The 144,179-nt window shown below is 39.2% G+C and overlaps 1 long non-coding RNA gene across 1 annotated transcript; it reads right to left on the bottom strand.

The window, feature by feature from the left end:
• Window positions 1-40,705: 40,705 nt before the first annotated feature.
• LOC129148546 (uncharacterized) lies at window positions 40,706-111,346 on the bottom strand. Its single transcript, XR_008555507.1, has 4 exons — window positions 111,330-111,346; window positions 109,668-109,782; window positions 40,853-40,923; window positions 40,706-40,738 (listed from the first exon to the last, which is right to left on the bottom strand). It is a non-coding gene; the product is annotated as an uncharacterized LOC129148546 (long non-coding RNA).
• Window positions 111,347-144,179: the final 32,833 nt, after the last annotated feature.

The following is a 144,179-nucleotide window of genomic DNA, read 5'->3' as shown; positions in this document are numbered from 1 at the left end:
ACAGCATCTGGCCAAGTGTTTAATTTACTTAATGGTTCTCATAAACCTCACAGTACCTCTCAGTTGGGGTAATAAGAAATGTAAGCAATGGAAGAAAGAGTTATTGTCCTCAGTTAATATTTAAGTGTTAATCACATTTCAATTAATATACTCTCAATCATCACTGCCCAAATGTCACCTGAAGTAATCCTCCAAGTCAAGCCAGCCCAACAGTTAATCACTCCTTACATGAGCTATAACTGGACCTTGTATACAGCTTTATATCATACTAGAGGCCCGATGCACAAAGACTCATACAAGAATGGGCCTTCCTTCCCCTGGCTGCTGGCACCTCCTTTGCTCCAGCCAGAGCCACCTTTCCACCTTCCCACGCTGCCCAGAGGCCCGGAGTGGCCGGAGGCGGGGTGGAATGCTGTATCATTGCCATGGTGATGACACAAGCATCCTGCCCCACCCCCAGCTGCTCAGCACCTGCATATGCAAATTAATCTGCCATCTTTGTTGGGTTAATTTGCATACTCACTCCTGATTGGCTGGTGGGTGTCGCGAAGGTACAGTCAATTTGCATCTTTCTCTTTTATTAGTGTAGATTGATCACTTGAGTCCTAAGTCTTTCCTTCCTTTCCTTTCCTTGTAACTATCACCTATCTACTAGTATATCTATCTATCTACCTATCTATCATCTCTCTACCTCAATTTCTACCTTTATCTTTCCCCCTTCCTTATATCTTCTGCTCTTTTTTTATTTGCTATTCTGGTCCTCCAAACTGAATTATGAATCTCTTAAGAGAAAAGTAATTGTGTTATTTATCATTGTGCTACATCAAGAGGATATGATAAATATTTGTAAAGCTGAACATAACTGAAGGTTGTGGGAGTCACTCTAAGGATGAGAAAGAGAGAAAGGGAAAAAATGGAGAAATATAGTTCCTCATCTATAAAATGTACATAACATCTGTCTTTAAGAGTTAACTGATGAATTTTGATATTATGTGTTATATGTCCCATATATGCTATTCCCTTAATAAGTAGATGTTGATGTATTACTATTATCAGTTATTATATTGATTTTTATTATTTTAATAACAATATTATCATATTACTGAGTTCTTAGGTAGTTCTAAGATGACTTCAGCTACTGGGGACTTGAGGTGACTATCTTTGACCCCAAATAGAGTCTTTTTTTACAATATATTTTTATTGATTTCAGAGAGGAAAGAAGAAGGATAGAGAGATAGAAACATCAACGATGAGAGAGAATCATTGATCGGCTGCCTCCTGCATGCCCCCCACTGGAGATTGAGCCCGCAACCCAGGCATGTGCCCTTGGCCAGATCGAACCTGGGACCCTTCAGTCTGCAGGCTGACACTCTATCAACTGTGCCAAACTGGCTAGGGCCCAAATAGAGTCTTAACGATGTTGGAAAAGGCTTTACCACTATCTACCTCTCAGCTTTTTTCTGTTTGTTTTTTTCTGAGTACGTTCTTGCTTGTGGTTTCCTTTTGTCTTAAAGTTTTTTTCTTAATGAGACTTTTCCATTTATTGGTTTTAATATTAGATTTCTAAATCTGGTTTTAAAATTAAGTCGGTTTGCAAAACAGAAAAGAGAGCATACAAGCAGATGAAGCTGGTGATAGAGAGGCTGATAGATCAAAATAATTTTATTCAATAAGGAAACTCCACAGGTTTGTGGTATCTGGGGACAGATGATTCTGGTCTATTTTGTGCCAGGTATATCCATTCAGTTCAGATGGGAAATGGATTTAATTTTTGGATGTTTCTCTTTATAATTAGTAATAAACTAGCTCAAATAATGAGAGAAAAATAGGAAACGGAAGAAAATAATCTTTACTCAGTGATATATTACTGTTTTGGATAATAATTATTACCATACTTTTGGCATTTTTGTGAAAGTGAAATATCAGACCAGCATATAGATTATTTTATGGAAATAAAAAAGGAATATCATTTTTACCTCAGAATTGGCATTAATACTTCTACATATTATCAGAGCTAGCACTTGTCAATTTACTGGAATGTTCTGTTTTAAACAGGATGATTTTGACATTCTAAATAACAATGAAGCTATTGGATTTTCTCATTCTTCCCATGGAAGTAGTTAGACCTTAGATATACATTTTAAAGGAGTCATTAATTTTTAGCTAATATTTAATTAAAGCCATTAGACCAGATGAAATTACTTAGGGAAAGAATAGAAATACACAGACATTATTTTGTTATAGTGGTTCTTAGCTGTCAATTATTGAAAAAAATGTATGTAATCAAGTCAATTAAATAGTGATCAGTCTTATCATTAAAGAGAGATAAAGAACTATGGCACCATAGGGTAATAAAGTTATTGAAGTAAAACCTGTTTGGTATCAACTAGAGGGCATTGGCCTAAACCCCTCATGGTTTTAGAGGTGATGAGACCCTGTACACTTTGCTGAAGCCAACTGTGGCTAGGTTTTACTATCTATTTATTATTTATTTAAGTGAACTTGCCTAGAATAAAAAATAAAAAAAAGAACTTTTTATTTTGCCTTTCCTTCAAGTTACTTGAATTCTAAAATAGCTTCTTAATTTTACTAACTCAAATTCTAGTTCAAATGGCCAAATACAACTACACAAAATCATGACCCTACTTTCTGACTTCCTAATCAGGCTGGTTCCTTCTAGGTTAACATTCTCAACCTCAGAATAATTCCAAAAGGGGCTCAACATTATCTACTTAATGTGCAGCATAATGACACTAAATTTTACTTTTCTTCAATAACAAAGTAAAACAAACAAAAAACGATGTACCTAAATACACATGTATAAGATTATAAAATTAATGGAGTATTTTCAAAATAACACCAATAAATATAAAACCTTTTGCTGTTTTGATGTGTTATTTTTTCTCTTAGATCTTTTGATACTTGTTTTGTATCAGAAAGCAATATAAATTTTTACTAGTAGAATTAGAAAATAGTAGTAAGAGAAAAGATCATGTATTTAGGTATAATATGTCATGATTTTAAGTGAGAATTTGTGAGGTTAGCTAGGATACAGAACCATAAAGCTTCCAAGGGCCATGGTACAAAGCAAACATAAGCACAAAGCAATACAGAGGTTATATTTTGACTGCCTCTATCCAACTGAATACATTTTATTCAGGTCCTTTAAATCTTTATGTTTCAGCCCCATTTGTAAACTGTGAGTTAACAACTTAATAGGCTAAGTTCCTGTTAAACTGTCTCTAAACTTAAGGAATGTTATCACAGAAAGCTAAGGATCTATCTGAACTCCATTCTTATCTGAGGTCATAAACAAGTATCTGCATTTGCAATTAGTACATACCATGTAGTTGTGGATGGGCTGGTTTATTGGATCACAATTCTCACCTCTTCTCTTCAACTTAACAGAACTGAATCAAAGAAGGGGAGCTTCTTAAACTATTCTTCCCCATCAGTGATCTACAATTGGGCAGTGTTTGATGGGAATCTTATCTCTGTTTCATCCAGAATGAGCTGGGTTGGCTTCAAGGCTGGAGTTGAGAATCATCTGAAGTTTGCTCCTTCACATGTCTGATAGTTGATGTTGGTGTCTGTTAAAATTTTAGCTAGGCTGCCAATCAGAAAACCTACTCATAGCTCTGTGCTTCCTCACAAAATGGTGGCTAGGTTTCAGAGACAAGAGTCCTGATAGAGAAAAAGAGAGAGAGGTAGAGAAAGAAAAAGAGCGCAGGAGGAAGCCTTGGAAATCAAACAGCACATTCTGTTTATCTAAGTAGTCACAAACGTCACCAAGATCTAAGGGAATGGATAACAAGTTCTACATCTTTATTAGGAGAGGCCAAGTTCTATAAGAACAGTTGGCCAATACAATCTACCATATTGGCTTGCTCAACAGGCATCAGTATTGTTCCATGTCTACCTCCTTTCTTTCTAATTGAAAGCCAATGAAAGAATGAGTTCAGACGGGAAAGGAAGGCCAGATTAAACAAATGAAAGCCCCAGAACTCTAATTGGTGAATGTCAATTTTTTCTTGGATGTCATGGCCTCATCAATAAATGGTCATTCTTCCCAAACTACATAAAATCATTAAAAGATATTACTGAGTCAACTGACAAAAGTCAAGAGCCATCTCAGATCACTTCACTGTTGGAAGCTGATTATGGAGAAGTGGAAATTTTCCTTGATAAGAAATATTAGCCACTAGTACAATCATCTAAGTAAGTTCAACAAAGTTACATTGGATTGCCTTTCAAATTGATAAGACCACTTTAAAGATGCTACCTTTTGGACCATATTGAAGTACTTGACATCATCCCCAAACTGGTAGAAAACAGGAAGAATTTGAAGAATTAGTTTTGATAGGTTTGTTTTAATATAGCCACAAAATCTTTCATAAAATCATAATAGTATTTTTAATATTTTAGATATTTTATTTTCTTAATTTGACCCATTTTGCAATATGAAGCCATACTTTATTATTTTTTAAATTGTGGTTTATACCATTCTTAGACATATTGTCCAGGTTGTTGTTTTGTTTTGTTTTGCACTTAGCACAATTAAAAGTCTAGTTTAGAGGATTATTTCTTAAAATATGTTTGCTACTATATGGACAATTAATTTCTTCTATGTAATATAGAGATTTGTATACTAACTTCAAATTGAAAGTATGTGGCAATGTAGCTTGTTTGTATGAACAAGTAAATATTTTCATGGTGAAGTCAAATATATTTGCATATTTAGGGATACATTTGCATGTACAAATATGGGTTTCAAGTACCCAATAAAATTGAACTACATAAACACATATGGTAATATAACCCAATATAGTTCTCAGATTCTTCTCTAAGTAAAATATCAAGAATGAATGAGCTCATTAGTTCCACAATAACCAATTCTTCCTTTTCAAAGTATCTTATTTTAAAATATGCAGTTCCTACATCTTTGCAAACTATTGAAATTAAAAACAAATAAATGAAACAAAAAAGACTTTTAAAATAATTTGGGATGGCTAATACACAACATATTTACTTTAATTATAAGAAAAGTACAATAGAATGCTTTCGTTGTTGTCTTAAGAAAGATTTTTAATTCCCTCTAAGAAAGTTGTATAAAAACATATTAAGCAGCTATTGAATTTGACATTAAATTCATCAAAGCTACTTTCTGAAAGTAAGAGCAATTTTTTTGCAAGACATGATAATTCTTTTCTACCATGAAATTGATACTTACAGATTGAAATTCCTCTCAACCTCTTGCCTCTATCAGGCCTTAAGTTTTAATACTTTGTTGGATAATTTGTCTCATTTTAGGCACTCACCATTATTGAATACTAAGAAAAAGGAAACTGGTTCTTCAATTGGGATAATTTTTTTAAATGTAAAATATCTTTCTTCTATCACAACTTTTCCTAATTAATAGCAACTTTCCAAAATTACCTTTAAAATATGAAGTCTAAAAGTGCCTTTAAGGTAATTTGATCAATTTTTCAGGGCTCAAAAATGATTTTGTTAAAAATTTGGAAACAATAAATTTGTGCCTAACTTATTTTGTAATATTAATCTCTGGACTAATGATGTCTCTTAGGTTCTCATTCAATGATGTGTAATCATTGAACAAATATATTCAGACACCCTCCAAAACAAGCAATTGTTAAATTTAATAAGGCTTATTTGGGCTCACAGTGTAATTTTTTTCAAAATGTTTTCTTATTTTTTTAGACTGTAAGCAATGGATACATACATAATTTGTATAAAGTCATATGCATTTCCATATTCTGCTTCTTTTACTATCATTCTCTATAAAACACTAAAAACTTTACTAAGCAGATCAGATTCATTCACTAAGCAATTAGTCTGTCATTCTGAATTAAGTGGCATTCACTGTGTAATGAGGACAAGAGAGAGGGGTTGAAACTCAAAGGACCTGCTTTAAGGACACTGAAAACCACTGTAAGAACACTGAAGAAATATGCAAAAATGATCTATTATTTCCAAAATGGTTTATCAAAATCTTAAATTGTGCATTCCAACAAACGTAAGGAAATGAGCAGATATGAATGACACTTGAAACCATGGATTTGGAGATCATTTTAATTGTCATGGAGAAGCACAAATGAGCAGAGGAAGGGTCGGTGTTTTAGACAGAAGGAATGATCTCAGCACAGAAATGGAGAAGGACTAGGGCATTTATGTCAAACCATAATCAAAAGCTGCTATAAGCTTGAAACTAAAACTTGAGGACATACACTCCTAAAGAAAAATGGAACCATGCCAGCTGCCCATCATGCAGAGGGTTATCACTCAAGGCAGCTTTGTTGCATTGACTAGCTTCTGTAATCACAATAGGGTCAAAGACGAGTCATTCATCACATTATTCTTTTCACATAATCGCTACCATTGTAAAAAACAAACAAAAAAAAAAAAACACGCTATGAGAAACCATCTTAGCCTCATCCTAGACTCAGAATTGTAAGGAAAAAAGTTAAACAGTATCCAACTATGCCCATATCAAAATGCCAAGACATGACCTTATGTTCGCAACCTGATTTAAAATTAATGCTGTCCCAATTACAGTAATGAACCTTGTATTCTGAAAAACACTGGAGTCTCTAATGACCATGAAGCAGGTGACTGCAAGTGTACTATTCCAAAGGAGGCCAGGTGGAAAAAAAAGCAGTAAGAGATGGAGAAAGTCTGGAAGAGAAACTTTCCGTCTCAAACCCAGGTTCCCATTCAAAGAATTCTACAGTGGCCCAGGGTCTCATTCCCAAGAGCTGGCTGCATTTAACTTCTGGCCAGAGTCCCAGCATTTCTGTCATTTTTTACAACTTTTTACTAGGAGATTCACACATAAAAGGATATTTAGAGTAAATGTGCACAAATATGGGCATCTTCTCTTCATCTGTTTATGAATACATGATTACTATTTCCACCCAATAAAAGAAGTAGGGAACATAAAAGTTCTATTAGTCATCTTGCCAACTTTTTTCTCTTGGTTCACTTAACAGTCCAGGAGGCTATCAAATGAAACTGTCCACTTAAGGGCATCTCCAAAGACAAAGGCAAAGAACGCCTTTGGAATTGAAGTAGATGCCTAGCCATCCAGGCTCTATGATTCATTCTGAGACATCCTTCATCATCACATGTCACCTCCCTTCATCATCACATGTCACCTCCCTAGAATTAAAAATCACAATGATACTGATTTCAGGGTGGGAAAAATACTTATTTATTTTTTCTTTTTACACATTCATATGCAATGATTCCTTTTGTTGCTATTAATAAGCTGGAAGACTCCTCCAGCTGAATTCCCTCATGTGTGTGTGTGTGTGTGTGTGTGTGTGTGTGTGTGTGTGTGTGTATGCGCATGCACCTGGCTGGACTGAAATCTCAGGATCATCTATACCTGACAAGCCTGATACACTATGCTAATGAGTCCTAATGGGTAATATACATCCTCTGTGGCTAGCCTACTTGAGGTTTGCTCCATCATGGTGGAAAAAAGGTTCAAGTTTATGCCAGTGCTGGATATAAGCACTGCTTCAAGTGAAACAGAGTCCATCAATCTCCTCAGTATCATAATCAGAAGTCTGGAAATGTTTGGCCAAACCCACTGCTTTTCTTATGAGTTAGAAACCTTTTCTGTCTCTAATGGATATGAAATAGATCATGCAGCATGTTGAATAGCAACAGGCTGATGCATAACAACAGATAGTCCAGTGTGATAGTCTCAGACATATTTCCTTCACTTCTTGGTTGGCAGACATTGTAAGATTTGAATATACACCAGAAAAAGTTCCTCATATCTCTTTCCATGGAGCTAATTCACTGGTGGTGAAAATGTTAATAATCTTGGAGTGCTGGCTCTGGAAAATGCTGAAGTTATCAAAACCACTCAGAGTTATTTCACTCAGCAAAATACCCTCTGGATCCATCAATATTGTCTCGATATGAAGATTTCATTTTTTTTATGGCTGAGTAATATTCCATTGTATATATGTACCATGTCTTCTTTACTCATTTGTCTATTAATAAGACACTTAGGTTGCTTCTGCATCTTGGTTATAGCAAATAATGCAACAATGAACATATGATTTCATTTATATGTGGAATCTAAAAAATAAACAAACTTATAGATACAGAGAACATTTTGATGGTTGCCAGATGGGAGAGGGGTTAGAGAGATGGGTGAAAAGGGGAAAGGGTAAAATAAATGAATAAATAAATAAATAAATAAATAAATGGGGGAAAGGTAAAAATAAAAAGAGGAAGGTATTAAGATGTACAAGTTGCGAGTTAAAAAAATAGTCATGGGGATGTAAAGTATAGCATAGGGAATATAGTCAATTATATTGTAAAAATTATGTATGGTATCCAATAGGTACTAGACTTATGAAGGTGATCACTTTTGTAAGTTATATAAATGTATAATTATTATGCTGCATACCTGAAATTATATAATTTTGTATACCAACTGCAATTAGTTTTTTTAAAGCACCTAATGATTTCCTATTGCATCCAAAATATGTAAACATTTATCCAAGAGAATCCTGTTTCTCAGTCTTGATTAAAAATTTGGTAGTTGAAAGTGTTCTCAACTCAAGCACCTAATGCTGTGATTTACGGTGAAGCATTTGCAACCTCAGAACTACATCTATAAGGTATATTAGGGTCCGTAGTGTGTTCTCAACCCTAGCCAGCATACCCAGAAAGCTCTCACTAAACACCTACACTCAGGACCCCATCCCCAAAGACTGATTTAGTTGGCCTTGGATGGAGCCAGGCCTTGGTACTTTTTTATAACTCCCCAGAAAATTCTAATATATAGCCAAGGTAGGTTGATGAGCAAAGGACTAAAGTCAACAAGCTGAATCTAAAATGAATTATATGTGTTGGTATATTGTAATAGTGTGTAGACCTTTGTTAGAAGACTTTCAGAAACTTCTAGAAGAAAATTCCTCTACTATTCTACTTACTGCTCCCTGCATATCTCAGAGATCAGGAGCTCCTTGGTATAAATATGTATGTGAGAGGTAGCCCATTGTAGTAGTTAAGGAGACAGCTTTTAAATTCTTGGGTTTGAATCCTTACTCGTGTTACTTAGTGGTGCAAACTTGGTCAAGCTACTTAGTCCCTCTATCCTTCAACTTTTCCTTCCATAAAGTGGTAATAATAGCTCCAGTTGAGAGGATTAAGTGCCTCAATATGAATGAAACACTTGCCTTGGTGCCTGGCCCATAGGTAGCTCTACAAAGGTATTAGCTATTACTACCCCTAAGCTTTCACTAACTGAACAATAAGGATACATAAAAATCCAAGCCCGAGCGGTCAATGCATACATAAGGTTTTAAACATAAAGAGTCGACTTTTGTTTTCTCTGTTGATCTTTACAAACTTGGGATTCTACACAGAACTCAGCCACATGAACAGTTTTCTTTCATGGTAAAGACTGTGTGTTTTCTGCCAGTATTTGCAAATTTGGGGTCAGTTACAATTATATGTTTACTGACAGCATTATTGTGATACTATGAAAACTATAGTTTTCAAAACAGTGCTGTATTCCCAGATGTCTTGTGTACTTCTCTGGCAGTTATGGTGATATTTGGAGTGTAAACATTACGTAAACCCAAAATTTAAATTTCCATTTGTACAATAACAGGATTGATATGATGTGGGTCCAAAGTGCTAGTTCAAAAATTAAAAGCCTCTAGTGTAAGCATAGGCTTTGCTTAGCTAGTTACTTACTTCATTGCTCGACAAAATATCATTGCAAAACTATGTTGGTGCATGCCATCCACATGGCTCAGACATTTGTACTCCACCGACTCTAAATTAGTGTTTTGTTTCTAATCCTGAAGGGACATTTTCTTCAGGGGGTCGGAATAAAGGTTTCAGTCATGTGAGGCAGCAGAAGGAAACCTCCCTGCTGCTGGGAGACCTGATTATTTTGTAGCCTAACGTGAAGAGAACTTAGACTTCACTTAACTTCCGACGTGATTAAATTTTGACATCGTTTCTTTCCCAGGAACCATGGTTTCTAATGCCAGAAACTTCCTTCCCTCAGGGCAGGAGCTTCCTTTTTAGAACAAGGAACTGCAGGCTTTTTCTGTAAAGGGCCACGTGTAAATATTTTAGGCCATAGGTTTTCTTGTGAAAATTACTGACTCTGCTGTTGTAGCAAGTAAGCAGCCATAGACAATACACTCACAAATGAGTGTGCCTGGGGTGGTAGGCTCCCAAAGGTACCCAGGTCCTCATCCCTGCAACCTGTTAATGTTACCTTATGTGGCAAGAGGGACTTTGCAGATGTAATTACCTCAAGGATCTTGAAATATGGAGATTGTCCTTTAAACAATAGCATCTTAAGCATTCCTCCACTGTAGTAAATGCCACTAAAAGGGTAACTTAAGATACTGTATTTATTTTATTTATAATATTAATTAAACATACAATTTTATTTCATTTAAAAATGTGATCATGTTCATGTGCTATTTTTAAGGAGATTTTATTTTTGTTTTCCTATCTTTCACCCAATATCAGCTCTCCTCTGCCATAAAGTAGTCCACATTGCATCCCAGTAGTTAACTTCCCATATATTTTCTATGCCTACATAATCTTATCTATGCACATAGACATATAAATGTGTACAGAAATATATAGTTATTTTCTTTGTCCTTGTATTGCTTTACCTAGATGGAGTCATATCATAAGTACTTTCTGAATCTTGCTTTTAACTCACCTATACTGCATGAAAACCCTGGTTAAACTAGTATTGTAATGATTGCATAACAGTCTAGACATAGATTTGCCATAATTAATTTATTCCCTTATTAATGGACACTAACTTTATTTCCAATCAATTACATGATGGTTTAATGGTGGCAAATGCTCCAATACCACATTGTTATAACTCCTTCTATTTAAGTTTTCAAGTCTTTTCCACATTTTTATTTCTATTTAAATATTCCTATGAATATTTACACATGATCATATAGTTCACATATCTCTAATTCTTTTTTGAGGATAAACTCTTAGATATGAATTTATCTGGCTAAGAGACACTAACTTTTTAAGAAAACTTACTAAATAGTGCCAAATTTCTTTCCATAAAAGTAGAGTCTCCCCCCTACCCCGCCGCACAGAGTATATGAGAGTATGAGAGTGCCAAGATCACACTGCACCTTGGTGTAGGAGGTACTCAGTTGAGCATTACCTAAAGCAATTACGCAGCTTTAAGGGAAGAGGCTTTATAACCCTAAGGGAGCCCTGGTTCTGATGTACCTGAGTTGATTTGAACAAAGCAATCAGGCCAGACTGGCTAAGATTCTTGTGATCTAATTTTCTATTGTCATGGTTACCTTTAATCAATAAATGTCCAGAAAAGTAACCAAGGCACTTGTATCATATTTCATTGGATGGTAACAAATCCTCATTGAAAAACCAATTTTTTGTCCAGCTTAAGACTTTTTCCCATTTTCTAAATACGTAGACTGAAATAATGTATGTGAACTTCAGTTGCAAACAACATTATTGGGTGTCAATTTATAACCTCTGGCATTCAGGAGAAAGACATTTATGATTCCTACTGACCACTATCCTATAGGTTTTGCTTAAAAGGCATCTGTGCTCCCGCCCTTCACCTTGTGTCCTAATACTGGTACATAGTTTTCCACCAGGCCAATGATGAAAGCCTGGTTATGTGCCTTCTCTGGACCTTGAGCATCAGAATAAGTTTGCAGAAGTTGTTAAACCTCCTTAAAAGGCAGCACTCTAGATGACCTCTGTAGAAAATTTTATGTTTTAAAGAGTGTTGCATGGAGTGAACTCACAGTTATTCAGAAAACAAGATAAACTTCATTGAGTTAGGCACTTGGAACTTTCAGATCATTTTTCAGTCTGTCCTTTCAAAATTAGGAGATCTGGGACGTTTTTCTTTCCTGTGGCAAATACTATTACGCATAAAGGAAACAGAAGACACATTTGCATATGTAACATAATTCCTACATTGAAAAAAAGTTCTTTAATAATCGCAATCTAGTTTTAGACAATTTCTGTTTTTGAGAAAATGCAATTCAGTGATTATCAGAGCAATTAGCTCAAGGATAAGCCTGAGAATATTGCATTTGGCTAGACCAGTTATAACATCATCAGGGAATAAAGCTAATCATGCTTCAGACAAGCCCACTATTCAGACATGCATGATCTTTTACATCAATAGGTGACTTCATGATAGGCCTCATTTAAAAAGAGTAATAACTTAGTGAAAACCATGTGCATTCCTGCTATATTATTTGCATTGTACTAATTTAATCTCACCCATTAATTGCTGGTGCTGACATTTCAGCCAGTCTGAGCGCAAGAAGATGACGTATGCATGAGCTAAACGCATCACATCAAGATGACTACTTGGGTTGTATTTAGAGGAGCTGAAATAATTTCATATTATCCACTACTCCAAAGTCATATAAAAACAGGCAAGGTAGAAGTTACCTAAAAAAATGTTTTTGAGTGAATAAGGGAAAATATTAATATACATAGTCTTAAAAACAGCTTCACCAAGTATTCTTTCCATAATTTTTGTTGATTTGTCTATACATTCATTTATATATGTGTATGTATGTATACATATGTATATGTACTGTGTGTACTTATGTATAATTCTACATGATGCTACTACAGTTATTTGGAGAGTAAAAAATTCTGCTACCTGTGTGTTTATTCTATTTGAAGACAAATAATCAAATTGCCTATATTTTGCATTAAATTTGTAATTCTTTTAGTGAATATATATAGGCTAAGGGGTAACTCCAGGCTACATAATAAGGCTTATTTTTTTTTTTTTAAACAAGTATATCCAAGTCAAAATAGTATTTTTTTTCAAAGAAAGGACTATCAAATGCTGTATCATTGTGTGCCATGAATGATACTATTACTCAAAATATTGTTAATTAATGTTTTATTTCTAGTTTTCCTCGCATTATCTTACATTTGTGTAATTGTTCTTACTGTTTTTTTTTTATTTACAAATTCTTCTTTTTTTAAGTAATTATCTCATTTAATTCTCACCAGAATATCTTCAACTAAGTTTAGGACATGTGTAAATTTCTTGTTTTAAAAAAAACTAAGAAATTAAGGATTAGAGAATTTAAGTGACTTGCCCAAGATCACAAAACTCATAAAAGAATATAAATAAGGATATTCTTTTAGGTTTTCTAACTCTAATTCTGAGGATCTAAATCATAAAAATTAAAGCTTTAGAACTAGGGCAAACTTGGGTTGGTATCTTCTTATTTCTTTTACCAGCTATTTATTTTGTTCATTTTTTCACTTGTAGGAAGAAAATAAGAACAACTTCACAAATTTGCTATAAGAATTAAATGAGATAATACATATGTATATCTGTATTAATACCCTGGCTTATAACCAGCATTAAATAAACAGCAGATGTCATAATTATAGCAGTGAGATACTTTTTTAACTAAACCACACTAAACTCAGAGCCTTATAATCACACTACATTTTGTCCCAAAACTCACCTTATTGACTATTTGGAGTAAAATATTTTTTGCCTACTTCAGAAATTAAATCCACTGTCCAAACTATAAAAATCATGCAATCATCAATGATGACATTTAAAAAGACATTGAAAGATCCAAAGGCATTCAATGCATTGATTATTTATACTTCGTTATACAGAGAGGATGTGATAAATTATTTTTTAATCTTTTCCTATTTTCTGTTTCTTTTACTGAATTGTATTATTTTCACAATTTGACTTTGTTAAAATAAAAACAAGCTCTTTAAATTTCTCAACCAATTGAGAAAGTGTCTGGTTGCAAGAGCATTTTGTAGCCATAATTTAAAAAGAGATAACTTGAAATCATTTCACTGTACCTTTCTATGCCACGAATTTTCTCTATTGGCTGCCTCACTTTATTCAACTTTTAAGCCTTCTATGACTGGGCCTTGGTAACTCTCTGTTGTTTGAATACATTTTCTACTCTTCAAGACTCAAGCACCCAAATAACTAACACCATGGGTTACATTTCCTTTGTACCTCTTATTGCTCCATGCACAACAATATTAGTTGCTCAATAAACATATGGTATATGAGATCATCTAGGAAGGGTAATTTTAAGTGTTTTGTAAAAATGTCACATGGCATATAAAAAAAAGTTAAAGATCCCTAGCTTCCAATTAACACATATACAATTAAGAGTGACTTCCCCCTTAAAACTCATAAAGTCAATGCACATTTATCTCTTTGTAATGGAAAGTAGCATTCAAAATAAACAGAGGAAGTTTGTTAGCATGTCCAAAATATGCATAAAATAACCTTATATTGTCTGAGAGCTTAGATCATTTCAGAAAATTGACACAGCTTTAAAAATCCATAGTACAAAAGAAATTTAACACTAACAAAAAAGAAAGTTGATATTGCATAAGCAGGAATTTTTAGAAAGGAAATGTAAAATGAAACAGAAAATGTAAGCACACTTAACTGAAGCTGTGATCTCATGTCACAGAAAAATGCATGGAAAGTACTATCCAAAACCAAAGAAGATGAAAAGTGATGTTGGGTTGATTTTCCTGTGAGCCACTTACATCATGTCTATCTTGTAGATAATAAAATGTAAAATGAAGAAATAAATTAATTTTTTTTTATTTTAAGGACATTTTCAAAGAATAAGAATCTCAGGCATTTCTCATAGCAATTTTTTTCTGTATCTCCTAGGGCAAGGGAAACAAAAGAAAAAATAAACGAATGGGACTACATCAAACTAAATAGTTTTTGCACAGAAATGAAAACCCACTGAATGAGAACATATTCTCCAATGGTACATCTGATAAGGAATTAATATCCAAAATTTATTAAGAACTTACATAACTCAACACCAAAAAAGCAAACAATCCAATTAAAGATTGGTCAAATGACCTGAATAGACACTTCTCCGAAGAGGGCATACAGATGGCCAATGGACATATGAAAAGATGATCAATGTCACTAATTATCAGAGAAATGCTAATTAAAACCACAATGAAATATTACCTCACACCTGTCACAATGGCTATCATCAATAAATCAACAAGCAAATGGCAAGGATGTAGGAAAAAAGGAAACCCTGGTGCACTGTTGGTGGGAATGCAGACTGGTGCAGCCACTCTGGAAAACAGTATGGAGTTACCTCAAAAAATTGAAAATGGAACTGCCTTATTACCCAGCGATTCCAGTTCTGGGAATATATCTGAAGAGTCCTGAAACACTAATTTGAAAGAGTATATGCACCCCTATGTTCATTGCAACATTATTTACAATAGCCAAGATTTGGAAGCAGCCCAAGTGCCCATCAGTAGATGAGTGGATTAGAAAGGCTGTGGTACATTTGCACAATGGCATACTACTTGGCTGTAAAAAATAAGGACTTCCTATTACAAGAAGTTATTGCTTTTCTTATTTTGAGGTAGTTGTGGTAGGACTTTTTCTTCTCCTGCAGTATCTAATTGATATAAGTAAATACTGTTATTTTCATTTTATAAATGGAGAAACTTAGACCTAAAGAAACAGAAAGCTAGAATTTAGATCCAGGCATCTAACCCCTTCAGGATTCACCATAAACATTAAGTCTCTAATGTTATATTATTCTCTATAATAGCTAATCTTTCATTTCCCTCTTATAAAAGTCTCTTGTGGAAATTTTAAAAAGAGAAATGTTAGAATGTTACTGGATAGATAGTCTAGATAACTGGAATCAAAGAACTGTCTAAAAAAAACATAAAGTTGGCCGTGAGAATATTTTAGGAAACAGAGAAACTATTAAGGTAAGTCTGAAAGGTAAGAAATATGCATTCAGTATAGACCAAAAAATAAGCCGCTTAAGATGAGGTCATCCTGTGAACTGCCTGACATACAAATTGTACTCTTGCTAAACAAAGTCTCTGCAGATAGTTGAAGCCCGGTGTTTAATTTTCTAGTGACAGGGGTTGCAAGTCTACCTTTAGCTACATGCTCCATTGACCAGCTGGTTTTGATTATATAGTTTTCCATTACTATATATTTCTTATTGCAGGTTGGGTCCATCTCTTTTAATTCTTACCTAAGGAGAAAATAAGTGCTTGTCTTTTTTCAAGAGGTCCTTTATGTGTTTGTATCACATGCCCTTTGTTCACTTTTCTGGAATAAATCCATTCACTCCTCATGCCCATAAACGCCTCCTTGTCTTATCATTTTAAATTTGTCTTAGTTTTTTTTAATGTTTTTTCTTTAACAAAAATTTTACTTGCTGCCTTTCTTCCTCCTTCTGAAATGGAATAGCAGAAACATGGAAAGCCTATTTTTTATGCATTAAAAAACACATTCCTACTAATTTGAATCACTGTTTGTTTGTTTTAAATTCAATTCCATCAGGTTAATACACAGTTTCACTCAGATCTGGAATGCCTGACCAGCAGTGTAAACTCAAGATTTATATCAATTTCCCACCAGTACCAGGAAGGACAGCACCCAACCCAGGTGTGACCAATGAGTAACACCTGACTTAACAGAAACCACTTGTCACACACCACAGTTAAGCAATGTATTAAAGTCCCTGCTATGACGAAGGGACTCTGAGCTCCAGATAACACTCAACTCACAGCCTCTCTGCCTCACTTACTAGAGATGGTTTGGGTGGGGTTTTTTTGTTGTTGTTGTTTTTCTATTTTCTAATTTATTTCAGTCCTATTTTACTTGGGGGAAACATTTTTCTCCAGTGACTTTTGCTTTGCAATTGATTATGGCAGGAGTGCTGGGGTAGATTGTGTTGTTGACCCCAAGTAAGACCTCCCACTATCTACAGCCTTTGCAGTATGACTTTGCAAGTCCTCCCTCCAAATGTGGTATCCATCCCCCGTACTTAAGACAGGCTGGCCTTGTCACTTGCTTTGGCCAATAGCATATGATGAAGGTTACAGTGAGTCACTTCTGAGCCCAGGCCTCAAGAGGCTTTGTATGCTTTCATTCTTTGAACTTTGTCTTTACCTTGAGAACAAGCTACTCTTGCTGGAGAATGAAAGGCCATGTGGAGCAGAGAACAATCACCTCAGCCAAAGATATCTTTAACCAGTGAGCCCTCATCTGACCCACCAACTTGCTGCAAATGCATGAGTGAGCCCAGCCCAGACCAGCAAAACCACCCAGCCAATCCTAAATTCATGGACAAAAGTAAATGTTCTTTGTTATACATTTGCATATGTAACATAATTACATATTTGTCCAGCTTAAGACTTTTTCCCATTTTCTAAATATGAAAATGGGAAAATGCAGTCTTTTGGTTATTATGTAGCATTGATATAGGATAAATAGCTGATACAAGCACATTTCTAACTACTAGTTCTTGAATTCTCCATTAAACACTACATATGTTTTCTTAAGTAACCTTTCTTGTTTTGTGATCATCATTGCTTGACATTCTATATCCTATTTTATTAAAAGTTGTGACAGTCCTTTCTGTCCTTAGAGAGGAAAAGGGCTGAGTGCTTTGACTTGCATACACATATGCCCAGCAGCCAGCCAGGCTCAAGTGAGTGTCTAAATAAGACTGTTTAATAGCTAATTGTGGATCTCCACAGATTGACCTGCCTTGCTACACCCACTCTGCTTCCTAGCCCCTTCATTTTGTGAGGCTCCATTCTATCACAGACCTGACCCATGAAACAATTGAAAATACTGTCTACCCTTTGACCTCAATCAATTAGTAGAAACATGTGGTATCACCAGGCCAACCTGTAATCTAGAAGGATCTTTCTTAGCTAGAGGAATGGGAATAATCACTATTCCTTCCAGTAACAGCAACAACTGGTTGACAAACCAGATTCCTCTACAGATTTTAAGTGAGAGCAGATTTTTCCTCTCAATTTTGTATTTCAAAAGTAAATAAATAAATAGGCAAAATGACGCTATAAGTATAGACTCCTACAAAATTTAGATTCCCCTCAATATGAAAACCTACTCACAAATGAAAATAAGTAGCCACCTCTACTTCCTCTACCTCTGACATTTTTCATGAAGGCCAAAAATCTAAGGCACTGGATTGTCATGCTTTGACAATTGCTCATTAAGAACATGGGCTCCAGGAATACTAAACAAAATGAAACACTGGTATTTAAGATAGATGCAAATTAACTGCCTCTGAGACTTGTCTACAAATGGCCAACCTATTTGGCTGCAGTATTCAGATCATTTAGATAAAAGCAGGACTAGCAAGGGTGAGCTGGGTAGAGTGTGGAGGAAATCCAGAGAGTCTTCTTTTCTGTCACCTTGGTAAAGAATTTTTGACCTAACAGGAGCATTTGCTGGTAATGGATTTCTGGGAAATTAGAGTCAGTAAGAAGGAGAAAGGTATATAGATGGAAGATGGGATCCAAAAAGTTATATGCAAAAAACAACATGGGCTAAAGTGGGAAAACAGAAATGAAGACAACAAGAGAGGGATATCCAGAGATTCAGGAATGCAAAGGCCTGAGTAAGGAAAGGGATGAGCTTGTTGTGCACAGATCATTAGCTAGTGAGCATGCTCCCAGCCATTCGAGATGGCCATTGCAAATGACTGAGTTTATAGAACACCCAGGAGAGACTCAGTTGCCTTCATCCCATTATCTGAAAGTAGAAAACAAACCACCATGAATAAACTACTGAAAACTAGATTTTCTTAAACAGTTGAGGACAAATACTGCATAGTTGTATCAGAGTTATATTAAAATCAGAATGTAAGTTAAATGTTCAGTCATTTGGGGAAGAAGCCATCTTGTTTGAGGAATAGATCAGCTTAGTAAACTTCAAACTCTTTTACTTGCCATTTATATTTTGGGCATATTGCAGCCATGGGACTATTACAGCTATGAGACTAGCATAGCGTGAAGCTACCTGTTAGCAAGTCCCCAGGTAATCTCTTCCTCTGACATTCCAGACTGTTACTACACAAGGTGCAGGAATGTTCCATTGCTAATTCCTCTCTACCATCTGTTAAAGATGAGACATACTCCATCTAGCTCACTCTCTGGTTTTCTGCCTTAAAAATTGGGCCATGGGTAATATACATGAACTAATAGCATTTCTCAACTTCAGGAGACTTTGTGAATTATAGACAGTAAAACACTGGACATATTATCTCCAAATGGAGTTCATTGAAGTTATACAGTCTAAGGTATAAATGCAAAATCCTATATTATATTTGAAAAATGTATAATGATAGCTGTATGCCACGATAGACTTAATTTACTTCATCTCTTACCTTTTCCAAGGCAAATAACACTTTAATATTAAGCAAGGACTTTATCTCTAAAAAAACTTTATTATAAACCTGTCAAAAATAGAACATCATATTTCATGCATAGAGGGCCATGTTTAGGTCAACCACAAAACTAACACTATAATTTTTTTAGGAAATTTATAATCGAATTTTTACTAGATTCAACTGAAATATAGTTCTTATTTTACTGATCTTGTACATAACTAGCTTGAGATCAGAATTTGTATTATTATTAATTTTGTGAAAATTATCTGGTTATATAAATAATCTTATATATTTTATTCACGGTATCCCTGTATCCTCTTAAAATATATTATCATTTCTTTTTAAATAGGAATGTATCTATGCCCATACAAATTAAAACAAAAAACTTTAAGATAGTTTTTTCTTATTGAACAAAAATAATTTTTTTAACTTTAAGATTTTAAATAGTGTCCTTGTCTGTTTGGAGCTCTTCTGGTTCTTACCCAACAAGAGAATTCAGCTGCTAGGTACTAAAAAGGAAACAAAATTTTACTCCAATGTGTTTTTCCTGACTTGGTTCAGATAAACACGATTCCTAACAAAGGCACTGACATCCCATAAACAATAATGAGATGTTGACTTAGAAATTTATTAAATTTCAAATTTGCTTGACAATACTGAAAGATATATATGTGATGAGCTACAAAACATTATCTCCTTAACGATTTCTTTCTCTCTGCAGTAAAATCGAAGCACTCTGAAAGCTTAAACCACTGACGCACAGCAGTCAAATAAAACAATCCCCGTCAATTCCAGTTTCTGTGGGGTCCTCCACAAAGCCAAAAAACTTTCATCAGAGCAGAGGGCTGGGTAGGAACATGTTTTGCTTAATACCTTTGTGGTTAATAATATGCCTTAATAAAACTCTCCAAAAGTATTTCTCCAGAATTAAGAAATCTAAATAAAAGAGGCAAAAGTTGGGTTGCAAGTTGACCATTACATCACTCATTTCTCTATTTTAGATGAATGTTTCTTGACATCATTAATGTACAAATGCATTTTCACAAGATATAAGTTGAATATAATTGATATATTAAACCCAGTAAATATTTGTATTTGAATGTGTGTACGCAAAATGAGAGAAGACTGGGTAATTTTCTTAATTCAAAAAATAATAAGGAGAAGGTAATATTCAAGGTAAAATATTTATCTGGATTATTTTGAATGTGTTAAAATTACATTATAGATGTCACATCTATTTCAATTTACCTGTGTTAAAAAAAGAAAGCCAATAGTGACATTAAATTTTCATATCAATAAACTATTTGAAATTTCCTACGGAGTGATATACTTTTCTAAATGCCTAAATAGTTCTTGTTTGTGTAACCAAGTAATAAGAAAAAATCTAAACCATATATATTTATATTCAAGATTAAAAGTCCAACTACATAGCTGTTTCACTAGTAAGATAGGTAGATGATAGATAGTAGGTACCTAGATGGATGATAGATGAAAGATAGATGATAGATGATGATTATAGATAGATAGATAGATAGATAGATAGATAGATAGATAGATAATAGATGAGAGATAGAAAACTACAAAACATAATAAAGTAAAACTTGGTAGTTACCACAAACTCAGTAACTGCAAACCAGTAAATTATATAATGAACTAGAGGCCCGGTGCACAAAATTCGTGCACGGGGGGGGGGGGGGCGTTGGTGTCCCTCAGCCCAGCCTGCAACTTCTTCAATCTGGGACCCCTTGAGGAATATCAGACTGCCCAGTGGGATCGGGCCTAAATGGGCAGTCAGACATCCCTCTCACAATCCAGGACTGCTCGCTCCTAACTGCTCGCCTGCCTGCCTGCCTGCCTGATTGCCCCTAACCGCTTCTGCCTGCCAGCTTGATCATCCCCTAACCACTCCCTTGCCAGCCTGATTGATGCCTGACTGCTCCCCTGCCGGCCCGATTGCCCCTAACTGCCCTCCCCTGCCAGCCTGGTCACCCCTAACTGCCCTCCCCTGCCAGCCCGATTGCCTCTAACTGCCCTCCCCTGCAGCCTAGTCACCCCCAACTGCCCTCCCCTGCAGGCCTGGTGGCCCCTAACTGCTCTCCCCTGCAGGCCTGGTTGTCCCCAACTGCCCTCCCCTGGTGGCCTGGTCGCCCCCAACTGCCCTCCCCTGCATGTCTGGTCCCTCCCAACTGCCCTCCCTTGCAGGCCTGGTCCCTCCCAACTGTCCTCCCCTGCTGGCCTGATTGCCCACAACTGCCCTCCCTTGCAGGCCTGGTCCCTCCCAACTGTCCTCCCCTGCTGGCCTGATCTCCCACAACTGCCTTCCCCTGCCAGCCATCTTATGGCAGCCATCTTGTGTCCACATGGGGGCGGCCATCTTTGACCACATGGGGCAGCCATCTTGTGTGTTGGAGTGATGGTCAATTTGCATATTACTCTTTTATTATATAGGACGCCCCCAAAATAGAAATTTATATGACCCACTGTGAGTAGTCTAGTATCCTCAACTTAATGGTTCAATCTCAACACTTTCTGTCTTCTTATAATTGATGAATTAAAGTGTGAGTTGACTTTAATTGTTTAATCCAGAATAATTCATCTGAGATCCCTGAAGTGTTTTCCCTCAGCCCTCTAAACACACAGGTGGTACATACAATGGTCATAGGTTTTTTAAAAAGCAATACCAAGCATCCATTCCTCTTAGCCTGAAGGGACAAGGAAACTCCTGCTCACTTTAAGACTTTATAGCTCATTCCCATTGGTGGAACAGTTGTTAGTCAAATTAGAGAAATCAGGATAATCACTGGACCCTATTTCGCTGGGAGGGAAGAGGTTCAGGGTTGGGAGTTGTTAAAAAAGTAGCCTTTAAAAAAGTAACGCCTCAGGCTTCACTTTCTTCTTCTTGAGTCTCTAAGAGAACTAACAACTTTTCCTAGTCTCAGTGGGAGAAGCCCTAGCCATTCTCCTTCAATTCCTTATACTGTATCTCTCTAACATATGCCTTCAAAAATATTCCTTGCATTTCTGGGCAGGCTAGGCTCCTAGCTATCCACTAAGTAAAACACATTGGCAATATCCAATGCACAAAGTCTACAATGACATTCACAAAAGGCTATCATGTTATTTTTGCAGAAATATTTCACAAATACTGAACAACATTTTTATTTCTAGTTGGTTAAACTGTTTCACCTTGCATTTGCACTGTAATATTTTAGATCTCTCAAATTACATGTGATTACTTTTCATCATAGTACCTGTGTATCCTGGAATAGCTATTGGGAATATGATGTAGGATTTGAGGCTCAATGCCTAAAACTCACCTGCCTCCTACAGGGTCTCAACCAAGGATTATCATGAATAACCCAACTACAGAGCAGACCAAGCCTGACATACCCACAGCCTCGGAGAAAAAAAAAATAGTATAGAGAGGGCAAGCAAGGTGACCAGATGGGCAAGCAAGGTGACCAGATGGCCTTTTTTCTAGATGAAGATTTCAACCACAGGTTGACAAATTAATATTTAAAAGATATGATTATAAGCATCTAAGTTGCTTATAAAATAATATATGTGGTGAGTTGGTTATTGAGATTATTTTGTCAAGTCACAGCTAGTTAATGATCAAAAAAGTTCTCATTTTTAGCCAAGCCCTCACTCACAGAGTATAAAATGTGTATACAAGCATGATTTGTGCAGTTGAGAACATCATGAGTGATTCAACTTTTGTGAAGGAAAATGCCAATTCATTTTCAATATCAGCAAATTTTTGTGCAGGTTAGAATTGTCTCTAAACAAATTATAATAACCAAGCTCATTTTTCAGAGACAGACACTTTTTCTATAATAACTATGTTGGGAGATCAGGATGCATCTTTTAGAAGTTTACATTTCAATGGAAAATTCAAGTTCTTATTTAAGACATATCCTTGTTGCCGACCATGTTTGCATATAACTTAGATAACATCATTGTTCAGGCTGTCAGCATAAACAGCACATAGCAAAAAGATGATGCTAGGGTACAGAGACTTGAAGAAAGGCACAGGCTGATGGAAAGGTGGGAACAGGCAGTGAGGGCTTCGAGAACATTTTTTATGAACACAAAAATTTTGGACAGAAACAAAATCATTTGTCTTTCTTAAATATAGGGAGAAAAGGAGTATCTGTTTTATGTTATTTTCCTCTCAAAATCTACTTCATACTTTCTGTAATAGCTCTGGTATGGGAGTCATCCTAACATAAATTAAAATAAATTTAAATTAAATGTTTCAAAAAACAGGAAAATAGAGGTAAGAAAAGCAATTTTTTTCTTGAACTTCATCCTGGTTTATAATGTTGTATTATTTTTCTAGGAAAATTATTAACAAGATGCTCAATTCAGAAAATAGTGATAAGCAAATGGGATCAACAAATCAAGTATGCATCCATTCTACTGTGTACTAGACTTTTCGTGGGTGTAGTACACTAGAGAGGTGAAATTATACAATATCACAGAAGAGAAACTTCCCACAAGTAACTATTACAATTTAATTCAGAGGAAAAGAAATAAGTGATAAAAAGTATGCATAATAGTTCAACATAAAGCAGATAAGAAGTCCCCAGCGATGCACCAAAGACAGATCTAAGTTCCTTCATTTTTCAACATGGGAAAATTCATTCTAGGTTGCCTACTTCGGTGGTTCAATTGGTTTGCTATTGCAGCTATAACAGATCTCTACAAACTTAATGGCTTATAACCACACAAATTTATTATTTTGTAGTTCTGGAAGTCAAAGGTCCAAAACGGCTTTCACTGGAATTAAATCAAGATGTTACTAGGGCTGATTCCTTCCGAAGGCCCTAAGAGAGAATGTTCCCTTTCTTTTTCCAGCTTTTGGAAGTTATCTGCATTTCTGAGATCTTAATCCCTTCCTCCATCTTCAAACCCAGCATCAACATGGTAACATCTTCTAGTCTCTGACTGGGACCTCCTGTCTCCCTCTTGTCAGTTCCCTAGTGATTACATTCGGGCCAACTACACAATCCAATCTCCTTATCTCAGGAGTCTTAATTCACTTACATCTGCAAATTCCCTTTTCTTATGTAAAATTCCATATGCATATGTGTTGCAGATGAGTCTATGGATATCTTTGGAGTCAGGAACATTATACTCCTACTACAACTGTGGATTAGCTTTTTATTTGATTAAAGAAACTGACTTAATTCTGTACTATACTATACATGTATACACTTAAGTATACACACATATGTATACACATACACAAACTTACTCACCCACGTATATACAACCATAGAAAGTATTTTTATTTATTTTGCAAGCACCGATCTGAGGTTTGACCCAACAGCAACAAGAAATTTTGCTTTTCTGGAAAGCATGGCTAGTGGAGTGCTCCAAAACTATGGTCAAGGCCCACAGGTTGAGGGTCTTCCCTGCAGTCAATACAGGGATTTAAACATAGAAGAAAGTAAACATTGTTCACTCTGAGCAACTTTGGTTCTACCTTTTCTATAGATCACAAACAGAGTCACAGTTCCTTTGGAGAGGCAGTGTCACTCAGGGGCTGAGCATACAGGCTGTGGAGGCAGCCCAGTTCGACAACTTACTAATTATGTGACCTTGGTAGAGTTAACCTCTCTGTACTCCATTTCCTCATCTGTAAAACACTAACAATAATAGCACCTATTTCAAAAAGTTATTGCATTATTACAGGGAAAGTATATGACACAGACAATCAGCTCAGTAGAAGAAATTCTATTATTGTTATCTTTCTTATTTTTTTAATATTTTTATTGATTTCAGAGAGAAAGGGAGAGGGAGAGAGAAATAGGAACATCAACGATGAGAGAGAATCATTGACTCCTGCATGCCCCACATGTGGGATCAAGCCTGTAAGCTGGGCATATGCCCTGACTGGAAATCCAACTGCAATTTGAACTACAACCTCCTGATTCATAGGTCAATGCTCAACCACTAAGCCATGCCATCCAGGCATCGTTCTTATTTTAATACTAAAGGCCTGATGCACGAAGATTCGTGCAAGAATGGGCCTTCCTTACCCTGGCTGCCAGCACCGCTTCACTCCGACCGGAGCTGCCTTTCTGCCTTCCCACGCTGCCCAGAGGCCCAGAGTGGCTGGGGCAGTGCGGAACGCCTGCGTCATTGCCATGGTGCCAGCATATGCAAATTAACCTGCCATCTTTGTTGGGTTATTTGCATACTCACTCCTAATTGGCTGGTGGGTGTCACGAAGGTACAGTCAATTTGCATCTTACTCTTTTGTTAGTGTAGATTGAATGATCTATGGGTTCTTTAACATTACCTTGATTTTAAAACTAGTGGATTTACTAGGGTTGTGATCACTACTACTTAATGGCATTTGTTCCCAGGTGGTAGTGGGGGAAATCTTAGTTTTAAAATACTCTCCCAATTTGGGGTCTACTGAGCATGTTGCCACTAAAATGAATAATAATCAACCTTTAGGCAAAATAACTTTTATTTACATGAAAAACGCTCATGTAGATAATGCATTTTGTTTTAGAAATTTAGAAATTTTTTCACAGTCAGAATGAAATTAAGTTGTGGTGATATCCAGTCTGGGGCTAACATGTGGTCAGAGGTGTGAGATGGAACAAACATAGGGGATTGTGTACAGAAAAAGGTGGACTCTCAGCCACAGCGAGCCCAGCTGGTCTGGTGATCAAACAATCTTACACACAGGTTAAATGAAGAATGAAAATCCTCAAGAAGTGGTAGTTCTCATCTGAGTTTGACCTCTCAGGTGAAATAGAAGAATTACTATAAATCGCATAAGGCGTTTTCAAGCAGATTCAGTCAAAAGTTACATGGTTTTAGGAAATAATTTTGTGGGTGAGAGAAATCCCCAAGTGTTTTTCTGACCCCAGTCAGAATTTTGAATTTTATTTAAAGATGGATATCTGTGGCACACATCCAAACAGATGTAAACTTTAGGAGAAATAAAATTAGAAATATATTTCCCTTATTGGCACAGCAGCCAGTGAGGGAACTTCTTCTCTAAACAAAGCCCTTTTAGACATGATAATAGCCTGTAAAAACAATGCATGAACATAAGATCTGCATGCTTGGGTAGGAATATTTTACTCTAAACTTGGGTAAACCACTTGGGTAAAAGTGGGTCACTCTATTTGCTATTCATTGCTGAATAATAAGTTGCCCCCAAATTTAGTGGCTTAAATAAACAATATTTATTATCTCAGAGTTTCTATGGATCAAGAATTTGGAAGCAAATTAGTTAGGTGGTCTCTCTTAAGTCTGTAATCAAGGTTGTTGACTGGAGCTTCAGTCATGTCCAGGCTCAAATGAAGAATAACCCACTCCCAAGCTCATTCACAGGGCAGATGGGAGGACTCAGGAGATTTGCTTATGAGCTCTCTCTCCTGAGCTTCTCAACAAGGCTGCCCCATGTCCTGCGTGTTGATTTCCACCAGAGTGAGCAATCCAAGAGACAAGACCCATCCAAGGTGGAAGTTAGGTATTTTTATAGCCCAATCTCAGAAGTGCCATCCCATCTCTCCTGTCATTTTCTATTTATTAGTATGAAGACAATATATCCCAGCCCATATGTAGTGAGTTGGGATCCACAAGGGTATAAATACCAGGAAGTGAAGCATATCAGGCACCTTCTTTGTAGCTATGTACCACAGTCACCCTGAAAAAAACTCTCCTAAATTCACTTTCCTGGGTGCTCAGTCTTTGGTATTTTTTATAGGTTAATGTTTGTGTCTATCAAAGATAAACTCAGGCACTAGGGTGATGAGAACAGATTTTAATCCATAATATACTATTGCAATAGGGTATAAAGACTTTGATTTGTACAGAGGTGACTGGGTGTTTTAAAGGGAGAATGAGGGAATAGGGAGGGGAGAGAAAAAGGTCAGTAGAGTAAGGGAAGTGAACATTTACAAAGGTTTGATCACTGTTAATGCCAATTAGACCAATTGTGTCTAATAGCTGGCAATTATCAAAGTTATAATCCTATCCTCCCACAGAGACTAGAAGACAGAGACCCTATTCTTGCTGATGATTACATTTTAAATGGAGGGCTTTCGGGTCCTTGAGAAAAACACCACTAATGGCAGGAGATACATGTACCTCTCAAAGGGACAGCGGAAGGCTTCATGATTGTAAGCCCTTTTTAGTAAATATTCTAAGACGGGGTGGTCATGGGCCTATGTCTGGTGTTGATTGGAACAAACAGTAAATGAAAGAATAGGCAGTCTTGAGCTTTCTCAGGCAGGCACTTTAAGGGGGGCTAGGTTTCTCCTAGGGACGTGGCCTTGAGCTATATTAGTGTTTAAGTCTTTCCATGCAAGGCGTGGGATGGGGGGGACAAAATCATTGGTTGAGGCCTAGTCCAAAAGAGGGCTCAGAGGAACCTGGACAAGGAAAGAACCTTGTCATGTTCATATTACAAGATTTTAAAGCCATTAATTCTTTATAAAGATGTCATTACCAAGCTCATGAATAAATATGCTCAGTACCTGAGTCAGTACTGGTGAAAACAGAACATCATTTTTATTTTCTTTATCTTACTCAGTTTTCCCCTGGTGACTGGCATCCTTCAGCTAATTTACCAGTATCAGCTTCTTTCTCACTCCTGAACTTGCTGTCATGGGTCTCTCTGCCTCCTGGTCCCCCAAATGTGAAATCAGTTCATCTGCCAACTTGGCCAGATGTAGGAGCCAGCTGGCTCTGCTCACGGTTCTCTGCACCAGGGAGAACCCAGAGCCCAGCCTCTCCTAAGCCAGTTGCCAGGCCCCAGCAAAGCAGCCAGAAATCTGAAAATTTCCAGAGCTGGCCAGCTATGCTAGACATCTGTGTTCCTGAGCCGGGAACCCTAAAGCCGATTCCAAACCCACAGGGCCAACACTCGCTATAAGATGGAGCTCCCACTTTCCATTTTCAGTCAACTTCTGAAATGTTTGCCATGTTCAGGGCTGGCCAGTTATAATTGAAAGAAACAGCTTTTGTTGGGGTCAACCTTTTCTAGCATACATAGTTCAGTGCATTTTCCAAACCAGAAGGTTCTTATTAAAAACAGCCCAGTAAGATTCTGGATTTTCCAGCACTCAGTTCCATACAACTGAATAAGAACACATGTGGGGAAATTGATTTATAAAATAGCTGAAGTACTACGTGATGGAATAAAATATAGTGGCATCATCATTAGCATTTCTATTGGTTTTGGTGTTGATATTTCTAATATTTTGTATGACATGTTGCCTCACAAAGAGCTGAGTCAGGTTTTTTTAGTTTTCCTTCTTTTTTTCTATTTTAGCTCATTGAGTGCTTACAGTAAACAGTCTTTTGGGGAAATTTAAGTTTTTAGTAACTCCTTATATAAACTCTGGAACAAAATGATTATGCGATATGACAATGACGTCACGGTTGGGGCAATATGCCTTAAAGATCACGTGAGGCATGTTTTCAGGTATCTCTGAGCTTCAATTCATCTTTGAATTCCTACTAATATTACCCTCCTCTAAGTATGATTGCAAGAACGTGAAATAACATACATGAAAGCACAATGTCTATTATATAACAAATACAAAATTAATATTTGTTTCCCTTGGAAGTATTATTAATTTTTTAGCTCTAGATGTTTCTTTAGAAGAAATAGTTCTTTGCATGTCTTGATCTTCAAACTATTATCCCAAGACAACTCTGGAACTCAAAATGTGAGTTTTGCCCCTTTGGGTAGGTGAGGGGAGGGGCGTAGTGAGTGGCTTCTCTTTGTTTCTTTGTTCAGTGAATGATTTGGCTGGAAATTACATTTTCAGTTGTGTGTCTCCCACAGAAACTAGCAGGAAAAAAAATTCATTTATGTCTTCCATATGATGAGATTTGATGTTTCCTTTTTAAGAAATTTTAAATGCCTGTTCATTGCAAGTTGTCACTAATCCTTTTTACTCTTCTTTCTCTTGAAACCGACTTATATTAGCAGAATCTCCAAATACGATATAGCAAGGAGGAAACTTTTCAATCAACCAAATGTGTATGGACACTCACTTTGAGCACAACATAGTATTAAATTGAAAGAGTGATGAACTTCGGATAAAAAGAGAAGAGGAGCAAAAATATTTTAAGGAGCTGAGCAGTAGTGCAGAAGCAGAAATGCCAAATACATATTCAAAGACCAAGATTAGGCCATTTGGCTGAAATACATGGTTTATGTTTAAGAGAAAATGACAACATGCTTCCTCAGTTAGCTATCAACTCAGTTAGCCATTCACTGCCAGCCAAGAGATCTGCCAGATTTCTCAAATGAATTTTCTATGCCCATTACATCTATTTCCTCTCCACCTACTTCCCCCTTCCCCCTTGAAATTTGCTTTTCTGTTTTCAACAATGCACCAAGTTTGTGCTTATAAAGGTCACCAACAACTTTATCATTGCCACATTAGGTGACGCCTCGGTTTCTATTCTACAGGACTCCTTCGGTGTGCTTAACACTTTCTCTTATAGCCCTTTACCTTGCCTTCTATGGCACAGTCTTAACAATCTTCTATCCTGGCTTCTTTCTGCTTTCTGATAATTCCTACTTATTTTTTTTCTGGTTTGCTTCTTCAGAAATGTCTGTGCATAACTTCACATTGAAGGTCTGTCTCTCAGATCTTTCCTCCACATACTTTGTGCCTTAGAATGCAGCCATTCTCCACGCCTTAACCATCACTTATTAAATAACAAATGTTAATTTTAACCATATCTTATCAAACACTGCTTCTATGCTGTCAGGTCCTAAGATCTTTCTATGGCTCATTCCCCCACTGATGTGTTGTGTCCTTACTGTAGTCCTTCATGTGTTAGCCCCACTATCTCTTCCATCATCATATGGGACAGCATTTTCACACTTGCCTGCTGCTCTTAATTCTCTGGCCTACTTACAGTTCTTAAATTAAAAAAACAAAAAAAAAACACAAAGAACATTCTCGCTGGTCCATCTTCTCTCATATTGCACAGATTCTGTTGCATGGACTCCCCTCCACCTGGAATGGCCTTCCTCCTTCTGGACAGCTCCTAAATACCTGCTCAAGTAAGACTCAGCTCAGGTTTCTTAATATGGATGTCCACTTCTGCATTTGAAGGCAAATGTCCCTCTTCCCTCTATGTTAAGCATTGGTTTTGGAATTCCAGTCTCCCCTTTCAAGTTGTGGATACTTTAAAAAGACAATAATTGTTTGCCTAGTTTCTCTGCCTCCAAAGCCTGGAGTAAATTCTGACCCATCATACAGAATCAAAACCTCTTTTCCAATGGAAAAAAATAAAACAAGCAAGTCAGTAGCCCCGTCTACCTCCCTTACATGTTTTCTAATTTTGTTTGTGTGACTGTTTCCTTGGCATGCTCACTTCTAATAATCTCAAGTCCAATGCTTTCAATACTTGAAACAGTACCTCACCTCACAATGGGGACTCCACCTTAAAGTTTATTTTCTGAGAGTTTCCCATTAAGGCCGGGATTTTCTGCCCCAACAGGCTACAAACTTTTTGACCATCAGGCTCGTTTACCCCAGCATTCGATAATAATTAATCCACACAGGCACACACATTTGACTAACTGCCTAGCTAAATGACTTGTTAAATAGTAAACACCAAAACTGAAAATGTAACTTGAGGCCAATTGGTAGAGAACTAAAACCAAATGTTTGCTCTGCCTAGAACGCCTTCTACTTGGTTTCTGTCAAAATCCTTCTAGTGTCCCATTCCTCCATTAAGCTCCTGAAGTGCCACTTAGTGGATGGTATTTGCTAGGTGAAGACCTGTCATTAGAGTTGTTTTGAATGTGCTTTTCCCACCCCATCCTCCCTCAGCAGTAAGCTCATGGAGTCACATCTTTCTATTGCTTTTAGAAGAACACCTTGTCCAGAGTAGATATTTATAGCTATTTGGATGAATTAAAACACCAAGTACTGGGGGCCACAGAGTTTATCAGAGATGTGAGGTTGACGATCAGGAGCAGTGATTGGATACACAGAGAGCTACGTAGCAACACAGAAGCCCAAAGAACTGTTTATCCCACAGGGCCTTGCTCTTTTCAGAAAAGGAGACGGTTTCTGGGCCTCTCAGTGCCCATTTTTCTGCACAGAAACCATGTTCCGTCATCCATTCCCAAAAGGAGGAACCAGACGAAAAGCTGGCTTCTGCCAAGCAACCTCAAATCCAGTCACATAACTAAACTGTCGAACAGACATTCAAACTCAAAGGTCCAGGGTAACTTGCCCTCGCGTTTCCTATGAGAACATGTCTGCTTAATAACAATGTACCAGATGTGATAAGAGCACCAATCACAGAGAAAGCTGGTTCAGCCCATGTTAAAGGTTGATGAGCATTACCAGACTAAACAAATCGTTAGAAATATGTCCCCGACTTCAATCTGGATTTTAAAATACTTAAGAATAACTTGGAAACTAAGCTTTAACAAGCACCAAGATAACTAGTACCAAATGATTTGGCTACAACTGTCCTTTGAAAAGATTTTTTTTTGGGGGGGGGGAGGGGTGGCATGTCAAAGCAGGGAAAATTTGAGAATAATACAGATTACATTCCTCCTGAAGTGTCCCTTAATTATTTGGAGGAGGTAAATGAGATGAAGTCTATGTATCAACACATGTTAGATACTCTTAGTCTGCAAATACGTAGACATAATTCAGACATCATAGGTAATAAATGATTGTAAATGTTTTAAAGTTCTTTTTTCACTTCAGAGGCAAAGAAAGAAGATACTTACTGGGGGAGAAATAAAATTGACCTATTTCTCTTTTTGCCCAATATCTAAAAATGCATTCATAAAATAGGAATCAAATGTCCTAGATCTGGGAAGCAGTCATTTGTAGTTAAGTCTATCCCTCAAGCAAATCTGTATTCCCAACTCTCCTAAAAGATGGCGGAGAGTCAAATTAAATATAAAACTTTTCCAAAACTGGGTGGTATTTTTATCATCAAAGAGATATGAAATAACAATTTTTTTCATGAAGAATATTTCATTTTCAGACTTCCATTTTTGTCCTCTCCATAACCTGTACAATGTGTTTTTCCTAATGTCATTTTTCCTGGCTGAGAAACACATTAACAAGAATAGAGTTTTTTTTTTTTAAAAAGTGGAGGTGGGGAGAGCATGAGTGTTATGTCACAAGTGACTTCAAATGGAAGGAAAATACCAATTCCACATTTCATCCTGAGGAGAGAATGGAAATTTAAAGATCATGTGCACTGACTTTCCTTTTGTGCCCACAGGCAACCAAGATTTCTGTGTTTGATTAACCTAGCATTCATCCAACTAAGAAATCATTCCTTCACAGAAAATAATGACTATTCCAACACAAAATGAAGCAGTATGCATTCTTTATCTTTTGCCATACTGGATCTCATGAGAACTTGCAATGTTGAGGAATTGCACTGCTGGTTCTTTCTCCTAACAACCATTTGGGCTGTTTGAATAAAATAACTCTCCTTTATGCTGACTAATATGCATAGATTCCTCCAATTTGCTAGTATTTTTACTTATTGATTTGTTTTCTAGCTTTATTGAGGTGTATGATTGACAAAGGAAAGTTATATGCATTTAAGGTGTACAATGTGATGTTTTATATACATTGTGAAATGATTATCACAATCAAATTATCACAAACCATACATAGTTACCATTTTGTGTGTATAGTGAGAACACAAGACCTACTCTCTTAGCAAATTTCAAGTATACAATATGTTATTATTAACTATAGTTACCAACCTGTATAGTAGAGCTCCAGGACTTATTTATCTTATATTTCCAACTCCAATCTAATAAGGATTTTTTGTGTGAAATGCTAATCAATATATTAATAGTGTTAGAATTAACAAGAATGTATGAAATACTTTCATCAGTTGGGAAAAGGAGGTAAGATTTTACCAGTTTCTGGTTGGCATCATTTCCTCTTTCTCAGAAGCTAAAGGCCCTGATTTAACTAAATCTCTCTTACTTGGCTCCAATGACTTTTTGTTCTGATGATATGTAATTCCACCTAGTGTTACAGCAGCATCCATAGTAGCAGATACACAATAAATGATCCAGAAAACATTTTCTCCCCTTAGCAAATCACTTGTAACCCCTAGCAACATTGGCCAAGAAATAAACTCCCCCATCTCACATACCTAGGAGCCAAAAGAATTCAGGGGTGAGGGCTGATGGAAATTACATCCCACACAAGAGATCTGATCTTCTCAGTCTCTTCAGGTTTCTCTTGCTGTGGTTTACATGGGAACTTGTGTTTGTAATGGAGTTTTGTGTTAATCGGCTCCAGATAGAGACCTTCTCGCCTGTGCTTTCCCAATTCCACATAACTCTTTTTTCCTAACGTTTATCCAAGTAATGTTTTATGCCTTGATATAATTTTTTTATTGATTTCAGTCTTCCTCCTTAGATCTCAAGTACCATGAAGGTAGAGGCAATGTTTGTTTGTTGCTGTTATTGCATTTATTGAGTTTTTTGTCTGTTCTTGGCTTTGATTTGTGGTTGTTTGTTTGTTTGATTGGTTGGTTGGTTGGTTGGTTGGTTGGTTGGAGGGTTTGATTTGTTTTTAGGTTTGCTCACATTGTATCCTTACTATATCTAACAATGCCCTAGTACATGGTAGATGTTTAAAAATATATGTTTAATTAACTAATGAAGTCTTAATGTTCTCCTAGGGTTTCTGAGATAATACTCGATCACAATATTCATTTGACCCCTTTTTTCCTTTTTCGGATCCCTAAGCCTTACAGAAGAAATGGTTTTGCTGGGTTTAACATATTTCTGCAAACTGGATTTGTCAGCACACTTCCACAACAACTACCTCCAGCATTATAACTGCCACAGTCCTTATCTTTTAATAAAGAAACCCCATCCCTTCTACTTTCTCTCCTGCCACATGGTTGGAATTTCTCTTATATGTTGGGCTTTCTTCCTTACACCAACCTTGTGCTTTGGAAGAAACTATGTGGGAGAAATCACTTTTTGACCTTCCACATAATTACATTTTCAGGGTTGTTTTTTCTTTTCCAAAAAGGAAAGTTTATACCATCTCCAAAATATATAAATAAATTAAAAAGACTTGGTAAGTCTTCCTCTTCCCTGGCTGTGTTTTTGGCCAAAGCTTAGAAAATACTGATGAAGGGTTATGGACCCTCAAGTAACTTAAAGTAGAGACTACAGACCTGAGCAAAAATGACAATGGAATGCGACAGTTGCTTTTATGCAGTTATGTATAGAGTACTGTGAGATACCTGGAGGAGACGCATCCAGATCTAGAGCAAAAACTTAAGGGAAAAATCACCAGAAGGGGGAGGGAACTTTTTAGAAATGGTGACTTGAGTGCTAAGTGTGCATTTTCTAGGCAGAAGATAAAGTATGTCCTGGGCAGAGAAAAAGCAGTGTATAAGCAATAGAGAGGAGAGTCTATTCAGATAACAAGACTAATTCAGTGGTGGGTGGGTGTGTGTGTGTATGTGTGTGTGTGTGTGTGTGTGTGTGTGTGTGTGTGTGTGTCCACACATGTGAAAGAACTTTGGTGGAGGTGTTAGGGAATTAAATATTGAAAGACTGGTGTATAAAGGTTAGCAGAGTTCAGCTAAATAAGTTTTACTCTATTCTGTGGGTGATCAAAAGCCTTTTTATACTTAGTAGTAAGAAATATTTTTTACATAAAGTGAAGAACTGGTCAGTGTAAAATAAGACTAAAAGCAGAGAATGCTGCAATAGTTGAGGTAAGAGATGACATGAATTTGGTGAGTTGTTGTTACAACATGATCAGTGGGGAAGATGTTTATAGGAGGAATGTTAAGCAGGAATGGATGAAGGATTGAATAGATGCTGATTGTAAGATAGAGGGAGGAATTGAGGTAGTGTCTAGGGTTACAAGGAAGATGCTAGAATAGTACATTTGAGGTGAGAGGAAGAGTAGTAATGGGACAACAGGTGGAGATAACCAGGTAGAAACAGAATATTTTTGTTAGGAACTCAACTGACTGAACTAGATGAAGAAACAAATTTCAAACTCATCAGAAACTGAGCACAGATGAAGATATAGAAAAGGATAAACTTACCCTTGTTGACAAGAAAAGAGAACTAAGGGTAAAATGCTGATGAATCCCTATGTTTAAACTGTGCACAGAGGAAGAAGAGCCACAAAGAACACTGAGAAGTGGCCAGAGAAATAGGAAAGAATACATGTAAAAATGGAAGTTAGAGGACAAACTAAACAATACTAACAATACTAATGTCATAAAGCTGGACAAGTAAGAGAACTAAAAAATTCCCATTGCCCTTGGAGAGCATTGATGAGGGTTGTTAGAAAATTTTTAACAGAATAGTGAGGTGCGAGGGCAAAGGGAAATAGTTAGTAATGTCAATAGAAGAAAGAAAGGGAGCCATCTAAACAATAGCTACATGGAGAAACTGAGTCTAGGAAGATTTTCATCTTAAAGGTGAAAAAAGAAATCTAACAAGACTATAGATAACATCAATGGAATACAAGAAGTAGAAGATACAGAAAAGATGGAATAATTTTTGGACCCAAGTTCTCCAGGGTTAAAGGGAGGGGGTGTGCAGAGATATACAGTAAGAGGAAGAAGACAGAAGGGTGGTATTAACTGGGCTAGTGATGGACACATCTTTGCTAACATAGAGTGAACCAAGGGGCAAGTGCTGCCGAGTGTCAAGAAGAGGAGCTAGAAAGTTAAAAGCATTCACTTCCAATCGCCTTTATTTTCTGGTGAAAGCAGAAGCAAAGATACTTGGGGACTGGATTGGTGAAGGCTTGGAATAACTGTTGAGAAGTTGGAAACAGGGTGTGGGCGGGAGCGGGGGAGGAGGGGAACAACCAAGGCTGGGAAGAGGGCTGTTTTTCACTCACAACTCCTGACACTAGATGACCCTGAAACAGTGTGATGAATCTGGCCTCGGGCTTATGAAATGCAGGCTGTGATGGGGCCAGAGGAAGACAGGGCTGGCTCCATCTGTAAAGGAGGGGCAGGCAGGAACGTTCTCACAGAGAGAGCACCTGATAAGGTACAGTGTGGGCAGCCCAGGATTGGGAGGTTCTAAGGCATTTCTGAAAGTGCCTTCTTTCTTGCATCTTTACTTCTGCCACAGCTATGGGATGCTCCGTGTCGAGGCTTAGCTTTTATTTGATGTCACTCTAGAGAGCAAGCCACGTAGTTCTTGCTTCCAGGAAATATTTCTTCTGAGAAAGTATGAAAGGCATCTGTGTGCTCTCTAGGCTGCCCTGGCTCAGCCACATGCTGGCTACATCCAAAATCAAGAGGATTTTCGGCTGTTTGTCTGAAGCAGGGAGATTTGTAGGTCAAATCTCCAATAGTTTATTTATCTAACAAGATACTCACACATACTGTTCTTACTCTGTTTGTATCCACACCCTTCAGGGTCTTCACTTAGAGAACTTTCTAAATTTTAATTACATGCCTAGAACAACTATCTGAGGTAAATACTGTCATTAACCCCAACTTTGCAGATGGAGAAACTGAAGCCTGAAGCACTGAGCTCTGTTTATACACCCAAAGCCAATAAGAGACAATGGGGAGACTTGAACCTGGCAAGTCTTGAACCTCTAAAGTATGGGTTCTTATCCATCATGCCAAGCTATCTTATAATGAATATGTACTTAAGAAATCATGGTGTTCTATGGGGCAATTGTCTAGATTACCCAATTCTTTTTTATCATATGATAACATTTTAGTACGGGCAGCAACTAATGGTTTCAATTTTGATGACTTCCTTAAATACTGGGAAGTTGTACAGCATAAAGATGGCTATTTTTTATGTCAGAAAATGTTTTCTCCTTCTCTGAAATAGCATCCACATCTTCAATTTCTCAGTGAGTCATGGGACACTCATGGGATCCCAGGCTGTCAGCCCTGTTCCAACTCCCTCTGTTTCCAGAGCAGGTGTCTATATATTTGGTCATAGTGACCTCTGTTTGTTTTGGACAAGGTTTTGAATTAATAAGACATGGTCTACTATTAGCCAGTATTCTACTTGGCAAAGTCATTCACATATCAAGCCTGCTTAGATATATATGTCTTTAATAGATTTGATTTTCCATATTCTTAGCCAGTTACACATCTGTGTTTGCATTAATAGTTATGGATCTAATTTTTTCATTGTCATATATTGTGCATTTGTGTCTGGAAACGATTATCTTCTGTTTAAAATTCAAACACATTGTTTCTTTAGCTAATAACCTACTCCATCTTCAACAGAGATGTTTGCCTGGTTTTTAAAGGAAAGGTTGTGGGATTTGGGAAGATTTATATTTTGATCATTGAGCCAAACCCTGACCACATTTTTAAAATGAAAACACCTTCAATCAAAAGATAAAGTATCATGTTAACCTGTAGCCTTTGGATTTGAATTCTAAACGTAAGAATAATGCGTGAATGTTCTAATTATTTTCTGCTTCTGATTTAGCTACCTTTTTGCTGTTCACTACAAAGAGACATACAGTTCACATAATGCTGTTTCCAGTAACCAACAAGAAAGAAAAGATGGGTTTTAACACAAATCAAATTGTAGAATTGTGTCAAAAGAAAAAGAAGACTGCAGTTTGCTATGGAGCAAGTAAATTTCATTAAAAATAAGACATTTTGACTTGGCAGATAATTGAGATATCGTCTACTATGATATTGAAAAATACAAAGGAAAAATTTTAAATGGAACCTGAAGAGTAAAATATAAAGCCCCAGGTGTAAAAGCTTTGAGTTTCCTCATTGCAGAAGAGAGGCCAGCCTGCCTAAAGTATAATGGACAACTCTAGATAGTTCCGAGTTCTAGCTTTCATACCAGATCTGTTATTTATGCTCTTGATGACATTTTTTCAGGAAAGATCCATGACCAAGACTATAGGTAAGAATCCTATTAGTAATGAATAATGGTTTATATGAATGCAGTAATTTATTTTTGACAAAATCATTCATTCATTGAAATTTATTTGTTGGCTCAGTGGATAGAGCATCAGCCTGCAGACTGAAGGTTCCCAGGTTCGATTCCAGTCAAGGGCATATACCTTGGTTGCGGGCACATCCCCAGTGAGGGGTGTGCAGGAGGCAGCTGATCGATGTTTCTCTCTCATCGATGTTTCTAACTCTCTATCCCTCTCCCTTCCTCTCTGTAAAAAAATCAATAAAATATATATTTTTTTAAAAAAAGAAATTTATTTGTTAAACATCTACTATGTGCCTGGCACTGTGTTAGGTAACAAAGGAACATGCTTTTTACTCCCACTGAGTTTCCAATGTACCAAGGAAGATAATAACAACATGCAATTTCAAATGTACTTTTGTGTATTGTGAAGGACTAACTACAAATAGCCATGGCAGCCAATACTAAGGGGGACTTAGTTGTAGGGCACATAATAGACTCTGTGCGCTTTGAAAGATGATTTCAAAAAAATGTTAGTGTACTAAAAAGCTCTATACAAGCCTAATTTTAGCCATAAATCTAGGTATTCATCACATTCTATGAGTATGTATTTCTACTCCACTAAATATATTTCTTAACTCTGGTTACATGTTAGAAACAGTTAAGAATTTTAAAAGTGCCCTAGCATTTAGGTCTGAGTACACAGATATTCTGATTTAAGAAGTTTGTAGGTGGAAGCCAGGCAGGAATATTTTTTGAAGCCTCCCAAGTGATTCTACCACACATTCACAACCAAGGACCACTACTCCAGGATAGAGATGCTGCACAACTTCCAGTATTTAAGGAAGACAACAAAATTGAAATCATTCGTTGCTGGCCCTACGAAAATGTTACAACCTGATAAAAAAGAATTCGGTAATCTAGAAAATTTAGACACCTGTCCTGCCTCTAGGCACTGCAAGCTTCACAGATTCCGTGTATGAGAAATAGTTGTAAGTTGGACAGAGTTGATTTAATAAGCCCTAGAAATGTACTATAAACCACTTCTTCTATAAAGAAAATTTTAATATTCTACGTCCTTTATTCACTTCTCAGATAGCAACATAAACACAATGAAGCCATCCATACAAATCTGAAGGGTCATTTTCTTGCTCTCTCAGGGGGGCAAGAAAGATTCCAAGCTTATCATTAAATATCTTCAAGGACTTTGGATTAAGGAATATTCAAATCCACCCATGGCTAGTTCACTTAATTCTCATTGTTCAAGACATCTCTTCCCATCAACCACACACGTCAAATTTGCTGAACATCAGCCTGCAGAAATTGCACTGACTCTTGCGACTAGACAATGCTTTCTGCCTGGCCAATTCTATCCACACTTCACGCCAGCCTTAAAGACAAAACATCCAGTCAGCTGAATTCTGTGAGGAGCTGAACTGATTGAACTGTCCAGATATTTTGGCTGGGAAGCAACAATTTCAGGCTTCCCCTATAAACACAAATTCCCATGGAAACCAAATCTGGAGACAGAGTATATTCACTTAATTTTAGGTCCAGTTAACCTCATGAGACTTTCTCTGAGTTAGTCTGGGTTCTTGGTGTCCAAGTCAGTGCTTTTCTCTATGGCAGGCTATCATGTTGAGCCATTATTTTAACTAAGACCAGATAGCACTTGCCTTGAACCAGCTCCAATGAGTTTTCTGTGAAGAAGGTATGTCTGCAGAAATGTCTGCTCACCCCAGACTTCATAAACCCTTTGTCTGTCCAGACAGGAAAACACACAGACACACACACACACACACACACACACACACACACACAGCACTGCACTATTGTTATTACTAAATTCATTGAGTATTACTCTATTCTTTAAGTACAGCTGCACTCTTCATTGACCACAATATATCTGGACCTTGAAATTTTATATATGATTTTATGACTATCTTAAAGACATCAGTAATTTATATCTTATCCAAATATAACTTAACCCTTGTGTTTCTTAACAGAGTGTTATAAAACTGAAAAATATGCTTTTTACTGTAAAAATTTACTCTCTAACTTGTGTGAGTATAAATTTAGATTTAGGTACATCAAGTCTTTCATTATTTAATGGAGGTGGAAATACAGGAATAAGTTCAAAGAAATAATATTAAAAGTGAAATAAAACTTGGTCTTCTAAACAGTCACATATTTATTTGCTCACCTATTGTATTAGGAGGAATTCAGTGCAGGACAGAGAAACCACTCTATGTGTTTTAAGCAGGGACCGATTTAAAACAGGGAATTTGGTGATTATAAAAATCACTGGAAAGGTTCAAGGAATGGCTTCTAGGGTTGGCCTTCTGGAATGACTTTAAAAACCATCAAAACTGGCCCCAATAAGGCTGCCACTGAGCTACACTGGACGGAAGAAGCCCAAGTGACTTGTTCCAGTGGCCTCTCCACATCCAAGAAGCTGGAGAATGGATCTTGGCAGCTGTGATTACCAGATTGGAAGTCCAGGTCAAGATGGCACCACTTCTGCTTCTGCTTCTTGAAACCCTGGAAGCTGGAAAATGGGCAGAAAAAAAAATCAAATTAAGATGACTTCCTATTTCTGGACCTTGCTGGCCAACAGCAATCGTTCAAAGCTACAGCAGATATGGCTTAAGTTCATATTCACCTTCCAAATCCCATGGCAGTCGGATAGACTGGCAGATCCTCATTGCTTCTAAACCCCAGCTGCAAGGAGATCTGTAAAATGTAGTGAATAGCTTTCCAACCTCTTCAACCAAAGAAAGGATAGAAGTTGAAAATATATACGACATGAATATAAACAACATAGAATAAGCACTATCCATTACTATGTACATTTAAATTGTATATAAGTAGAAATTACAAATTCTGATGAACCCGAATGTCCCAGTTTCATCAGTTTAGAGGAAAATCTAGGATATATACTATAGTACTTCAATCCTAGATACCATGCATTCAGATTATGGTTTTAAGTTTAAAGATTAGCTAAAGTTTTAACTTCCATGTCTTGAAGAAGACAACCAAAGACCATCTTTGACTAGTACCCCCAGGTCTTCAACTACTTGACTTTTCTACAATTCAGCTTGACTTTGGTGTCTAATTTTTGCCACTGAGCTGCATAAGTTCAGTCTCTAGAAGTGTATTGTTTGGTAGAACGACCAGAAGTTCACACTCAGTTAAGGAACACATGATGAAGTTGCCTTTTAATATGTCCATTCTTCTGAATGCATTTCTCTCATAATAATAACAATAACTGATACCCCAAAGCAAATAAAGTGTTTTATGATGTGGCTTGGTGGTTTTATTTGTGCCTCTTCAGGAAGCCAAGAGACCACAACACAAGTCTGAAAAAGAATTAGCCTCTGTTTTTTATTAAACATGTGTTGCTTCAAGTGATGGCGAGTGAAACAAAAAAGTTTAATGTTAATTTATATAAGCAGCATTTTTTTCTGGGCCCTTTAAATAATAAAAGCTATGGGGGTAGTGGCAAAGAATAAAATAAATTAAACACAAGTGCTTCATTTTGAAATGCAGTATGCAACTCTCCTTTCAATTTTCAGAGTGGGAACTTGGAGAAATGTGTTTAGTCTGTTACAGTTGAGTGTGTTTCAAAAGAAGATCTGGGAAATGTGGTTTAAAATTCATCAGTTTATTGCAATTGGAACACAGAGCAATTCAACATAGCTAAAAACAAAGTATTAAGACAACTAATTTTATTTTATGTATCATAATATAATTTGTGAGTAAATTTAACTAAACATATAGCATTAGAGGGCAGATAATTGCTTCTCCACTTCTTCAATGTGAAGAGAGCACCATTAATGCGCAGATCAGCCAGGTATCTCTGCTTTGCCCTCCTTCAGTCCTCAAGGAGCAACAGGCTTCATCTGAGTCCTGAGTTTGGAGAGTGGAACTAGGCAGGGGCCTCCAGCCTCTTCCTGGTCCCTCTGTTTTGGAAGTGTGATGCCTGCAAGAAGCATGCATTTTCATCTGTGCCTGTTTAATTCTATGTTTCAAAGGATCATCTTTTGAATCTTTTGTCTTCTCAACTGCTTTAAGATTTAGGCAGGTTAATAAGATTCTACTTATCGGTCTTTTTTAATATGTTTTTATTGATTTTTTGAGAAGAAGGAAGAGGGAGAGAGAGAGATAAAAACATCAATGATGAGAGAGAATCATTGATTAGTTGCCTCCTGCATGCCCCCAGTTGGGTTCGAGCCTACAATCCAGGCATGCGCCCTTAACCGGAATAGAACCCAGGACCCTTCAGTCCACAAGCCAACGCTCTATCCACTGAGCAAAACCAGCTAGGGCTTATTGGTCCTTTTTATTCCCGACCTAAGATTGCAAATCTATGTGCATTAGCCAAACAAACAAACAAACAAAAAAAACCTCTAAAAGGCTCAGTGGATAGAGCATCATCCCATGGACTCATGGGTCCCAAGTTCAGTTCTGGTAAAGGGCATGTACCTCAGTTGCAGGCTCAATCCCCAGCCCTGGTAAGCATGTGCAGGAGGCAACCAATCAATGTGTCTCTTTCACAACGATGTTTCTCTGTCTCTCCCCCTCCCTTCCACTCTCTCTAAAAATCAATGGAAAAATATCCTCATGTTAATCCAGGTGAGGATTAACAACAATAACTAAATAAATAAATAAATAATAAACAAATAAACAAATAAATAAATAATAAACAAATAAATAAATAAATAAATAAATCCTATCTAATAAAAGAGTAATATGCAAATTGACCATCACTCCAACACAAGATGGCTGCCCCCATGTGGTCAAAGATGGCTGCCCCCATGTGGACACAAGATGGCCACCACAAGATGGCCAGCAGGGGAGGGCAGTTGGGAGGGACCAGGCCAGCAGGGGAAGGCAGTTGGAGGGACCAGGCCTTCAGGGGAGGGCAGTTAGGGGCAATCAGGCTGGCAAGGGAATGGTTAGGGGGTGATAAGGCTGGCAGGCAGATGCGGTTAGGGGCAATCAGGCAGGCAGGCAGGCGAGTGTTTGGGAGTCAGCAATCCTGTATTGTGAGAGGGATGTCCCTCGAGGGGTCCCAGATTGGAGAGGGTGCAGGCTGGGCTGAGGGACACCCCCCCACCCACCGTGCACGAATTTCGTGCACTGGGCCTCTAGTAAATAAATAAAATGTGTGCTTCCTCAAAATTCATACATTGAAATATTAAACCCAAAGGTATTAATAGGTATGTCATTTGAGAGGTAAGTAGGTCACACAGGTCCAGCCCTCATGAATGGGATTAGTGCCCTTATAAAAGAGATCTCACAGAACTAGCCACTTCTCATAATTTGAAGATATGAGAAGTCTGCAAGACAGAAGAGGGCCCTAATCTGACTATGCTGAAACCCTGATGTTGGATTTCCAGCTTCCAGAACTGTAACAAATAAATTTCTGTTATTTATAAGCCACCAGTCTACAATATTGTGTTATAACAGTGCAAATGTACTAAAACACTTACCTCTGCCAAAATTTCATAAGTAATTGATGGAAGCCTATTTGGTTAATTATGTGAAGATTTGTTTTAATTGTGCTTTCTATTGCCATTTTTATGCAAAACAAAATTGAAATACGGATTTAAAATGTTTCCAGTTTATTTGATCAATGTAGACCATAAAGCTTATTAATTCAGGTCAAAGAAATAAATCTGGTTGACTGGATTCATCAAATGAGTAGACAGTCAACAAATTTTCAATGTCTTTTGTATTGTGTAGATGTAAACTTACAATTTACAGTGACTTTCCTAGTCTTCTTGTTCATGAAATATATAGGGAAATTTGTCTAACTACCAAAGCCAAGATGAAAAGCTGCTTAAATTAGTAACAGATGTTTATATTTCTCAAGATTAATGCACTGTGGATGCAGACCTATCAACCCACACTTCACAACCACATCAACCAAGGCTCATGTGCACACGCCTGTGGAATTTTGGGCAATTATGTGCTTTCCATTCCATATCATCTTCAAAGTCAAAGGCACTGTCCATATACATGGTTGGTCTTCTTTGCAAAATGGAAATTTTTTAAATGCATGTTGCTCCATCTTCACAGTTAAAAGTAAAGAAATATGCATTTGGATAAACAAAAAGAAATCTGAAAGGTTCAATGTCTGTATGTCCTTGGGAATGCAACTGTTTCATTGTATTTTCTTATAATGTCTTGACTACATGATTATTTTTACCTAAAAAGTAGAAGTATAAGGGGGTATTCATAGCATTTTTAACCATTGAAATGCAATTTCAACAGTCACTCTGTACATGCTTTCTTGACATTCATCTATTCATTCACACATTCATTCATGAAATGGCACTATTCATGAAGCTAGGCACACAGTGATAAACAACACAAAATTTCTAACCTCAACTTTTATTCTCTTTGGGGGAAGCAGAACAGCAAAACAATAGGTCTCATTAAGTTTAAAAATGCTATAAAAGAAATGTATGTACAGAACTTACATGCATTGTGCATGGACACAGATAATAGTGTGGTGAAGGCCTGGGATGGGGCAGGAGTTCGGTGGAGGGGAGCAACAAGGGGGGGGGGAGAAAGGGGACATCTCTAATACTTTCAACAATAAAGATAATTTTTTTAAAAAAGAAATATATGTACAGGGAACTTCAGAAGCATACCTCACACATTTAGTGATAGGTGATGCGGCGGGGGGGGCGGGAGGGGAGGGCAGATAACACCTGCCTTTGATTTTGAATGATAATTAGAATAAGTAGGAGTGAGTTAAGCATGTGGGAGATAGAATCATCATTACATGTAGTAATATCAGCATGAACAAAAGCACAGAGGAATAAGAAGTGTATTTGAGGAACTGTAAACAGTCAACACGATTGGGAAGAGTGGCAAGTCAAGTTGATCTTAGAGAAGTAGGCAGGGAGCAGCACTTCACATGCTGAAAAGGTTGCACTTAATTCTGAAGGTAATTTGAAGCGAGTAGTTGACAGATTTTGACACTAGATTGAAAGTGTACTTTGAAATAGAGTATGGGTTTAGGATGATTGGCAGTGTTCTCTGTGGCAAACTGGGCAAATAGGGGTTCCTTTAAGTGAGATTGAGATACAGACAGAGAAGCAGGCTTTACAGGTATATTTCAGATAAAGGTGACCAAAAAGAGTAAACACAAATAGCAAGAAATTTAAGTATTATGAAATAGGGAAAGAGGGGAGGGCTCTCTTGGAAGAGATGTTTAAGAAGAAAACTAAGTATAAGAATGGAATAGCAATCTCAAACAAAATGAGAAAAGAACTCAGGCATTTAAGCAGGATATTGCAAAGATCCTGAGCTATTGGTCCCTAGGCATCCTCCACCAAGACTAAATACTTACAACCTATCCTGTAACTTAATTCTATGGATTGGAACAAAAAAATATGCCATTTATGGAAATCATTAATGACTGCCAACTGTTTGGGGCAGAAATCTCTGCTCCAATGATTGTCTGTACTATTTTTAAATAAATAAATAAATTTGTGGTTTTTAAGAACCCTATCAAGATTGTAGAAATGGATAAGAGTCTCAATTTCATTGGGTCACAAATGTCATTAGTTATACATGGTGCTTTTCTACTTAACCCAACATTTTTGAAGCAAAGATTGTCCTCCAAGTCAGGTGTTTTTTTTTCAAAGAGTTTTTTTCCTACACTTACAAAACCAATGACTGAAGAAGAAAGTTCTTTTCTGTTTTGTTTTTTATTTTAATTTTATAACACTCTACAGAGTCTCTCAATTTCTTTACTGTCTCAAAATATCACTTATGTAAGCACACATGCATGTGTATAGTATAGGACATGTAGTAGGCAGAACCCTTAGATACTCCCACAAAGTTCCAGGACTGTGGTGTAGACAAATAGTCTCCTAGTTATTCAATGAAGCTTAATCTAAGGGCTGCTGTGATGGGATTTTGAAGATGTAATTACAATTCATTGGGGATAATACAGATGGCCTGACTTAATAACATAATCTCTTAAAAAGCAGAGTTTCCTCCAACTGATTATAGAAGGTCAGATCAGAGATTCAAAGCATAAGAAAGATTTGGCACACTGTTGCTGATTTTAAATGGAGGGTCCATCTGCCAAGGAACGTCAGACAGCACTGAGGATAGTTTCTGACCAAGATCTAGAAGGAAAATCGGGAACTCAGTACTACAACCACAAGAAAATGAATTCTGCCAACAACTAGTAAGCTTAATGAGGATCCTAACCCCAGCCAGCAATTTGATTGCAGCCTTGAACAGAGGCTCTATCCATGCCATACTCAGATTCCTGACCTGCAGAACAGTGAAATGATAAATTTGTGATGTTGTAAATCACTAAATTTGTGATAATTTATTACGCAACAATAGAAAACAAGTACAATACAGAATAATAACAATAAAAGTGAGGAGAATCCCATCTTCTTTTTATCAACAGTCTTTGTGTACAGTTTGTGGGTAGTGTTATGTGTGATACATTTTGATTTGGACAGTAGTCTCCTCCTTAGAACAGTGACTATAACATATGCCAAAAGCCAACTTGCTAAAATAAATAAATAAATAAAAATTTTAAAAAGCAAATGTAGCAAGAATATTCTAGAGAACAACACCAATACCAGTCAATTCTAGTAGTAACAAATGTAGGGTGAATAAAGAGAGATTAATTGGAGTTCATGCAGCCAGAAAGTGACCAGCCTTGGAATAGGAATATTTTCCTATTCCCAGTTAAAGACAGTTGTGGGAAATCATGATAGTCTACAAAGAATCAAGTTAGACAACAGTCTTTGTAGTCTTCAAAAGTCCTTCCCCTAATGTCAATTATGCCTCTTTGTCTTCTCAAGGAAGTTGAGGACGAACCATTAGCATGTTATTTTTTTTAAAAAAATAGCTGCTATCTTTAGTCTTTATAATTGATTAACTTCCTGGAAAAAACAGCATATACAAGTTTATATCTTCCAAACTCCAATGTTTTCCCCTCTGATAAAAGAAGGCCTTGCACATACAACTGTAATTGTTGTATCAACTTTAAAGAAATGTTGCTGCTCACAGACACTATCAGGAACAGAGCCCTCCCCTACATGAAGGAAAGCAATAGGCCATAATAGTATGGCAGTCATTGTGTTCCCAACACAGCTAGACACCTTGCCTTGCCTGCACACACAGGTCAAATCAGGAGTTTTGAAATAAAGACAAACTTCGTGATTAACTTTGTCTTTGGGAGTTCAAAAACTGAGGATATCACCAGGACCTTCCTGACTGAAATGATAATTATCAGAGCAATCTGCTCAATATAAATAACTACTGGGGTGGTAGACAATCTAATGAAAAGGTGAGTTTTTCTTTTCAGTAATTTAGCATACTATAACTCATGGCAGAGGGGCTAGAGAGCTGTGCCTTGGTTTTTGTTAGAGAACCCAGTGAAGAAAATGCTCTCTGATGAGCTGGATAGTTCAAGACCACAAGGAAATTAAAGAAAGTGAAGACTGATTAACCTAAAAAAACAACTTCAGGAAGAAATTCAAGAAAATTATGCGGGATAATTTCAAGTATATGTTATGTGCAATAAAATAATATTTGAGGGGGGAAATGTCAAATTTATAATGTTTGGATTTATAAATAAAAAAAAGGCCAAAGGAATAACTATGTAAATTTCATTATTGACCAGGGCCAATTGGACTGAAAGGAGACTGGAAAAATAATAAATTTTTGTTAAATTTAGAATTGAGATCGACAAATGTGATTTTGTGGTTCTTTAGATATTCAGACATGTAAGTAAAATAATTTTGGGTCAAGGTTGATTCTAATTTTTGGAAATGAAAAAATCTGGAATAACATTTACAGAACAAATGAATGCTTATAAAGATTTGTGGACAAGGACACTTCAACGTGGGTCAGTTAAATTTCTTCTAACAATTATTCTAGCAAAGGGAGAAAAAGATGAGCTTAAGACTCTAGTAATCAATTGTAAGACACAATGAAGTGAACGTTTAGGTAATGCTGCATGTGTGTGTTCAGAAACTTGAATACATACACTTCTTAAGATTTTTATAAGTAGATAAATTAGTAAATCAGACCTTCTTTCAGATATATTGGACCGAAGCACAACATCCTTGAATTTTTCTAGAAGATAGCATGGGATAGTGGATACAGCCCTGGACCCTTCCTCAAGACTCAGCTTTGAATTCAGGCTCTTCTGCCTATTGGTTAGGTGCCTCTACACAAGTTAATAAAATTCTCTGAGTTCTAGTTTATTTTTCAAATAGCATGTACTGCTAACAGGTATTGAAGTGAAGATTAAAGGAAATTATTGACCTAGGTAAAAAGAATTGGCAGTTAATAGTCTCTGTATTAGTCCATTCCAGCAGGAAGTAGATGGTACATTCCAACAGAGTAATGGAGAAAAGTTAAATGACAACCAGTGGGCAGGGTAAAAGAAATCAAAAAGAACATTGAAACACCCCAAGTAAGAAAAATGATGAGATAGAGATGAAGTGGGAAGTAAGGGCTCAGTTTCCAGAACTCAGCAAGTTCTTACATTAGAGGTAGATGTAGAGGAGACTGCTTGCCTGGAGACCAGTGGCCTACAGTAGCAGTGAGAATTCAGTCCAGCTGTGGAAATTAGTATCCCATTCTCTCTTCTGTCTTCAGATCTCCTTCTGCAGACCCCCAACCAGCAGTCACAGAGCAAAGTAGCTCCATGCATGCCCTTTTTTAGATGTCACAAGAGAAGGAGAAAGAGAAGTAAATTGTAATTGTTGGATCAATTTTAAAGAAATGTTGTTGCCCACAGATACTTTCAGGAACAGAGCCCTTTACTAAGTGAAGGAAAGCAATAAGCCATAAAAGTATGGCAGACACTGTGTTCCCAACACAGCTAGACACCTTGCCTCACCCAAACACACATGTCAAAATCAGAAGTTTAGAAATAAAGACAAAGCTGTATGCAAACTGAGAGAAGGGGAAGAGGTGAAGGAGCATATGGTGGGGCCCATTCTTCTGTGGATGCAATCTTACATTTTTTTTAGAGGCAAGAACTGAATAATAATAAACTTTGATGATTAATAAGCAACTTGTCAATGGAGCAAACTTCGTGATTTTTGGTGTGTTGTGTGTTTTTTGTAGGTTTGTTTTCCCAATTATAGCTTACATTTATTGAGTGCTTACTATGTGCCAGGAGATAATGATCTATGTATTTTTTTCCTTAATCCTCATAAGAACCGTATTAAGTAAAATTGAGACTCAGTTTCAAAATAAAAATGACTTCACTGCCACTAAAGCCATATTCTTCACTTTGAGGTTGTTGGATTGAGTAAAGTCTTGTACAAGTAAATTGTCCTCTCTCCCACTCACCCCCACAAAGGATTGATTTCTGTATTTTAACAGAAAAGACACTGAGTTCCATTGGAAAATGCACCTCAACTCCACTCTTTCCATAAAGCCAATGTCATCAGATTAGACGGTAGTTGCAGAAATACCTCTTCTTTTCATTCTACAATTCATTTTCCTCAGGAAGCATTAACTGAGCTTTCATTCTGTGATGATGTTGCTAGGCCCTGGGGCAGAAAGATAAATGGGTTTACAGAGAGGCTCAGACCTGAATGAACACGCATTCCCAAACATGCCATTTAAATCAGTGGTTAGACCTTCTCTGAGGTTATTCCCTACAGTCCCTCTCCTCACTCCCATACACAAATGCAATGGGGTGAATTCAATGCAAACATTTTTGTAAATTTCTCATTACACATTATGACTCTTTTGTTGCAAGTAATGGAAGTCCTATTCAAATTATCACAAGTTTAAAAGAGGAATTCATTGCTCATGTAGGTGGGAATACCATCTCATGTTATGGTGTAACTCATAAGATGAAAGAAAGAACTACAGCACCAAGATCCCTTTCACCACCAATCTCCCAGGTCCGTGTTGGCGTCTCCCCAACTAGCAGGAAACATCTTGGCCAGCAATGCAGTTTCACATTCTCCAAAATGAAAGTTTCCTCCCCACATGTTGATATGTTAAGTGAAAAAGATTACTCTAGTTGGCCCTACTTGGGACATAATATGTCTTCTGGACTATTATGTCTTCTGGTAAGATCCATGTGATATGTGGACAGGAGACCCCCAGGAGGTTGAGAGGCAAGGCAGAGTGGGCTTGTCAGGTTACATGACCAGAAGGAAGAAAAAGGTGTTCTGAGAACACAGCCGACTGGAATCACTCAAAGTCTGAAAGCCATTATGCTACATAAACATTTTGTGAAATGAAATGTTATTCATTAGTCCATTATGACTCACATTTTGTCCACTATACAAAAATCTGGAAAGTGGTAGAAAATAGAAAGATTGAAAACCTATTTCAGGATAGAATGTACCAAGTAGGATTGCATGATCTGTTTCCGTTCTTGTTAAAAATCAGTTCTATAAGAAGGATTGATTATATATGTTTTTGCTCTTGTCTGTTTCCACTACAATCTGGCATGTAGACTGTGCCTGCCTCTTAAGTTTTGTGGAGCAGAGGCCCTGCTCTCTCTTTATTGCCTTAGACGTTGAGAGATCAGCAATTGCAAAAGCCTTCAGGATTTTTCCCCTGATCAAAAGCTCTGTACACTATGCCGAAGGAACCCAGTTTGGAATATATCCCTGCAGTTTCTTTCCTGCCAGAGGACCAGGAAGAGGAGGTGGAGTGAGAGGTGATCAACTGAAAGGACTGGTGGTGACAGAGGTTAGAGCAATCACAATTTTTCACTTAGTTTTCTGCTTTTTTCCCTATTTAGATACATCTTCTCTACTTCTCACGTTGGATGAAACACACTGTGCTCATGATTTCCTTGGATGGTTTTTAATGTGAATTAGCCCATTAATAAATAACATGTCTTAGCTTTCTCTTTCCATCATTACACAATACATGCAGCACTTGAAGCAACATAGAAAATTCCTGGAGGCATAACTTAACCATTTCTACTTTGTCTCTCACCTAAGTGTTTTATCCCATTGTTGCTCATTAAGAAATATGTAATATTGAGAGGGAAGAAAAAAAGAAAACAAAAAATAAGGAGAGTAGGTGTACCTTTCTCATTTGCATTTCTGGATCTCTCGTCATTCTTCTCCCACTACTGAGCCTTGGCTTACATAACCATTTTGTAATGCCAACATTTCCTTATCCCTAATGATAAATATTCACCTCCTATCCTCTGATCTTTTCTAATCTGCCCCCTTGGAACCAGGCTGACCTAGATCGGAGACTATGAACAACTTGCAGTGTAACTTAACAAAACCCAAGAATACCTAGTATTCACTGAAACCAACAGTGTTTGTACAGATCTGAATTCTATATCAGTATAACCCATACTCTTTGGAATCCCTTAAACCTAATCTAATTTTTTGGACTATAATGATTTTATTCACTAGAGCAAGCACTGCTTGCAAATTTCAAGTAAGTAAGAAGTACAGGGCACATGTGCACTAACAACTCAGAAAAGGGAACTATCACTGTTGTGACAGCCCAAATGAGGTCATCCTTGTGCCAGGGCCAGAAGAGTCAGAGCACTCAAGGTGGTAACCACCAGCACTTGATCAGCAATTTCCAGTTAGTCAGAGTCATGGCCAAGAGCAGAGGGCAAAACATGAAAGGCATACCAGCAATAAGTCAGAAGCAAAAAAAAATGGAAATTAAAAAATAATAATAATAATGACTTGGAAGGCAGGAATAAAATAAGGAACACAAGTCACAGCTGGGAGAAGTGAAGCTAAAGGTGGAGAAAGCAGGAAGGAGCTGAGTCACAAGCCAAGGAACAAAGAGGGCACAAAGCCTGGAACACCATGAGTCAGCCATCCTCTGGATAACCAGCAAGGACGGCCTTCCCATGGAAGAGCTGCCTGTGGGAGGTGCTGAAAGCTCTTCCTCTGAGTCCTCACAGTGACCTGGGCTTGTTTTATGGCCTGTCACGTGATACTTGAGGGTCTGGTGGACACAAGGACCTCAGTAGAAGTAACTTTAAAAGAATTCAGATCCCACTAAGCAAAAAGGGAGGATATTTATGCCTAAATGTGATCATGTAAGAAACAAGTTTATCTGCGAGAAGACATTGTATAATTTCTTTTCTTTGAAATTTAAGGTATGTCTTATGGACCAGAATGTGAACTATCTTGGTGAATGTTCAATGTGAGCTTGAGAAAAATGTGTATTCTGCTGTTTTTGAATGAAGTAGTCCTTAGATGTTCATTATATCCAGTTGGCAGTGTTGAGTCCAATTATGTAAGAAAGAAAGAGAGGGAGAAGAAAGAAAGAAAGAAAGAAAGAAAGAAAGAAAGAAAGAAAGAAAGAAAGAAAGAAAGAAAGAAAGAAGAAAGAAAGAAGAAAGAAGAAAGAAGGAAAGAAAATTGAGAGGGAAGATGAGTCCAGATGGCAGAGAACACTAGACTTCCAGGTTGAGGTTTTAAGTCAGTAAGTTCAGACCCAAAGTTTCTTTGGGGGAGTAGAATAAAATAGAATATAATACAATTGTGTGCATAAAATTTTTTTCTTGTACTTTGAACTTCTATTTCATTTATATTTTAAATAAGTCTAATTTAATTGTTGCATGGTAATATTTAAAAATCATATAACATAGTAAAATTAATAAATCTTATAAAATACTAGGTTAATGCAAAGTTAAAATAATAGGTAGGAAAATTAACTCTTTTCCCAACATCTCCCAAACTCAGTTCCTCAAGTTATTATATGCATTAATTAATATACATTCTTATATATACGTGTGTACCTATACTAGTATTTATGTGTGTGTATTCCAATAATTTCAGAAATACTAGGGAAACATTAACAGGTTTCTTTACTTCAGCACTAATATCACTAGAATCTTCAGGAATGGGATCTATGTGTCTCCTCTCAAATTTCTTGATCCTGCACAATTTGTTTTTGAAGCACCTATTGACATCATTCCCAGAGCTAGTATTCATTGGAATATTAGTTTGGGAGACTCTTTTAGTTTGCTAATTTTTTTCCTAAGAAAACCAGGCAGTTTGACTGATTGTGTTCACTGAATGGGATGTTTTTCAATGAAATAACTCTTTAGGGGCAGAACCCACCATCTCCAAATTGCCTCGTCGTTGGTATTGTCCCTATGGAAATGTCTCATGCCTATCACCCAAAATGTCTTGTGGAGAGAATGACATCCTGCTTTCAGGATTCTAAAGGCTTTTTGTTGCTTTATTTAATATTTTTTGCTAGTCAGACAGAGAAGCCAAGTTTTTAAATCTACTTCTTAACAGGTGGCCACATACCTTAAGTGTATGTATCTTATGCAATGAATATATTTTCAGACACTTAAAAAAAAGGATGTAAAAAAGAAGGAACTCTTACCATTTGCAACAGTATGGATGGACCTGCAGAGCATTATGCTAAGTGAAATAAGCCAGTCAGAGAAAGAAAAATAGCACATGATCTCACTCATTTGTGGAATATAATGAACAACATAAACTGATGAACAAAAATAGATCCAGAGACATAGAAGCATTGCACAGACCATCAAACCTCAGAGGGAAGGCAGGGGGACAGGGGGAGGGTAAGAGATCAACCAAAGGATTTATATGAATGCATATAAGCATAAACCATGAACACAGACAGTAGAGGGGGGCGGTGGTGAGGGCATGTGCTGGGGGATGGGAACAGCCATGGAGAGGTCAATGGGGAGAAAAGGAGACATATGTAATACTTTCAACAATAAAGAATTTTAAAAATAATAATAAATTATGCTATATAATAAAGAGCTAACATGCTAATTAGGCCAGACAGCCTAATGACCTTCCGGACGTCATTCCAGACATCCTTCTAGACGAAGTCGCGGTGGTGGGAGCAAAGGCAGTTAGGAGGGATCAAGCAGGCAGACAGAAGCAGTTAGGCATGATCAGGCAGGCAGGCGAGCAGTCAGGGGAATCAGGCAGGCAGGCAGGTGAGTGGTTAGGAGCCAGCGGTGCCAGATTGCAAGGGGGATGTCCGACTGCCAGTTTAGGCCCAATCCTGACAATCGGACATCCCCCAAGGGGTCCCAGATTGTGAGAGGATGCAGGCCGGGCTGAGGGCTGGATTGCAAGAGGGTGCAGGCTGAATTTCGTGCACCGGGCCTCTAGTAATCCTATCTAATAATAGACAAATATGCAAATTGACCATACCTCCGACACACCCACAAGCCACGCCCACAAGTCATGCCCACCATCCAATCAGAGCGAGTATGCAAATTAACCCAAGCCAAGATGGCTACAGCCACAGAGAGCAAGGTTTCCTAGGTAACAGAGGAAGCTAAGCTTTCCACCTGCCCTTGCCAGGCCTAAGCCTCCACTCAAGCTACAAAGTTTCAATTATAGAAGGTAAACAAATTCAAACAAATGGCGGCAGAATGGAGCTTGAGAGAGCAGGCCAGGGTTGCTGCCAGCAACAGGGGAAACAAAGCTTTCCGCACACCCTGGCTGGGCCCACCCACTTAAGGCAACAAAGTTTCAATTATATCCCCAACAGAAATGGCTGCCGGCCTCGGAGGGAGCCTCAGGCTTGGCTCTGCTCCAGGCTACAAAGTTTCAATTGTAGAAGCAGAATAAATTCCAGATACCAGGGCCTCCGCTTGGGTTGCCAAGGGGCGTGGCCGGCCTGCAAACCACCACAGGCCCCTTGCTCAGGCCGCCCCACGCCCCAAGGGAACCCCCACCTGATCCGGGACACCCTTCAGGGCAAACCAGCTGGCCCCCACCCCTGTACCAGGCCTCTATCCTATCTAATAAAAGAGTAATGTGCAGATTGATCATCACTGCAACACACAATATAGCTGCCCCCATGTGGTCAAAGATCCTGCCCCCATGTGGACACAAGATGGCCACTACAAGATGGCCAGCAGGAGAGGGCAGTTGGGAGGCACCCGGCCTGCAAGGGAGGGCAGTTGAGAGGGACCAAGCCTGCAAGGGAGGGCAGTTGGAGGTGATCAACCCTGCAGGAGAGGGCAGTTAGGGGTGACCAGGCCGGCAGAGGAGGGAAGTTGGGGACAAACAGGCTGGCAGCAGAGTGGTTAGGGGGTGATCAGGCTGGCAGGCAGAAGTGGTTAGGGGCAATCAGGAAGGCAGGCAGGCAAGCAGTTGAGAGCCAGCAGTTCTGGATTGTGAGAGGGATGTCCGACTGCCCGTTTAGGCCCGATCCCGGTGGGGATCGGGCCTAAACGGGCAGTCGGACATCCCTCAAGGGGTCCCATATTGGAGAGGGTACAGGCTGGGCTGAGGGACAACCCTCCTCCATGCATGAATTTCGTGCACCAGGCCTCTAGTAAATAAATAAAAGGAAGACTTTGATATAAGTCCTAAAATGTATCTTGGCTTTTTTTTAACCTTGGTTGTGAACCAATGAATTGTATTGATCTTAGAGTCCTGATTCACAAAATGAGTCTATTTATCTTTATTCTTCCACTAAAGTGAGTCAAGGAGGTAAAAGTATTTTGTAAACTGTTTAGCTATATACACACATACCATTAAGTGGTATTAATAACTTTAGGTGTAAACAACATATTTAGTATCTTTGTTTAACTGAGTAGCTTAATTATGGAAATAGTTTATTCACCTAAAAATACATAATTTGGGGGTATATATTTATATTAAAATCAAGATCTCATGAATAAGAAAGATATGAGTCAAAGTTGTCATAGGTTATCATTGCACTTGTGGTCAATTTGTGTAGACCTGCCTAGGTACCAACTTGGGACAAGTAGTCCATGTACTTTTAATCTCAACCAAGAAGAAATTTCCCGCAAAAGTTGTTTTATTCACTGAATCTCATAAACGTTTATGTAACTGAGTCACTCAGGCTGTCAGCTCCAATTTCTTGTCCACCAAATCCCTCTATAAAACAGTGACTGGGAAATAAAGGGGAAAGACTGGATACAGTGTCTGTGACACAAAATATAGACTCATAACTCACCTAAGCACAGATTCTAAGTATTTTTATGTTATTCTACAATCAAAAGCATATTGTTGACGCACACAGTCAATAAATCAAACATGAAATCTTGGAATCCTTTTTCAGTTGTTCACTTTACCAGGGTTTCAAATAGAAATTCCTGTATTTCAAATTCAGCTCATTGAGACCTCAGATCTGAACAACAGTATAATTAATGAACTATACTGTTGTTAAAAATGTCACAGCCGAATGTTAAAAACAGGTGCTAGTAGGAGCCCCAATCACCAGGTACTTTCTTCTGATTTTTCAGAATGTCGTTTATAGGGTTATGTTTTGTTTTGTTTTGCGTATTCATAGAACTCTTAAGAAAGAAAAATTGTCAACATTTACAGCAGACACAAAAACAAACTGAGCAATATTTCAAAATGTGGTTTGAACCTACTAACTGGCTGAAAAAGTAACCAAACCTTCCCTCCACCCCCCCGCCCCAAAAAAAAAATGAGTAATTAGAAAGTAAGCTTCAATCACAGTTTAATCTTATGTTTTCTAAAGCTTGGAAAATACAGCAAAACCAGAATATCCAAATATTTTGCAAACACAACCTAGACGTTTTATTTGGTTCAAGTCCCTGATTTATAGACATTATAAACAATTGGGCAAAGCAATGGTCTGCTGGAGCTTCTTCAAAAGAATGATGCAAAGAGCAGGAAGAAAGTTAATGGGGAACAGATGCGCACACGAGCATTCTGTGTAACTGGCTGTGAGGACAGCATGTGCTGTTTTGTTTGTGGATGTGTTTCCTTAACACGTGCAATATTTGTATCTGTAGATTGCACCAAAAATCGCCATCACAAGAGTCTTGGATCTTAGCAATAACTATCATTTTAACAGAAGTAAGGAAGACATGCTGAGAAAATGTTTCTCTTTTCAGAAAATACCCCTTTTTCTTCAAAAACAAACAAATTATGGGTAAGAAAAGGCAATGCAATGGTTTGCCAAAGAGTCAAGTGATGCATGCAATCATGAGGCAGTTTTTAAATGTGCAAATCAGTTTCATCCACGGTTCACCTTTGTTTCTGAATGTGTTGAGGGAAGTTTTCCAAAAAAAAGTCTTCTAATTGATTCTGAATAGGTTAAACCTCCACTCTTTGTCCCTATTTTAACCTTTTCAAGTCCAGTCACTTATCAAACTGATATAGAACTAAGAGAGATTCAGCTTGGGTTGGGGGGACTGATTGAATGTGTTTCCATTTTTAAAAAAAGTTGAAGATTGAGTTATTTTCATCCTATATTGTTGTATTTTTTAATATATTTTTATTGATTTCAGAGAGGAAGGGAGAGGGAAAGAGAGAGATAGAAACATCAATGATGAGAGAGAATCATTGATTGGCTGCCTCCTGCACGCCTCACACTGGGGATCGAGCCCGCAACCTGGGCATATATCCTGACCAGGAATTGAACTGTGACCTCCTGGTACATAGGTTGACGCTCAACTGCTGAGCCACACCAGCCAGGCTATATTTTTATTCTTTATTCATGAATTCTGAAAATATGCAGTAAGTGCCGACTGGCCCCATGTAGCTAGAGCTGAAGGTACCGGTATAGTGATGAGACTGAGACACAGTTTATATTTTCATAGAATTTGAACCCCAGCTAGTAAAACCTAAATTTAAAAATATATTCAGTCCTGGCCAGGTGGCTCAGTTGGTTGGAGCATCATCCTGTACACCAAAAGGTTACAGGTTCAATTCCCATGTAGGGCACTTACCTAAGTTCCAGACTTCCATCCCTGGTCAGATTGCATACAGGAGGCAATCAATTGATATATCTCTCTCACATTGATGTTCCTCCCTCCCTCTGTCTTCTATCCTCCCTCTCTAAAAATATCAATGAAAAAAAATAACCTTGAGTGAGGATTAATATATATATACTAGAGGCCCGGTGCATGGAATTCATGCACTGGGGGGGGGGGGGGTGTCCCTCAGCCCAGCCTGCACCCTCTCTAATCTGCAACCCCTCAGGGGATGTCTGACTCACAATCCAGGACTGCTGGGTCCTAACCACTTGCCTGCCTGCCTGCCTGCCTGATTGCCCCTAACCTGTTTCTGCCTGCCAGCCTAATCACCCCCTAACCACTCCCCTGCCAGCTCAACTGCCCTCCCCTGCCGGCCCGATCACCCCCAACTGCCCTCCCTTGCCAGCCATCTTGTGACAAAGTTGGGGTGGCCATCTTGTGATGATGTGGGGATGGCCATCTTGTGAGGGCATGAGGGTCAATTTGCATATTACCTCTTTATTATATAGGATATTCAATAGAGGTAAAATAAAATTAATATGTATAAATATATTTATTGATAGATATTAAACAAGTTAATTTATTATATTTTTATTGATTTCAGAGAGGAAAGGGGAGAGAGAGAAAGATAAAAACATCAATGATGGGAGAGAATCATTGAGTGGCTGCTTCCTGCATGCCCCACCCAGGTATGTACCCTGACCTGGAATTGAACCGTGACCTCCTGGTTCATAGGTTGATGCTCAACCACTGAGTCAACACTGGCCAGGCAATAAAATAGTTTTTACATTCATCTACTGAATAGTCTTACTAATTCATTTCATGTACTAATTCAACTATTCACACATTTATTCAACAAACATTTATTCTTACTCTCTGCCAGATGCCAGCATCTTTAACCCTGTGGTGGATATAAAGAGACCAAAATAACATTGTTTTGGAAAAGTTCAAAGTCAACAAAGTGAGACAGACAAGTAAATCTGTGCTAATGCATTGTGGTAAGTACCTAGCACGTAGTAGATTCTGAACAGAAAGCATGTTCTTGTAACAAAAGAGGCCAAAGGACTACGTGGCCACAGAGGAGCTGACTAATTCTGCCTGAAGGAGCTGGAAAAGTTTCCCTAGAGGAAGTGGCATCTGAATTGGGTTTTAAGGGATGAATACACATTTTCCAAATGGCAAAGAGGAAAAAGTCTGTTCTGGGAAGAGGCAAGACCATGAACAAAGGCAAGGAGATCCTATAAAAATGTGTAGAATAATCACTCACGTCAATCTCGAGTTTTCCTTTTGTGAAATTCTAGTACAGGTGTATTCATTGTGTATCCTGTGTCCTCAGAGGAATTTTAGTTCCCATACACATGAATTTAAGGTTCTTCCTGCTGAAGATAATTAGACATAGGAAACTAGAAGTTGGGAAAAGAAAGCAGCAATAAATCATAAGGATGAGAGAAAAGAGAGGCAATGCCATGAATCTGCAGGAGAGAGAAGGGAACTGAGGAATTGCTCTCCCAGGACTTACAACTGAACTGTTTAGTTTATGGGTGGAAACATGCCTGGGGCTATGAGTGGGGATGGGCTTTGTTATGTGGTTATCATGTTCAGAACTAGCACCACTCGGGCCTGGATTGGGAAGTGGAGGTTGAGAAAGACTATCCAAGGCTTGTTTTCCAACTCAAGCAAGCACGTGAATGTCTGCGGCAATACGATGAAACGAAAAGGATGAAAAGCCATTTCGAGTCATAAAATCAGAAAGTCCTTGAAAATGTAGATGGGGGATGGACTTCTGTATAGTTGGTACCTCTAGGCGATTGGTTCCAGGGCCCTGGCAGATGCTCAAGTCCCTTACATAAAATGATGTAGTATTTGCATAGTCCTGGCACATTCTTCCATATACCTTAAATCATCCCTAAATTGCTTATAATACTTAATACCATGTAAATGCTATGTAAGAACTCAAAAGTAGATTGTATGCTGGGGTGAAAATAATAGATGTTACAGATAAGAAAATTTAGGCAAGGAATGTTATGACTTGCTCCATGTCATACAACCAAAGAAGGGAATAGTCAAGACTCAAATCCAGGTCTTCAGAATCAAATCCAGGATTTTCCTTCTATATATTATATTGCCTCTCCAAGTACATGATGAAATTTTGGACAAAAAACACAAAGCAAAAAACAGGCTACTTTAGAGCCCTGGAAACAAGATCAGAGTGGGGCCAAGTGTAAAGCAAAACCAGCTAGTCTTTGACATAGAGGTGTTTGAATCTCAGAGAAAGAGTACTTTCCCAAGGTTAAAAAATTGGCTGAGTCTACAGTGAGAGCTATGTAGCACTAGCTATACCAGGAAATGAGGACAGTCATTCTTACAGGCATATATAAAGTCAAAGGAATGAGCACGTCTGAATATTGTAAAAAAGTAGGTTTTCTGAAATAAGAGCAAAGTCACCCTTTTTGAAATGTTTGTGGTCAATTTTCCTGTGACAGCTGGGGTACAATGAAGCAGATTCTGATGGCTTAGGCTCCACTGAGAAGACTCTGTGTATTTATATTAGGTGAGTGGGTTTGGTTTTACTCATCAGAATCAGTCAGAGTTTCCTCCTAGACAAGGTTATGCAGGACACATTGTCATGCCCTCCACACTGAAATGGAAAAGCTTCACCCAATTCACTTCAAGGAAAATTGTGATGGAGCAAAGTTTCACAATAATGTCACTCAGTCTACAATGCATCACCTACACAACACAAAACGTGGCATTCCATGACTTTCCAGGACACTAAATTGCCTCTCATTTCCTCTACTATTCTTTCCATGACACACACAAACACAGCAATTGCCCATCAACCATAACTATGCACTGAGACTAAAAAGGAACTTTGGTGAGTGTTTAAATATTCTTTTTGCATTTAGTATATGTATATAAGCATTAGCTTTTGTGGTTTCCTATAATAGGATCTCTTGGCTGATTGAATGATCCCAATATTGACATAGGAAAAGGAGCCACAGAGAAGATATGGGTTGACTACTGGGGGAAGCCAAGCAACAAGAATGAATGATGAAATGAAAAATGGGTGCTTGCCTCGGCAACTTGTCATTAAAAGTAAAGAGCTACCAAGAGAAGCAGATTTGTAAAAAAAAAAAAAAAAAAACAAAAACAAAAAAAAAAAAAAACAGCAGATATTTCATAAAACCTTCCTTTTACCTTTTTGCAACTCATGCATATTGTTTTCATGCTGGTAAAAATAAATAAATATTTTAAAAAGAAATTAGTGAATGAGAGCTCTTTTTAAGGATTACTAACTGAATCAATTTCTTTGCTTTTTTAATTTCTTTCTTTCCTCTCATTTAGGTGCTTCTATGTAGTCACTAAAGGCATAGATTCAAATGAAGTTAAGGCTGCAAAGAACCTATAAATTATCCAGCAGCCCATTAGTTTAAGAATCTTTTATCCAAAGAGCACTTTGTTCAAAATCATTAAAAGTTAACACAAAACATCCTGGTTGAAGTTCACTTGGGTTCCTTTCCTCTCCCAGTCTTCACTGGCAGTGATTCCTAGAGGAATTCTGGGTGGTTCCCTGGAGAGCAGTCTAGAACAGTGCCTCCCAGGTTAGAAATGGAAAACAGTGAGGCACATAAAGATGAAGGAATACAACATCACATAGGTGGTAAGCAGCAGATAAACATTTCTTCCTCACTTTTCCATCTCTTAAGTTTTCTTCTCATTATTTATGTTGTAGGTATGAAAAAATTACTTTCTAAAAGAGGAAAACTACACCAAATAGCTGAAAACTGATTCACTTTTTTTCCCCTTTCATTCCAGGAAACTAAAACACCTGGGTGTGCAACGCAATCATTTTGACACTGACCTAGAATCCCAGAATATTTCATTGTGACCCACTTACTGATAGTATCAGTTTTATGTGAACTGTTACGTGGCAACGAAGTTCTCAGATTACCATTTTTTAACATTCTCTCCCATGTGCGTCAATGGCAAGGGGGTCCATTTTCCAAACCTGCCTTGTTTCCTTAGTGAGTCAATCTCTAAAAGCTTATATTGCAGTCATTGTTTTTGTATTGTAAAAGTAATTAATCCCTACCTTAAGAAGAATAACTCCATATAGTCTCTATGAAATTCCTAGCCTAAACAATCATTTCAAATGGCTCACTTTCCGAAGGATTGCTTAATATTACCCAACTATGACTAGCACTGTACAAAAATATGGAACACTTGGGAGAAGGCTATGGCAACCATGGAACTTGAGAAAATATGTGTATTGGAAGGAAAAAATATAATGTTGGTGGTCACTGAAGTGAACAATTTTTCAGGGGGGGGGGGCGGGAAGGAGCATATAAGAGTTTAGTGTATTGTGCTTTTTCAAACGTTTGGCTTTATTTAGCAAACTTGGGACAGTCCTTTTTTTTTTCTATTATTATTACTTGTGTGTCAGCAGGCGTAGCTTGGCCTGCTCCTTCACAGGCCTGACGCTGAGTCAACGCTCAGCATCCAAACCACACATAAACTATTTTTTTCCTTAGAAAGTGCTCATCTGGTGACTTAATAAAAGTTCTTTAATGGTTGGAAAGAGAAAAGACGTGTTTGCCTTCTTCTTACAGGCTTAAAGCTGCTTAAGATTTCTAGAAAATACTGATGTCAGCAACATTCAAAAGGGAGAAAGTTTGGGGATGAAACCTACCTCTATGTTTTTTCTACTATTCCCATACCTGGAAGCCAGAGTGACATAGCCTTGGCATTTACCAAATTGTCCTGAGGTCAGGATAGTTGACCACTGACTCTAGTCAACTTATACAATGACCGTAAAAGCACAGCAAGGAAGAGTAAGACACTTAGCCCTGAAGTCATGAGAGGTAACAATACTACCACCAGTAATAATAGTAACAAATGTGTTTTGAACTTTTACTATATTCCAGCCACTAAGCACTACATGCATTGTTTCCCCTATTCTCACAACAACTCTTTCATTTCTGTTGTGCAGATGTGGAAAATGAAGCTTAGGAAAGTAAAGTAAGCCATCCAAGTTTATAGAGCTAGTAAATTGTGGCGCCAATATTAGGAGTGTTTTCTCCTACTCCCTAATTCCAACACTCTGCAGAGAGGAAGTGGGGCCAGATGATCTGTAAATTCCAGGTGAACCTTTTGAGCTTTTGATTTCATACCAAAAACCATCCCCAAATCTCTACTAGCAGGGCAATAGTATATCCTCTCCCCCAACACATGGAAACACAGTCATCAACAACAACCTTTCCAATCTCACTTCTCAAAGCACCTGTTTATACGGATCCCATGTTTCAAGTGAACTAAGTCTCATGCTCCAGGTGAACAATTTCTGAGGGCCTTTCACCTCCCTGACTTTGTATTCACTGTCCTTTTTTGCTCTTCTCACTATTATCTCTCTTCTTGCACCCATACCTATCAAAATCCAAACTCAACTATAATTTCGAGACTAAATGGCACTTTCTCTACAAAGCTTTCTCATTAGATGACATCTGCTCTATGTACTATTTCCAATAACCAGCCACGTATGTCCTGTGAGACATCCTAGCCTTCTTGGTCCCTATAAACCACATATGCAGGGGCCACACATTGAAAACACACAAAATTGTCTAACACAGCTCTGTGTTTCTACTGTGGAGGTAGCTTATTCTATTGTCACTTTCATCTACTGACTGCCACATTAATCTGAGTCAAGTAAGCCAATAAGATCATAAAGAACTGCTCATTTTCAACAGCTCCTAAATGATAAAAAAAGAAAAAGTAAAGTATCACATCCTATCTAATAAAAGCCTAATATGCAAATTATCCCCTGAACTGGGAGTTCGACTGCTCAACCAGTCGCTATGATGCCCACTGACCACCAGGGGGCAGATGCTCTGACTGGTAGGTTAGCTTGCTGCAGGGGTCTGGCCAATCGGGACTAGGCAAGATGGCCCTGATCACTCCCAATCGCTGCCCAGGTGGAGGGACCCCACCCGTGCACGAATTTGTGCACCGGGCCTCTAGTAATTTATAAATACTAACTGTGGCTCCTTATGCAAATAAAAATGAAGCAATTTCAGAAAAAAATGTTGCTAGAAAATAATTCGGTCTAAAAATTCTGAAACACAACCAAAGATATGTATATGTGATCATTTTGGTGCCATGTTACAGCCATACTTCTAGTACTTGTAGTTCTTTAGAGTCTTTGAGATTGATTTCCATAACAGTTCCTTCAGCAGGAACTTTATAACCAGTAGTCAAAGCTAGTCTAAGCACTACTGATCTTCGTTCAAAAATTAATAATAGCAATAATGACAATGAAGAAAAGAGATTTTATAATATGTAAACTTGAATCAAATAATATATCAAATTTATCATAGTCTTAAAACATAAAAATGTATTTGAAAACTTCAGACAGAGAATGTAGGAATTAAATAAAGATTACGGAAGTAGGGGGAGCTCATGACTGATGTACAAACAGAGAGAAAGAAACTTGGAGAGTAGGATCATGTACAATGATAAGAAAGCACAGCTTCCATGTCCCAGATGCAGTCTCTGCTCCCAGCATTCTTTTTTTGTATTTAAATTTCATTTCTCAGTTACTGTTTACATTCAATATTATTTTGTATTAGTTTAGATGTTGGGGGGAAGATTTGTAAAGTATATAATTGTCTAACCACTATGCTCTTCAGTATTCTTGACAGTTGGGCCTCCAGTTGGTTCATCTAGGCTAGAAGTCTTCAAAATCATCACCCAAATTTTACCTTCCTTTAGAAAGTAATAAAAAATATAGGGCTGCATTTTCTTTACAATGAGGCCAATGTGGATGAACAGCTTATTCTCTCAAGTTTTATGAAGAGTGAAGTGGTTTTTTTTAATCTGGATGTATTTATATAAACTATTTTTATTTATAGGGGATCTTCCAATAGGGATGTCTTATAATAATGCAACCTCTGGCCCTTATTATATAGACCACATATTAGTGGGACTGCCGGCATAGTACAGTGAAAGAGCTGTAATCTGATTTCAATTGCAGCTCCTCATCTGCCCTGATGTCTGAGTTAGTGTCATCACAAGGCATATCATATTATAGGAATGGTCTTAACAGAAGCCTAGAGTTCACAACACAACTCTTCTATCTTTTTGCAAAGTCTCAAAGATCTGAAGGCAAAACAAGGACACTAAATTTGATGTGGAGTGGGAGATGCAGCAAATGTTGCCAAACAAGAACATTTGTATACATGTTCATCTACCCTTGCTTTAATCAGACTATAAATAAAGCATTGGCTTGCAGGCTGGGTCTTTTGTGTCCTCATCCAGGCATGGGAGATCCACCAAGCCCCAGCTGTATTCTCTTGTCTGTCTTTTTTTCAATCCTTTATCACGCCTCCTCAGGTTCACCCTACACATGGGTTAGACTTAGCATATTTCATTTTATTTCCCCACCCATTGTTAATATCTTAAGTATTTAGTATTTAATAGACACATTTGGTTTACGGTATTCTTTTAAAAATAGATACATTAATTTGACTTTCTTCAAGGGTTATAGTTTATAGCACATTGTTTTGCAGTATAACTTTACCCTTTGTTAAATTTTGGTATTATGCAGTTTATTTCTAAAATCTCAATCTCAGATGTATGTTTCCTTTAATAAGCAAAACTATGAAGTATAAAACATAAAGAATTTGATGTATAAGTCCAGAGACAATCTACCTCTTTAGGCCTAGAGGCCACACTGAGGATGAATAACACTCAGAAGTAATATCACAAATCCCTGGAAGACCTAAGATACTATATGAGTAGGGAGAAAAAGAAAAGAATGCATAAAAATACAAAATAAGAAAAGGTGAGAGTGGTAACTTAAAAATAAAAAAAGAAGAGCATGTGTTAAGAATAATGGTAAGAAGTCACGTGAAGAAAAGATAATTATTCATGTACAATAAGACATATTCATGGGACCCATTTCTCACAGAAGAAAATATTGTCTTTGGATCTCTACTCAAAATGGAAATTATCACAGTATAGCTTTCAACCACTTTAACCTAGAGAGAAAAACACAAAGGCATTCCAACATAAGAAATACATTTTTCAAATACAATAGGCTGAAGAGTTGCCTCTGAACTAAGGGTTACATGGCCTAGACCCAAGACTAACTAGTTCATGGCTTTGGTCAACTGTGTGTGGTTTTGCAGTTGCCTCAAGAATTCACTGATGAGCCAGGCCATTGGTAACTCATTCCAAAGATATGGTAGAATAAATTGAAAATATTTCACTGCTAACCTTTGGTTTTCTTACTAATGGTTAATCCTATGATCATAAATTATAAAACCCCACTTAATAGAGCTGGTATAATAAGAAACACCTTGCCTTATTATGAAAAATAATACAGAAGTTTCTCTTGTCACTCAAATTATGGCATATTTAATACTTTGTGAATTTCATGTAAAAACTCTACCACAAAAGTCCAAAATAAATAGACTTGCTTAAATACAAAGGATAAAACAAACATTAGGGCTTTGGTCAATGGTTCTCAACATTTGTAACAATTTAGAATCACATGGGAACATGAATAAAAACTGATTTCTAAGCTTCCACCCTCAGAGAGATTATATCAGACATTCTTGGGGTAGGACTAGGGCCCTAGTGTTCTTTCAAAAGCTTCTCAAATGATTGCATTATGCAACCTGGATAGAGAACCTCTAAATTCTCTACTTATGAGAAGGCAGCATGTTGATAGAATGGAATTTTTTCATATTTGGGAATTCAAGCTCAAATTACACAAGGTGTCACTTGTGTGGTTTTGAGCAAGTGAATCTGTCTCTTTGTGTTTCATTTTTCTTATCCTTAAAATAAAGAATAATTATCTTCTCTCAGAGACCCCTCTGGGGTTGTTTGAGGGTCAAAAATCATAGAGGGGCCCTAGCCGGTTTGGCTCAGTGGATAGAGTATCACCCTGCAGACTGAAGGGTTCCGGTTTCAATTCCAGTCAAGAGCACATGCCCAAGTTGTGGACTTGATCCCCAGTAGGGGCATTGCAGGAGGCAGCTGGTCAATGATTCTTTCTCATCACTGATGTTTCTATCTCTCTCTTCCCTCTTCCTTCCTCTCTGAAATCAATAAAAATATTTTTTTAAATCATAGATCGGCTGGGAAGTGGTGAGCATGCAATAAGCCAGGACTCCCTCCCATTCTTAGACACTTTCTCATTCTGCTATTTATTCAGGATGTGTTATATTCTAGGCACTATGCTAAATTCTTTCTTAATTATAGTTGAGATACAATATTAAATTAGTTTCAGGAGTACAAAATAGTGAATAGACATTTATATATCTTACAAAGTGATTAATCCATCTGATGCCATGCATAGTTATTGCAATGTTACTGACTATATTCTTTCTGCTGTGCTTTATATCCCCATGATTACTTTAATAACTGACAATTTGTACTTCTTAATCCTTTTTGTGTTTTTCACCCACCTCCTAAACCCCCTCCCATCCCTCCCTCCTAAACCCCCTACCACCAATGGATAAAGAAGATGTGGTACGTATATATAATAGTATATATCTCAGCCATAAAAAAGAATAAAATCTTACCATTTGCAACAACATGGATGGACCTAAAGGGCATTATGCTAAATGAAATAAGTCAGACAGAGGAAGATAAATACCATATAATTTCAATTATATGTGAAAGCTAACTTCTTTACAGACAATATCTTGATTAATTTTCATAACAAATCAGTGAGGTTATAGTTTACCCTTCATTTAGCTATTTTTATCATCATCATCACCACATCATCATATTTGTGTTTTGGGAAATGTACAGGTAAAAGGAGTGGATAGAACTGATTAAGAAGCTTGCTGCTAGTGTATATTGGGAGATCATCAATCTTCAGATTAAGTCATTAGTGCTTATAGTTGAAAGGAAATGATGATTAATGAATGATTTCAATGGTAGAACTGAAAAAGACTAGTGCAACCAACTGACTTTTAAAGTTCAAAAGAAAGAGGAGTTGGATATGAGGCCCAAGCTCTAACAAATTACTGCCACCAAGAGATGGAGCAAGAGGAGGGGCTGGAGGATGCAGGGATGTGGAAAGGGTAAGCAGTGAAATGGGGAGCAAAGATTTCACTCCTCAGTTTGAGGTACCAGCAGGTACCTTGAACTGGAGAACTGCAGCCTTGCTGTGAAAGATGTCCAAGGACATAATGTAGATGACTTGCAAAAATTTTAGATGAGTGGGTGAAAGTCCTAAGAATGAATCAAATGGTAGCGAGAGAAGGTAACAAATTAAAATGCATACTGACAGCTGTGATGAAAAAAATAATAATAATAAGATTCATAGCACACATCCATGAGTCCACTCTATCTGCTTTCTACTCAAACATGAACAATTCCTAGAAGCAAAATCAATGCTGTTTGTGCTGATTTTTGTTCCTAACGGATCAGGAAGAATGACTATGATTTGATAATTGCTTCTTTTCTATGGCCTTTCCTGATACAGCCATTTCTAAGCTTTATTCTCTCTCCTACTCCTCAGAGATCCATGTTCATATTATCCTGTGATCATGCACTGGACCTGACTCTTACCTATTTCAACGACTATGTTTCAGATCAGGTAGGAACTTGGAGAAGGTGGTGTGTATGTTTTAGTGTTGTTGGGGCAGATAAAATAGTGACTTCCTACTGAAGGACTATGGACTTTACAGGTTGATATCATTAAATGAGTTCAGCCTCATATGTTGAAATGTCCCATCCCTGTTTTGTCCCAAAAAAGAAGAACCTAAATATTTAGATACTGAGAACATTTTGCCTTTATCTTTATAGATTTACATATTTTATATATAATATATGATATACGTATTTATACATGTCATATTTTATATATAAATTAGAAACCCAGTGCACAAGATTTGTGCACTGGGGTGGGGGTGTCCCTCAGCCTGGCCTGCGCCCTCTTGCAGTCTGGGAGCCCTTGGACATCCTTAGCGCTGCTGCGTAGGTGGTAGAGGCTCCCGCCACTGCGCTCACCAGCGGTGAGCCCAGCTTCTGGCTGAGTGGCGCTCTCCCTGTGGGAGCACACTGACCACCAGGGGGCAGTTCCTGCATTGAGCATAGGTTTGGTGGATTTGCATATTAGCCTTTTATTATATAGGATATCACAGATATAATATTTACATATTTTAAATAGTTGGCCTTTACCTCATGATCTGTCTTTGGTTTGTTAAGTTCTCCCAATCTGCAACTGTCAAAAGCCCATCTTTCAATATCTAGACCTAAAACCTCTTTAGGAAGCTGTCCCTGCTCTGTCCCTAAAGGAATGAATTGTCAGTCATTTTGTGCCCCTTAGCACCTTATATCTGTTAAAGCATTCATTGTGTTCTTCCATATGTTAGGGGTGTGTGTGTGTGTGTGTGTGTGTGTGTCTGTGATTTGAATTAATGAAATAGACACATGGTTATGTAAGTAATAATAATTAGAAGGTTTTCATAAAAGCACAAGCATTGAATACTTTGCCTCACCCCACCACTTCATATTGAAAATAACACTTTCAGCAGGGAAATCACTCCCACATTTGCAAATAGCAACGGTGCAATTGGCCTTCAATTGCATTTTCTTATTGGTGATGCAGTCCTTCTTTCCACACAATGTGAGACATCATCATAAATGGGCATCTGTATAATGGATTGGAGGAGCACATACTCTACACATCTGGATTCTTCCACATATGGCTCATTAGCTATTGCTGCAAAAGCCAGTATGCACTCCATGTTGATGCAATTAAATGTGACTAGAAAAATACATGCTTCTCACATTTTTAGTTATACATATGCCTATATTTGGCAAACAGTTCAATGTAGTCACAGGAATTTTAAAAAGAAAAGCTTTCTACAGCCATGTCTGTTAACCATCATTGTGCTACTTCCTAGAAGCAAGGGGAAAATGAGTAGTACTGGGCTGCAGGCCACTTCACCACATTGGCATAGTGAGAGAATACCTATTAATAAATAAATTCAGTCAAGCATCAGGATGACTAGCCTGCTCTTCGTGGTGGTAATAATACCCTTCCCCTTGAAATTGTCCAGAATAGAGTAAAAAGAGGAGTTTTAAGCCAATGTTTTTGTGCAAGAACACAAAGTAGGTGATTACTAACAATTTTTCTCTCAGCACTGTCACACTAAATGGCCTGAGAAGTGTGTGGCCCACTCTGAGTCAGATGGAGAGCACAGCCCATTAGCTTCCAGTCCTGGGTGAGCCAGCCAGAGTGAAATCCGATAGCAAGGGTTGAGGGAAGCAGACATCCACTCTTTCACTTTCACTCTTGCAGTCCTTGATTTTGCCCTTTACATGCTGAAGACAAAGTTCATGCCCACGTTGAAATGACTTTCAAGTTTCTGCACACATCAGAGCCGCAGAAAAGAAGGGTCACCCTACAACATGTCCTCTTTTATAATTGTTACAAATGGAAAAGATGTGTTTTTCTTTCCTTTTATTTGGTCATCTACCATGGGAAAATATTGAGTTACATAATATCTGTATTCTTTCTTATCTGAAATCTCTGGCCACCATTCCAAACTAAGCAACTACTAAACCGAAGATGGTATGCCATTATTAATTCAAATCACCCAAACTGTCCAAAGAAAATAGATGTGCAGATTGTCTTCAATCAAACATCCTGGATAAAGACATGGAGGTTCACCTACAGGAGGTTTATAGGCTTGTCTTCTCCAAAATAATGCACGTAAGGGAGTGATGCAAGCAGGATTTTGCTAGAGCACATCTCCTGGAATATGATAGCCAGGTGTGTACGGTATGTTCAGCCACTCCTCTGAACTGACACCTGACTCTGCAGGTCTCCCATTGGGTTTTTAGCTTTCACTGAAGCCAACGAGCTCTATCCTTTTTCCTAACAAGCATGGTTACATGACTCTCTGGGGACCAGGGCGTAATTTGATATCAACTACAGTTTTAATACTTACATTCTCTTCCTCTGTGAGGTGCATAGAGCACAGAATATAGGGAGTCCAGCCAGGGATACAAGCTTGATTGGTGCAATGAGTGAAACCTCACTTCCGTATCACCAAAGTCACACACTCTTCATTGATGTAAAGTCAATTCCATTAATTATTTCAGGAGTCACTTGTCACTAGAATGTGATTATAATCCCAAATGATTTCTCATTATGAATTATGGACACAGACAAGTGGTAAGAATTTTTAAAGGGAACAATTTTTCTTGGGTTCTCTATCTTCTTTCTCAGTGCTCTGCTCCACAATCCTCATAGCTTTCCCCCAAGGTTTCTGCTCCCATAAGAATCTTCTTACCAAAATGGTTCCTGCAGCTGGCTCATAAACCTACCAAAACGAGAGATCATAAGGCTCAAGACAGTGTTTCCCAAAATGTGATCTTTGGACCCCCTGGATCCTGGGTGGATCCAGGGTCTGCATCCACAACTCAATGCAGAAATCAAATTATCCTGGGGTGGGGCTCCGAATGTCATTCTTAACCCCACCAGATGATTACTATGCACTCTCCATACCAAGATCTACAAGCTTGACTACTTCCAGTATTTCCAAGTATTTTAAAGAAAATAACTTCAAACTAACAAATTTTTCTGCATATATCTGAACTGAATTGCTTCCCCATATAATCATCTGGCCCAGATAATCATCTATGTAGCAGATTTGCACTTTAAGATTGAGTTAATGGGACCATATGGAATTGAGATCACATCAACTTAGGGGGTTATTGATTCTGGCATCTGACATCAGTTTAAACTTGAAGCCAGAATTTATGAGCTGCTTAGAGATACGTTTTTAACTTCCAGGAACTGAATGTTCTTGTGGTAGCAAACACAGTTGGAAGTCTATAGAACCTTAATAGATTTATTGGCCTGTGTGGTGGATATGCATGATTACCTGACATGCTGGAGAATATAAGAGAAATATTAATGATTCTGAAGAATTCTGTCAAAGCTGAAGAATCTGGCTGTAGATTGCACTTGAGTTGCATCCAGAATTAATACATTGGTGAGCAATGCCCTATACACAGTGGTACCAAATAAATATAATAATAAATAGGCAATATTTATTTCATGAGTAAGAAAATTTCTAAGTAACCTCAGAACATTTTTCTTCACAAACAAGCCATTATTTTCCTATAAAGACAATTTCTTTACTAGCAAAAACCATATTTATTTCTTGAGCTGGGTAATTTTCATCCTGTGGTGAAATTTCTCGGGTAAGCACTATTCTATCTAATAAAAGAGTAATATGCAAATTGACCATCACTCCAACACACAAGATGGCTACCCCCATGTGGTCAAAGATGGCTGCTCCCATGTGGACACAAGATGGCCACCACAAGATGGCCAGCAGGGGAGGGCAGTTGGGAGGGAACAGGCCTGCAAGGGAGGGCAGTTGTGGGCAATCAGGCCAGGATGGGAGAGCAGTTGGGAGGGACCAGGCCTGCAAGGGAGGGCAGTTGGATGTGCAGATGAGGGCAGTTGGGAGGGACCAGGCCTGCAGGGAAGGGCAGTTGGGGGGGACCAGGCCTGCAGGGGAGGGAAGTTAGGGACAATCAGGCTGGCAGGAGAGTAGTTAGGGGGTGATCAGGCTGGCAGGCAGAAGTGGTTAAGGGCAATCAGGAAGGCAGGAAGGCGAGCAGTTGGGAGCCAGCAGTCCTGGATTGTGAGAGGGATGTCTGACTGCCCATTTAGGTTTGATCCTACCGGGATCGGGCCTAAACAGGCAGTTGGACATCCCTAAAGGGGTCCCAGATTGGAGAGGGTACAGGCTGGGCTGAAGGACACAACCCCCAGTGTACGAATTTTGTGCCCCGGGCCTCTAGTATATGATAATTGAGAATACTGCCTGTTCTGAATAGCGTATTGTAATTAAACAAAGCAGTGATACTCTCCAAATGCAACCTTTTAACTAGACGTTGTTTCTCACTTGGGGGACAAAGCAGTGAGTTCCTTATTTTTCTATATATGGGCACTAAGATTCCAGAGAGAAAGAGTCTCTCATCAAAGGGACACTTGATGTTCACCCATCGTCTCCTGATGCCCAAAGAGCTACATTCCAGATGAGCTGGTATGACAGTCTGCTAAGACTGAGTCAGTAAATGGGTTTTGGCCATCACTCATTTAAGATGTGCCAAAAACCTCCAAATGAATGAGAGATTAAATAAGTTTCTCCAGGCATAGCCATACAGACATTCTTCAAAAGCAAACTTTATAGCCTGGCCAGCATGGCTCAGTGCTTGAGAGTCAACCTATGAACCAGGAAGTCATGATTTGATTCCCAATCAGGGCACATGCCCAGGTTATAGGCTCAATCCCCAATGTGGGGTGTGAAGGAGGCAGCATATCAATGATTCTCATCATTGATGGTTCTATCTTTCTCCCTCTCCCTTCCTCTCTCAAATCAATAAGAATATTTTTAAAAGCAAACCTTACAGTAGTTCATTAAAATCTGTATATCTTTAGAAATAATACAATACCAAGTTCAGATATTTCACAGATCCACACACTAATAAAAACCCAATTTTGCTCTCCCAGATGATGTTTAATTGAACAATAACAAGAATAGTGAAAACCTGAATATAAGGCACATTATGTTGGGGGGGGGGGCGGGAAATGCTGGCCTTTGGGGTTTCAATGTAGATTAATTCTTTTTTTTATTGTCTAAAGTTTTACATATGTCTTCTTTTTCCCCAATTGACCCCGCCCCCACACAGCCCTTCCCACCCCACCACCGCAGTGCCTGTGTCCATTGGATATACTAATATGCATGCATACAAGTCCTTTGGTTGCTCTCTAAGCCCCCCTCCCCTACCATTTGTCTCTGGATCTACTCTTGTTCATCAAATTATGCAGTTCTTTTTTATTCAGTAAAGATTTATTAATTATTTACTCATGCTTAGCACCACATTAAATATCAGGAATTCAAAGTGCAGTAATATAGCATTGTCTTTGCCTGCACATAAATTTGAATTCAACAGGGAGAAATAAACACATTAACAAATAATTATGGCACAGTGTGTGTTAATTGTCACAAATAAGGATGGCTTTTTACATGAAGCCTTGGAATTCTCATTAAAGATACCATTTGAGCTTAGTCATGAAGAATGAGGGAAGGCGGGGGACAAGCAGTCACATCAGAGAAGCTGCAAGGGCAAAGTTAGGACTGGCTGAGCAAACACAATGTTTTCAGGTGCTGGCTGGGAGGTCCATAGCTGCAGCAGAGAACAGATGAACAGTGTCTAAGGGACTATGAAAAAGTTACCCGTGACCCTTCACAAAATTAAACTATTTTTCAACAGATAATTTTCTAAACCAATTACATGAAATTTCTCAATAAAGTTGGCAATATAAAACTTTCCACCAAAATAGGAAATATTTGCTGAAAAATAATACAATCTTAGGATCACATACCCATGGGAAGCTTAAAATTCCATTTTACAGAATCATAAACATTGCTTTTTGAAGTCACGGGCAGTTCATAATTTTAAGGAAACTAAACAGCAAGATGACAAACTAGGTCAGCAATTTAGGGCCCTAGTCATCTGGTCCTATTCAGTCCATTTTAGAATTCTAAAGATTAATTCTTCCAATATGTGAAATTAGAGGATTGGCTTCCTTGTAATCTAAGTGCAAAAGTAAAATAAAAATAAATTCAAATCTTTAGAGCTAAAAATGGTGTGTAATTATTGGTCCATTTCTCTAAACATGGGCAGTCTTCTATACTCTGTGCTCAGTATCAGACAGCACTTCAGCCCAATACTCACAGACGTTCTAGAAAGAAAAAGTAATCTTATAAAAAAGCAAATAAACAGGATATGCTTCACCTACGCTTCTGCCTTCCCTCCCTTCACCACTTCAAAGCACTATCTCAGAAAGATTCTATAAAAGCCTCTTCCAATTGACTGAAGATCAATATTTCTGTTGTAGAAAAGGGACCTTTACTTAAATTAAGAGATATAATTCAAGAAAAGTCAGATTTTGAATCTTCATCTTCCAAATTATGTTCCCATTTTGATCTTTTTACTTTTGTGACGATGTGTTCCCAGAATGCCTGCCATGTTTAAATATCTTGACTACCATGACCATATTGCATGTTGGTCTTATGCAATAGGATGTTCAACTTTTAGAACATTCCATTCAAATATGAAAAATATTAATTGCAACACAGCATGAATAATAAAATGAATCTACATATGTCCTTGGATAATTTTTGGAGGATATACATTAACTGTATTTTTTTCTCTCCTCATGTTAAGTATTAAATAAAGATAAGTAACAAAACTTTGGTGAGGAAATAAATTACAAATACCTCTTAAACATTTTGCTCTAAATTTCCTAAATAATTGTTTTAGCCTCTGCTCGGCCCTCATAGTGGAAAGCCTAAGACACTCAGATGAAATCTGTATAAACACCCATCCATGTCTTAACTCATCAAGGAAACTGTTATGATTCTAACCCCACTTTAAGAGTTAATTATTGTGAATGTTAGCTATTCCTTGGTCTGAAATTGCATTGCAATAGAATCACTATATCGAAAGTTTCCATTTATGATTTAATATCCTTAAATACCCATAATTTAACACAAACATTTTCTAATTTAATATCACTTGGCAATCTCACTGATTCATATTATATTAACCATTCCACTGAAAACAACTTTAAAAAATGGATAAAATGTTATAGATAAGGATAGATATAAATATATATTATATGTAATAAATATATGTAAACATATAAATAAATATGTGAAGAGCTACAGAGACAGACAAGCCTTGAGGCATCAGGATCTAAAAAAAGGGAAGGACAAAAAATAAATAAATAAATAAGTAAATAAATAATAAAAACTTTAAAAGGAAAGGACAAGAATTTGAAGACAACAATCTGATTGTTCTACTCTCCAGCAGACATTTGCCAGATCTTGAATAAAGCCAAAAGACTAAGAAACCAAACGTGTTTTTTTATATTTCACATATAAATGAGATCATGTAGTTTTTTTCTTTCTCTGTTTGACTTATCTGACTTGGTTTAATGCCCTCAAGATCCATTTATGTTGTCACATTTATGTTAGCAGGATTTTTTCTTTTTTATGCCTGAATAATATTCCATTCATTTATCCATTCATCTGTTAATAAATAGGCTGTTTTCATGTCTCGGCTGCTGTGAATAATGCTTTAGTGATATGGGAGTTCAAGATAGTGACTTCAGTTTCTTTGGATATCAATCCAGAAGTGGACTTGCTGGATCATATAACAGGTCTATTTTTTATTTTTTTAGGAAACTTCATATTTTTTCCACAGTGGTGCACCAATTTACAATCCCACAAACAGTGCATGAGAGTTCTCTTTTCTCTATATCTTTGCTAACACTTGTTGTTTGTTGATTTATTGATAATAGCCATTCTGGCAGGTGCAAGGTGATATCTCATTGTGGTTTTGATTTGTATTTCCCTGATGATTAGTGCCATTCAGCATCTTTTTATTTGTCTCTTGGCCTTCTATATGTCCTCTTCAGAGAAATGTGTATTTGTGTCCTCTGTCCACTTTTAATTCGATTGTTTGGGTTTTTTGTTGACCTTGTAAAATTTGGGGTGCTGTCTACTGTTTAATTTTTTGGAAATGTTGGGTTGGAGAAGCATTAGCATTAGTTATTTCTTAAGGTTTAGGCTGGTTTTAAAAATAGATTAAAGCTCTCCAGTTTTAAAAAATCAAAGAACAATGTCTTTGATTTTTATGTTAAAATATTTTTAACATATGTAAAGAGAAAATTGTTCCTATCTAACACTCTATAAGAACCTGAGTGATTGAAGATAAGAAGACAAGGGCGTCTATACAGTTCTTAAGAGCTTGGAGGAGCTGTGATCAATAAAGTTTCTCCCATCAAAACTTTAAAATAAAACTATGTATTATTATGGCTTTAAGGTGTATGTTCCAAAGTCTCCAATACAGCAGTGACCTGTTTCATTTGAACCCCTTACCACCTTACATTGTTTCTTTTGTTAAATTGTCTCTGTAGTGATATGAAAAATATTATTTAGTGTTTTTTTATTTGAATATGTAATAATATATTGTAGTTTAAGTTTTTTTTAATATGTATACATCTATCACTGAATTTCCATGGCAAGATTTAAATATTATCCCTAAGTCTATTGCTAAGATTCTAGCTGTTCAGAATGATGAAAATTGATGCTGAGATTGGAGAGAAGAGAGATTTTTTAACTAGAGGCATACTAAACTGATAAAATGGAAGCAAAAAAGGGATGGAAGTGGAAGAAGGAATTAAAAAGAGAGAGAGAGAATGTGTTTCTAGAAAGACAAACATCATATGTATTAACTGCCAATGGGGCTTAAAGTAGGAGCTGTGAAGTATACAACCTTCGAGCACCATGAGAACAGTTGGAAGTCGTGATGGATAAAGAGAGACACAGAGAGTAAGAAGACAGGTGAAGGGTACGTGGTCTATAGGCCATTGTAGGTTGGAAGAAGTCAGAAGAGAGCAGAAGATAAGATGGGGCTACAGAAAAAGACCAAATTTTTCCACCCAGAGATGTGTAATAATGAGTTGCCCACATCTTGCCAAATCATCAGATAAACTCAGATGTTAATTTCTTTTTCTTTTCTTTTTTTAAAAATATATTTCATTGATTTTTTTACAGAGAGGAAGAGAGAGGGATAGAGAGTTAGAAACATCGATGAGAGAGAAACATCGATCAGCTGCCTCTTGCACACCCACTACTGGGGATGTGCCCGCAACCAAGGTACATGCCCTTGACCGGAATCGAACCTGGGACACTTGAGTCCGCAGGCCGATGTTCTATCCACTGAGCCAAACCGGTTTCGGCAGATGTTAATTTCTTAATAAGGTTTCTTTGATGATCAGATTCAAATCCTCTTTTGCTCTTCCCTTTCCCTCCAGTGCTTTGTCCTCTTACTAACTTACATAGTAGCTATAAAAGTCCACAGATCCATTTGTGACTTTAAATTCAGCATTTTTTAAAACTTTATATCTAATTTAATCTGTCCCAGAGATCAGAAAAAAAGTTAATCCCAAAGAGCTCTGGAGCCCCTACCATTTCAGAGCAGCCTCAGAATCCAGGATGTTAATAGGGTTCCTAAAATGGGAAAGGAGGCTCTTACCATCTGTCCATCATAGACATGACTAAGATTTGTGGTTTCTACCCAGTGGTTGCTTGGTGGCTGTCTGATTACAGGCCCTTGTTGAGATCCAGCCTTCCGGGTATGCCAGCTAAGGGCAACACCAACCGGAAGGACTTGGATCCGTGCTCTCTCTGGAACCCACTACTTACTCCAACTTTCTTTTTTTTATAATATATTTTATTGATTTTTTTACAGAGAGGAAGGGAAAGGGATAGAGAGTTAGAAACATCGATAAGAGGGAAACATCATTGATCAGCTGCCTCCTGCACACCCCCTTCTGGGGATGTGCCCGCAACCAAGGTACATGCCCTTGACTAGAATTGAACTTGGGACCCTTCAGTCCGCAGGCCGATGCTCTATCCACTGAGCCAAACCAGTTAGGGCTCCAACTTTCTTTTAATTCTTCATCATTCTCCCTTTTCTCTATCCCAAATTGATTGTCAAAGGTCTCTCCACTTCTCTATCCCTCCCCATTCTCCTTCCCACTCGATACTTATCGCAATCTCTTAAATGGACACCTGAGTTAAACTGAAACTGTTCCATGGGCCTCCTACATGCCAGCTACTCTGCAAATGATGGACTTGCCAAGCCTCCACAGTCCCATGAACTAATTCTTTAAACTATCTCTCCCTCCCCCAATGTCTCATGTTGGTTGCATCTCTGGAGAAGCTTGAGGAATACAAATAGAATATGTCTATTTGAGGTGCCTTATCCAGGTAACTTTTGTGATTGACTATGTTAGAGTTCTCCCCAAAACCCTGCAAAGTAGCAGCCTAAGTCTTCTCATAGCAGTGATAATCCCCTTTCTCCAGCATTGAAACCCTGGAAGGAATGACTGGCTTAGCTGTTTTTAGCTCTCTGGCCTAAGGAGGTGAACGATCAATTCTACTTCTTTTCCCTCTTTTATAAGCATTAATAATACCCAATAAATTATTCTACCACATAAAACATGTATTTTTTTTTCTTTACCATTGGAGTGTAAACTCCTCAAGGGCATGAACCATATGTTACACAGACCATCACTATAGCACCGACACCCCTATGGCCAAACTTATCACATAGTAGAAGCTCCTTAAAGTAGTTGTTAGAGGAGAAAAATTTGAGCAAATTGCATGCTGAGACACTGGATGAAAAGGCTGACCCAATTTAACCCCAAGAACTAACCCACGCATGCAGGTGTATCTGGTTTAATTTTGCATACCTTCTCTGAAAAATGACTTACCAAGCACAACTTCACACATTGTGGTTATGAGGATAAATTTTTTCACTGGCTCCACTTCACATGGTTTAAATAGCATTTCACTTTGCTATGAACTTTATTTTCATTTGAAACTCCACGAATGTAAAACCATTTGAATCAAACCAGATGCAAGCATTCAGAATGCCCTGCTAGCTTCTTTCAGCCCGTTGCACTTGTGAAACAACTCAAGAAAACTCTTCAATTCAAGTAAACTCATCTAGGAGTGCTTTTCTCTGACAGTCTTTTGAACCCCACTACCCTTACTGGATATTTGGGGATGAGGAGAATCAAATAATCTTTTTTAAGAAGTTTTGCCTTTATTCCTTAAAGACAAGTTTTTTTTCTTTGCCAATTATAAAATAATACAGAAGTATATGAGTATGCCCATTACATGTGCATGTATTGTTTGCATACTCAACTCAGCCACACACACCCAATATCCTCTCAGATCACTGTAGTTTATATGGACGTATAATAATAGGCCAGTTCAGGAATGATGTCTCCCTTAACATTAACAGAAACGTGAGGACAGAGTTTTCCATTGTCACATACACTGTTTAGGTATGTAAGCTTCCAATGTGGTTGGCATATGAGAAGCAAGTAATACTTGTACGAATTCAACTTGTAACCCCAATCTAGCCTAAGCCTTACTGTTTTACTTTTACAATGTAAGATTCACACAGATCTAGAAAATAAATGGATTTGCAGCTATAGTATATTCTCCTTAACTGTTCCTATTTTTCATTCAAACTCTACTTTGGCAATCCTATGTCTAATATAAATGACCAAGCAATGAGTTTCCAAATGCTAGACTAGTGACAGATAATGTCATTTTTCATCCAAACACCAAAGTGAATGGCCTCTATTAAAATGAGTATACTACCTTTATTTTACAAGCACCAACATTTCAAATGCGCATTTTTATGTACAAACAACAATCAAAGGATGGAAATATATATGGATGGCATCCATTTAGGAGAAATTATTTATAAAAATGTGAATGCAACAAAGAAAATGATGATATATATTAAAACAACGACACCTAAGAGAAAACAGTATTTTTTGTTTAGATCCATGATGTGAAATCACACACAAAAACAATGAAATGCAGTCCCTTTGTCTTTTTTGTTCCTCTGAACCATTCTTGTAGTTTAGGGAAGAGGACAGAGGGACAGAGACTCACAAGCTGACTTGGAAGCCCTGGAGGCTCCATTGGATGACCTGGCTAGGTACCACTGACAGTTCTACTGGGATACTCAGAATACAGACTTACACTACAAAACTAACAATCACGTATATACTCAATGCCTACACTAGAGGTGTTTTGGGAGCCTATTGACTCTCTCAATCATCCTTTATTTACCATTATGGCCATTTTTCTTATAAGGAAACAGAAGTTAAGCAGAGGCAAGTAGGTTGCACCCAAAATCACAGAACTAGTAAGTGACAGGTCAAGTTTTAATTTTAGAACCAGCTTACATGAAAGCTCATGCTTTTACTACTATTAAACCCTAGAAGAACGGAGCAACTGGGGTCCTTTTTAAAAATATATACCTCTAGCCCGTTAATGTGGCTCAGTGGTTGAGCATTGACTTATGAACCAGGAGGTCACTGTTAGATACCTGGTTAGGGCACAGACCCCAATTGTGGGCTCAATCCCCAGTAGTGGGTATGCACGAGGCAGCCAATCAATGTTTCTCTCTCTCCCTCTCCTTTCCTCTCTCTCTAAAAACCAACAAAAACATATTTTAAAATATATATATATTCTTTGTTGGTGATTCTGGATCTGGTCTATTCTAAATTAAAGATTCTTAATTTCTCATGTTTAAGTTGTTGATCAAAATAATGAATTTCACTTAAGCAAAAAATCACTAGAGAAGAAAAAGTCTCACACTTTCTTTAAAAGGATGGGGGTAGGGAGAGTAGGTCTCTGTTATGAATTGAATGGTGGCTCCCCCACCCCAAAAAAAATGTTCATATTCTAATCCCAAGTACCTCAGAATGTGAGGTTATTTGCAAATTGGGTCTTTATAGAGATAATCAAATTAAGATTATGTTCTTAAGGTGGGCTTTAAACCAATATAATTGGTGTCCTTATAAAGAGGGGAAATTTGGGTACAGAGACAGGCACACATAGAGAGAAGATGATGTAAAGACACACAGGGAGCAGCCCACCACATGACTGGAGTGGTGCACCTACCAGTCAAGGAATGCCAAAAATTGCCAGCAAACCACCAGAATCTAGAAAGAGACAAAGAAGGATCCACCTACAGTTTTTAGAGGTAGTGTGGCCCTGTAGATACCTTGATTTTGGGACTTCCAGCCTCGAGATCTGTGGGACAATAAATGTCTTGTTTTGAGTTGTAGCATTTTGTTATGGCAGCCCTGGGATCCCATTAGGCCTCCAAGAAATGAAAACCAAGAACTATAACGCCTTGCTACTTGCAGTGTGATCCTGGGACCAGCAGCACCTGCACACCTGGAAACACCATGGGGTCCAGGACAGACCTACTGCCTCAGAATCAGCTCTTCAACCACCTTCCCAGGTGACTCCTTTGCACATTCAACTTTGAGAAGCACTTCTATCAAGAAGGGTGTGGCTAATGGGATGAACAGCAAACCTGGATTTGTAACTCAGAAAAAAAACAAGAGATAAAAATCCTATCTAATAAAAGAGTAATATGCAAATTGACCATCACTCCAACACACAAGGTGGCCACCCCCATGTCAACACAAGATGGCTGCCACAAGACGACCAGCAGCAGAGGGCAGTTGTGGGTGATCAGGCCAGCAGGGGAGGGCAGTTGGGAGGGACCAGGCCTGTAGGGGAGGGCAGTTGGAGGCAACCAGGCCTGCAGGGGAGGGCAGTTAGGGGTGACCAGGCCAGCAGGTGAGGGCAGTTAGGGGCAATTGGGCTGGCGGGGGAGCAGTTAGGCATCGATCAGGCTGGCAGGGGAAGTGGTTAGGGGGTGATCAGGCAGGCAGGCAGGTGAGTGGTTGGGAGCCAGCAGTCCTGGATTGTGAGAGGGATGTCCGACTGCCCGTTTAGGCCTGATCCCACCAGGATTTTGTGCACCAGGCCTCTAGTATATATATATATATATATTTATGTATGTATTGCCAGAGGGCACTTTTGAAATGCTATTTCAAGAAAACTGGAGGCCTTAGGAGGCTCATGGAATAGGAAGAAATGTGTGCAGTTAGGTAGATCTTCACCAGCCAAGACTAAGAATATGCCTAAGAAATATGCAGGGGCCTGGAGTGGCCAAGAAAGAGACAATAGGAGCAGACCCAAGATGACTTTGAGAAGGAAAAGCTAAAAGTGGGTTAAAAACCAGGGGAAATCTAAGAGGCAAGTGTTTGGCAAAGGACAGAGCTAAGAGCAGGCCCAGAGGAAGGGAGGCATATCTTCATTTGGTGTCTAAATAACTAGAGAGCTTGGAGGAGGTCTGGGACACAGTAGAACTCTTGGCTATCACATGCCTGTTACAAAGCATTTTCATTAATTCCTATAAAGTAAATTTTGTCCTATTAATTTTTTCCAAAAGCATTGAGTGAGGAGTGCTTACCAAGGGGAAGCCCTAACCTGTCTTCGGGATTTTGCCCAAGTGCCCCAGTCAGAGCTGGAGCTGGATTGGCTCCCTCCAAAGCATGCAGGCCTGACTCAAATCGGACCCGGTCATTTGCTGGGTTGTGGGCACTTGTTCAACACACACAGGAAGATCCGTAACATAAAATAAGGGAGAAAATGATTGATCCCAGCTGAGATTTGGAACGAGGGATGAAAAATGCAAAGTATTTGTTCCAGATGGCAAAAGTTACAGAGAAGAAAGCTCTCAATCTGAGGCTCAGTTTAGAGAGAGCTTTGAAGAGGAGAAAACTGGAATTAAATGCCCAGAGACTGAAACCAGGTTGATGAAGAGCTGAAATCGGTAAACCTTAGCAGCTACCTTCTGTTCAGCAAGGCTACGTCCCACTCTAGTGACAAAATTCAGACCAGTGTGAGTGGTCCACACAGTTTCAAATTAAGAGCTAGAGATTCTTTATCCTTGTCTTTTCCCACGTAGAGCTATCACGGGTCAAAAACTAATATAATACAGTAATAAAAGAAAATTTGAATCTTTGCCTTTAAATAATCCAATCTCCAGTTTTTCCCAAATACTTAATTTTAAATCTCTCAAACAATAAGACAAATGAGTCTTGCACAACCCTTTATTTAACTTTGAAAAATGAAATCATCCATCTATTTCTCATTCTTCACTTTAACTTTATACCAATTAAAATATTCACTTGAGATTTTTTTTAATTTAAATGCACTCCGATAGAAAATTTGTTACAGAAATAATGTCTGTTTTATAGATTAGAGTGATTGTCGAAAACAGTTGTCAACAATTATTGCATATGAGATTGTTATTTTGGGGAATAAGTAGGTGGGGTGATCAAAAAATCTGTTTAACTGTTGTGATGAACATTCTGAACAACCCACTTCAAGAGCAAATTAGATTGGCATATCAACACTTAATAACTATAACACAATTGCAAATAACTGAAAGACAGAAAGGAAAAACCCTCTGGAAATGCTATCTTCCACCACTCTCCCCCACACATACACAGCCAAGATGCCTCCCATTTTTTTAAGCACAGGAAACATTTTGTGAGACAAATGTAGAATAGGAAGAATTGTATCATGCTCTCAAGTCAACCAAATTCGAAATAAATCAGAAGTCACTGATACCCTTGTCCTGCTTCTTCCTCTCAGCTTGTCAGTTTTCAAGGCCCAGTTTAAAACCTGCAGCCTTCCATGACCTTTTCCTCAGAATCTCCATTTTGCTCGTTGTCTGCACCAATTGTCTGTTTCCTTTCATTGATGTGCATTTCAATGTATATATTTATACATTTTGGAGAAAAGAAGATGAATGTCTTCAGACATTGAGCCTGGAATCTTGACATTAAAACTAGACTATTCGTATATAAATATCAAACCACTGTGTTGTATACCTGAAACTAATATAATGTTCTATGTCATTTATACCTCAACCCCAAAAAATTATCAATTGGATGTATACTTTCAATAAACAAGGTTACTTATCCTTTTATTTGAAGACAAACAAGACTATTGGTAGTACACTTATTATTTGAAACAGTCTTGATTCAAATAGTACATGGGGGTTGAAGATTAAATAATGCATTTTAAGTAGAAAGACTGCCCTTGAAATGGTCTACACGCATCAGCCAGGTGCTGGCTTCTTGCAGCCAGTATCATAAGGCATTTCTTTGCACATGAGGGAATTTCATTCCTTCCAACTCCTGGTACGAAAAATGGTCTCGGGATGACCAGTTGTTTTTTCAAATGTTTAATTATCAAGAGTTTGACCACTGCTCATGTGTACATGCCACAGTTGAGCTTTCATTTCCCATGGAAACCCGGGATCATTCAGTGTTAAAGACACTTTTCTCGGGGAGTCAGAAATGAGCCCAGTGTATGTCATAAAACAAGTTTCCAGGTGGCCAACCTTGCCTTGACCAAATACTCCTACATAATTGTGGGCTTATGACTGAGCACTATCTCATTCCATGATTTCCAGACAATTGGAATGAAGCAGGGAAAAGTATGTTGGGAAAAATCATATGATGTATTTATTTCGTATGGACACAGTTATAATGTTATAAGTAGATGTTCCACTCTAAATGGGCTCTTCAAAGCAGCTTGGATCATCACCTTCCCCTTCATTATAAGGGGAAGCACGTCATTATTGCTAAACCAGCTCCTTCTCCCTCTCTCTCTCTCTCTCTCTCTCTCTCTCTCTCTCTCTCTCGCTCTCTCTCTCTCTCTCTCTCCTTCTCTTTCCTCTCTCCCTCCCTCTGAAGCAAAAGTTCACATGTAACACTTGTACGAATGTTAAAAACAGCTCTGTGTTTTGTGAATTTTTTTACATTGCTTAATACCACCAGGCAGTCATTCCTGTCTGAAAACCTGATGAAATCATAATGATTCATAAGCTTTGATTAGAACAATTGTGTTATACACTCTTGCAGGGGCAATAAGCCTATTATATAATCCAAACAAATATGTTTAAAAATAATAAAATAGCTGCACTCTTAACTAAATCTAATGTGTCAGAGACTCACACAGATTTCAGTCATATTTGACACACACAAAATTTAAGTCAGGCCTGGCTGGTGTGGCTCAGATGGTTGAGCATTGACCTGTGAGCCAGAAGATCACAATTTGATTCCAGGTCAGGACACATGCCCGGGTTGTGGGCTCAATCTCCAGCAGGGGGTGTGCAGGAGGCAGCAGATCAATGATTCTCATTATTGGTGATTCTATCTCTCTCTTCCTCTCCCTTCCTCTCTGAAATCAATAAAAATATTTTTTTTTTAATTTCTTTATTGATTAAGGTGTCACATATTTGTCCTCATCCCCCCATTCCCATCCCACCCCTCTCCCCACGCATGCCCCAATCCCCTGTTGAACTTAACCGTTGGATAGGCTTATATGCATGCATACAGGTCCTTTGGTTGAACTCTCCCCCTCCCCCCACCCTCCCCCTACCCTCCCCTATCCTCCCTCTGAGGCCCGATAGTCCGATCGATGCCTCCTTGATTCTTGTTCTGTTCTTGTTCCTCAGTCTATGTTGTTCATCATTTCCTCTAGATGAATGAGATCAAATGTCACTAGATATATACTAATAAGAACTGAATGTGAGACGAGCAATAATATTTATGCTGACAGGCAAATGAATCAATCTGTAGCGAGCTTCCCCCTGGACCAACAGTTCTTTTGAGACCCAATTTCGATGTCCAGTAGTTCCTTATGTGTACATGTCAGCACTGACCCCTCAGCTCTGGATGGTGGACAAATGGTGGTAATGGAGGTCCGACTCCCTTTGGTTTGGTCTCGGCCGAACCCAGGGGCACGGCGTCACCTGGACTAAGGGGCACGTGGCCTCACCCATACCCAAGGGGCGCGTGGTCTCACCTGGGCCTGGGACCCAGCCTCACCCGGATGGATCCAGGGGCGCACGGACTCACCCGGACCCAGGATCTGGCTTCACCCGTACCCAGGGACGCTTGGCCTCTCCCAGACCCAGGGGCACGTGGCCTCACCCGGGCTTAGTTGCACAAGGCCTCACCTGGATCCAGGGACACATGGTCTCACCCAGACCCAGGAACGTTTGGCCACTCCCAGACCCAGGGCCTCTTGGGCTCACCCGGGCCTAGGTGCACGAGGCCTCATCCGGATCCAGGGACGCATGGTCTCACCCGGACCCAGGGACGCTTGGCCTCTCCCTGACCCAGGGCCACTTGGGCTCACCCGGGCCTAGGTGCACGAGGCCTCACCCGGATCCAGGGACACATGGTCTCACCCGGACCCAGGGACGCTTGGCCTCTCCCAGACCCAGGGCCACTTGGGCTCACCCGGGCCTAGGTGCACGAGGCCTCACCCGGATCCAGGGACACATGGTCTCACCCGGACCCAGGGACGCTTGGCCTCTCCCAGACCCAGGGCCACTTGGGCTCACCCGGGCCTAGGTGCACGAGGCCTCACCCGGATCCAGGGCCACATGGTCTCACCCGGACCCAGGGACGCTTGGCCTCTCCCCGACCCAGGGCCACTTGGGCTCACCCGGGCCTAGGTGCACGAGGCTTCACCCAGATCCTGGGACACATGGTCTCACCCGGACCCAGGGACGCTTGGCCTCTCCCAGACCCAGGGCCACTTGGGCTCACCCGGGCCTAGGTGCACGAGGCCTCATCCGGATCCAGGGACACATGGTCTCACCCAGACCCAGGGACGCTTGGCCTCTCCCAGACCCAGGGCCACTTGGGCTCACCCGGGCCTAGGTGCACGAGGCCTCATCCGGATCCAGGGACACATGGTCTCACCCGGACCCAGGGACGCTTGGCCTCTCCCAGACCCAGGGCCATTTGGGCTCACCCGGGCCTAGGTGCACGAGGCCTCACCCGGATCCTGGGACACATGGTCTCACCCGGACCCAGGGATGCTTGGCCTCTCCCAGACCCAGGGCCACTTGGGCACACCCGGGCCTAGGTGCACGAGGCCTCACCCGGATCCAGGGACACATGGTCTCACCCGGACCTAGGGACACTTGGCCTCTCCCAGACCCAGGGCCACTTGGGCTCACCCGGGCCTAGGTGCACGAGGCCTCACCCGGATCCAGGGACACATGGTCTCACCCGGACCCAGGGACGCTTGGCCTCTCCCAGACCCAGGGCCACTTGGGCTCACCCGGACCTAGATGCACGAGGCCTCACCCGGAACCAGGGACACATGGTCTCACCCTGACCCAGGGATGCTTGGCCTCTCCCAGACCCAGGGCCACTTGGGCTCACCCGGGCCTAGGTGCACGAGGCCTCACCCGGATCCTGGGACACATGGTCTCACCCTGACCCAGGGAAGCTTGGCCTCTCCCAGACCCAGGGCCACTTGGGCTCACCCGGGCCTAGATGCACGAGGCCTCACCCGGATCCAGGGACACATGGTCTCACCCTGACCCAGGGATGCTTGGCCTCTCCCAGACCCAGGGCCACTTGGGCTCACCCGGGCCTAGGTGCACGAGGCCTCACCCGGATCCTGGGACACATGGTCTCACCCGGACCCAGGGATGCTTGGCCTCTCCCAGACCCAGGGCCACTTGGGCTCACCCGGGCCTAGGTGCACGAGGCCTCACCCGGATCCAGGGACACATGGTCTCACCCGGACCCAGGGACGCTTGGCCTCTCCCCGACCCAGGGCCACTTGGGCTCACCCGGGCCTAGGTGCACGAGGCCTCACCCAGATCCAGGGACACATGGTCTCACCCGGACCCAGGGACGCTTGGCCTCTCCCAGACCCAGGGCCACTTGGGCTCACCCGGGCCTAGGTGCACGAGGCCTCATCCGGATCCAGGGACGCATGTTCTCACCCGGACCCAGGGATGCTTGGCCTCTCCCAGACCCAGGGCCACTTGGGCTCACCCGGACCTAGATGCACGAGGCCTCATCCGGATCCAGGGACACATGGTCTCACCCGGACCCAGGGACGCTTGGCCTCTCCCAGACCCAGGGCCACTTGGGCTCACCCGGACCTAGATGCACGAGGCCTCATCCGGATCCAGGGACACATGGTATCACCCGGACCCAGGGATGCTTGGCCTCTCCCAGACCCAGGGCCACTTGGGCACACCCGGGCCTAGGTGCACGAGGCCTCACCCAGATCCTGGGACACATGGTCTCACCCGGACCCAGGGACGCTTGGCCTCTCCCAGACCCAGGGCCACTTGGGCTCACCCGGGCCTAGGTGCACGAGGCCTCATCCGGATCTAGGGACGCATGGTCTCACCTGGACCCAGGGACGCTTGGCCTCTCCCAGACCCAGGGCCACTTGGGCTCACCCGGACCTAGATGCACGAGGCCTCATCCGGATCCAGGGACACATGGTCTCACCCGGACCCAGGGACGCTTGGCCTCTCCCAGACCCAGGGCCACTTGGGCTCACCCGGGCCTAGGTGCACGAGGCCTCACCCGGATCCAGGGACGCATGGTCTCACCCGGACCCAGGGACGCTTGGCCTCTCCCAGACCCAGGGCCACTTGGGCTCACCCGGGCCTAGGTGCACGAGGCCTCATCCGGATCCAGGGACGCATGGTCTCGCCGGGACCCAGGGACGCTTGGCCTCTCCCAGACCCAGGGGCACGTGGCCTCACCCGGGCCTAGGTGCCCGAGGCCTCACCCGGATCCAGGGACACATGGTCTCACCCGGACCCAGGGACGCTTGGCCTCTCCCAGACCCAGGGCCACTTGGGCTCACCCGGGCCTAGGTGCACGCGGCCTCACCCGGATCCAGGGACACATGGTCTCGCCTGGACCCAGGGGTGTGTGGGCTCTCCCAGACCCAGGGGCGCTTGGCCTCGCCCGGGCACGGGATCCAGCGTCATCCGGGTCCAGGGGCACTTGGCCTCACCCGGACCCGGAGTCCGGCCTCACCTGGACCCAGGGGCATGTGGCCTCACCTAGACCCAGGGACGTGAGGCCTCACTTATACCCAGAGGCGTGTGACCACACCCGAGCCCAGAGGCGCGCAACCCCGCCCGCACCCGGGTCTCAGCGGGGCCCCGTCTTCCCGATCCCAATTCCTGCCGGTCAATCCCCCCTCAGCAATTCCCCTGGCCATCCTTCCGGAGCTCCAGTATGGCTGCTGCAGAACTCGTCGGGCGGCGGCTCGGCAAAGCTCCGGTGCACCCGGTGCATGGCGGTGGGCCAGTCTGGCGTCGCTGTGTCGGCCCTTGGGTCTGCATCGGTGGCCGGTCGCCGAGCATGCGCACCTGGCCGCTTCCGGGGCGTTGAGATTCTTGACGGACTCAGAGGTCAGCAAGCGCGGAGTCTCCCACCCCATGTCTCATAGGGGCTCGTCTGTCCGTGCTTGGCTGCCAGTGGAGCCGTCCCCTCAGCCGGAGACCGCCGGGGGAACTGCGCCGAGCACGTTCCAGGCCGCTGTTGTATCGCCTGAGCCATAGTTCTTTTGTGTCGCCTGAGCTGTAGTTCTTAAAGTGTGGTCTTTGGGTCACCGGCATCAGCATCATCCCACATCCCCCTCTTTTATTCTAGTTGTAGAGCATCTACTCAGCCAGCCCTATGGTGGTCTTGGATGGTGTCTGCTCTGCTCTCTTGTCATAGTCTCAAAGTTGTTGTGGTAGGCAACAATCAGGCTTCCGCCCTATGCCTCCATCTTGGTCCTCCTTTGTATAGTTAAGTCTTGATTGTTGTTGGTGTCACTGGGGGGGCTCTCTTTGTCTATAAAGGAAGAGTTGCTGTGCAGGAGACACGTTTATGGGCCAGGTCTTGGTGCAGCCAATAAAAATATTTTTTAATTAGGTCCGCATAAATGCATTGAGCTTGGAAGTAACAGGCTCTCTGTCTCTTGAGGTGAACAAGAAAAATCAGGGTAACAATCTGTCAGGGATATTTTGGATAAGAGGTGAGACTCTCACCTACCCATCTTCAAATTCCATGAAACCAAGATTCAGAGTTCGTGGCCCAGATGAAGCAGAGAATTACATCCTAAGAAGCAAAAGAAAATTTAGAAGTTGTCCAATTCAATCTCTTCATTGTGCAGATAAGCAAACCAAATAAGAAAAACACAATGATTACCCAGCCAGTGTGGATCAGTGGTTGAGCGTCAACCCAGGAACCAAGAGGTCCCGGGTTTGATTCCCAGTCAGGGCACATGCCCAGGTTGCAGGCACCATCCCCAGGAAAGGAAGTGCAGGAGGCAGCCTATCCATGATGTTTCTTTCTCATCAATGTTTCTATCTCTATCCCCCTCCTTTCCTCTCTCTTTAAAAATAAATTTAAAAATTTTAAAAAAAGAATATCACAATGATCTACCTAAATCCTTCTGATTATGAGTAAGAACACAAATGGAGCCCAAAGAACGCCACACCCAGTTCAGTTCTCTCTCTACCATATGAAGGAAGAGCTGCACACATTAGTGAAATTTAAAAGGAAAACTGGGACAGATGGCACCATTATATAAATGTAATGGTTATTGGTTTTCATTTATAAAAACTGCATCTTTGTATTTACTTAGTAATGTAACTAGATAAATTAACCTACTCACCAAGTTAATTTCATTATTTCCAGGGCATGTATTTCAACTATTATTTACAGATCGTTCTTTTTAAAAAAAAAAAAATGGAAATTTTCCTATTACATACACATGGGGCTTGAACACCACTTTTTGTCATCCAATGCAAAAGGAGACAGAAAAACGCATTCTTTCCACTTTGCTAAGACAATGCCACCAACATAAAGGATCAAAATCCTAGCTTCTTTCTGACAATATTCAAATCTAAAACTGATTTTCATCTCCATTTGCCCCCTTCATTATTCATTACTTGGCACAAAAGAAACAGGCAGTATTTCTCCTCTCTCCCAAGGACATCTCTGAGCGGAGAACACAGTGATCTTACAAAACATCACATTGACTACAATTTAACTGGAGCCCATGTGGTCCTGACATTCGCTGTTGTCCCTTCTCCTCTTTGCTAGTGCCATCTCCAAAATTTACAATCTGTTGGAGAATATTTAATCCACAAATTTGCTCCAGGGATACTGGTGGCAAGAAACCTCCTTAGTGATATATCATTTCTAGAATTCTCACAAAACCAAACTTCTCATCTTAGGAAAGCTTGCCAGCACTCAGGCTGCAAGCATCCAGGCAACAGTGGAATAAAACACAAGGTCGGTCTTAAGGCAGCAGGGAAAAGATGATAAGAATGTAAGAGTCACTAAAGTAAGTCAGACCCATGATCCATTTGCTTAAGCACGACTCTCACTACAACACCAATTTAATCCAGAAGAACTGAGAGTTAGGAGAAGCGTAAATTTAGCCCTTTCTGGAGACACCTTTTTCATGTCTCCTGACGGCCTTATGTCTCCTCGCAGATCTGTTCCCCTCTATGCATGGCCACACTAAGAAATATTTCTTCTTGCACCCACAGTTCCCTTTCCCCACTGGGCATCAAATCTCCTTGTTAGGAGAAATGTATTCACAATAAAAGAAAAGAAAAAATAAAAAGAAAAGTGTTTGTCTGAAATTGCAAGTGACTTGTAGCCAAACGTAACATGCTCACTTTCCAATGATGTCTTGTTGATCTCCAAAGAGGAACTTGTTGATCCATAGCAATGTATTTCTAGTGCTGGGATTTGGGCTGAGATGTCTGGGGGCTCAGAGGTCTTTTCAGCACTTTGGCAATTACACTAGAGTTCCCCTATAAGTTGATACATTCAGCTCTGGGGTGGAACTAGAATAATGAAAACCACATGAATTTGGGCTCAGGGCATTGGGGTGCTGGTTCAGGTTCCCCAAATTGAGAGCCACCCACAAAGCTTGTACTCTCCTTCTCCATTTATTCATTCATGAAATAGGTTTCAGAATACCTACCTCCAAGTCCTTTCACAGGGATCATGAGGCAGATATTTATGTAAAGCATTTTACAAACATCAGTCACCTTAATTATCAAATTTTATTATTTTCTCATTGACATTAATCATTAGAGAAAGATATCCTAGTGACTCTAGCTTTTTTAAAAAAAAAAAAAAGACTCTTAAAGTAGGGGTTGCAAAATTTGTCAGTAAAAAAGCCAGGTAGTAAATATTGTTGGCTTTGTAGACCAGCCAGTCACATCAACCATGAAACTGCTGTCGTAAGGAAGAGCAGTCTTATATGTGAACAAATGGACATGGCTGGATTGGGCTCACAGGTTGTGCTTTGCCAACCTCTCTTCTAAAGACAAACTACCAAAATAGGGATAGATGTTCATTACAAATATGAAGGATCCAAGGCATCTATTTTGAAACTAACCATTCATTCTTTCACCTCTTAGAACAAACAATATACTTGACAGTACCCATTTCCTTAACTTTCATCCTAGCTACTACATAAACTAATTATCTAGTAAGCAGCTTATAAAGCAAACAGTGGAAATGATGTACATTCCTAAATAAGTGCAATCCATTCTCTACTCTGTGGTCCCACACATTTGCAGGCAGGTCCAGCTGACACCAAACTGCCATCCAACTCTCCTCACTGTCTCTCTCAAGTTGAGTGACAGGGGATAAAGCCTCTGAGGAGGCAAAGAGGAGATGATGGCATAGGGTTTCTGGTGCAAGACTTACAGGCTGTGGCTCTCCTCCATCCCCATCACCACATCCTATATCCCTACCCTGCCAATTGTACCATTGCTAAGTGTTCATGACTACCCCTCTGGCTACTTGCTGCCTTTACCCTTACTCCTTACTCTGGACCTATCATTGCAGAACTGCTGTTACTCTCTTTGCTATAACCAGCAGGGAACTCTTAAAGAGCAGAATAAAGTACAACCAAAGTTATTTTAGGTCCTCTGAAATTGTTTGAGCTAAATCAGTGTGTCTACCTCAGCCACCCCAAAACAATTGCATGTTAATGGCCAGGGGCCTCCCACCTTCTGGCCTCCACCCTGTCCTCCTCGATCCTTCCTTGATTGGTTCCTGGCATAAGCTGTCACCAAGCTCACATAGAAAAACACACAAACAAAAATGAAATCTAAAAATCGTCCCAGTTCTATATGTGTTACAGTCTTTAAGAGTCCACATCTGGTATTACCTTGTATGCATGTCCCTCAGATTCAGAAGGTGTGGTGCTTTTCTTTCACTCACTTTAACTCTGTCTGTTTAAGACCCTAATGGCTGTGGATAGGTGCTGAGATGGAAGGCAGTCCAGACAGACTCTGTCTTTCAAATAAATACAAAGCTGAGATCCTGTGCTGTGACTTCTCTCCCCAGGCAATCAGGCTTATAATTCTTCTACCTCCTGACCTATGTTTTCTTGAAGTTTCATTAATTCTAAGTCCTGCATCTTTCCAGAGCCCATCCTTCCTCTCCAAACCTACCGCTGCTACATGGGCTTTTTATCTAGCACCTGGAACATTATTCTTCTAATTGACCTCTCTTGCTTCGCAGTTTCCCCCACTTCATATTCCCTCCAACATTAGAAAGTTTTTTTGTGGTTTTTTTAAATATTTTTATTGATTTCAGAGAGAAAGGAGGAGAGAGAGAGAGAGAGAGAGAGAGAGAGAGAGAGAGAGAGAGAGAAACATCAATGATGAGAGAGAACTATTGATTGATTGGCTGCCTCCTGCATGCCTCCCATTGGGGATCAGGCCCACAACCCAGGCATGTGCCCTCGACTGGAATCGAACCTGGGATCCTTCAGTCTGAAGGCCAATGCTCCACTGAGCTAAACCAGCCAAGGCAACATTAGAAAGTTTTATCTAAAACACCAATCTGTCTCTTTGGCAGGTACATGACCAGGGAACATCATCATCATCATAACAAGTGGAAGGACTAGTTAAAATACATATTCCTGAGCTCTCCTCTTGAAAATACTAAACCATAATCTAGGAATGGGGTTTGAATATCTGAATTTCTTCACTTCTTAACCCCTCTGCTCCTCGCCCAGAAATTCTCTTGTAAACTACGTGTTTTGAGAACCACTGGCTTAGAGGAAGAGATCCAACCTCTAAAGATGACCTCCAACTCTTATTTCATGGCCACACAGTGTCAAACTGGTCCATTCACTGATTTTCCTACCCTCATTGACCTTGTGGAAATGTGATAGAACTGGTTGTCATGGTAACTGAATGTTTCTCCAGGTTTTTTCTGGAAACATATGCTTAGACTCTCAGGGGTGCTGTTTGTTTTTTACTTTTGGAGGAGGGAATTTCCCTCCCAGAAGCCTAGGCACCAAACTACAACCCCCACCCCCGTACTCTCATACAGCTTCCAACATGTGGATGAAAGGTGGCCAATTGTGGGAGGACATGGAACCTGAGACATGAGCTGTGTCCTTCCAGCTGCACTCTTTGTTGGCATCCAGTGGGAAGGCTGGTGGTAGGAGGGGTGACTTCATCAAAATATTGCATTTACTATATATCAAGCTCTTCTCAGGGCAGGGGCAGGGTCTGTTTCCCTAAGAATTAGGTTAATGACTGGCTCAACAAGGATTTGCAGAAGGAAGGAAGGAAGGAAGGAAGGAAGGAAGGAAGGAAGGAAGGAAGGAAGGAAGGAAGGAAGGAAGGAAGGAAGGAAGGAAGGAAGGAAGGAAAGGAGGGAGGGAGGAAGGAAGGGAAGGAGGGAGGGAGGAAGGGAGAGAGGGAGGGAGGGAGGGAGGGAGGAAGAGCCCAGACTCAGGGAGAGATTGAGTGAATATCTTAAAGGCATTTTTGTTATTCACAGGCATGATTTTACTATTTTTATTATTATTATTATTTATTTTAAAGAGAGGAAGGGAGAGAGAGAGATCAGTTGCCTCCTGCACATGCCCTGACCGGGGATTAAATTTACAAACTGAGCATGTGTCCTGATCGGGAATCGAACCCATGACCCTTCAGTGCATGGAAGGATGCTCCAACCAACTGAACCACACTAGCCAGGGCCACAGGCATGATCTTTGACAGAGTAATTCAACACATCTGCTTGTTGGTTTGCCCTTTGGAAACAAGATTCTGGAAAAGATTGAGGATAAGAAATAGTATGAATTATACTGTCTTTCAGTGATTATTCCCTCTGTGATTTCACTATTAACTAAAGCCAATAAATATTACCCTTCGAATTTATTCATTATTTCTACTGTTGAAATTATGACAAGGCCCCAACATAACAGCTTCCCTCTATCATCATTTTGGACAAGTAGAACATTCCTTATAAGCACATGGATGTGTGGGTGTGGGCCTGTGATGTGTGGATCATGGAGGCCTGGAAAAAGTAATACTTTGCAACTCAAAAAAGCCAACTGCACCTATTTCAGCAAATTGGAAATTGATGGTGTGCAACTCTGAAGGCCTAGCAGTAGCTATTATTTCCATCCAGGCTATTATTAACGGGTAATATTTTCTCTAGTAAACATCCAGTTACCATAGCAACAGGAGTCATGTCATATGGACACAGGGCTCCCTGGCTGTGCCAAGAAAATGAATGGCGTTTTAAATAAATTTTAGAAAATGCAAACGGACTTGCCAAAAATATTTTTTAAATACCAAACTCAATTTTTACTTGAGACAAAGGAAGGAAGAGAACGCTGGTAAAGTGGAAACTTCACATACCCCACTTTTGTTATTCTGAATCCAGTGCCTTCTCAGCAAATACAGAAGAGCCTCTTCTATCTGAATCGACCGTCCCCTGTGCTCCAGTTGCCATCTCATGCCCCCTTCTCATGTACTTATTGACAACGTCAAATTTTGCTTCCAAATCCTCTAGCTTCAATCTCTTCTCTCACTGCTTCTTCCCATTCATATTTTTAAATATTCTCTTTTTAAATATTCTCTTGACATTCAGTATGCATGCAAACCATAATCATAAGAATACAGCTCAATAAACTAACTCAAAATCAATGCACCATGTCCCCACTACAAGGTCGAGAAATAGAATGTAACAGTACCCAGAAAATCTCCCTATGCCTTAGTCCATATACTATTCCTCTTGCCCTAAAAAAAACATTATAAGTTCATTTTTCTTGTGTTTGAAATAGATAGAAATTAACTTTGATGGTATGTACTCTTAATGTCTAGGTTTATCCCTCTAAAATAGAGTCAATAGAATCATCTGTGTTATATGCAATAAACTTATGCTCATTTGATTGTTGTATTAGTTTCCTAAGGGTACTACAACCACAAACTGGGTGGCTTTAAAAAAATGTATTGTCTCACAATTTTAGAGGCTAGAAGTCCAAAGTCAAGGTGTCAGCAGGGCTGATTCCTTGTGGGGGAAGATCTACTCCATGCCTCTCTCCCAGCTTTTGGTGGTTTCTTGGCAATCTTTGGTCTTATAGATGTATCATTGTGCTCTCTGACTTCACGTTCACTTGTCATTCTCCCTGTATATATCTCTTTACAAGGTTTGTTTGTTGTTGTTGTTTTTAATAATGACACCAGTCATATTGGGTTGGGGGCCCAATCTACTTCAGTATGACCTCACCTGAAATTACCATATTTCCAAATAAGATCATATGCTGAGGTTCTCGGGGTTAGGACTTCAACATATGAATTTGGAGGGAAATCCAATTAAAGCTATAACAAGTGCTATAAAATATTCCATTGTATAAATATACCACAATTTATTTATTCATTCTACTTCAATGGATATTTAAAAATTCCAGAATTGGGCTTGATCAAAAACAAAATAGTAAAGAGCATGAAGTTTGCCTCTGATCTTGCTCATTTCCCTGTTCTAGCCTTTCCACTGCAAATTGGAATATCTCTAATTTTTTTTAATCCTCACTCGAGGATATTTTTCCCACTTATTTTTTTAGAAAGAATGGAAGGGAGGGAGAGAAAGGGAAACATCAATATGAGTGAGACAATTAATTAGTTGTAATTAGTTGCCTCCCACATGCACCCTAACTAGAGCTGGGATTGAACCTATAACCCAGGTGCATGACCTTTGACCAGAATTGAACCTGAGATCCCTTTGGTCCACAGGCCGGCACTCTAACCACTGAGCAACTGACCAAGGCTAGAATACCTTTCTTCTCTGACGGTTTCTATCCTGTTCAAGCTGCTTAACAACTCATAGCAAGAAGACATTTGCTTATTTGGTCTTCGGAAGTTACTCTTCTGCCTAAGCTCCCCTGCAGAAGGAGATTCCAGAAGACCAGAGCACATTTACACTTAATTAAATAAATCTCTAGACTCTAACTCCAGGATGTGGGAAATATTTGGAGGAAGCTTGGCATGAGTTGTTTCCAAATCACACAGAAAAACCCACGGAAGCTTTCATTACACAAACATGACCCAGATACAGTGTGTTAATAGAGATCACGGGACAAAATGGTAATAGATGCATCAGCCACTGCCACAGTAATGCTGCACCAAAAAACAGCCACTTCAAATGTCAGTCCCTTACAACAATGATAATTTCTTCTCAGAGGTCTGAGTGTCAGCTACAACTTGGCTAAACTGAGCTAGATTCCTGATCCAAGCCGTAGGACGGGTTCAAGTGGGCTCTACATGCGTTTGTTCTGGGGCCCAAATTTCAAAGGCAAGAAAGACAAGGTTAGTGTGTAAACACATCTGAGATGGAGGGGACGAGACTCCGAACATTTGTCTCTGACCAGATGGTTTTCTCAGATCAGGCTGGACAGCTTTCCACTCTAATGAACTGACAAGATATAACGGTGGGAGTATTAACCAGGTAGAGCTGCCATAACAAATACCGCAAACTGGGTGGCTTAATCAACAGAAATTTATTGTCTCACAATTTTGGAGGCTTGAAGTTCAATAGTAAGGTGTTGACAGGGTTGGTTTCTTCTGAGGCCTCTCTCCTTGGCTTGCCTTCTCCCTATGTCTTCACACGGTCTTCCCTCTGTGTGTGTCTGTGTCCAAATTTCTTCTTATAAGGACACCAGTCATCTTGAATTAGGGTTCAATCAAATTACCTCGTTTAAACTTAATTACCTCTTTAAAGACCTGATTTCCAAATATAGTTACCTTCTGAGGTCCTAGGGGTTAGGATTTGTAGGGGTTAGCCTATGCTTTGGAATCAGTCAGAGGTGGGTTTGAATTCTGCATTTACCACTTATAAACTGGCTGACCACCTTTCCAAATTCTCCAAGCCCCAGTCTAACATTGGCGATCACAATATCTCCTCGGCAGATTGCCTCGCAATGGCTTGTAGGAATAAATGCAATCATATAAAATAGCTGTCACAGTATCTGCCACAGCGTTTCAAAATTCACAAATAACAATTACTGTTCCTGTTATTTTATTATTAAAATATTCTAACAAAGCATGCTCTAGGTCACATACTTCATACAACAGATAGCCGGTGTATAAAGTAATGTAATATAAAAATCACTTAGCAGTATCCATGGAAATGATATGCCTTCATGTGTAGGCCAGCAGCAACCCTTAAATACTTTTATGTGTTTTAGTAAACAACTTGTCCTTTAAAAAAAAAAATGCTTCCTTAGTCTTTCCCTCAGAAGATCTTCTGAGATAGCTGTGCATGATACTACGTTGATTTGTAGCTGAAGACACTAGGACACATGGGCGCTTAGTGATTTGACTGTCCACGTGGTGTTGGTGGAGGATGAGCTACTACTAGAATCCACTGTTTTCATACCAGCTTGGCTTACAGCTCTTACTCCTTTCTGTGCTTTGATGATCGCATACAGTTTGATTGGAAAGTTACACTGTAATTTCACAGGGATTACATGCCCCTGAAGATCATTTTGAAAGTAAATGTTTTGAAACCAAAGATAATCATTGTTATATGACCGCAATCCTTTTTTCTGATGCCATAGGCTCCACCAAGAATTTAACCAAGCTAAAGCTACACTTCAGAGTCTCGGTAGCTGGCTCTAGGCTCTGATCCGCATTTCTGGGACTCTAATCCCATCAGGCTTTCTGGAGACGAATCACTGTTTCCTGGCCTCTGGAAGAACCTCTATCCCTTCCACTTAAGCTTACATACAAAGAAAGCTCCCCCAGTGGTCTGGACATGAGTACTCTCAAACATAACACGCTAAGATGAGTCAGAAGAGTGAGGCTTTGCATGATAAGGCATTCAAAAGTGGAACATCGTGCCCAGAAGCTCTGAATGTGCTCCTGATACTAGACATTCCAAATGCCCTCCGCTCTGGTTAGACACTTCCTACTTGTTTGGCTACATTGTCTTCAAGAACATCTCCAGGTTCAAAAATTCTCTACTCTCGGTTAGTAGCTCTGAGCTACCTCTACCTAATAGCTCTACAGGGCAGCTCATAATTGTGGTCTCCCTTAATTCTCTATTGACAAATAAATCTATAAATTACAGTATTAAACAGGTTATAAACAGGTTATAGTGACTCCTGTTCTAGGTAATCTATATTTCGTACATGTTCAAATATGCCTGGAATTTTTATAAAAAGTGATAAAGTTTAGATTATGCTCACTTTTAGACCTACAGAGTGAATAAGCAAATTTTCACCCACAGACTATCCTGCTTGCCCATCAGTCTCAGAGTAAATAACACAAGAGTAGGATCTTGATGGTCCCATCTGTCTTTGGCATTTGACTATAAATTTTTCCAGAGTCACGAGACAAAACGTGACATCCTTTTTAGATGTTTGCAGTTGAAATTTCTTCAATCTCTGTCATTTACTCCTCGGAACCCCATCTCACTCTTCTGTGGTCATGTGGTAAAACTCATCTGGAACACTTAATGTTTATATTGACTTGTCTTTTTATTCTATTTTCATTCTTTGGTGTAAAAGCAAAGCTCTTCTGGGTGCAATCATGTTTTTCATCTTTTTCATGGCAATGGTTTATAGAAACAGAAATGATAGCCGTTCCTTATTCACATTTCCCAATAAACTTGTCATCAAAGGTTCTCAAAGAGCTCTCGTTCATCACTTTTAGTCATTTCTTCCATGCAAATGAGGAAGCCTTGCAATGACTTGAGTTGTGCTTGCAATGGATTCAATGGCAAAATCTAAAATAATATTGCGTTGTTTTTCAAAGAATTGAGGATGTCCCTCCATAATGCCTGGTTATTGATAACACTCGTGGATCAGACTCTCCTAAAGAAGGGAGGCATAAGAGAAGGCATCTCTTATTTGAAGCAAGAAAAAAAGAAGAAAACAAACCAAAAAAACCCACACACATATTGTCTTATTTTGTTCCTTAACAGACTTAGGAAAAATATAATTTAGGTTTAACAATTTACATTGAAAAAAAATAAGTATCACATGATGTCACTCATATGTGGAATCTAATGCACAAAACAACCTGATGAACAAAATAGATCCAGAGATATAGAAGCGTGGAACAGACTGATGAATCTCAGAGGGAAGGTGGGGGTGAGGAGTGGGTGGGGAGAGATTAACTGGGGAACTTTTATGCATAGATGCATAGCCTATGGACACAAACAATAGTGTGGTGAATGAAGCCTGGGAGGGGAAGGTGTGGGGTGAAAGGGATCAATGGCAAAAAGGAGGGGACATCTGTAATACTTTCAACAATAAAGACAAATTTAAGAAATAAATCAAAAACACCCATAATACCAAAACGCAGTAATACCAAGCATTAATAAGAATATATATAGTATTTTTAAAAAATAAAATAAAATTGTGCTCATTTGAATCTGGTCAACAGTGTCTTGAATATTGAACTATTGAAATCAAGAGACAACAAACAGTATAAAGAATCAATATTAAAAGCTAAAAGCTTGCATGCTTGTGGATGTGTGCCTGTGTGTGCTTTCTTCAAATGGGCAAACCAGCTTGTACTTTGTTTCCTCTGAAACCTGCTTTGGCACCGTTTTTTGCCCTTACAGAGCTCCGGATAAGCTCCTTAGGTGGGATTTCTGGATTGGTTGCTGGAAATGTGATCCCAATCTGCCCCCTGATTTCCTGTGTAACCTGGAGACCTTAATCTCTGTACCCTGTTTCCTCATCAGTAACTTTATTCAAATGTGGCAGGATGGGGGAGTCATACAAGGGTCAAGAGGGTAAAGGGGGATATACAAGGGATAACTTTTTTTTGAGAGTCGTAAGTAGATTGCCTGAATATCTCATTAAGTCTGAATGGGCCACACATTTTTGCTGGGAGAATTCATTCTTAAAAGCAAGAAAGAGGAACAGTTTTGTAGGTATATCTATCTCTATATCCCAAAACCATTGTAATTTTTCTGAAACTTAGGCTCTGAATACTATTCAAAATGAAGGAGGAGTGGGATACATTTCTACATATCTATGACCCTCTCTTCCCAGTTAAAACCACTAAACCATTAAGTTGTAAGCAGAAGCACAAAAGTGAGAATGTTATTTAAATCAGTATAGCTTTCTCCATGTGACTATGAAACAGTGGGTTTTCAACCCTGGCCATGCATCAGAGTGTTTTCTAGATCTTTTGAAAAATAGAAATGTTTGAACTTCTTACTTAAACTACTGAATCGGAATTTCTGGGTAATTTTGGTAAGCAGACAAAATTGGAAAATATTTAGTTAGGACTGCAGGGTTCTGATTCTTTGGCAACTTATAAAGAACTCTCTAATCACTGACTGCCATTTTTTCTTGCTCATTTTTAAAACATTAAATAGACATAGTCTGAATTAAGCATCTGAGTTTGTATTAAATATTCATAATAGGTACTTTCCTGCCTAACATTGTAAAAAAAAAAAGTTATCTGTATTTCAAATCCCTTTCACTCCATCAGGTGGACAGTAAGCAGAACCTCAGCCTTTGAAAATATCTTCCTCTGAGTCAAGATGTCTCACCCTTAAACTAGACCACCAACTTATACCACACACAAAAATAAACTCAAAATGGATAAAGGACTTAAATGTAAGACACGAAACCATAAAAATCTTAGAGGAATCCATTGGCAGCAAAATATCAGACATACGTCATAGCAATATCTTTATCAATACAGCTCCTAGGACAATGGAAACTAAGGAGAAAATAAATAAATGGGACTACATCAAAATAAAAAGCTTCTGCACAGCAAAAGAAACCATCAACAAAACAACAAGAAAGCCCACTGCATGGGAGAACATATTTGCCAATGTTATCTCCGATAAGGGTTTAATTTCCAAAATTTATAGGGAACTCATACAACTTAACAAAAGGAAGATAAACAATCCAATCAAAAAATGGGAAAAGGACCTAAATAGACACTTTTCAAAACAGGACATACAGAAGGCCAAGAGACAAATGAAAACATGCTCAAAGTCACTAATCACCTGAGAGATGCAAATCAAAACAACAGGTACCATCTCACACCTGTCAGAATGGCTATCACCAACAAATCAACAAGTGCTGACGAGGATACGGAGAAAAAGGAACCCTCTTACACTGCTGGTGGGAATGCAGACTGGTGCAGCCACTGTGGAAAACAGTATGGTGTTTCCTCAAAAAATTAAAAATGGAACTCGCATTTGACCCAGTGATCCCACTTCTAGGAATATATCCCAAGAAATCAGAAAGGACATATACACCCCTATGTTCATAGCAGCACAATTTACAATAGCTAAGATCTGGAAACAGCCTAAGTGCCCATCAGCAAATGAGTGGATTAAAAAAACTATGGTACTTCTACACAATGGAATACTACACTGCTGTAAAAAAAAAATAAAAAAAAAAAGAAGGAACTCACCATTTGCAACAGCATGGATGGACCTGGAGAGCATTATGTTAAGCGAAATAAGCCAGTCGGAGAAAGATAAATATCACATGACCTCGCTCATTTGTGGAATATAATGAACAACATAAACTGATGAACAAAAATAGATCCAGAGACACAGAAGCATGGAACAGACTGTCAAACCTCAGAGGGAAAGCAGGGTGGGGAGGGGGGAGGGGGATGGCCGGGGAGAGGTCAAAGGGGGAAAAAGGAGACATATGGAATATTTTAATCAATAAAGAATAAAAAAAAATTTAAAAAGATGTCTCACTCTTGGCATTACTGGTATTTCGAGTCAAATATTTCTTTGTTGTGAAGGGCTGTCCTGTGCATGTTAAAATGTTCAGCTGCATCCCTGGCTTGTACCTACTAGAAGCCAGGAGCACCCTTCCTCCCCGGCTTTGACAACCATAAATGTCTCCAATCACTACCAAATGTCCCTTAGTGGGCAGAGTCAGCCCCAGAGGAGGACCACTGCTTTGTATGAGAGGCAAAGTGAATTGAATTGCATTGCATTAAACATTTCTCACCATCAAGCTTTCCTTGGCTTGAGTCTCTCACATCCCTGAGGGAAACAATGATCTGCTCTAAGGCCAATTCGAGCGAGTTCTCCTTACTGCTCCCACCATGTGGCTATAGCCATCAGTTGCCACCTCTATTCTTAATCTCCCTGCTGTCTCTGACGGAGAGAGGTAGCTGCTACTCACTGCTCCATTCTACCATCTCTAAGGCAATAACAGAGGCTTTTCTCCTTCCACTGGCCTCTTCTGCGAAGACATCCCCTCCAAGTCATGTCCAACTCGGGGAGTTAGCTGCTAGAGGCTCTACACTTCAGGCTTCAGGGTGACCTTGGCACAGTGATTTGATGGCCCCAGATAAAGAGTAAATTGTCTTCCCTAGGAGGCATATTAATATTTGCATGCTTAATTATCATTGTATTTTTTTCATTTCTTTTATCATATTCTTCTCCCAGTCATTGAAATAACAGTGAGGGCTTTCTTTGTGCAATCCTGGACAGAGAGTTGGGGTCAGAGTTACCTGCATAGATTTTGTACATTTATGGCAGAAGCAAATATCGTGAAAGCCAAGATGATAATTAAGCCCATCCTAGGACTTGAGTTACTTCCAAGAAATAAGAAGGGAAATGGGAAAGAGAGAATCATGAATTGGTTAAACTTAAATACTACATTGATAAATGTAAATGCAGAGTAATTACACTAACTTACATTGGAAAATCAAGGGTTCCTTAACAAGCAGCAAAGAGGCTGTTATAGTCAGGCTTGGGTGTAGAGAAGCTATTTTTTAAATCACTTTTGTGTAGGTGAGAATTTGTAACTTTTTAGTGACCACCCCCTCTACCATTTTCACTATGGACAGACACCTTTGAACCCCCACTTGTGCTTGAGCCACCATATTTCCGTTTCCCCTTTCAGTGGACAAGCAAACTCGGTTCTGTAATCATTTGATTAAGATGTTTTGGCCCCCAAAACTGGTAATACAATATAAAACTTTTGAGTGCACAAAATGCTTTCCTGTACATTATCCAAGTAATTACCTCCATTTTACAAAGAAGAACCAACAGGAAGAGAAAGTAACTTGCTTAAAGTTAATAGACGACAGTTCTCAGGCGAACATGTAGAGCTGCTTATTCTGAGCATAGTTTACTGTGCAACGTAGCCTGGCAGCTTAACATCCCAGAGTGTCCTCTGGCTGACAGGAAATGGTTTTGTGAGTGTCTTAGATTATAAGATAGCTGAAGCCGAGGACCGCCTTTCAATGTTTGTTCATCTGCACCGTGTGGTACATAACAGAACAGTATTGCAAGGGACACAGACAGCAGTTAGATCTCTGAGATTATGAAAGTGTTGTGGTTGGCTTCTCCACATCCATATTTTATGTAAACACCAGATTCCTGAGTTCAACTCCTTTTCATTCTGTATTGTTTTTTCTGTCCATCTTTGGAATAAGCCTCATTATGTACATAATGTCTGTGTCCTGGAATGGGAACTCGTTTGCCTTAGAACCCAAGGACTGACTGTTCAAGACTCTCTCTCACCTCTTCTTCTAAAGGTCAGTGCATACTGGAATCACTGTTGCTCATGCTCAGGTGTAAACATTGTGTCCAACTTTATATTCCATTCTAATGAATATGGGGAATACCTATCATTCCCCTTCCTGGCCCCACCCTTCCCAAGGACCTATAACAAGGGAGGGGACAGGTTGGGTTTTTCCTTTTTTTAATCAGGTTTCCTGGAGTTTTCTATTGTTTCAACTGGGAATGGTCTATTAATTAGCAATGAATATTCTGAAATTATCTTCTTTTCACAGAAATTTCCAAATCCTTTCTGATAATAAATAGAAATCATTTTCCAAATGTGTTCCGGGGAAGCAGGAACATCCCTACCTATGAGTTTCCTAGGACAGGAACATTTGGTCTTCACCTCTCTAATCCTGATACAAAAAATTTCACCCAATATAAACAGCAACTGCTTACTATCAGCTATGACTAGGAAAATTGTGGGACAAAATACTGTTAGTGTTGCATTTTATTAACTAGATATTTATTCATATTATTTTGCTTTTGCCTGTTTATGGAAAATTAAGTGTAAATGAATTAGACTAAATACAATTATTAGGAAAACAAATTCTCTTCAACAAATTATCAGTATAAGGAAGAGAGAAAAGCGAGAGGAGGGGCAAAGAATGTGAAAGAGAGAAAGCCCATATTTATCACTCATCTCAGTGCAGAAGTACTAGTAAAATCATTGCAGCTACAGATCTGGCTTCCCTTAAGCTCTGTGGGCTTAGCAAAAAGACCTAAAGCTGGAGTTTTTCTCCAATGAATATATAAATATAGTATGAACTGTTGTTTCCATTAAAGCCCTTTGAGTGTTTTTTTGTTTGTTTGTCTGTTTGTTTGATTTTTTGTTTTGTTTTTTTGTTTTTGTTAATCCTCATCTGAGGATATTTTTCCACTGATTTTTAGGGAGAGTAGAAGAGAGAGGGAAAGACAGAGAGAAACATCTCCTGCACAAGCCCGAACCAGAGCTTGGGCTGAGGAAGAGCCTGCAACCAAGGTATGTCCCCTTGACCAGAATCCAACCTGGGACCTTTTGGACTGCAGGCTGGTGCTCTAGCCACTAAGCTAAACCGTCTAGGCCAAGCCCTTTTAGATTTTATAAGACTATATCTGTTACTGTTTAGGCAACCTCATCTTGTTCCATGACTGCCACCAATAGACTCTCTTCCTTTGCCTCTCCCATATCTAAAAGTCTATCTGACATCTCTACTCGAATGTTTCAGAAGTATCTGAACCTCATATACCCAAACTGAAGCATTTCTTCAGTAACCTAAGCAAAATGGAAAAAGCATCTGGAATTCCTAAACATGACATATTTTATGCCTAATGAAAAAATGTTTAACAAGGGAATACAAAATTGAAATATGCTACTTAAAAAAAACCACTAAATTAACTACATGGGAATGGGAACATTAATACCTGCATTTATATTATTCCAGTGTTTGCTTGCTTCTTTGATTTTCCTGACAGCACAAGTAATTAGTAAAAATAATTGATAACATTAAGTACCCTTATTATAATCAAAATCTATTTCTATTTTGCCATTTTCACCTAAAACTTCCATTTGTCTTCCTTCCTTCTTTCCATTCTTATTTGCTTACCTTTTGCCCTTTATATTAATTACTTTATTATTCAGCATCTTTAAGTCTCAATTGATTTAACAGATATGGCCAGCTATCTAAACAGACCTCTTTATTATCAAAAACAAATATGAATTACTAGCCATTTAAAAATCAAAATAAGCAATATATCAGAAAATAGGCATTATGACTATTTTGCCATCTGGTTTATGATTACAGTCTCTAATCTAACAGTTCATAGTGATAATCTTTACTTTAAACAATCCCATAATGCTGTCAATGGCTTTTATTTTTTACACTCTGCCCAGCCATAATACATGACATTATAATTTAGCATTTTTAATGGTTAAATCCCAAGCTGGAGAACTCAATTAGAATGAGACCTCTGATTTTTGAATCAACCCTTTTCATACAATCTATTTTTAGAACAAGTTATGTAGTCTGCAGTGTGTCCAATAGGGTGAATGTGATGAAATGTATAAAACCTTTCAAGTAAGAATGAGACCCATTAGTCAAATTGTGCTTTTAATCTGTAAAGGCATTACATCATGAGTCATTTAGAGGAAAGGGTAGAGTTTCCTCTTGAATTCATTACAGCATAAAAAGTAACATTTAGAAGGTAGAATGTACAAAATGAAATTGTACCTCTCAGGTGGTATTTTTCCCATGAGAAAGTACACCTTCTATTTAAAAAGCAACCAACAGTATTCTTTCTCTATTTCATCATGTTTAAGTGACTGGAAACTTATGAGCTCATTAGTAAAATCTCTGGGATTCCTCATACAGAAAAAGAGTCAGTGCAAATCAAGGTCATATAAAAATATAGCAAAGAGATCATTTTATTTAAGGACATGGTATATGCCAATTTTTCAACTTAAGTCTAGAAATTTTTCTGGCAGTGTAAATATCCAGTCAACAGATATTTCTTGAAGACCACTGGGTAACTAAAATTGTTGGCTTGTTTCACATTCTTGTCTTATAATTTACCAGCTCAATAGAGAGGAACAGCTAAATTTTATATATTTGATTAAATATTAAAACACTTGAAAATTAAAGTTTTAGTCATTTCAAAATGTGTAAACATGTAAAGTTATTATTATTATTATTATTATTATTATTATTATTATTATAGTCCTGGTGCATGAAATTCCTGCACTGGGGCGGTGGGGGGGGCCCCCTAAGCCCAGCCTGCACCCTCTCCAATCTGGGATATCCCTCTCACAATCCGGGACTGCTGGCTCCCAACCGCTCACCTGCCTGCCAGCCTGATCACACCCTAACCACTCCCCTGCCAGCCTGCTCCACTGCTGGCCCGATTGCCCCCAACTGCCTTGCCCTGCCAGCCTGGTCGCCCCCAACTGCCCTCCCCTGCAGGCCTGGTCCCCCCCAAATACCCTCCCCTGCTGGCCTGATTACCCACAACTACCCTCCCCTGCCGGCCATCTTGTGGCAGCCATCTTTGACCACATGGGGGTGGCCATCTTGTGCAAGGACGTGAGGGTCAATTTGCATATTATCTCTTTATTATATAGAATTATTATATTGTTATGTGAAACTAGCTGTAGCACTGGCTTCACAAAACTATAAGGTCCTTTCATAGGGGCAACATTTCTATACCTTCATCATTTCCAAATTAAGGAGAAAATAAACAATATGTAGAAGGGAGAAGAGGCACAAAGAGAAAGATGTGTTACCTAATGGCATTGCTTTGCCCTGGAACTAGCTCTGTGCCTACAAAAAATAAATAAATAGATAATTTGTCTGGCTTGAGTTTAACCAAATTGATAAGATCCATGAGGTTGGGGTCTTACATTTAGCTGTGGATAGCTAAAGCTTGTGTCAAATAAATTTTTAATTATTTATCCAAGTAATTTATTATGATTATGAAGAATAAACTCTAATCCTTTACTTCCTGAATATCAGTGTTCTACCTTGTTGTTCTTCCATGAATTACCTTTCTGGGAACATCCTGAGTGTGCTGTCAGCACAACACTAACACTCAGGACATGTTCTCAAGAACTTTGGCAACATCTAACCTTTTGCCTGGGAGGCCTGGAACTACCTCTCAGACCAATTTTAGTATCAAATTTAAAGTACACTCAATATTAAATCAAAGAGACATAAAAGTTTATTTAATAAACATGTTGGGGCATCTTGTTCTAGGAGTTGGAGACATAGAGATAAACATCACCACCGATGAGATCCTGTGGTCTAACAGGCCCATTCTCAATCTCTCAGACTCCCACCTTAATATATATGTACACATATCCAGTAGTCTCAGCTGAATCCTTCAATAAGGTACTTGCATACCTTCTTATAAATAAATTTCACAAATAAAGTAAACATTGGTTCTAAATGTAGAGTATTATATTGACTGACAAATTTGAGTCTAGAACAAATGATATTTCTGTAAAGTTTTTTATATGTCAAGGCATATATATAACCTACTAAATAAAACTAATTTCAAGTATTATTTCTTAAATTAGCTTTAATTATACATAGTTTAAAAATTAATTTTAGGTAAACCAGCAATAGAGATAACCAATGGCTTGCCTAAAATGCTGAGAATCATTAGTGTCCAAACAACTCATTAGAAATGGAAACTTGGTGAAATCCAAAGTTCTTGATGAGTTCAGGAAAAGCCATCCTACTATAAAAACAGCAATGTTTCATTCCCCAATCTTTTTTTTTTTTTTTTTAGCCACTGGAACACACTAAAATAATCCAGGTTACAAATCATTTCAACAGAGGCAAAAGGTCAGAAAATCAAATATATTTAACTGGCAAGAAATGATAAACTAAACAGGAAGTTCAAACTAAAATTTTGAATTTATAACAATAGTTATTCAAATCAGAATGTTAATCTGTAGCAACTAGAGTCCAGATGAAGGCAAAGATGCACATTTCACCTTTTTCCTATAATAATGGAGATACAAAATGTTTGAATTTAACTAAGACACAACACAGGCAAGAATACCTTGTATATGACTCATCATTTTCCTTGCTTCATCTTCCTCTCTCCTTCATGAATCTTGCTTCTCTTAAGATGGGGAAGGAAAAGGATGAGAGGTGGGGTTGAGTAGGCAGCACTGCTGTGAGAGGGGAGGAAATGCCATTCAAACAGGATCCTTCAACCTCAGGATGCCATTTTATGAGATTACTTTTTTTTTCCCCAAAATGTTTTAATCGTTTTTATTGAGATATAGTTGGAATGAAAGTCAGGTTCAAGAAGGACTTCTATGCTCCCCAAATTAGCTTCAGTTCAGTTCCATTCTAATGCTTGAGGTTCAAAGCTAGGTCCAGACCCATACTACTGTGGTCCTCAGATGCAGGCTAGCTGCACCAGAATTATTTGAGACTGAAATGCAGATTCCCAGACCTCCTGAAGTGGGCCCAGAAATTTGCTTTTTAGCCTTTGTCTAGTTGATCCTGAAACCGGCCATTTGGGAACTACTAGTAGGAAACTCAGAGACACCTGTCAATCAAGATGATTCTTAAACCACCAAATCCAACTACCTTGCTCAGGTAGCAATTGTCACAAATTATTTACAAAGACAAGTAGCACAGCAGGTGTTCCTGTTCACTCCCTCCATAGGCACTCTCTTCTAAGAACTGAGTCTTTTTTATTTATAATTCCCCAGGGCCCAATGCCCTTGGACAAAATAGGCATACAGTAAATATATGCAATTGAATTAATGTTTTCTTCCAAACTTGCCAGTCTTGGAGTTTCATTTCTTCTCCTTTGTTCTCCTCATTCTTCCTTTCCTTCACTTCTTTTTCACACAATTACCCTATAATTACCCTATTTAAGAATGTCTTTCAAAAGCATAACCCATTGTCATGACACCTTTCCAGATGAAGTTATGCTCCTAGAAAAATGTGGAAGACCATAGCAATATTAACATATGGAGATAAAAGGAACTCTTTTAGTTCAGAGCCAGAAGTTGGTAGGTAGAAAATTTATTGGTCTGTTCATCTTTTGATCTAGCTTTGCTAAGGGATAAAGTTCGGAATCCCTATGCTGAATTAAAATACTGAATTTGCTGGTAAATCCACCACCTGAATCAGGATCACCTGATTTTTATTCAATATAAAAATCCCTGAGTCTTACCCCAGATCTGTTGTCACAACCCTATGGGGAGGAGAGGAGCATGGGTATTTGCCTTTTCACGAGCTTCCAAAGTAAATCTCAACTCACAACACCATCAACCTAGAACAGCAGGCCCAATTTCCAGCTTCCTTGGGATGAGGTTTTCTCCACCTTTTCCTTAAGAAGGCCTTTATTCACTCATCCAATATTTATTCAGGGCCTGGTTCAGGCTTCTAAATTCAAAAAAAAAAATTAGCCCAAGTTTAACTTATTAAGTATCTTTAACTCCCTATAGGAAAATACATATTTAATCAAGAAAAGAATATATTTTATCAACCATGGACTTTCAAAGTGGTTTTTATATTATTCCTTTAGAATAAATGTCTAATTGCAAAAGCAATCTATTGAATGTTCCATTTGATCTCATCATTATGAATAGAAATGGCACCATATAAAAGATTATAAACTTAGCATATTAATAAAGAATGAATGGTTTCTCTGAATTAATAATGATACAGCTCCAATTTGGAAGCATAATTTCCATTATACCTGAAAGCATGACTGACTTCATGGACGTTGTTCAGGGTCCCACTCTCAGAAGGGGCCCAGCATTTGGCTTAATGCTCTGCTATTGTCTTCTTGAAAATTTTAATAATCCAATCTTCAAAATTGAGTTTTGTAAGTTTAGCCCAATGGGACAATGAAGCATGTGTATGAGCAGAGAATATGCAATTCACTGGGAGGTAGCCAGTGCATGCTACAGGCGTAGGTCTATTCATGGCTGGAAGTGGGCATCATGGAGCATTTGGCCTTATCATTGTGCACACCTGAGGTAGTCCTGGGCATCTCAGGGCCTCTGGGAGCAGCTGTGGTAACACCGGAACCCAGCTTGGCATTGACAATGGCAGCAGCAACAGCAGCCCTGGAGGAAAGGAATGCCTACCATGGAAAGGACTCTCCGTGGGAGACCAGCTGGCCTAACCTTTCCTGGAGCTCATTCCTGCAGCATGTGCACAAGTATTAACTCTGACCTAAGCACAGGGACAGGAACTTCCAGTACACAAGCAATAAACTTTGCCAGTAAATTATTACGAAATATAGAGTGCACACAAACATTGTGATAAGACATATGCGGGAGTTACTCAAATTATTCAAAGAGTTTAGAACCTCTTGTTATGAAAGCTGCTGCTACCTTGCAAAGTGAATATCCACAAGCTTATGAATAGAAATTAAATTTAAAGGTCACCACAGTTGATGGAAAAGAAGTATTATTATTCCTTTCTGGCACAAAAAAAAAATATTACATTTGCATTGGTAAGTTTTTACTGTTGCACATTTATCACTATTAGCCCTATTATATTTTATTAGTAATAGAGTGTTTTTATAGGGAAAAAAGCTTTATATTTTACTCCTTGTAACTGTACTTTTTAAATTTGCTTTTGAACTAAGGACCCTGCATTTTCATTTTGCACTGTGTCCTACACATTCTGTAGCCATCCCTGCCTGAGAGGAAAAGGGGTTTTAAGATCATTTCATAATTGAGAGAACTGAAATCTCTGAGGGGTCAGTGGGTTGGCCAGAGTCCCAACGCAGGCTAAGGACAGCTTGCTCCTACACTTAGAATTTGAGAGGTAAAGCCTAGAGCCCATCAAAAATCCACCTAGAACCCTCTACTTTTAGAAGGGAAGACTCTGTGTGCTCCCTGGGCATAGCTTGACTGGTTAACAATGACCACAGGGAAACAGAGACGCAATCAAGGGTGCACAACCACCAGCCTCAGCATAGGAAACTGGCATCCACCAGGGAAATGAGTCCTTAGACTTGGCGGAAACTGTTATCTCTTCTCATTGAAAACCGGCACTCCTTGGCAATTGCCTATGGGCAACCAGCCAAAAATCCCTGTGTGTTTTAAGTAAACCAGACCTGCCCAAATTGAAAGGTGCCACTAACCACCCAGGATCTTGTCAAAATACGGATTCTGAGTCAGGAGTTCTTGAGTGAGACCAGGAATTTGCATCCCTAACGAGCTCCCAGGGGCTACTGGTGCTGCTGGTGGTCCAGTGATAACGGCTTGACAGACAAGGTTATAGAGAACATATACCCACCAGCAGTGCAGAGGTGAGAGTATTCAGGTCCTTAGTGTTGGGCCATGCCAGTGGTGAAAATTCTGACATGCTTTCCATAGACTAAAAACCAGTCACTTGTTTTTAGCTCCTCTCCAGACCCCCCAACCCCAGGACCCAGCAACAGTTGGCTGATGCTGCTGGGGGTCCCCAGAGAAGTCAGAGCTGCCGCCAGCATTCGTTCTGATCAGTTGATGACAGGCTGTCCAGTTGTTCAATGTCTGGAAGGTCACTCTGGGAAAAGTCTCCCAATAACTATGTGTTGAATGACTCCGTGGCAAGGGTCACGACTTGCTGTGGTATAGAACCCCATTTATCATTGCCTCCTCTTTTGCCAAATGCATTCAATTCCTGGCCCTTTTTCAGCAAACACTGATCTGGCTCACCCCACTCATTTTGCTAACTGGGAGTCAGAAGGTTGAAGTGATTTTCCCCACGTCAGATAGCTAGAGAGAAGCCAAAGCAGAACCAGAAATCAAGTCTCCCCCTCACAATGTCATACCCAATTGAGTGTTCCTAAATTGGAAGATAGTTTAGTTTGACTATCATAGAGTGGTGAGAGCCTACAAAGTTTCTATTGTGAATCCAAGTTCTAATTGATGTTACTTTAAAGAGCACTATTTCTTTAACCTGAAACCTTCAGCCTTGAATATATGTTTTTATTAGGGCTATAGAGATATATGAAAATTTTACAGGATCTGAAATCTTTTGGTCATACTTCCCAAGACTCCTTACTGCAGACGCAAAATTGAGTCAGAGGGACTTGCTGAACATCACCGACTACTTAGGACAAACCTAACACCAGCTCCCAGACCTCTTCCCTATCACTGTGGTGCTCGTTCCTCTCCATTCACTTTTGTTTTTTAAAGGAAGTGTCTGCACCAATGACCCGTTGAGCACAACGGAAGCTATTGTGTCATCAAGACCCTGAGAACAAGTTGACTTTTCTCCAGGACAAGGTGTGAACAACCACATCTAAGAAGTGTGAGGGAGCCCTGGATGCTGTGCTGCGGGCTTGAGGAAACCGCCCCCTGCGGGGGTGCAGAGGTGCGTCCTTAGCTATACCTTCAAAAGAGGAACTGAACCACCAAGAGTTCCCTGAGGTTCAATGAGGAATGAAGGGGCATGCGGAGAGATCGGTAGATGGAAACAGAATGTTTGGCCACATGCCTTGGTGGAAAATTATTTCCCAGCTGCAGCCCTATTCACTTTTACAAGGGCACGTGCAGCTGTGACCCCGCGCATCGGGCTTCTCCAGCAAGGCCCTGGGGCATATCTGTTACTGGGCTAAATGCTCTCTGGTGAGAAATCCAGGAGCTACATTCCCATAAGGACAGTGGTTACCTTTGTGAGTTACCAGATAAGGTTACAGAAGGCATTAGAGAGGTGCCTGTGATTCAGTTTAAGGCCCATGTAAATGCTACAACCTCATCGTTGAAGGGCTTTACAGAGGAAATAAGCACCATCGGGCTGCAAGGTTGATTTTCCTGTCCAATTGTAAAAAGAAACTGCCCTCAATAAATCATCTTCCTAATGGAAATGACAGCATTATTCTCCCAGGAGGGGTAAACCCTGAGGACTGCGCAAACCACATGTCCTCTCAGGGGCAGTAGGAAGGAAGCGCGCCCTCGCTGCCTGGGAGGATCTAAGGCTTCCTGGAGATTTGTTCCATCTCTCTCCCTCTGAGGTCACTCCCCAATGCTTTTCACAAGCCATTGTTTTCGTAAGGATGCTGTATTTTTTTTTTAATAAAAACTATCTCTGTGGTTAATCTCAAGGGGGGGAAATCATATATCTTAAGTAAAATGGAAAGTTGTAAAATCAGTAAAAGTTACCTTTTATTACTAATGCCAACAAAATTACTTTTATTACTAATGCCAATGCATTGCAAAAATTCAACTGGTAAGAGTAGTAGCTTTGGAAGAAGATTGTGTATGGTTAACTTTCCTTCTGTGTGTACGTTTCTTAATGTTTAAATGTTCTCTGACTTCAAATTGAATTAAAGATACTTGTTATTTAAATGTATTTACTTCATAATATATAACCTAAAATGAGGGTTGGGATGCCTACTACTATTATTCTCTACTTTTTAAAGTAGAGCAGAAATATATGGGTTATATATAATGGGGTTTTAAAAACAGAACTAATAATTCACAGACCTTCACACTCTTCATCAGTTGCATTACTTGTATTAAAAGAATTTGTAATGAGCTTTGTATATGGCTTTTGGCAAAGGAACTTCAGCTCATTCTTTTTGAAATGAATTTGTTAGAACTCAAGGTTTCTTTTCCAATCAAAACGTTAGGAAGTGCCGCTCCCAAAGCAACTGAGCAGCCAGGCTTTTGATTTCTGAGAAATTCTGCTCTGGTGACCAGGGAATGAAAGGTCAGTCTTGAGGAAGTTTCTGGAACAAGAAGAATCTCAATGAAATTGGCTGGAACTTTTTGAGTGAGGAAAAAAAAAATACCCCTTGAATAAAGCCAGGTATATGGGAATTAAGGTCATGGTGTTATCAAATTCAACCTAGGCATTTAGTCAGATCCTTTGAAACTTTTTCCCATGGTTCAAATTCTTATTTGTTGCATTTTTTGGCACGATGGCTAAGTGATTTGGGGCACTGGCCCAAAACTCACAAGGTTTTTGTTGTTGTTGTGTGTTACAACAAATTAATAAATTAGAGGAAATTGTTTTTCTAAAATTCACTGTGACTAGCCCATTTGGGAGGGAGGGGGATTACAATTCCTTATATGTTCCTTCTGCATTTTTAATTCTTTTTCCCAAAGGTTGCCATGTTAAATTTTATAGAGCAGTTGAATAGAGCAATTATCCAAGTATAATCCAAGGAACACTAGGGGTCCCCAAGACCCTTTCAGGAAATCTAGTCTCCTCCCTCTTCCATCTAAAAATCTATGTGAAGCCAAACTTTTTTTATGTTTCAACAACAACAACAAAAAACACCTACTGTAGTAGACTAAATGCAGAAGTGGACAAGAGAGTTTATCTTCTATGAATCCAGACAGAAAAAAAAAAAGTAAAACAATTCATTTTCACTTTTCTGTTTTGAAAAATATGGATATTTTTAACAGATATATGCCATTTATATAAAAAATGTATTAGTGCTCTTTATCAATTATTTATATTTAATTTTGTTTGTAATGTAGTAATAAGTGCATATGTTTAATTTCTTAATTTTAAAGTTTAATATGGTAGATATGAAGAGTTATAACCAACTCAAACCAAAGCTCTTCGGGGTCTTCCGTAAGTTTTAAGAACATAAAGGGGTAATGTTACAAAACAATTTCGAGAAATGCTAAGAAAGGGAAACCCCTTCTAGAAAAGTGACAGCAGGGCTGCTGGAGGATGAGAGACCACATGGAGTAGAGCCATTTTATCCCATCTGAGGCCTTTCTCCATCAGCCACCCTCACATGGCTTGCCATCTGACCACAGGTGCATGAGTAAGCCCAGCCAAGGGCAGATATGTCTGGCTTAGATGAAAAGAACCAACTTCTGAGGAATAATAAATCATCTTTGTTTTAAGCCAAGTTTTAGGATGGTTTGCTCTTTAGCATCATTTTGTTGATAAATAACTGATTTCTCCTTCCTCTAATTTCTCCAGAGAATTTACCATATATTTACAATGAGGCCCATGCATTTAGGTTTCATTATATGTTTCATATTATAAATTGATGTTTCTAAAGTACTTAAGGAACTAAGGTATATCTTAGCTTTTCTTTTTTGGATCAACAGTTTATGGACCAATTGAGAACCTGAAATTTCTAGGCAAAGAAGAATTCTTTAAAATTGCTTATTCCTTACCCAGCTCTCTTTTTTTCCCCTCTGAATGTTGAAAAAACAAAAAAAAAAGGAAACTTCCCTTTTGAGAAATCAGCTTATCTTCTTTCCTGTGCTTTCTTCCCTCTAAGACTCAACCTCAATGAACCCCAAAACTCAATGAGCACAGAGAATATACAGCCATACCACCAGAGCGTGATCTGCCAGAAGAAAGCATCTCACTTTAATAGCTTCCACATGCCTATCATCTAGGACTCTGAAATTCTAGGACTCTGTAATCTGCTTTCTCCATCATTTTTGTTATTACTATTATTTTGGAAACTGTTCAAAAGAAAAGTGAGTCACTGCCTAAAGAGAGATTGCATCCTGCTCTGCGGTAGCCTCACAATGCTGCCTCTCCAAGACACTCCCTAAATGCCTGGTCAGAATTGCCAGAAGTCCCCTGACACCTTGTGCTATAAGCAGGACAAAGATGTGAAGCTTGTCTTCCAGACACTCACATTTCCTTTTCTGTATTCATGTCTTCTTTCTGCTCACCTCTCTCCTCAACTCCCTAGAAACTCCAGGCCTCAATGCCTTTTCTGAATAACAAAAGTACCCACTACATTCTCCCTTCAAAATGTTCCATGCTCCAAAAGTTACTTGTTTCTGTTTATTTTTTCATACTTTAATTTTTTCAATTAAAATTTATATACAATAGTATATTAGTTTCAGATGTGAAACATAGTGATTAGAAGTTACTCGTTTTTCATATAAATGAGCAAACAAAACAGGAACAGAGCTATGGACACAGAGAACAGACTGGTGGTTGTGGGAACCGGGGGTGGAATGAGTAAAAAAGGTGAAGGGACTGAGCAGTTCAGATCGGTAGTTACAAAATAGTCAAGAGGATGTAAAGTACAGCATAGGGACTACAGTCAATAATATTGTAGTAACTATATACGGTGCCAGGTGAGTACTGGAAATATCAGGGGGAATATTTTGTAAAGTATATGACTATCTATCCACTATGCTGTACACCTGAAACTAATCTAGTATATATATAAAAGCCTAAGTGACTGTTTGACCGTTCAGCTGTTTGACCAGTAGCTATGATGCGCACTGACTACCAGGGGGCAGACTCTCCAGCCAGTAGGTTACCTTGCTGCTGGAGTCGGGCAGATTGGGACTGGGTGAGACAGGCCGGACACACCCTAGAGCCCTCCCGTGGTCCCTCCCCAGCCCTGATTGTGCACCAGTGGGGTTCCTCAGCCTGGCCTGTGCCCTCTCACAATCCAGGACCCCTCAGGGGATGTCGGAGGCCCGGTGGATGGATTTGGCCCAATCCCCACAGGCCAGGCCGAGGGACCCCACCAGAACACGAATTCGTGTACTGAGCCTCTAGTACAAAATAATATTGAATGTAAACTATAATTTAATTTTTTTTCTTTTTTTATTACATTTATTGTAATAAACAAGTTATTTGTTTTTTTCTCCAAGTCCTTACCACTGTCATCATCCTTACCAAAGTCTCCTTTATCTCACCTTGGTATCAGATAGAAAAATTCTACTAAAAATCATTAGTGTGATGAGTATTTGCTTCATAAACTAACTTGAATAACCATTTGGATAAAGAGAATATCAGTTAATAAAATTATATCAATGATAATGATGCTGCTAGTGACAGAGCCTGCTGTCTGCTCACCAAGGTATCTTCTACTCTCCTTCCTGGCACACTGACTGTTTCACAGCCAAGCTTACTTGGAAATGTCTGTTGAATAACTTAGATTTGCCTGGCTCCCTGAATGACTGTGTGGAGGAGGGTGCCTTGCCAACCTGTTAACTAATATATGTGCAACACAGAAACTTTAATTTTATTTAATCTACAAAAATATTGGGGTGTAATTTGTTACAGCAGTTATAACTACCCTAACTAATCACTATCCTTTCATAATGTGATTTATCCTCTTGAGGACACATTTTATTAATTCGTTTACAAACAGAGGTCACCAAACTTTTTATATACAAGGTCAGATAGACCATTCAATTCTGTCATTGTAGCAGGAAACAACTCACAAACAATATGTAAAACAAATGGGCATGACCATGTTCCAAAAAAAAAATAACTTTATTTGCAAAGAGAGGAGGGAGGCTGGATTTGGTCTATAGATACACTTTGCCAACCCCTTTGGTATATGATCAGTAAGCAAAAATCAAACAACAGTTCCTTCACTAAAAAATCTAAAAGCATATCTTGCTGGTATTAGCTATAGCCAATGGTCTCTCCTATAGCTGTACTGAATAGAGTGCTTGATTGGGGCTGCTATTTATAAGATGACTTTAGGCTCATATCTGGTGTCTCATCCATTACGACTAAAACATCTAAGGACTGATTGAGCTCAAGCTTCTTTCCATGGTGATAGATCCTAAGAAGTTAAAAATTCACCTTAAAAATATAATTCTGGGATCATACAGTTTCATCTCTGTATTCTATTAGTCAAAGCAAGTCACAGGTTCAGCCCAGATTCAGTAGGAGGGGGAACAGGCTCCCCTCTTGAAAGTGGAGTGGCATGTACCCGTTGGCAGGGGAGAATTGGCAGGCATCTTACCATAACAACTCACATCATTTCCACATATAAAATCCTCTTGTCCCATTCCCAACTCCTAAGACCTCTTTGTATCTTAATCACGAAGTGTTTTTAAGTGCTCATCGGAGAATCCTACATTCAGACAAAGGAGGGGGAAATAGGACTGATCTAAGTTAAGGGTTTGTGGAAAGGCTTCAGCAGGAAAGAGCTAAAAGCAAGAGTGTTTGGGGCAACCTTAAAATAGTTCACGTGAGAGAACACAGGGTGAGTCCAGGATGAGTAATAAAGGCTGTGAGGTGAAGAAAGAGCTGGTAGACTTTTAACTTTATCCTATTTGATGAGATAAATCAACTATTAAGTGGGGAAATATTTGGGGAGGGGCCACCTTCTTTGTTTTATCCCCTTCAGTTATATCACTGGGCCTTGGTCCTGATCCAAGGGAGTAACAGTTTCTGGTAGAGTCATTTTCTGCAAGCCCCTGCTTGAAAAAAAAGAAAAATGAAGGAGATGAAGTTCAGCATGTGCCATTCAAAAAGGCACTAGACACACTGCAATAATACATTCTGATTCTTACTATGCCTCTAGTGTCTGTATTTTACAAGTACTCAGGACATGAAATTACAGCTTCTATAAAATTTTGTTCCATTGGATCAGGAACTTCACTATAGTTATCAAAGTATATAAATCAACCATATTTGATACATGCCATGCCAGGACAATGTGGTGAGCAAGGTTTTCATACCTAAATGCAACATGCATCTTCAAAACAACTTATAAAGGAATAAAAGCACAGCAAGATTGACATGAGAAGGTGTCATCAGTTGATTTTCAAAGCAGGTGGAGTCTCCAAGATCTTCAAAGGCTGATGGAATCAAAGAGGAGAGAGGAAGATGAGAAATTGATTTGCTGATACCAAAAAAAGAGACATCTTTTATTTTTCTCTTCCCCCCAATGTGGTAATGTGGGGAGAAAATGAAATATGATGGAGAAAGGAAGAATAAGCTCATGGGAGCTTTCAAAGAAAGTCACTGGGAACTTTTTGAGAATATATCTAAATAGCTTATTGCTGTATTTTATATCCTCTCCTTCCCCTCTCTCTCCAGACCACTCCTAATCAGACCAATAGACGACCCCTCCTAAGGTCACAAGGTTTTTCTCAAAGCAAGCAAGAGAAATTGGAAGTTGACTGCCATGGGTTAAATAAAGGAGAAAGAAATGAGAGACAGATAAATAAAAATAATTCCTCTTCCATTCTGTTTACTTTTTCTTTTACTCTCTTTGTTGAAGAGGCTTTTTCAATAAAGAATTTTTATTCATTTGAATCTTTATTCTTAAGTCAAGCAATGTAAAAGCCAGCTCAGGTCTGAGGCCACACCCAGCAGGCACCAAAGAACACTACCGATGCTACCACACGTGGGGGACAGAAAAAAGTTTGAGACCATTTATTTTTCAGTTCTTTTGGTCCTCAGGCTATATCTCATGTATGTCTCATGAGGGATAAAGAAACTCAGCTGTCCCAGCCGGCATGGCTCAGTGGTTGAGCATTGACCTATGAACCAAGAGATCACAGTTCGATTCCCAATCAGGACACATGCCCAGGATGTAGGCTCCATCCCCAGTGGCAGGGTGTGCCGGAGACAGCTGATCGATGATTCTTTCTCATCATTGATGTTTCTATCTCTCTCTCTCCATCTCTCTTCCTTTTTGAAATCAATAAAAATATTTTTTTTAAAAGAAAGAAACCCAACTGGGTTGTAGAAACTACTGGGATGTTTAAAACCCAAGTGGATTGAGCAAAATTTTAAAAAGGGAGCAGGGGAGAGAGAGAAAGAAAGAACTCATAGACATGGACAACGGTGTGGTGATTGCTGCGGGGGAGGGGGGTGTGGGGGGTGGCTAGAGGAGGGACGTGGAGGTGGAAAAGGGCATAGGGGGTTAAATAGTGATGGGAAAATAAAATACAATAATCAAAAAATAAATAAATAGTTTAAAAATAAAAATAAAAGTAACCCAACAGGAAAAGTTCTCCTCTGTAGAATTATGCATCAACTGGGTACATTTTTATGTTCTTTTTTTGTTTGTTTTTTAAGTTTTAGAATTTTAATTAATCAGGAATCAATTTTTTATTTAATTTTGTTTTATAGTTATATAAACCACTTACATGAAATCAAAATCATATATGCAAAATAATATGTATTCAAATAAGTCTAATGTCTTCTATGTCTCTCCAATCTCTAATGTAATTTTTTAATATTATGATTTATCCTTTAATTTTTTAATAAAGCAGATAGATAGATGCAAAATGCAATGTAGCTCCCAATTCATTAGGTAAATGCAACATATACTACCAACTTGGTTCCATCTTGCTTTTTCCACTTCATAATATATCCAAGCAATTGCTCCAGGGTAGTATATGGAGGTTACATACAAAAGTTTTTCTTATTTTCCTGAGAGTAGCCTATATACAATATCTTTATATAATTTCATAAGGCTTCATATTTAGTATTTGATAGTAGATATCATAGTAGATTGATTATCTACTGTGAGCCATGCAAACACAATGTATGTAATCTAGGTATATTTTGCTCATGAATTTCCTACTATAAGCAATACTGAAATTAACTAACTTCTTTCCTTCCTTCTCCTGCTACCTCATCATATAGTTGAAGTATTATTATCTTTTGCTTTCAATTATTAACAATAAGATGAATATACTTTATTCTATATTTTATATGGTTTTCCCATTCTGCCTTCATTTTTTATATTTTATCTGTTTCCCTACTGTAGTCATTATTTATTTTGCATTCAACTAGCAAGTATATATTTTAAGCTCACAACTAAATTTGTTTTTGATACCTCTCTAGTTGGTTACATAATTATGTTACTCCACTGCCTTCTGGCATAAAACACTGACCTAAGTAAAACTGATGGCAATCTGATTTTATTTGCATTATCAATTTGTTTTATAATAATGTATCTTGATGGTGGTAAATCTGGGTTGATTTTCTCTGTCTCTGTTTTCTATTTCTAGGTAACAAATTACCAGAAACTCAGCAGGTTGAAACAATCTAATGTATTATCTCCAGTGTTCATGGCTCAGGAGTCTGGCCACAGGTTAGAGACCCTCTGCTCAGGATCTCACCAGAATGAAATCAAGTCATCAGTGACTGTGATCTCTTCTGAGGCTCATGGTCTTCTTTCATGCCCCCTGGTTGTTGGCAGAATTCAGTTCTGTACAGGTGAAGGACTGAGATCCCTCCTGTCTCGCTGGCCGTCAGCTGAGGGCACCCTCAGCTCCAGGAGACAATTGCCACTCCCTGCCATGTGCCACTCTCCACAACATGGAAGTTTGCTCCTTCAAGGCCAACAGAATAGCCTTGTTTTAAAAAGCACTATAAACAGGTTTATTTTTTTTCTGAATATTTTAGGAGTTACTCTTTCTGTGTATTACTTATTGAATTATACATTTATTCCATGTTTAATTTTAAAAAGTATTTTAATAGCCTAAAAAATATGCAGTGTCATAAATGGAATACTATGCAGCTGTAAGAAAGAGGGATCTCTTACCCTTTGGGACAGCAGGGATGGATCTGGAGAATATTATGCTAAGTAAAAGAAGCCAATCTGAGAAAGACAAATATCACATGATTTCATTTATTTGTGGAATCTAATGAATAAAATGAATTGACCAATAAAATAAGACCCGGAGCATGGAGGCATGGAACAGACTGACATCCCTTGATGTGGGGATGGGAGAACGAGAAGAGATTAACCAAAGAACTTACATACTTGTATGCATAACCCATGGACACAGGCAATAGGATGGTGAAGACCTGAGGAGGTGGGTAGGGGCTGGGAGGATAGGGATAAAGGGGGGTAAATGAGAGACACCTGTAATACTATCAATAATAAAAATACACATAGAAAAGAAATAGGGTGAGAAAATTGAGGCAAAGAGAAAATAAGTATAGAGGTAATAATGGTATATTAGCTAGGGTTCTTCAGAGAAACAGGACCAATAGGGTGTGGATATAAGCAGAAAGAGATTTATTTTAAGAAATTGGCTCACAAGGTTATGGACACTGGCAAGTCTAAGCTCTGCAGAGTGGGCTGGCAAGCTGGGAACCCAGGAAGAGGCAATGTCACAGTTTAAGTGCAAAGGCTGTGTGCTGGCAGAACTCCCTCTTGTTCAGGGGAGATCAGGCTTTCGATCTATTCAGGCCTTCAACTGATTGAATGAAGTCCACCCACATTATGGAGGGCAACCGCTTTATTCAAAGTTTACCTATGTAAACATGAATCTTATCAAAAAAAAAAAACACTATCAGGCCGAAACCGGTTTGGCTCAGTGGATAGAGCGTCGGCCTGCGGACTCAAGGGTCCCAGGTTCGATTCTGGTCAAGGGCATGTACCTTGGTTGCGGGCACATCCCCAGTAGGGGGTGTGCAAGAGGCAGCTGATGGATGTTTCTAACTCTCTATCCCTCTCTCTTCCTCTCTGTAAAAAATCAATAAAATATTTTTAAAAAATTAAAAAATAAAATAAAATAAATAAAAATTAAAAAATAAAAAAAAAACACTATCACAGAAACACCCAGAATAATGTTTGACCATATATCTGGGCACTGTGGCCAAGTTGACAGATAAAATTAACCATCAGAATGGCTAAGTTATACCCCAAACTGCATAATGTGAAATCCTATTTACATAGCTGGTCTATAATTATACTCTCAGTTTCCTAACTAACGAAGCAGGGACTGAAACAGATGCTTCCTTGGGAAAACATTTTTTCTAATAGAGAAAACTGGGAGACATTTCTCCCAGGGGTCCTCACGAACAGGGCACTCGGTGGGTGTGGCACTAAGCAACTTTCCCAGTCGGCTTCCCTAAATAAATCCAATGGCGTATTTCCAACACACAAACTCCATAAAAATAATTGTATGAGAAAACGTTTTATGGCTTAATTCAGCATCATCTAGGGATGGAATTTAGAATATCTCCAGGAACACATGGATTCCAAATTCTTTAGTCAGTTCTTCATGAATATTATTACCCCAAACTTTTTTTTAATAAAAATTGCATAGCGGGGAATTTTTAATTATATTCTCTGGCTGGCCTGAAAGTCATATAGCATGTAGGCATCTAGGCAATAGCTAGCAGACTGTTAAACTTTCACAGGCCCATAGAGAAACTGCCATCCCCTTATTAAAATGAGAAGCACAACCAAGTCTCAGGCTTGAATAGACTCTCATCGGCTACTGTGGGGAGTTGATCCAAGGCAGTGACTCTGAGCAAACCCAACATTCTACTCATTTCTGGAGTGGCTGCAAACATGGGCAAATGCATAAATGAGTCCCCAAAGTTCTTCATTGTAGGCTATGGCTATGAGTATTTTATTATGGAATATGTTGTGAACAGGAGTTACAAATTATCACAGCACCCATTTATAATGTCAGTAAAGCACCTGCAGAATAATGACTATTACACCCAGAATTTAAGCTATGTTTAATTTCTAGTGACTCTTTATACTGAACCAAAAAAGTCTTGTTGCCCTGACTGGTGTGGTTCACTTGGTTGAGAGTCATCCCATGTGCCATAATGTCATTTTTTCGATTCCCAGCCAGGGCACATGTCTGAGTTTGGGCTCAATCCCCACCCACCAACCCCACCTCCAGTTGATGTTTCTCTCTCTCTCCCTTTCCCTTCCTCTCTCTTTAAAATCAATAAAAACATATTTTTTTAAAATGCTTTATTAATATTAGATTTTTCTCTAGCCCTACTTAGAAGCCAAGAAATAAGAAAAATGTATCACTTACATTGGTCCACAGATAAAGATTGTCTAGGTGTCATGACAAATTTGCCGTAAATTCCATGAATAATAGAAAAAACTTAAACCAAAAGAAGCATGTTAGATCTGGACAACACAACAGAGCCAAGAAATTGATAGTCATGGTCAGAGCAAAAGGGCAGGCAAGAAGAGAGTGAGAAAACTGAAACAATAAAATAAAGGGCCTTTGTGTTATTTAAAAAAAAAAAAAAAGGAAATTCCAGTTTTCGATTTCACAGGAGACCCAGTTTTATTAAGTTAGAACTTCCAAGGTTGGTAATAAATTAATTGCTGATGTAAAATGAAGGAGAGTTTTTAGAGTAAAAAAAAAAGTTAGGAACTGTGAGCATAGAGTTGCCTAAGACTCAATGTTTATTAAACCAACTTATGCTCAGATTTGCTAATTGCTATTCCCTGTTATGAAAGCTGCTTGTTTCAACTGATTGGTTGGAAACAATAGCATAGCAAATTAAGTACAAATTGGTTTATACGTAATCCGTTTTGTCAAGTTAATTGAACTCTTCTTGTTAAGGACTTTGTCACCAACAATGATGACTAAGGACTGAAAAGGGAAATGAAGAAAAGTTAAGTAAAAGAAAATCAAAACTTAGATTTATAGTGTGGTCCAGTTGACTAGTTTCAAATGGAAAACACTAGCGGTGGAGAAAGTGATTAAAATTTCACAGAAAATCATTTCCAACAGAAATATCACTTTTGATGTTCTTATAAGTAAATATTTTTGTTTACCATCGTAATTTTAAACAGAAAGTTTTCTTGATATCGTGGTTACTACTGTGTCTGACTGCCTTACATGTTCTTCTCCAGTGCTGTGAATAAAAGGTCATTGGAGAAATAAATTACTTTTTAACACGCTGTTGCGGGTTGAATTGTGTCCTCCAGAAATCCACATGTTAGAGTCTTGGCTCCCAGTGCCTCAGAATGTAACCTTATTTGCAGTTAGAGCAGTGGTCGGCAAACCACGGCTCGCGAGCCACATACGGCTCTTTGGCCCCTTGAGTGTGGCTCTTCCACAAAATACCATGGCCTGGGCGAGTCTATTTTGAAGAAGTGGAGTTAGAAGAAGTTTAAGTTAAAAATTTGGCTCTCAAAAGAAATTTCAATCATTGTACTGTTGATATTTGGCTCTGTTGACTAATGAGTTTGCCGACCACTGAAGAGTTATTGCACATTTAATTAGTTAGGGGTAAACTCATACTCAAGTGATCCAATACTATGGATGTCCTGTGAAAAGGGGAAATTTGGACACAGACATGCATACAGGGAGGATGCCAAATGCACATGAAAACAGGTTGGGAGATGAGTACAAGCCAATGAACACCGGAGATTGTCAACAAACCACAAGAAGCTAGAAATGAGACACACAACATGGTCTTCCTCAGAGCCCTCAGAAGGAAGCAGCCCTGCTGACTCCTTAATCTCAGGTCCTAGCCTCCAGAACTGTGATTCAATGAAGTTCTGTGGTTGAAGCCACCCAGTTTATGGTATTTTGTGATGAAGTCCCAGCAACCCAATGCACACACTACTGGGTAAGTATTTTAGACATAGGTAAGGTGGATTTAAAATTGTGTTCAGGAAATTAGTACCTATAAATTAAACCAAATCCCTGAACTAAATAAGATATGACATACAGGGGCAAGAATAAAGGCCCTTCTCTGTTCTTCGTGGACATACGACAAATGGAGAAAATTGCTAGCACCAGGAATGGCAGTCGTCTGTGCTTTTTTTCAGCTCGGACTTCATTTGCTAGCGAAGACCTTTGTTCCAAGACCTACTAAGAGAAAAGGATTGCTGCCTTTGTTCAGAGAGTTTGTGTTCCCTCCAGCGAGGTAATATGCTGTAAGCCTCCCATTAAAAGGTCACAGTACCAATTTCTTTACCTCTGTGTGTTATCTCTTCACTGAGGGATTGCTGAAAGGAATGGGAACCTGTCCCATACAGGCAATGGAAGGCAGGAGACTAACACACATCAGCATCCCCACTTTATAAATGAGAAAAACCAACGCTTAAGGATATCGTTTCCTCAAGCTCTGACAGCTAGTAAGTAAAAGGCATAATCTAAAGTGGAGAATGGAGGGAGAAGAGTGTATTCAAATTATGAATAGCCTTCTTTGACATGACTTCATCCTCAATAATACAGGGAGACATTAAATAACTTTGGTGGGGATGAGTCCCATGATATTTGTGTATTTTAGAAACCCTACTCATAGAGCAGTGAGGAAGATGATTAAAAGTTTAAGACTGGCAACTAGAAGACCCCCATCAGGTCACTGCAGTGATCTCATGGTGAAGTAGTAATGGCTGAACTATGGTAGTGGCAGTGGCAAAAAGGGAAAAGATGAGATATATATCTAGATTATGGAATGGACTCTTGAAACATTGGAGAGAGCACAGGGAATCCTATCTAATAACGAGGGAATATGCTAGTTGACCATCATGCCCTCACAAAGATGGCGGCGCCCACAGCCAATAAGGAGGGAATATGCTAATTGATTGCCCCACCCTCAAAGATGGCGGTGCCCACAGCCACAAGATGGTGGCTCCCAGTCCCCTCAGCCCCGCCAGGGCGGCAGGCATGTGGCATGGCCGGGCACGGCCGCTCTGTGCACTTGCCTCCGGAATCCCCCAGTCCCCTAAGCCCCCCAGCCACCCAGGGCTGGCCCAAGGTGGCAGGCAAGCCTCGGATGGCAGCTGCCCAGCCTCCCAGGGCTGCCCGAGGCTTAGGTAACCAGGGCCAACTGAGGCTTGCGCTGCTAGCTGTGGCAGCAGCAGAGGTGTGATGGGGCGTTGCCTTCCCCTGATCGCCGGGTCACCTCCCACCCCTGAGGGTTCCTGGACTGTGAGAGGGGGCAGGCCGGGCTGAGGGACCCCCCCCCCCCTCCAGTGCATGAATTTTCATGCACCGGGCCTCTAGTAATCTATAAAAAGTACCAGGTTCCTGGCTTAGACAACAGTGTTTATGTGGTGTTATTATCAACCATGGAATGTAGACACTGATGTCCAGTTTGGTGAGGGTGTGTGGACTCTGAGATTGTGGAGCATTCTTTTAGTGAGCCCTGGAACACACTGTGAAATTTTATTTTCGTGATATGTGACTATGCATTGTGTCAACTAGGCTGGACCTGCATTTCCCAGATTATCTTCCCTGCATTATTCTAGTGAGTGTGGGCCACAAAGAGATGTCTGGAACGAGATTTATAAAACAGAAGTGAAATAGCAACCAATTATCCTTACTCTCCACACGTTGGAGCTGGACACACCCACATTCTATTTGCTGACCCATCTTAGTGATAGCATTCAGCATTTGAGCCTGCACCATCTGATCCTGCCATAGCTCCTTCTTCAGCATCAGATCTCTGACCCCTGGGCCAAGTGAATGTCAAGGGGATGCAGGTTCCAGTCCATCTTCATGAGTCTACTCATCTCATAGGATCCAGAGTTTCCTCATACGTTCTGGCTCTGCCTTTCAGGCTCCAGCTGGTCTATGCTTTCCTTCCTAAATGTCTGCTCTGATGACTTCAGGCTGCAGCATCAGGTATACAAAAAAAAAGAGAGAGAGAGAGAGCCTCCCATATACTGTTGGACCAATTCCTAAAATTGCATAAGGTCAAATCTCTATAGAAACCATGATAGACACACTGATTGAAGTTTTTATAGACCCTCTGTCACTATCCACAGCTTTGAATACATAGTTCAACTCTCCAGACACTTTCATCCCTGGAGCAAAAGGTCAGAAGTTTTAGAATTTACCAGCCTAAGGCACCATTGTTCATTTTTAGCATTAAGCCAGTAGGGCATCTCCTCAAGCTGAGAAACAATTTGTATAATAGATGGATAATTTAAAGCAGGGATGTCAGACATAGTCTGTAAGGGCCAGATAGTAAATATTTAGGATTTGCAACCCATAAGGTCTCTATCACCACTACTCCCATTGCTGAGCAATAGCTGAAATAGACAACACATAAATGAAAAAATATGGCTGGGTCCCAATAAAACTTAACTTACAAAAACAGACAATGTATTGTATTTGGACCATGAACCATGGCTTGACACATGGTTTAATGCTTAGAAAAGTCATCAATGCATTTAACATTGAGAAAAAATTAAAGTCAAGGTCAAACATCCTGGGATATAATCACAGCTCTACCACTCTCTGATGCTTCATGTCCTCATTTTAAGTGGAGACAATAAGGCACGTGCAGTGTTGTAAAATATGTCCATACATTCTTTGACATGCCTCCTTTCAAAAGGTGGCCCTTAATTTGCTTTCCCTTGAACGTGAACTAAACATAGTGACTTATTACTAATGAATAGAATATTGCAATAGTGGCATTTACATAATTTCCAAGGCTAAGTTAGAAAAAGATGCTTCAGCTTCAAACTGACTCTCTCTTGAGCTACTCTGTCTTAAAAGCCAACCAACAACCTATGAGAAAGGCAAGTGGCCAAATGGAAAGGTCATATGTAGCCCCAGCATTATCTGCCATACATGCAAATGAGCAGATCATCAGATTACTCTAACCCACTAAAAAGTGAATAAAAAACTTTTGTCTCCAGAAGTGCACAAAGTTAAGTAAAATAAATGTTGTTCTTGTTTTAAGCTACTAAGTTTGAGGTGAGTTATAACATAGAAATAGATTACTGGAATGTAAAGATGCCCAGAGCCCTAACCAGTTTGGCTCAGTGGATAGAGCGTCAGCCTGCGGACTGAAAGGTCCCTGGTTCAATTCTGGTCAGAGGCATGTACCTTGGTGGGAGGTGTGCAGGAGGCGGCTGGTCGATGTTTCTCTCTCATCGATGTTTCTAACTCTCTCTCCCTCTCCCTTCCTCTCTGTAAAGAATCAATAAAATATATTTAAAAAACGATGCCTAGAGACTCCCCAGTTACTACCATACGAATCTCTCAAACCTATTGACCTGCTGACTTGGAGCATAGCATCATGCACAAGTATGTGTGTGCAGCTGGCTATTGAAGAGGGCTTCCCAACAATTCAAACTGAGGACAGATAAAATAGCCAAGAATATTATCCAAAGCCACTGAAAAGATTTAAGAGGCAGAGAACCCAGCGACCTACCCTGAAATTTGACAAAACTCTGGGCTTGACAATTCTCTTTCAGAAACAGTGTCATGGGACTTCTGATGACCAGCATAGATCAAGATCAGAGCTGGGCCAACCATCTTCCTATGAAATGGAACACCACTGAAAACTAATAGGCTAGTGAATTTTGAACTAAAGAGTTTGGTCTTTAATTTATTTTGGCCAAAATGTTTTTCATCAAAAGTGTAAATCAAATTTTAAAAGTTGGCTCCTAAAAGACATAAATAGCTACAGGTCAGTTGCAATTGGTTCATTTAAGGTTAATTCCTAAGTTCAAGATAATAAGATGAAGTCTGGGGCTCAGGGGAACAGAATGTGTACACTTTTTATTTGAATATTTGGAAAGGAGACCCCTATGTTTGTGATCATTCTTTCACAAGGGTGCAGAGGATACTGAGAGGGAAAGTAAAGTGAGAGAATAACCCTAGAAACATGGAATTGTAGTTTGATGTGATGATGTATAAACAGGTATGAGAAGGATGATGCTTGTGTAAGAAGATGTGCATGAATATAAACATTGAGATTAAAGGATAAGCCTTAAAGACAATGGGATAGTTTCCCAAAACTAGACACTTCAGTGACACTGACCTACTTTATCTTTCTCCAACTTGTCATTCTGTCCCAAAATGCCATAACTTTGCCATTCTGGAATCTTGTCCTGGAACGTCTTCAGTGTAGTGTTTTTGAAATGGAAAAAACATCAAGTCATACAGTCCTGGATTTGGAGGTCACAGCTGCCTCTCTAACTGTGTAAATTTGAGCCTTTGTTATTTTTGACCATCAATTTCAAGATCTGAAAAATGGGGATAAAATATCCACCCATATGGTGGTTATATGGTTCAAGTAAGACAATATTCATGAAGCATTTACCACAATATTATAGGATAACATGTAGGGCAAGTTCAGTAAAGGATAATTTCCACAGAACCCCTAATTCCCTACTCAGTGACTTGTGCTTATGCTTTACAATCTGATGTAGTTTCATCTCTATAGTCCTTGTCAATGACCCCAAGGGAAGCTTAGCTTCTTTCTCCAGGCTGTCACAGCACCTACATCGCCTAATGTGATTATTTGTCTGTGTATCCCATGTAGACTTGGGACTTTATTAATTCCTTGTGTGTTTTGTACTGTCATTATGATAGTCTAGAAAGTTTTGTTTTGTACTAAAGGCATTCATAAATATGTAATTTATAAAAATTAGTATGTGCTATTCGAGACAATTAAAATGCAGATTGCTCAGTATTTGGGAATGTTTTAGTCTATATTGTGGAGACCAGCTCTCTCCTTCTGGCTCCCACTTGCCTAACAGTCATCCTTTTGATTTCTGAGGGTTCCCTCCTCTTCTTTATGACTTTGCCTCTCATGTCTTCTCAAGTCAAAGCTTTTTTTTTTTTTAGTAAACTGATATCCTTATTCATAAAATATGACCAATGGATTCTATAAAATACTCTTGAAATGTATAAATCAACATAAGGGCAGTACTGATTGCAAAGGATGGAAAAACCACTGCTGTACAGGAAAGGAAAGGAAAGGAAAGGAAAGGAAAGGAAAGGAAAGGAAAGGAAAGGAAAGGAAAGGAAAGGAAAGGAAAGGAAAGGAAAGGAAAGGAAAGGAAAGGAAAGGAAAGGAAAGGAAAGGAAAGGAAAGGAAAGGAAGAAGGGAGGGAGAAAGGAAAAAAAGGAGGACAGAGGAAGGAGACATGGGTAATTACCAATATTAGAAATGACTGTAGGAATATCAGCACAGATCCTTCATACATCAAGAAGTTAATAAGAAAATAATTTGTTCAAAATAATTCAATAAATTTGACAACTGAGATAAAATACACAAATTCCTTGGAAAAACTCTTTAAAACTGATACAAAAAGAAGGAGGAAATCTGCATAGCACTAAAGAAATTGAATTCATAGTGGGCCACAAAGAAAGCCCAGGCCAAGATGACTTCACCGATAAATTCTATTAAATAATTACTATCAGTCTTACATAAACTCTTTTTGAGTAAACAGGATGAGGGGGTACTTTCCAACTGATCTTATGAGGTTTAACATAACCCAAATAACAAAACCTAATGAGAACACTACAAAAAAAAGAAATTATAGAGCAATGTTCTTCATGAACATAAATGAAAATATTCTTATCAAAATATTAGCAAATCAAATCCAGCAATACATAAAGGAATAATACATCATGACAAAGTATTCAAGATTGAATTTACATTTGTAAATCTGTCAATGTAATTGATTAACAGAATAGAGTTAAAAATCATATGACTATCTCAATACATGCAAAAATATTCTTGACAAAATTAAAAACATCAAAGAATCACTTTTTAAAATTTCTCAGCAAAAATTTTAGAATGATAAGGGAACTAACTCAATCTTATTATTGGCATCTACAAAAATACCCACAGTTAACATAGTACTTAATGGTAAATTATTGAACACTTTTTCAAGATTAAAGATGTCAATTTTCACCACTTTTATTTACTATCATCCCAGAGGTCATAACCAATGAAATAAAGTTGTAAAAAAAAGTGAGTTAGATCAAAATGGTAGGTTCTATAGAAATGAAATTTCAGTTTGGAAGAATGGAAAAGTTCATTTGTCTCATATGGACAGAAACTTGCTCTAGAAAAAAATAAAAATGCAAACCCACCCTAAATTGCTGCAGAACATGCCTTTGGCAGGAACCTTTTTGTGGGTCATCTAGAGTCCTGTTGGGTGAGCCAGAAGACTTGGAAATGTTTAGATAAGTCGGGGTCAGTGTGACCCTTAATGTTACTCGGTTCTTGGGAAGACAGCTAGCTTAAAATGCCCAGGAGTGTCAGCAGAAAGTCAAGCAAGAGGCTGTAAACAAGAGAAATAGTTATGAAACTAGACTAACAGATTGGAGATCATTTGATGCTCCAGAAATTTATAAAAGGAACAACATAGATTTATCACTATTTTATCAAATAACTGAAATGCCTTGCATGTGGTTATTATTTTGATCCTGCTGATAGTTCCTAATATAATTTCTCTATATTATTTGTCAGGCTGTTAAATTTTTTTAAGAAATAAAAATTAGTTTTAAAAAGCACCCCAAATATAATTAGTGTTTGATTTCTCAAAAAAAAATAAAAAACAACAACAACAACATAGAGCTGTTTATGTGATATGCACAAAATTTGGTTCTGAGTGGTCATAGAAGTAGGCAAGATGAAACACACAGAATGATAAAGGCTAAAGAGACTGGAAAATTGGAGTCAGCTTCCTGAAGCAGTGTTGTTCAGTTGATTTTTGAATAAGCAATAAAATATGGGGAAGGAACTGGGATGATAGAGATGAGTCCCAAAGAAAGTTTTTTAACAATTTTTATAACTTAAGGAGAAATGGTCACAATATATAGTATGCTGTAAAAGAGCATGGCGTTGATGCCAGACAAATGTGAATTTACAGCCCACCTTCTCACTTACTACCCATATAACTTATGAATAAAGCCTCAGTTTACTTCTCTGTAAAGTGGAAATTAAAAGATTGCCTCACTTGCCGAAACCGGTTTGGCTCAGTGGATAGAGCGTCAGTCTGCGGACTAGAAGGTCCCAGGTTCGATTCCAGTCAAGGGCATGTACATTGGTTGTGGGCACATCCCCCGGTGGGGGGTGTGCAGGAGGCAGCTGGTCGATGTCTCTCTCTCATCGATGTTTCTAGCTCTCTGTTCCTCTCCCTTCCTCTCTGTGTGAAAAATCAATAAAATATATTTTTAAAAAAAAAGATTGCCTCACTCATAGAATTAATCTGTAATAAATGAAATAAAATGAAAAGCAACTAACTGTTACTTATTGTTGTTACATAAACATAATAAATGAGTGTTTATGATATTGCATAAATATAATAAACTAGAGGCCCAGTGCACGAAATTCGTGCACGGAGAGGGGTTGTCCCTTAGCCCAGCCTGTACCCTCTCCAATCTGGGACCCCTCAAGGGATGTCCAACTGCCCGTTTAGGCCCGATCCCTGGGATCGGCCTAACGGGCAGTCGGACATCCCTCTCACAATCCAGGACTGCTGGCTCCCAACTGCTTGCCTGCCTGCCTTCCTGATTGCCCCTAACCGCTTCTGCCTGCCAGCCTGATCACCCCCTAACCACTCTGCTGCCAGCCTGTTTGCCCCCAACTTCCCTCCTCTGTCGGCCTGGTCACCCCTAACTGCCCTCTCCTGCAGGGTTGATCACCTCCAACTGCCCTCCCTTGCAGGCTTGGTCCCTCTCAACTGCCCTCCCTTGCAGGTCAGGTGCCTCCCAACTGCCCTCTCCTGCTGGCCATCTTGTGGTGGCCATCCTGTGTCCACATGGGGGCAGGATCTTTGACCACATGGGGGCAGCTATATTGTGTGTTGCAGTGATGATCAATCTGCATAGTACTCTTTTATGAGATAGGATAGAGGCCTGGTGCACGGGTGGGGGCCAGCTGGTTTGCCCTGAAGGGTGTCCCGGATCAGGGTGGGGTACCCTGGGGGCGTGGGGCGGCCTGAGTGAGGGGCCTGTGGTGGTTTGCAGGCCGGCCACGCCCCCTGGCAACCCAAGCGGAGGCCCTGGTATCTGGAATTTATTTTCCTTCTACAATTGAAACTTTGTAGCCTAGAGCAGAGCCAAGCCTGGGGCTCCCTCTGAGGCCCGAAGCCATTTGTGTTGGGGTTATAATTGAAACTTTGTTGCCTTAAGCGGGTGGGCCTCGCCAGGGTGTGTGGAAAGCTTTGCTTCCCCTGTTGCTGGCGGCAACCCTGGCCTGCTCTCTCAAGCTCCATTCTGCCGCCATTTGTTTGAATTTGTTTACCTTCTATAATTGAAACTTTGTAGCTTGAGTGAGGCTTAGGCCTGCAACGGCTGGCAGAAAGCTTGGCTTCCTCTGTTACCTAGGAAACCTTGCTCTCTGTGGCTGTAGCCATCTTGGTTTGGGTTAATTTGCATACTCGCTCTGATTGGATGGTGGGCGTGACTTGTGGGCGTGGCTTTTGGGTGTGTCGGAGGTATGGTCAATTTGCATATTTGTCTATTATTAGATTAGATGATAATTATATTATGATAATTTCAAGTAAAAAGTATAAGCAGGGGACATCAGTAATAGTGTAAACAATAAAAAATTATTTTACTTTTTTAAAAGTCTAAGCAAGATATTTCTTTTTACCTCTCTGCTAATATTGTTCATTAAGCCTGCATTTAACATATATAAAACATATATTTTCCTATGTTCATTAAGCCTGCATTTAACATATATAAAACATATTTTTTTCAAATCTTAACATTTTACTGCTTCTTTTTGATATATATTAAAAATTATATATATATATATATATATATATATATATATATATATATGTATATATAGTACATATATATATGTACTATATATATATATATATATATATATATATATATATATATATACTTTTTTATTCATTTCAGAGAGGAAGGGAGAGGGAGAGAGAGAAACATTAATGATGAGAGAATCATTGATCAGCTTCCTCCTGCACTCCCCCTACTGGGGATCAACCCACAACCCAGGCATGGAACCATGACCTCTTGGTTGATAGGTCAATGCTCAACCTCTGAGCTACACAGGCTGGGCTTTACTGCTTCTCTTAACCTTCCTTTTGTTTTCACTACTCCTAACAATACTATGTATCCTTCTTATAGATGATTAAACTCTGATTGGATAAATGAAGGAAAATCTAGCACCAGCTCCTGGCCTGATGTACTTTGCAGTTTCTAAGACAAGAGCTAACAGAAATGCTTGTTCTGGTCAGGCTGTAGCTCCCAAGACTGTGGTGGAGGCAGTAAGAGTCCATGTGCAATAGTCCTCAGCCATGGCCCTAGCAATACAAAAAAATAGTGGATTTATATTGGCTGATTCATTTTTATGTTACAAAAAGGGACCAATATTCATTGAACACTTACTATATGCCAGGGCACCATGCAGATGACAAAAATGTATAGATGAGTGACACATAGTCCCTATTTTCAAAGTGACTCATGGCCCAAGTTTTTGACAGTAATATGTTTTCAACATGCTACATTAACCAGTTATTTTGACTTTATATTGCACACATGGTTTTGTTCCACTTGACAAAAATCCTATCTAATAAAGAGTGAATATGCTAATTGACCCTCACACCATCACAAATATGTTGGCTCCCACAGCCAATAAGGGGGGAATATGCTAATTAACTGCCCCACCCTCAAAGATGGCAGCGCCCACAGCCAATAAGGAGGGAATATGCTAATTGACTGCCATGCCTTCAAAGATGGCAGTGCCCACAGCCACAAGATGGCGGCGCCCAGTCCCCTCAGCCCCGCCAGGGCGGTAGGCACGCAGTAAGGCCTTCTCCTGATCGCAGGGTCGCCTCCTGCCCCTGAGGGCTCCTGGACTGTGAGAGGGGCAGGCCGGACTGAGGGACACCCCCTCCAGTGCATGAATTTTCATGCACCAGGCCTCTAGTGTGGAACATAATAGAAATATCTTTCTTTTTTTTTTTTTTTTTTTTTTTTTTGTCTATTTTAAATTGGTTTGTCTTCCATTATTGAGATTTAGGAGTTTTAAGAACATTTGTAATACAAGTCCTTTGTCAGTTACAGGTCTTGTGAATATGTGCCTACTCTATGACTTGTCCTTTCATTTTCTCAACAATGTTTTTGATCAATAGAATTTTAATATTTATAAAACCTAACTTACTATTTTACTCTTTTATGGTTTTCTCCTTTCTTGTGCAAACAGTCTCTGTTTTCTTTTAGAAGTTCTATAGGTTTAGCTTTTACTTTTTGGTTTTTGATCCATCCCAAATGGATTTCTATGATCCATTGTCTTCAGATGCTGAGATTTAATACCCCAAATCTCATTTCTTTGCCCTTGAATATTAAGAAATCCTGCCACATCATTGAGTAGAGCAACTTTCCTTAATATAAAGTAACACTCACATATAACCATAATGACAAGCAGAGAGGAACATACTATAGTCAACTCACATCCAAACAATCCAAGGTCGGGGTCTTCTCACTTTAGATGCTGTTCATTGGCCTCTAAACAGAACTTTCCACAAAGTACTGCTACTTATGCTGGGGCTTTATCCTCCCATCTTTTTCTTTACCCTATTTCTAAAAGTTTTTCCTTTTCTCCTTTTCCCAAGGAAAAACAAAACTCAAAGCATTCCATGCTTTATGAAGAAAATAACAATGTAAAATCACCTTCAGAACGATGTGTTTTGGATGTGGGTTTTCTTCCTAGAATGTTTGATTTGTAATAAGCACTCACTTTCTGGGTAATAGAAAACCCTTGCTTCACTCCTTTGACAACTTCTTAGTTCCAAAGGCTGGGAGTCATCCTTAACTCTTCCTTTTTCCTCAACCACACATTTAGGGTTGCCAAGTAAAATATAGGTCACCCAGTTACATTTCAATTTCAATTAAACAGTAAATTTTTTAGTATATGATATTACTATTGCTTGGAACATACTTACACTACTAAAAAATTATTTGTTTGTTATCTGAAAGTCAAATGTTAATTGGATGTCCTGTATTTTTATTTGCTATATCTGGCAACCTTGCCCACATCCAATTCATCACCAAATCCTCTAAATCCTACTTCCTCAATATTTCCTGAATGAAGTCCATTTCTTTCTACCTCTACTACCCCTACTCTTGAAAAACACAACACATTTATACCCAGATTGCTTTAGCAACTTTCTAACTGGCTCCCATTCTCTCGTCTAAATATTCTTCACTCTTTGCTAAAGCCATAATGGTTCTTTTAAACACAAACCTGGTCATATCATACCCATTCAACTGTTCCCATTGCTTTTTTTTTAATATGTTTTCATTGATTTTAGAGAGAGGAAGGGAGCGGGGTAGAGAGATATAAACATCAATGGGAAACAGAAATTGGCTGCCTCCTACCGGGGATAGAGCCTGCAACCCGAGCATGTACCCTGACTGGGAATTGAACCGGTGCCCTCTTAGCTCATGGATCGATGCTCAACCACTGAGCCACATAGTTGGGCGCCCATTGCTTTTAAGATAAAGTCTAAACTTGGCTTTCACTGCTACGTCGTATCTGTACAGCTTATCTCTAAATAATCATGATCTTGTACTCTTCATACTCCAGCCATTTTGGAAAATTTGTAAGTCTCTTGGTCCTTTGGTTCTAATATTTCCACATAAATTTTTATTCCATACAGAACATTCTTCTAGCCCATAAGTCTTACTCACCCTTTTCAGCTGTCCCTTAGTCTGTTTGACCTTGGATGTTTTCTTTTCTTTTGTCCTGTTGTGCTCTTATTCAACTTTCTACAGTAATGATTTCATCGCCTCCTACTTACCCCATTAGTGAAGAAGGGATTCCCACCCTCCAATTATGGGGATGGCTGAACACATGACACCTGAAACAGGACAGGTGAGATTGACAGTAGCATTAGTCACATATACTCACAGACTGGGAGCCCAGGACACTGCACAGAGCCTCACAAGGGTTGCACTTAGGACCAGAGTGAACAAACAGGGGTTGTGAGAGGCAGGCTGTGTAGCATCAAAAGGATGAGGTGCCCTGGTTATCACAAGTGGATGTTTTGGGCTTGTTTGAATTTTGTGGGCTGTCACTTCTACTCAGGGATAAGCAGGAACTGTGCATGATCCCCTTGAACATAAGGGTTGTTTGACTGGGGTTCAATAGCCCATGGAAGCAGAGTGAGGAGGAGAACATGCAATTGCCCTTCCAGTTTCACCAGATGTCAAGGCAGAACGCAATATCGGGCCTTGATTTTAGGCCCTCATCATAACTAATGAACTTGTAAGAATGTAGAACAGTTCATGCCTCCTTCTATAATGGCATCTAAAAAAAGATTAGATTTACCTCTCACCAAATTCAGAAATATAATTAAATGTAAAGTCAAGAAAATTGTCCAACAGTTAGAAATGGGAAAAGAGATTATGAGGCGCCCTTCCCGTGGATTTATGCGCTCCAGAATTTATCTGTTTCTATTCAATTATGTAACTTTGACTCTATAGGGGTAGAAGTCAAGTTATAGAAAAATAAGGTAACACAAATGATTCTCATCTGTATCAATACAAATGAATTTTGGTAGTAAAATATTCATTCCAGCCCTGGCTGGTTTGGCTCAATGGATAGAGCATCTGCCTGCGGACTGAAAGGTCCCAGGTTCGATTCCAGTCAAGGGCACATGCCTGGGTTGCAGGCTCGATCCCCAGTGGGGGGCATGCAGGAGGCAGCCGATCAATGATTCTCTCATCATTGATGTTTCTATCTCTCTCTCTTCCTCACTCTTCCTCTCTGAAATCAATAAAAATATATTTAAAAAAAAAATATATATATATGCATTCCCAACCTATAGATGACCTTAAACATACATCATTACATGATATTTTATCACCCTATAGGATATTGATCAGTTTTATGCAATAAATTGGTAAGTTCATTTCAGCATCCCTGACTTTGTGTGTGTATGTGCATGTGTATATATGTATATATGTGTGTATATAAGTATTTATAATATATAATATTTATATATCCTTCAAATTCTCATTTGAACATGTGTAAACACATTCCTGGATCTCTCATTAATAAGCGTTTAATATCATTTTTGATACAAGTTTATATTTTCATGAGTCATGATTTTATCTTTTTGAAAATTACACCTTAACAATAAAGATAACCATGATTTTAAAATGTTTAAATTATCTTAGGAAAAGAAACACAAGCATACTTCAATGTAAATGTTGTTTTGCATGAGACAGTGAAACTACATATTTTTTAATCTTATTTTTTAACTAGAGGCTCGATGCATGAAATTTGTGCAAGGGGCTCAGCCCCTCAGCCGCCGTAGCAGCCAGGGGCCTCTGCTACCTCTGACTCAGCCCCCGCTGCTGCAGCTTCATCTGTAAGGACATCCAATCTAATTAGTATATTATGCTTTTATTATTATAGATAATAGGCTTTTATTAAATTTGTATATTTTATTTCATTTATAACTTTAAAATTATAAATATTTAAGAGAGCTAAGTAAACATACACTAAACAAATAAAATGGGAGAGAACAGACATATATGTCAGTTAAGAAAGTGTGGCCATTTTTATTTATTTAAAATTATGCCTATTTGCTAGTGCACTTTAACACTAAGCCCAGGCGTAATTTTTTGCTCAGTAACACTGAAGTGTGTTACCCTCAGGGAATGCAGATGGCCCGTTTTGCTTTCCTTCACATTCGAAACTTGGCTGCGCACTCTGGTGACTAAACTTTTCTTGAAAATGCTTCATCCCAAAGTTCTCCTTACCCTGAGAGTAGCTTAGGTCATGCCTGAAAACTTCAAATGTCAATTTGACTGACAAAGCATAAAAGAAGCTTGGCAGCAAGTTTTCTTATACAAACAGTTGCTAGGTCACAATTCTGAATCTCTAAGAGATCATTAAAAAAAAAACCTGACAGCAAGCATAAATGGAGATTTTGTTGCCAAAAGGGAACATCATCCATTTATAGGATGCTATAGAGCTTACACGTGACTTGGCTTTTATCATTTTGTGCATTTCTTACGTAAATGAGCTTGGTGAGAAGCAGAGGATGCAGGAAACACGTGGGCAGAGAAGTCCCTTTTGAGAGAAACAGATGACCCCCCCGGCCCCCAGGACAAAAGTAGGAAGGAAGACCCTGGGAAGGTACTCCCTTCACCTTCTCTTGGGCCCATTCCCATCAAGATGGGGCCTCGTGAATTATACTTTTGCACCTCAAGGCAGGGAGCAGTTATGTACAGGGCCCTGCAAGGTCAGATGGTTCAGAAAAAGAATATAACCAGAGGGAAGAGCTAGGATGGGCTGGGCGGAGTGCCCCAACAAGTTGCTCGCTCAATCCTGTTTAGACTCTCATCCCACTCCCCACTCACTGGAGCAAAAACAACAGCATCCCCTGGCTTCTAGTACTCCATCCCAGCCATTTTACCCAGTCAACTGGCTTTGCTCCAATGAGAAATCCCTAAAAATTTGAAGAAAACCTCAGCATGCAAAATGGAAGTGCTTTCCCTGTTCCCTGTAAAACCAGTGAAAAGAATACGTCAATGAAACACCACAAATTCTGCCTCCTCCACGAAACACCCTCCAACTCAACAGGCAACAATTACCCCATATCTATAAGCATTTATTGATGTTGCCCCTCATTCTGCAGTATGCATATACTGTTCTTGCTGTTATTCAAAAGTTGTGTATATGTTTTCCTTCCCCAATAAGAAAATAAACTAAGAAAGGAACCATGAAGCCCTGGCCAGTTTTGCTTAGTGGGTAGAGGGTCAGCCTGTGGACCAAAGGGTCCCAGGTTTGATTGCAGTCAAGGGCACATACCTTGGTTGCAGGCTCCTTCCTGGCCTGGGCCCAGGGCCTGTGCCATATGTTTCTCTCACATCAGTGTTTCTCTCTGTCTTTCCCTCTCTCTTCCACTCTCTCTAAAAGATCAATGGAAGAAGGAGAAGGAGGAGGAAGAAGAAGGAGAAGGAGAAGGAGAAGGAGAAGGAGAAGGAGAAGGAGAAGAAGAAGAAGAAGAAGAAGAAGAAGAAGAAGAAGAAGAAGAAGAAGAAGAAGAAGAAGAAGAAGAAGAAGAAGAAGAAAAGAAGAGAAAAGAAAAGAAAAGAAAAGAAAAGAAAAGAAAAGAAAAGAAAAGAAAAGAAAAGAAAAGAAAAGAAAAGAAAGAGAAAAAAGGAGGGAAGGAAGGAAGGAAGGAAGGAAGGAAGGAAGGAAGGAAGGAAGGAAGGAAGGAAGGAAGGAAGGAAGGGAGGGGGAGGGAGGGGGGGAGGGAGGGAGGGAGGGAGGGAGGAAGGAAGGAAGGAAGGAAGGAAGGAAGGAAGGAAGGAAAGAAGGAACCATGAAAAACCATGGGCTGTGCCTTTTGTATTAGTATTGCTTTCATCAGGATCCTTAGGTATATGAGGTTTTAATAATGATGACTTCCCCACACCTTGATAGATAATGACCAGTGTAGATAATGACCTCTGCTCTGGAACCAATGGATCTTATTATGTTAATTTCAGAAGACAAACACGCAGTAAATCTTGCCTCTCCATACCAAAAAAATAAGTCTTTTGCTATTCCACATACATTAACACGGTTATCATTAGAATAAAGGAATCGAGAAAAAAGCAAGCGAGTGCAAAGGGTTAAAAGGTGAAAGTAAGCCTAGTGATCTTAGTAAATGCTGAAATGCAAAAAAAAAAAAAAAAGCTTTTGAGAAGATTGGAATGGCTGATACATTAAGGAAGAGAAAAAAAATGTAATGTCTTTAAAGTGTACAGTTGATATAATTCTTTACCATGTTCCTAAAAACTAAAGGCTATATTTCTAAAATATATAAGCAGCATTGGTCTTGTTTTCATGCTTTCCCTTATAATATTACAACCAGCAGCATTTTATCCAAATTCACTGAAAAGGAGTCACAACCACTGAGGTTACTCCACCAGTTGGGGATTAGTTTATTGCTGAGTGTAATAAAAACTTGAATAACAAAGGGCTGAGCTATTGGGTTTTCGGTTTGGAGACCACTCAATTCATGTAGTTTAAACTGAGACTGACATTTTCAATGAATTTATTAGTCTCACTTCATGCCAGGACCAGATGGTAGTCCTGCTCACACACATGGACACCTTGGGGATTATGTAACTTAATCCAGGAGGGACATATTAGTTCACTTCCCTTTTTCAAATGGTGAGCTTTCCAAGGTCAGTTTCTTGTTGGATGTCATGTCGTAGCTTGGATTTGAAACTTCCTCTTAAACCACCCAAGAATGAAGTATGTTTTACCAATAAAATATCATTCTGCAGCTTGTGCATTATGGCCTTCAGGGTGAGACTTTTATAAGAAAGGGCACTCGCCATGCAAGATTCTGCAGAGGTTCTGCCAGGGTCTTAGAGCTAGGTATTTAAATAAGGATGAAGCCCTCCCAGAGAGCTGAGAAATTCAAATTAACACGATTATATAGTAGAAAATAAATTAGGAAATATCATAATCAGTAGCTCTATCAATACAAAGTACTTTATTTTATTTATTCTAAGATAGACAATTGATGACATCTCATAAGCACTACGAGCCAGACTGTTGTCATTATGTAGTTGCGGCTGCCTGCATACGAACACATTTTCTGACTTTCCCCAGTGGTACAAATATTGGCCAGCAAAACACAAAATGTCAATTTGAGGAAAAATATGAATTCCGGTTGTTACCTATAAACTTTCCTTTGATATTTGTTCATAAGATCAAGAGAGTACCAGCATCAAAGTTTACAGAATAGGTGTCATTGGGAGAAAATTTCAGAGACAATAGAGGAACATTCTCAAGAAATGCTGTACTAAAACAACATTCTTAATGGCACTAATAATGATACTGTTAGGAAAGCACTAACATCAATGATTCCAGGTCAAAAGGTATTTCTGAAAAGTTGCTCACTGAATATGAAAGCATTGTAAGAATACTTTAAACAGTATAGATGGCATGGGTTATTTTTTATTTATCTTTTTATCTTTTATCTATTTAAGAATGATGTGTGGTAAAAATAAATCTCTAAATACAAAAGAGCTATTTTAATGACTATTAAGTGAAAATTATAGGTGATAAGAGAACATTGCTGCATGGTTCAACTGGTCCTCACATTTGGTGTGGTTTGGCCTCTTTGTTACAGTACATAAAACAGTGAGTCTTCTTCCAATTGATGGTGTTGTCTTAGATTGAAGGACATACAATAGCTGTAGATTATTGGACACAATAGCAAGATTCAAACCAAGAGCCCTTAGGAATTATGTTTTTCTCTCTCTTCATCCAAAGCAGGAAGCCCTTACGAGAAGGCCCTCTGGTCATTCCTGTGCAAGAGAGTCTGAGAACATTGATGGGGTTACAGAAGAAAACAGACCCTTGAAATAAAGCTCAGGTTTTGTACAAATCAAAGTGCCCAAGGATATCT

Source organism: Eptesicus fuscus, chromosome 3 (genome assembly GCF_027574615.1).
Source record: "Eptesicus fuscus isolate TK198812 chromosome 3, DD_ASM_mEF_20220401, whole genome shotgun sequence".
Taxonomy (NCBI): domain Eukaryota; kingdom Metazoa; phylum Chordata; class Mammalia; order Chiroptera; family Vespertilionidae; genus Eptesicus; species Eptesicus fuscus.
Note: the sequence above shows the minus strand (reverse complement) of the source record. Positions and strands in the feature narration are given on the sequence as shown.